We start from the raw sequence: 144,179 nt of genomic DNA, 5'->3' as shown, positions 1-144,179 counted from the left end.
TTCCTCATTTTTCTAAACCAGAGAGAAAAACATTAGGTTACAACTTTTATCATATCATTTCATTTGAAAAATTACCTTGTTATAATTTTCTCCCAACTGTCCTCATCCAGCTGACCCCCTCACCCCAGTTTTAGCTGCAAGGTGACATATGAAATAGGTGATATGCTGCTTATATATTTACTTGAAAAAGTGAGCATAAATCAACTTATGCAAGAATGATTCCTTAAATCAAATTTCCAGACTCAGGAACCTCTGGTTTAATTTGCAGAGGTAGCCTCAGATTAATTTTCCTCAGAGATACATTCTGTTGCTTTCCAAGTTGAAAAATGTATTCTAGATGACTAATGTTTCAGTGCTATTTTTCCCTAAGCAACATAAAATGGACTTTACATTAGAAGGAGACTGATTTACTGACACAGCTGTCTCTCAGTGGGGGGTATTGCCAAGTGCCTCCATATGTGCTGTATTTAAGATGCTGCTTCTAGGAGGCTTTTTATCAAAACAATGTGTAAAGCAGTGACACTCCTGGGGGGAGTTACTGGATAAAGAGAGAAACCATGAAGAGATGCCCAAGGCTGGCCTGGGCTCCTATTAGAACATCTATGAATTCTTCAGCTAAAAACTTTATCCTGGATAGGTGATCATATAGTCTGTGGTGAGTATGAGGCTGAAATTTAACAATGGAGAGGAGAAAGACTCAACTTAGATACTTCTATTACACACTGGACATTTATTCAGTGGACACAGAAAGGAGAAATTGTCAGGCCCTGTGTTCCTGGATTCCATAGGGGATAGGCAAAGGGTAAAAGAATAGAAATGGGTTGGTTCTATTTCTTCATATAAATGTGTCTATCTCTATTAAATATCTATCATCTATCATCATCACCATCTATTTATTTATCTCTAAAAGAGAGTGTATATGGATAAGATTTATTTATTACAGAAAGGTCTTTGGAGAATACACACTCAGAAAAATATTTCTCCGCTCAGTGCTTGCACTTCTGAAATATATAACTGTGCGGTTAGCTAGATAATGATTTTATTGCTTGAAGTATAGCCAAACTCATTTCAGCTCTCCTGCTAAAAATATTTTTGGAAGAAAAAAATTAAAATTCAATTGTGTTCAACGTCCAAATTGTTCTCCTGTTTTTATTATGTTCTTGCAGAAGACCCTTGCTATGTCCTCTAACTTTACACCCTTATGTGAGCCTGATGAAAGCTAAGAGGAAACACAAAATTAGCCCTGTCCACTGTGAACGCTGCAGCCATCGGCTGTGGCTAGGGCTTAAATGAAATGATGCAGTAAGACCTTCTAGAATCGCATATGCCATCTCTTCACATGGGTAGCTCCTTGAAAGTGCCCACACAGTTAACACGATGTTTTGGAAGAGTCATGAGAATCATGTCTTCCTATTCGGTTCCATAAATCACAGGAAGAATGGAGCCCACCGACTACAAATATTGGCTGTATTTAATGCGTTATATTAAATGGCATCTTTTCCTTAATACCACATCATAGATGCCTCATGTAAAGCACCTTTCCTCTTGACCTTCTGAAGGTGATATATTAAAACCTATTTTCTGGCTTATTAACTAAAATGCACATATTTTGTATCAAAGGCTCCTTTAAGCCTCTCACAACACGTAGGAAAGAAAATTAAATCGAACTCTTCAGTTGTTGTTGGGCTGTACAGTCTGATCAGGGGGTCTCAGTGAAATCTGCACCAGCACCAAAAAGTGACAAACAAAACGAGCTACTGTAAAATTATAATAAAGATAAACTGATTAGCAATGCCTTGGCGTTCCATGTTGGGGAATCCAGGTGGCCTTGGCTTTCTTCTCCTTGGGGTGATGTTACTGGAGCTGCTGCTCATTAAATTTGCTCTACATGCATTGGTTAGAAAATTAAATAATAAGTTCCCTTAACTCTAGCACATAAACATGTCATGGCAAAACTACTGTGGTTAGAAAACAAATTAATTTGGGTTTAATAAGTAAACTTTCTTTGTTAGCATGTTTTATTAAGAAAAAACCACCGAAGTGATAAAGTAGTAAAATACAAGTGTAAAAAAAATACACAGAATGTCAAAAGATCTAAGTTAATCTGTGAGTGTACACTTGATTTAGAAAGAAGCCAATTCCCAGAAAATTAAGATTTATTGCTTACAACCCAGGAATACAGAATAAAATCTGTATTTTTAAGTACACAGCAGTGTCTAAGCTAAAACAGCTAAAATTCTGGGGTGGTATGTGTGTGTGTGTGAATGTATGATTACTAGAGTAAAATTTTTCCCAGAGCAATATTGGTTTACAAAATGTTTTCAGTTAAAGTAAATGGTCAGGCAGTTTCTAAACGGTTGCTTTTTGCAGTGAGTTCTACTGTGGGGTTGTCACTCTTGAGAGTTTACTTCTAAAAAGGAGTCCTTTAGAAGCATTTAACAATCTGTCTACTATAGTTGACAATTAACAATTCACATGAAAACTGGACTGTACTATAGTTAATATTAAGTGCAATTCCCTTAATTCTTACCAGATAGTGTCTATATAAATATTTAACAACCAATTCTTGGGGTTGAGGGTTGGAATGCTGCCCTGATTTGTAGTATTTACTTACGTTCTGGGTGTGCATATACTCACCAGGCCGATTTCAAGTTACCGAGCTGACATCACAGATCGTGGAGTTGGGGAGAGATGTACAGTAGCCACTATTATATAGTTTTTCTATCACATGGGTACAAAAAGAACTAAAGATACTCAAGAGCATAAAGTAGAGGAAAAATGCAATAAAATAATTAGAAAGTGTTGATTTTTAAATGTTTATGCCTTTTATATAATATAATATTGTAGAATTATTATGTAATTTTTAATAATGTCTATCTTTAACAACCAGCTTGAACAATTCCTGAAAATTTAACATGTGATTCTTGGGAACTAGTACGAATTAGCTTCAGCATATCATGTTAAGACTTTCAAAACTCTGTAATATTTTTTCTGAGGAAAAAAAAAAGATTTCATTTTTAAAGGGTGAAAATTTAAAGGGCCTTCGGTTAGCATGGATCAAGCCAGGGGAGTGGGCTCGTTTGTTTGGCGGTGATTTTGACTTCAGGGCCTCCACACCAGGATTAAGTGCTGCTGGGCTTGACCATAAAGAAGGGAGGAGCTCAGGTTGCCCAGGTTGGGACCCAGCGGGGAGCTGGGTGCAGCCACTCACAGCTTCCCTGCTCCCCTTCCCGTGCCAGAGAGAGGCACCAGCTTCTTCCTCCCCAACTTTAATCCTTTAGATTAAAAAGTATTTTCTAGCTCATATATATCATTTTATATTAACCTTTTTTTGGGTATTCATTCATCTAGTTGATGTTAATCCCCTACCTGAAAAGTCACTGAATATAACAGAACATTAAGTAATTGCTAATATCTTTGTGAAATGATTTGGGAAGCCACAGGAAGAAATGAATTGATCGGGAGGTGGAAAAGAGGAGGGAATAGAATATCGCTGACGAAAGGAGGCAAAACCAGTGAAACTTAAATGTGGCCAGTGATTTTTGGAGCCAGTATAGGCAAACTTGTTTTAATATGTAATAGAATAAGAACATTTTGAGTGACATAGAATAAAATAAGAGTCCTTTAAAATGTGTGTTACATAAATAATCAGGGTGGAAGGGGTTGGCATAAAATGGTTTACTTCCTCTATCCTGGGGAATAAGTTATTTTTTCAAAAGACCCTATCATGCATTATTTCTTAATTGTTTCATGATTTTTTATTTCATTAGTTAACTTGAGTGCAGAATTTAAATCCAGGGGATACAAATTATGCATTTTAATTTAAAACATTTGAGTACTCAGTTTGCTGTTCAAAAGAAACCAAATGGCCTGGGATTCAGACGTTTTAACAAGTTCCAAGTTTTCATACTATGAGCCATCTGCTTATGCAGCAGACAAATTGAAAACTCAGGAATATGTGTACACCAAATATTCGTAGAAATTAAATAGAATACATTCTTTAGGAAAAACTATTCATACTTCCAGATATGCTACAACACACAAATTACTACGTTTTGTTGTCAGTTTTTAAAAATTTTTTTATTGATTGATTTGAGAGAGAGAGGAAGGTTGGGAGAGAGAGAGGAACATCAATTTGTTGTTTCATTTATTTATGCATTCATTGGTTGATTCTTCTATGTGCCCTGACTGGGATTGAACTGACAACCTTGGTGTATTGGGACGGCCAGGGCCTTGTTGTCAGGTTTGTGTTGGTTAAGGGTAATCACATGCAACTTACTTTGTTTTAGATGTAACTACATATGTTGATGGCTTTGACTGATCTATTCAAAATACTTTCTATCCTTCTGTGTGTGGGAAGCCACTAGTTGCAAAGGGGTATTTACAGTTAAATAGAATTTTATTTATGAGCTCTCTCAGTCTTTCTTATCTTCTTGATTTAGATTTTTTTGCATGTGACAGGTTCAAAAGGTCAGTCTAGATAAGAATGTGAAAGTGATGATATTTATTTAAACCTCTTGCATCTGCAAAATCTGGCCAGAATCTTTTGAGAGCAGCTGGTACCTCCGGCTTTCTTTCATATTGTCAGTCTTAGGCAAATTGTCTACCTCATGGCATTGCATCACTTCTGCTCTGAGCCCTGGCAGCAAAGGAGACATGCAGATACTGAGGAAACATCACATTTGGAGAGAGGAAAGAAGAGCTGCATTTTTAGCATTGGCTTTATGTGACGTCAATGGGTGTACAGATATGAAGGGATGGCCCTTGCCATTTCAGAATTGAGCCATTGAATTATCATAACATTTCAGGGATATTATACCTTTAAGTTTTACATTTTAGTATTAATAACTTTAATCTTTTAGATTATAAAGTCTTTTCTAATTCATATACATCACTTTATATTAATCTAATTTTTTGGTATTCATTAATCTGCTTGATGTTAATACCCACCTCTGCACTGGCACTGAGTGAAGTATTGGAGATCCATTTATTCGAGTAAATTTTCATAAATAACTAATTCAAGGAGGTGCTCCTCCAAGACTCTTTTCTCTCTTCTTCCACTGAGTCAGTACCCTTTTAGTTTCTTTTCTTTCTTTTTTATTGGTGTAAATGAATCAAAATTATATCTATTTTTAAAATTTTATCACTTTATTTTTCAACTACAGTTGACATACATTATTATATTAGTTTCGAGTGTATACCCAGTGATTAGATACTACATAACTTACTAAGTGATCATCCTGATAAATTTCATACCCATCTGACACCATACATAATTATTAGAAATATTATTAACTATATTCCCTCTGCTGTACTTTACACCCTCATGACTATTCTATAACAACCAATTTGTACTTTTTAATCCCTTCACCTTTTTCACCAACCTCCCAACCCCCCTCCCATCTGGCAACCGTCAAAAATGTTCTCTGCATCTATGAGTCTGTTTCTGTTCTGCTTGTCTGTTTATTTTGCTTTTTAGATTCCATTGTTGATGGATATGTATTTATTGCCATTTTATCATTCATATTTTTATCTCTTTTCTTCTTCTTCTTCTTAAAGAACATTAACATTTCATATTATACTGCTTTGGTGGTGATGAACTCCTTCAGCTTTTCCTTGTCTGGGGCATCAGTACCCTTTTCTATGCCCCCAGGGCACCTGATTCATTATTTAACCAATATTTCTTGAACATTTTGTTAGTCAGGTATTGCTACAAATGAACAATCACTATTACAAACTCTCAGGGACATAAACCAATAAGCATTTGTTTCTTATTCACTCATCTCGCTGTTAGATGAGTGTTGGCTGATCAAGGTTGGCTTTGCTGAGCTTGGTTCTCAGCTGTGAAATGGGCCCAGGCCTGCTTCATTTGTTTTTTATCTTCCTTAGACCATTGGGTACCCAAGGATCTTCTCATGGTACAGGCAGATGCACAAGAGGGTAAGTGGAAACGTCACAGCCCACACGCCGACACATTTTATTAGCCAAACAAGTCGCATGGCCACGTTCACTATCAATGGTAAGGGGATAAAATACTCCTGCCTTCGAATCTGGCTGGGGAGGGAAGGGAAAAATATCTGCTGAACAGTCATCGACTCTATCACAAAAGCCTACTATGTGCCAACCATTTGTAAACTGCTAAAGAGGCAATGCCTTCTAGAAATCCAGAGTCTGTCTTTATCCCCCACCCACAGGCAAGTGCAACGTGATCAGTTAAAGGCAATGAAGGGAGGGGTTAAGAATTTGGGCTCTGGAATCAGGCAATCTGTGAATTCTGGGCTTTCCACTTTATGAAATCTATGATCTTGGACAAGATTTTTTTCAATCTCCTCTGAGTCTCAATTTCCACATTAATAAATTGAAAGTGGCAATAAGGTGCCCAGCTCAGAGTTTTTTGTGTGGGGATTAAATAGATAGTACATGTAAAGTTTTAAATTAGAGTCTGACCCAAAATGAATGCTCAGTAAATGGACACCATCATCATTACCAGACATCAGAAATGGCCAAGAAGAACGGCCTCACTTAGGAGGGACTAGACTAGGGAGTAAACTAAAGGAGGCTCTATTATCGTGTCTGTCTGGTTGGGTTACGTGAGTTGGCTGGCCCTTCTCCTTTCTAGCTGAACTGTGCGCTCCTCCCTCCCAGCTGTCAGCACACGGCAGGCTTTCAGTGCGTGTTGACGGTAAACCGCTGCAGTCCAGCCCCTCCCCACTGTGCTCTCCACAGAGCTGCTGTGAGAACTAGTGGCAGTGAGGGATCTCTTCAGTTTTTTGTTTTTCAGTGTTGCTGTTGTTTTCATTTCCAGTCTGTTGCAGATCATTGTTTTTTCACTTTACTCTGTTCAATGAGACATATCCCCAGATCATATGCCTGAATGTCGCAGCCATGTCAAATTGCCATAAACATTTCTAAACGTCACTCATTATTTCCACACTTAGCTGCTTGTGAACTAGTAACAATCATCCTGTAGACCAGCACCAGTTCCCAGACCCCCACTTGGAACAGTGCTGCTGTACCTTTTATGAGTTTCCTCACTATATAGGCCCATGGAAAACCCTGGCCAAAAAAAAGTATGTAGATAAGCAGGTGTGCTTTTCTGAGAGCCAAAGGGCAAAACCATCGTTTTCCTTGTCAGCGGTTTTCTTTCAGATCATTTGTCCCTGCTTCTTCTCCACAGCCTGGTTTTCTTACAAAAATACAACAGAAGCTGCTACAAATGCAGGTATATGAGTCTAGTGTTGGGCCCACTCCAGTGAATTCTCCATTGTGCAGTTCAGGGTCCTCTGACAATGCTTCAGGCCCTGACACCTCTCAAGCAAGGGACCATCACCACCCGGAGAAGAGCTTGGCCTGTGCCAGAAGTGTGTGAGTACTTTCTCAGAGGCTCCCAGGACTGTCAATAAAATTCACTGAGAAGCCAGACAAGTGCTCCTGCCTGAGCATAAAGTATTTATAGGCTGTTTCACTGCTGTCTACTTCTGGATGCTCAAGTAGCTCACGCGTAACCTAAGTGGATCTGCCCAGCTGTGACTTTAGCATCAGCTCTTTCTAACTAACCTAGGCCTGGGGCGTGATCCAAGCCTCCCAGGCCTGGAGCCAGTGTCCAAGACTCTGCAGAGGGTTTCAAAAACCTCCAGCCTGCATCCCTTCCCTCTCTACCTCGCTTGCTGTCCAACACCATGGCCCTCACAGGCCTGACTCACCTGTACTGGAATGCTCTTATATGGGGGAAGGGTGGCACAGCAGCGTGGGCCCCCTGCAACCTCCAGGAGCTAGTGGGAAGGTGTGTAATTGGGTCATACCCCCTTCCCCTTGTCCCTACCTCTCTCCCTCCCCATCGGACTGTATGTGCCTCTATCCTCTAACCCCAGTCTCTCTGGACACCTGCGCTCTCCACCTGTTGCAGCAGGGTGCCCCTTGTTCCACCCAGATTTGCCATCTCTGCTCCCGTCCTGTACCTCTGTTTCTGGGGCCTCATCACTGTGGAAGATGGGGATGGTGAAGGTATTAGTGGGTAGGAGGAACGAGAACGGTCTGGAGTAGAACAAGGTGTGTTTCTGAAGGTGGTGACGACATCCAAGGGAGGGGTGACCAGCCTTGCCTGGTGCGTGAGAAGGCGTATTTCTTTTTCACCCTACAGTGCAGCCATGTGCCACACAATGTTTCTGTCAATGGTGGACCACGCATATGACAGTGGTCCCTTGAGGTTATAATGGAACTGAATTTCCTGTAAGAAATGGAAGGATATGTGCTTCCAGAGGGATTATTTTTTCCTCTGACGGGAGCAATATCTATGGGGTTTGGCAGTAGATTCCCTCTCACTCCCAGGACCTCAATTTTGAGCACACAGACTGCATCCCAATCAGCCAGCCACTGACCTGTTTCAGCATAGAGGAGCCTGTCCCCCCCCCGCCCCGCGCTACACATTCAGAGGGCGCTGCAGCCTCCCAGACCTCCTCAGAGCACATTGCAGTAAATTCTTTGTTAAGGACCTAAGATCCCATAAAAGGACACAGGTCCACAGGAGCTACCTTAACCAGTATTAAGTGTCAGGGCCATTTATTAGTAAAAAGCTTTCTGCAGTAGTGTTGACCCAGCCTGTTCCTGGACTTCGTAAAATCTTCAGGTTGTAATGATGTAAAGCATAGATAAGTTTTATTTCATCAGTTCAATATCAGAGAGAATCCTCTGTGCCAGTAGGGTCAATGGAACCCAAAACAAAATTCCAAAAGCAAAATATTCAGTCCTCAGCCATGCAGAGGAGTGAATCATACTCTCTCAAGGTTGCTGTGAGGACGGAGTGTGATGATGCCTGAAGAGCTCTTAGCTCAATGCCTGCACCTAACTAATAAGACACATGCACTAAAGACTGTTTCCTATCACTATGATTATTATTCTCACTTAGAGACAGGGTATATTCTGGTGATTGTTATTAATAAGGCATAACTCACCAACAATTAATATACTGTAGTATGGCCTACTATACAATGACACTAATATTTACAAATAGCATCACATAATATATTTTATTTCAATGTCGTGTATATTAAAATATCTTTTTGAAATAATTTTATATTGTAAAAAGAAAACTAAGATGGTTTTTGAACTCTGCTTTACTTCCAAAAATAAATGTTAAGGGTCAGAGCTTGAATTTAGGTTCAGATAATTTTTAAAGACTGATAAATATAAAAATTAAAAATAAATGACTTTCCCCTAATTGCTAGTCACTCTAATTAAGATTTTCCTGAAAGCAAACATCTAAAAATTGTTCCTTGTAGTCTCTTCCACAACAGGGACTGGGTGAGGCTGAGCAGAGTCACTAGGCTCTGTTTGGGTCGAGAGCAACACAAAGCGAGTCTTTATCGGTTTTGTACCAACAAAGCTCTTTCAGGCAATAAATCGGTGTGACAGTGAGAGGGACGACACAACACAACAATACTTTACCTGTCCCCAAGCTAATATGATGGGTATTTCTGAAATGTTTGGAGTTGTATGGCATTACTGTAAGGACATATGCTTTTTAATAAACTGGCTGGAACTCAAACATCTAAATGAGGCTTACCCTTCAGAGTATTTACTGTGGGAGATGAAATACACATTCTCACAGGGGTGTCATGTCCTAAAATATTCTGGAGCTGTTTTTGGAATGGTTCTCAAGATACATTTTGAAAAACTGCATAAGAATTATCCATGTATTATTTATAGTTATATCTTATTCTAAAATAAAAATAAAATTTGCTGACTCATATTATTCTCTTTGGTTGTTTCCCCAAATGGATTCGATTTCTTTCTTTCTTTTTTTTTAAAATGTATTTGTATCGATTTCAGAGAGAGGAAGGGAGAGGGAGCGAGAGAGATAGAAACATCAATGATGAGAGTCATTGACTGGCTGCCTCCTGCACGCCCCCTACTGGGGATCGAGCCCAGAACCCAGGCATGTGCCCTGACTGAGAATCGAACCTCAATCTCCTGGATCCTAGGTCGATGCTCAACCACTGAGCCACGCCTGGCCAGGCTGGATCCAATTTCTAAACATGAGCATGAGCCATCCAAAGTGAAAGGTATCCTACTTCAGGTCTGTGGTTCAAGCTCACACAGCAAGGAGGACAGTCCCTGTGCAGGGGCAAGGGCTACAGGAAGCCACTGAGCAGGAGAAATTTGATCCTTAGGTTAGAAAGAAGAGTCATGGTTGGTCATCCTCGGGGAAGAGAACCCAGTACACGAGATCATTGTATCTAACACAGTGAAACGCAAAAGCCTAGGAAATCTCTGAGCCAAGACTGTATGCAGGTCTGACTCCAAAACCAACTGCTATTCAGAACCCCACCTGAGCTTCCCAAAATTTTATGCTGAGGGCAGCTACCAAGGATCCTTGGGCTTGTCTCTAGCTGCAAAGAGCCTCATTTACCCCTGAGTGTCTTGCAGATATGATTTTTCACGGGGGCTTGGAAGATTTGGAAGCACCGCATTGTGCTATGCACCACTTCATTCAATTGCTCACTATTTTAATTGACTATTATGGTTATTATGAGGCAAGCATAGTGCTAGATCTTGAAGCTGCTGACTGTGTACAATGGAGGGATAGACAAGAATTAGCAACATCTTCGCCTGTGTGGATAGTGAGAATTATGGAGAAATGATAATTTTTTCTTTATATCTTATCAGTTTTTTCCAGTGTTTCTATAATTATTACGTATTGCTCGCATAATAAGAACAAACAAGTTTATGTTTTAAAGTGCCCATAACTTCAGAGGGAGTCCCTGACTTGGGTAGCTGAGGGGCCATTCTTACAGTGGTCCGCTGATTGTTCCTGCTGGTTCTTCTCTATGTGCTCTAACAAAGTCTTCCTTTCAACCAGTTTCCAAGGAGAACATGAGTTTGAGAAACTGGCTCAAGCCTTATGCGATTATCCAGTGTCTTTAAACTAATAGACTCGCAAAGACACCATGCATAGGGCATTCACCCGATTCTTTGCTGAAAGTGAGAGAGAACACAACCCACACTAATGTCAAGGGGGAGATGCCTTTTTTTCAGCTAACAGAACTGAAAGTCAGGTGGGCTGCAGGGCCACCCCTTTCCTCTCTGGTCTTAGGTAGGCCTCACTCTAGGTGGTGGCCACCAGAAGCTCCAGGATCACCCCCACTGGCTTGGTCTAGCAGAGCCTCTCTCCACTTCTAACGGAGAACCTCTACCTCTGATCGGGCCGTGTGCCCAGGAGATGGGACACTCTAGAACTGGCCCTGCATGGGTCGCAGGCAAACCCTCAGCTGACAGGGAGCTGGCTGGGATGAGGGGCAGTGGTGGGGGTGGGAGGGTAGCCTTGAGACCTTAAGGAAATTAGGAGTATTGTTTGGGGAGAGTGGGTACTGCTCAGACAGAATCAACAGTGTCCACAGCATGGTCTCTGAGGACTGGTGTATAGGGAACAGTCCTGGTGAGCATGTCTTTGCATTTGCCCCACGCTGCTGAGTGGTCTGTATTCCAGCCTTGTATATTATCGGCAGGAACATCCATTTCATCTACAAGGTCTCAGGGTAGAAATAAAGTCAGCATGCTTAAAATATTGGCTCTGATGTAGTAAAAAGCAGCAAACAAACCATGTGGCAGAGTTCTGTCCCCTCTATTCACACTTTCAAAGCCCTAAATTATAGAGCACAACTTTCCTAATAAAACTATAAATACACACTCATACACATGCTTGCACACACACATTGGTATAAAAGCATTCCCACAGAAAATCCTGTGGGTTCAACAGTTCCAAGTCGTCAGAAGTGTTCACTTTCCGTAGCATCTAGAACACCAGCTGATCCTGTCCCACGGTCTTGTGGCTCCTTTCTGGGCCAGCAGTGGGAGATGTACACGGGAATGATCTCAGACAAGCTCTGCAAAGGTGCTTGTTTTCACTGAGTTGCTGCTCTTGGTCTGTTTCCCAGCAAACTGCCTCTTTCTATTTCAAGTTCAGTGCCATAATACAATTCCGCACAACTGAGCCCAGAATTACTGTGAGTCAATAGAAACACCGTGTAGCCTAATTTCTAGCCCATGGAAAGTTGTAAGAAATAATGAGTTCTACAAAAAGCTTTATTTCAGTAAGTCAAGTTCACAACAGTATCCAGCACTTAGCAAAACTTCTCTCCCTCTCCTTACTGCCCCCCCCCCCCCCCAAGGTCACTAAAGTTCCGATAACTGTAAGAATGCACCACAATGGAAAACCTAGCCGCTTTAAATGATGTTTGACTGCAGGTGATCACAAGGAAAGGAAGAGCAATGCTAGATTCAGAGCATGGATTGTTGAGCTACATTTTAATTAACTGCACATGTCTACATGTCTCTACACTCCATTTGAACCTAAACGATTTTTAGAACTACAGTTAATTTTGTAGATAGACAAAACCCAGAAAGTCTTCCGCTGTGAATTGGAGTTAGAGTTAATGCCCTAACGCCCGGCAGCAGGCACACAAAGTGGGTTTTCCCAGATGAAGCCACAGTGGGAACCTCCAGATGGGTGCTTTTCCCATTGCCTTCTCAGCGGGAAAAGTTAATAGACTAATGTAAGGTTTAAAGAACAATATTAGCAACAATTTAAAAAATGGAAGACATGATACCTGGTCATACATGATTTATTGCCAAATGTTTTCTACAGTACTTAAGTGTCATAAACATATGCAAAGAGAGGTGTTTTAAGCTGGGAAGACTGGGTGTGGGGTCTGGGGTGTGGGTCTGTGGCAGGAATGCAAAGACCTGGAAAGGAGGTAGTTAATTTGGGTTCCAGAGATTTGAGCTGGACAGGGGTGAGGGGCTATCAGGGACAAGGAACTCCAGGTGGCTAGACGCTCAGGACTTGTGTGCTCCCCCCCCCCCCCCAGTAATCTTTTGAGTTGTTAAGTTTCAAAAAATCCAGGACATGCCAGCCTGCAGTGGTAATTCTTATTTAAATGATTGAAAGGAGTTTTCCTTGACTAATAATTTTCTAAAGTTCAGGCCCCCATTCTGGTGGCACACTGTCTGTTTTTTATGAAAGAATACAGCAAGGAGGTGGGGAGATATCAGACTCCACTGAGAATTATTATGCACACAAATTTAACCCCCACAAAAGGCCTTCTGTATACACATATTTAACTCAGAAAAGGACCACTCCAGTGCCCACTGTGTATGTGGACCTGCAAACAGTGTCTCCATTTTACCAAAGATGAAACCGAGGCTCAGCAAAAGAGCAAGTTGCTGGGGGACCATAGCAGGAAAACAGGAGCTGGGAGCTGCACCCTCAGATCCCCAAATGGGTTCCACCCTCTCTGCTGCCTTCTGGCAGGAGTGGGGAGACAGGAGGGGTCTGGCACTTTCCAGGAGCAAATAGGGGAGTGTCAGATGTTGCCACTGGCTGCGCTGCCAGAGTCTGGAGTTTCAAGTTCTCAGAGATGACTCAGCCTCTGTGGTTGGCTCTAGTCGAGGTTCCAGATATTTCTAGCTCTAGGAGACTCCACCCTGAAAGCTTTTGCTGGTCTTCATTGTTTCGTTGGTTTCTGTTGTCTGTTCTCCAAGTGGGGCTGGTGGCTAACACTTTCTCCAACTCACCACTGAAAAAAGAACTCTGAGCTCAAGTAGGGTGGCCAGCTCTTCATGTGTGTGTGTGTGTGTGTGTGTGTGTGAAAATGAGGTATATGTATGTATGTTATATATATGTATAGCATATATGTATACCTATGGTCATATATGTATGTGATATATGTGAATTTATAGGAAATGTATTATGTTATGTATGTATACATTGTATTGTATATATGGTACATGTATAAAGTAAATGTATGCTCACTATATAGATATGTATATATAATTATACACATGTAATTACTTTATTATAAAGATATGAAAATAGGTATTTATTTGAAATCTTTTATATTCTGTATTATTTACTTTTCTGTTACATAAGTACTAATAATTAAAATAAACTAGGACCAGCTAACAGTGGCAACTGTAATGGTATAGTACAGTAGCTAACAGTAGTAATTAGTAGTAGGACTAGGTAAACAAATATATGCAGGAAAACGTAATATTTCTTACACTGTTCCTTTCGTCATCGACACAGCAGTTCACTTTAGCTTGGATATTCCTCTTGGATAGTTGGATGTCCAAGGCTAGGTTAGGGGCACTGGGGACACAGCAGGTGATGAGTGTGGGCCACGAGGCGGCCTCCACTGCTGCCCACCGTCCCAACCCCTCAGCTTACTTCTGTGATCTTTAGAGAACTGAGTTCCCCCCAAAACGGTTCCTGACTCAAATATACTTAGGGAACAGTTTGTGCTAAAGCTGCCTCTCAGAGAATAAAAGGTTCAGACGAAGGCCAGGGAGCCAGCTTGTTTGTTTCACCTGGAGTTTCCCCAAGATGACAACTGATTTATAGAACTTCTTTTGTTCCTCTGGCACTTATTACTAAATAGCTATCAGGCCCTACCTGGTCCCCCTTTTCCTCTTCAGCCCTACTGGCCTCTGGCAGTTTATTTGATGTGTCTGTAGCTAATATCTGCAAGGATCCACCCTCACTCCCGTCTTTACTCAGATGCCACCCTGAATAAGCCCTCCTTCTATCACTCATCCCTGTTCTAGTCCAACATACTATACATATGTCATCTTGAGCTATTTCCTGTCTGTCTCGAGAGGAGACCAGAGCTCCTTGTGGGTGGGCATTCTGTCTGGAGATCTCACTGCTGCACCCCAGGCCTAGCGTAGTGCTCCGTACAGAGTGGTGACTCATGGAAGGGAAGGGAAATAGATGGGGAAGACTGTGTCCATGGGGAGTCCTGGGAAGGGATAGGCACAGCGGATGGGAAGCCTCCTACTCAGCCTTTCTGGCCTCTTCCCTCAGATTAGGACTCCTAGTGACCTTGGGTTCTTTCTGCCCCATATTCATTCAATAAACATTAAGCACCTACACCCAGTAACAACAGGCAGTTAACTGGGCAGTGGAGACAGATGCGCTAGCAGGAGAAAGAGTGCCTGTCTTCAGGAGGTTCCTTCAGGTGGGCACATGCAAAGGGAAGCAAGAGGAAAGTGGAAGAGCAGGACACCACAGATTAGCTGTAGCTTTGTCACTGGGCAAGATGTTTGCTCGCCACTTTTTACTTTCCCCCTATTCCTGAATGTGTGGGAAAGGCAACTTAGCCATGGGGGAAAGAGAGTTAGGGCCCTCCCAAAAATGCTAAAGAAGATGTTCTATGTTTCCTTTTCAGCTAGAAACCAGCCTGACTATCTGCTGGTCTGCACATATTTCAAATCCCCTGAACGGACCCCCCAAAATCACCAGGATCTTAATTTAAAAAATAACCATAGTGTAATTTGACCCTCAGCACATTTGCCTGGAATAAATTCTTTAAGAGACCCAACATGTGCATACATACAAACACATACTCATGTAGGTGCAGAAAGCACAGAAAACCGTTTCAACTGTGAGACTGGATTTACAAGGCATCAGGTGATGAATTAAATGCTGAAAACAAAACCTTGGGAACCCGAAGTGCGGTTCAGATCTCAATTCACAGATTCCTTAAACCAAAGAATTCTCAGCAGATGGAGGCAAATCTGTAAACTCAGAGCAAAGGGTCTTTAGGGGAGTGGGTTAGCTTTATGTCAGATGCTGAACACTGAGATGCTCTGAGAAATCTAAAACATGGACAAAACACATCCAACCTGTGTTCAGACCAAGTGGAGTCATTTCCTGCAGCCACCGACGTAGCCCCACGTCCCTCAACCATGTGCAGCTATCGGTTCATTGGGAAAAACCTTTCATGAAATACCCACGGGCCCTGGAGTTACTAATTAGATATTTTACCATTTTCCATAAAAAAACGCTCAGTAGCTCAAGCCCTTAAAGTGGTCCAGAGCTCAACAGAGGAAAGTGAAGTGACTGAACATTTGGAGCCCGCCTGCCAGAAGCTGAGCTTGCGATGCACAAAAATAACTCACCTGGCTGCTGTTCTCCGTCGTTATAAAAAAGGGGAAACCACCTGAAAAGATTAAGCACGCGTAGAAATCCTCGAAAGCTCCAAACTTATTTACAATCACGAAGGCAAAACATGCCAGCACAAGCATTCTGGGAGGCGGTGTAATGAGAGCCGCCCTCCCTGTCTCCTCCCAGTTGAACTTCCATATGTTATCAATTACGAGCCGCCGCAGTTTAATTCAGCTGAGGGAGCAATTGCATTCACGCGTGGCTTGCCTTTTCTTTTTCTTCCCTAGTTAGCAGAATTTTCAGAGAACAGGGTGGGGAAGCCGTGGTTGGGAGGTCAGTGTGCACACGTGGAAAGGCTAACATGGGGGGCGTTTCTGAACCAGGCCTCCCACAGCCAGCCAGGACGGTGCCCTGATGGTTAATATCAGTAGTGTAACCTTGAGTATGTAATTTCACATAAAGGGTTAACATTTGTATTTTGGTGAAGAAAAGAGGTGTGTTACTCCTTGACCTTTGGGACAAATAGGAGGGGGTCAAGATAAAAATCAAGCCTACAGTCTCGGATTGCCCCCTCCCCCCAATGCACACACACACACAGAGCTGAGCTTCTCACTGCTTTGGGCCACAGTACCTAGTGGACAGACGACTTCCCTCCTGCCCAAGGTACATGAGCAGGGAGTGAAAAATATTGCTTATAAAATCCCTTTACACGGTAAGGTCCATACCGTGGGCTCCCATTGCCTTAAACATGCTATCTCTTCATTTTCCGGGAAAGCGGCTCTTAGATGCCAACCCCAGCTCCCATTTGTGGAACAATGGAGTCACCGATGGGGACAGGAGAGGGACAGGGAGAAGCTGACGGGAGTTTCTGTTGTCATGAGGTGGGGTTAGATGAGCAGCTTGGTTTGGGTTCATCCATTCATTCCAAAGGTACACTTTATTCACCAGCCCTGTACCAGGCACTGGACTAGGTACAGGGGGTGAAAGAGTGCCCAAGATAGAATAACTTATTGAATAAGGGAACTTCAGGTTGTGGCAAGGGCCGGGAAGGAAATAAGCAGGGGACAGGTTAACACAAGGGATCTAGTTGACCGAGTGGCGGGAAGGGTCCTCTGAGGAATGGACAGCTGAAGTGAAATAAGAATCGAAGATGAGAAGTCAGCCCCCTGAAGGTGGGCTGCCAAGGGGGAACTGGCCTGCGAAGGAAAAGCAGCATGATCCTGGACCCTGGGAGGGGTGAGAAAGCGTGTATGTTCCACGGCACAGAGGCAGAGTGCAGAGAAAGGGGAGCCCAGGGGCCGGGGGCGTGGTGGGAGGAGACACGTCTATGGGCCGAGGTGCAACATTTTTTATTTTGCCATAACTGCAAATGGAAAACCACTGAAAGATTTTAAGCAGTGGAATGACACTAGGTATATCCGTTTTTCAAAGTTCACTTTTGGTTTCTTTAGGGGAATGAAGTGGGGGAGTGAGAGCATGGTGGGCAGTCGCTGAGAAGCTACAGGAGTGGTCCAGATGGAAGACCTGGGCGGTGGGGGCAGGCTGGGGCACCGGGGATGGGCAGACTGCCGTGTGCCTCCAAACGCCAGCCTGCTTATCACAACCGGCGAGCAGTCTTGAACGCGTTTTTCATTTTCACAAATAAAAACTCCGAAGGCTAGTGTTTGTAATTCTGATTCTAAAATGCACTAAAAAATATTTTCACATATCTGGCAACTGTAGTATTTCTCACCTGTTTTCCAGTTAGAAGCATTTAAAGTTATCTGTGAAAGTAGAGACTGGAATTTTAACAAATCTAAGAATCTTCTGGAGGGCATTTGTTACAAAGACAGACCCCCTGAGCCCACTCCCTAGATTCAGTCTCAGGCGGTCTGCAATGGAGCTCAGGAATTTGCTTTGTGTTGAGAACCTCAAGAAATTCTAATATAGCGTTTGCGGGGCACTCTTTGAGAAACTGTGTGAAAGCTGGCCGGTTTATCCTGCCTCCTGCCTCCTGCTGGACTAACGTGGTCCTCTTTTATGTGTCGGCATCTTCACCTGGAGAGATTGCTTTTCACTGGAGGCAGTAGTCAGGATGGCTTACGTGGTGCTGCAGTAAAAAGCAACTTCCAAGGTTTGGTTGGCTTATAAGGACAGGGTTCATGACCTGGGGTTTACCCATCCATTCCGGTTGCAGGTGGAGGGCTCTTTTCTACACTGACCTCGCTCAGTCAGGATCCTAATGATGGCTCCACCTTCTGGAACTCTGCACTGTCAGGGGAGGGGAATGGAGGATCTGGGCCTGGCTGCGTGCCTTCTCCCAGCTGGTCCAGGTGTCACTTCCGTTCATGGTTCATCATCCAGCCTAATGCTATGGGGTGTGAAAATACAATCCTCTTGTGAGTCAGGCAGGACAGGGAAACGGATGCTGGAACCAGCGGCAATGTCTGCCCCAGGGGACACAAGAGGCAGAGAAATCAGGCCCAGAAAAATGATTCCTAAGCTTTTGAGGAGCACTGGGCATCTCTGAACTGTGGAGGTATTAAACTCCTATGAAAATAGTGGCAATCACTTCCAAAAGCTTAATTAGAGAAATTCCTTAATTTTGTTAAGTATTTTATATCTGCTATGGTTAATTGAAAAATAATGTGTATTAACAGAAAATCTCCTAGTTGAAGTTTCTTTAAGTATCTGATCGTTTTCGAGACAAGGAACACTGTGTAGGAATAACAGAGCTTATGTTGATCAAGTTGCTCCCACTTCATGAGGTGGGGGGTTAGTGGCACACAGTTCCACAGTTCCCTGAGCAGGCACTCAGCAAGGGCCACGGAGCATCAGTCTTCCTCTGCTCCAGCTCCATCTGCAGTCAACCTGCACTACCGCCCTGGCTGATTCCTGCCATCTCATTCCCTGTGTCTGTTTCCGCCTCTGTAAAATTCGACGGAGGGGACAACTGATCACTAATGTCCCTCTCAGAAGTACCTAGAAGCTTCAGGCTTGACGTGATCAAATAGGATGAATAGTTTAGAGTCACTCACTGGATAGAAGAATCACAAACCAGTACACACACTAGTGTTTTAAGTTTCTGAGAAATGTTCTGCTCTACAACTTAATGCAGAGGAGCAAACATGGCACCCGCTGTACTAGGTGCTAAAGTTTCATGATGGAATGAGTCTGAAGGGGTGCTTTTTCCACTTATTGGATGTGAGGCTTTGAGAGGTTGCTTAATCCTAAGATCCCTTGTGGGCAAATGGATTCTAATTTACTTTTAATGTTCTTAATAGAATAACATGAGATAATGTGACAACTTAGCATCACATCTAAGTCACATTGCTCGTTGTTTCATGAATGTGAAATGATGAAATGCTCAGTGAGTGAAAGACAGTATCATTATTGTTCTCATAACTTTGTACATTGGTGTGTATGTGATCACATTCAATTCTGTCAACTTCTGACAACCTAAAAAAGTTTTTGGAGATCCCTTCTATTCAGAGAAGAATCCTTTTATAGATGTCATTTCTTCCCCCAACTAATAAGAATCTCTCAAGCAGCTGATGCATAAAACGTAATTCAGTGAACTGTTTGGGCCCCATCAGGCCTTACCTGCCATGATAATATGAACCCAGTGTTCTCTAAATTTTCATATCCTTACACCTCAAACTAATGCTCCAAAAACCGTTCTCAGGGCTGTCACAAAGCCCTGAGGCGAAGGGAACACACCAGGCAAATGGCTTTCCTCCCATTTTACAGATGAGAGAATGGAAGCAAACTCTTAGGCACATGGGTCTTGGTTATTGGAGGAAGGGATTCCAAAATGCTGCAGAGGCCCTTTTCTGCCTGGATTTCCCTTCTACTGCGTTTTTGCCAAAGCAAGGGGGCATGAGCTGAGCACATGAGAGAAACCCTCCATGAAGGTGACTTGTTCAGAGCTGAACATGCAGCCGCTGAGCCTGTGGGCCTCAGGGTACAGCTCTTGGATAGCCCTGCAGAAGCCCACAGAAATCTCAGTCATTGTACAGTTCGAGTGGGTGAGTCACGTTTGACACTTTCAACATGGTAGTGTCCTCCCTAAGAATCATTCAGTTCCTCTGGATCACCCTTAGCCTTTCTATTCCTTTCCCAGTGCACCTTCTGGTCTGAACATACCATGAAAATCCTCAAGGATGGGGAAATGGAGTGATGCTGATGCACCAAATTGTCAAAATGTGTTTCCTGATTATTGAATTGTGGTGGCATTTTTCTCTGGTGTTGGCCCTTCTAAAAGTCCTTGATCAAAATAAGCACGATGTGGTTTCAAAACATAGCACTTTCAGAACAAAAAGAATGCAATTCCAACAGCCTTGTCTCTCTGAACTCCATGGGCTATATGTTACTCCTAATAGAACAGCTGGCATTTTTTTTGAAATTTTATTGGTTACCATTTAGGTAAGAGTGAAACTGCTGACTTCTGACTGTTTGAGACCTTTTTACATACGCAGGCAGCAGATAAAAAGTATGAAGATGAAGATGAATTTAAGGGCACTTCTGTTTTTAAGTACAGCACTCTGTCTGCCTCTCCTTGTCATGAGCTGGGCTACACGAAGGCCGGAGCTGGAACCACAGACTTTAAGTGCCGTTCCATCACTTACTTTCTCTGGGATCTTAGTTAAGGGGCTTAATCTCCGTGGAATTGAGGTTCTTAACCTCTAAAATGGGACAATAACTATCACCTTGGGTTCATTATAACATTTAGAGTGTGCACAGGACTTAAATGTGATAGGTTAGAAAAAATTCACTCAACACCTAAGTATCAACTATATACTCTGGGTTGCCTGTTACGCACTGCCCAACTCTGGGGCCACAGGTCACATCATAATTACCTGATATTTGTAAATTTACTAGGACAGGTTTCCTTCCCCACCCCCCCACCCCCAGCAGAAAACAAAATGTTTTGAGGGAAGTATCCCATTTAAAAATTCTCACAAAGGCACCACTGAGGCTAGCTAGCGTAAAGGGAAAAGGCAACATAGAAACTCAAAATCATCTCACTGGTTGATAGTTCTGTTGAATCTTGAAAGAGCAAGAGACTGCAAGGCCAAAGAGAGAGCAGAAAGCATTTCTGTAGTGGTGATTTCAAAACATGTCTGCATATCCTTTGATATTCCTTCCCTTAAAAGATGAGGTCTAACTGTCCTCTCCATGAGCGTGGGCTGATTGAGTGACATGCGTCTACACGAACTGGATATGGTGTCTGGGTGTGCTTCAGAAAACTGGATCACAACAGGATTGTGACTTCCTCTTTGTTTCCTCCTGGGTCACTCTCTCTGGGGGAAGCCAGATGCCATGCTGTAAGGACTCTTGCCAAAACCAAGTGACCCGTCTTGGAATTAGATTCTCCAGCCCCAGCCAAGCCTTCAGATGACACAGCCTTGGCTGAAGTCTCGTCTGCAGCCTGAGACACCGTGAGCCAGAACCATACGGCTAAGCCACTCCAGGATTCCTGAACCACAGAAACTGCATAATAAATATTTATTGTTGTAAATTGTTGAATCTTGAGGAAATTTGTTACACAGCAATAAATCATTAATGCAGTGGTAAGGTGTTTCCAATGGAAACTTCCTTTGGTTAGAGGCTGGCGCCTAAGATGGGTGGCTGATGGGCACAAAGAAGATACGGTCTGAAAGGTAACTGCCTGGCATTCTTTGTTAAGAAGTTAGGATTTATACTATCAGCAGAATATTCAAGCTGGAGGATATTTTTACATAGAGGACGTTTTTACATAATCAGAGTTGATTTTGAGAACTTTGGCATGAAATGGGATGTGAAGAGACTGGCTGAGAGGAGGGAGAGTTCCAGTTAGGAAGTTCTAGAAACAATAACAGGTAAGAGAAGACAGGAGTTAGAACTAAGACAATGGCAGAGCAGGTGGATATGGGAGGTTTGTCTTAAAATTTGGTGTTTTTTCAGAAAGAAACAAGTTTCCAGGCCCATCTAATGCAATCATGCTTCACTTTGCATTGTGCAGTGGAAAAAAGTGTGAACTATGATAACCCTGTATTCATACCAACATCATCATCACACACACACGAGATACTTACTTCCACACACTAATAGAATGAGCATTTTGTTAAGAAAACTTTACCATTAGGGAGCGGCTCCCTCTTTGGATTTAGTATTAAGCATTTGAATTAGTTCTTTATAGAAACTCCAATTTCAAGAACAAAAAGAAAATGAGTGCCCACCTTCCATAAAGGGAACCAAAAATAAAGTTACAGAATATGAGACTGAATTATAGTGGAATGATTTATATAGCCCCGTTAGAATACAATTTAATGTGGTTTTGAAATGTTGGAAGATTCAATAGAATTTATGACTAAAACAGCATAGGCAGTGATATTAAATTAGCAAAGAGGTGCTCATCTCTCAAACAAACTAGTTTCTTTAGAAAAAGAACATCTATTTTGGTATTTCAATAGCCCCAGAAAAAGATGGATATATATATAAATGCTAAGCCTTGAATATTTTAAATGGCCACATTTCTATCCCAACGGTGAAGGAAGAAAAAGTGTGTGTGTGTATTTTCATCCCATTATCTTGAATGCATTGTATAATCACTACTTATAGCTGAATTTCAAAATATTTCCTTTGGGAAGGAGTTCTAGTTGGACTGGAAGTTAATCGGAGAACCAGAAAGAATTCAAAACCAGTAGGGAGAGTCAAGGAACCAAATTTGATTTTCAGAAGAAAAATGTTTATGAACAATAATAGCTAGGAATCACATCATTTCTGTTTCTGAAAATGACTTTTTAAATAATGTTTTTTTACATTTACATATTATATGGAATTTGGAAGAAAAGTTAATCTTCAAATAATTTGATTCAATAAATACTCATTAAACACTCAATGTCCTAATAGGAAATAAGACATTTCCACTAAGAGGAATATTTCTTTTAAGATTAATGTGAAAATCTAAGTTGCTTGAGGCAGAGACTGTGCTGTTGACCACAAGTCACATGTCTATTGTGAGGCCTAAAAAAGGGTCTCACTCAACAAATGACCTGTTGAAAGACGAATGAATGAGTGACAAATTTATGAACACATGTTGTGTTCAATGAAATTGGGCCTGTATAAAAATAAGAACAAGACTGTAAACTTCCAAGGTATGTCTCCACTGTAAGAAATCATACACGTTTACAACTGAAGAGTCTAGTGGAAGGTGTAAAAGATTCTGATGTTTAAGAAAAGATAAAAATAACTGAAGTGTGAACTAAGAACAAAAGAGGCGGCATATTTTAGGAACCTTGATGCAACTACTTTAGCAAAAGCACACTGCTATAGCTACAATTAAGAACACTGCTGTTCAAAAGAACTGTGATATGGATGGGGAAAATAACTTAATAAAACAATGTTTCTTTAAGACTAGCAAAAATCTGCGTCTGGCTCACATTTCAAAGTTAAACTTTCATGGAGAGAGCAAAGGAAAGTACAAAGAGAAACCACCACCATTAGTGCCTGCACCAGAGCTATTTATTAGCATAAGTTTTTCTTTTTTTTTCTTCAAGATTTCATAACAACTGAAGTATGTACAAAGTCTTACAGCATTTACACCATAAAAAGTTTCTTATTAGCTGATGAAGTCTAAGGTAGTGCCCCTGAACTTCAGAGCATAACCACAACAGCAATGAAGCAGACCACTGCACGTGTACCTCTCTGCTACCACACAGTTGTCAGCTGGTTGACAGCTAACTGGAAGACAGGTTATTGGGGGAAAAGGGAACAAGTTGATATGTAGCACTAGAGGCTGGGGGTGGCGGGTGGGGCTATATAGTGTTGTGTTTCTACAGTTTCCTAGAGCTGGAACAAAGGTCCACGGCATGAGGGAATAGCATACGCAAGACAACACAGTCACACTGTTCAGATATGGTCCAGCCACCAAAGGTGTTCACTGTTGAATAGGAGGCTCGATACTGATATGGCTGGTATTTCCGTTTGTGTTCATGTCTTCGGATAGCACAAACCTGCACAAGCCCCACCCCCCTCTCCCAAATAAAACAACAAAAAAGGAAGGGAAGGAGGGAGAGAATTCGTTATTGACCAAAGAAGCAACCCCCCCAAAATTTTAAGACATTCAGTAACAACTTTAGGGTGGCCATTCCTGTCGAAAGATTAATAGTAGACATTTCTGAATCAACCCAAATCAGAAGAATATTAACAAAACCCCAGACATTCAACCTCCCAGATATAATCGCCTTCACTGTATCTGATTGTCTTTTCTTGGGGTCAGTATTACACACAGCCACCAGCATTTATTTACATACTGAGTAGGACACAGGACATAGCATCGTTACCCCAACCATTACTGTAGCAAGTGGCAGGAGAATTGCAACATGTTAAGTGATTTAACATGGGCCTCACCACTTTCCTCAGAAAATCCAGCCTGGTTCTACCTTAGGGCAGTTACTCTGTTTGGTAGCAGATGCCATTTATTTCCCCCTTGTTTTGGTGTCACACGTAGGCAAATTGGCTTTTATTTCAAAAAGATTCTACTCTCAACTTAAAAGCCAGTTGATAAAACTTTTAATTAAGATACAATAGCGCGGGATATAAAACACAAGAAACCACATAAATATTGAAGAAGTCGTATACCGTTTCCGTGTAAACAGTTTTGCTTGAGATCAAAGCCCTAATCCGATTCTGGCCTGAAACCTTTGGCAGATGACGTGTGTTCAGCCAGGCTCTGCAGCGATGGTTGACGCGGACGCCAGGTCCGCCCCCATGTTGACAGGCATGCAACTTGAAAACATTGCACAACAAGCAACACAAAGAGAGTGGAGAAGCTCACAACACTTCAAGGAGACCTCACAACCTTCACAACTGCGGATGCACAGACGAGACCCACCCCTCCCTCCTCTGCACGCGCCTTCTCTTACACGTGGGAGACCTTCTGTGACTCTCTAGCTTGCTTGATGCTATACAACCACTTGATGATCCTAGCGTTTCTCTCGATCGCAGAAATGCCGTAGGGCACCCGGTCATTGGCACTGTCATCGTTTCTAAGGTCACTGTTACTGTCCTGAGACTGTTCACAGTCTGAGCTGATCATGCTTGCACTGCGGAAGTTGAGGGAGATGATGTCAGAGTTAGCCCTTGCAAAGTTTTCCATCCCAAGGTTTTCCAGCTCTTCGGGGTCCAGTCCGCAGTAGTTGAAGAACCTCTCCACGTCTGCGTCCACTCGGAAATATCTGTCACTCAGGTCGGACTTGGACCGCTGGAGGGAGGGTCTTCGGCTCACCCCGCAAGCTGGCTCCACGGGGTCGGCCTCGGGGGACTTCATGGTGGCGATGGCCGCGACCTTGGGCTTGGGGGGCAGGGGGGGCGCGGAGCTGCTGCAGGGGATGGCCTTCAAGGGCTTCACGCTGGTCACCTTGCGGATGTCCGAGGAGCTGTGGGACACGTGCAGGAAGGACTCGGCCGTCTGCTCCAGCAGCCTCCTGCCCACGTGGGAGCCGCTGTCCTGCGGGCTGCCTCGGCCCTGCGTGGGGTAGACCTTCAGGGACTCGGCGAAGGAGTGCCGGTGCAGCTCGGCGGCGTCGGGCCGGTGCGGCGGCCAGTTTCGGGAGCTGTGCTTGTGGCCCGAGCCCGAGCTGGAGCCTTCGGAGCTGTTGATGATGTTCTTGAGGATCTCGAGCTTCAGGGTCTCCCGGTGCACGCCGCCCTCGGCCTTGGCGTTGGGCCCGAACACCTTGAGCGTGGGGCTGCCCAGCGCGCGCTTGGCCCCCGGGCACACCGGGGGCTTGGCCAGCACGGCCGGCTTCACGGGCTCCTGCTTGGCGTTGATGACCTCCTGGCTCTTCACGTACTTGGCCTTGTCGGCTTCCAGCCTCTCCACCGCGCTGAGTCTCTTGGGGTTGGGCTCGGCCTGCCTGCGAAAGTAGTCGGGCCCCTTGTTGAGGATGCGCAGGGGCACGGCCGAGGTGAAGGTGCCCGCGGGGCTGACCGGCTTCACCATGCTACCTGTCTGTAGGGTCTCCGTGGGCATGGCGGGTGGTCTCTCCCCGGCGGCCGTGTTGGATTCTCTTCTGGGCGCCTCCGGATGCGCTGAACAGACACATGTACACGAAGCGCAAAGGGCAGCAGACGGACCCTGGAACCTGAGTGTCAGCGGCGGCGGCGGCGGCGGCAGGAACAGCAGCAGCGCCTCATCTCACAGCCCACTAACCGCCCCTGGCTTCCGCTCACTTTCCCCCTGCCAGGCACCCCGGTGCCCAAAGGCCACAAGCCCCAAGTTCCTTTGATCCGCGCCGCCGCCTCCTTTCTTCTGCGCGAGGAGGTGGGAGTCTCCCCCAGGTCTTTGTGTTCAACTGCAGGCAGAGCTGAAACACAGAACAACCAACCGCGGGTTAGGATGGGCGAGTGACATCACGGCTGTAGCAACCGAGAAACCGCGGCGCCCCCGCCCCCGCCCCCGCCGCCGTCCCGGGCGATCCCGGGCGATCCCCGGCGATCCCGGTTCAGCGAGCTCACGGCGGGCCCCGGGCGGGCAGCGAGCCGGCGGCCCGCGCGCAGGCGGAGGCCGGCGTCGGGGGAAGGGGCTGTCGGTTCCCACGCGTGAACTCTCCCGGCTGCCTCCCGATTGGTGGGAACCGCCTCCGATCAAAACCCCGGTTGGCACTGCTTATGCCCACACCCAGGAAATGCTGGACGCGTGTGGAAACGCGGGTTCAGCAAAGCCCGGCTCCCACTTCATCACGCGCCGCCCGGCTCCTAAGACTCTGTCCGGCTCGGGCTCCAGCACCGGGGACCTGTGCGTCTCTTTCCCCGGGAAGCACAACTTCTGACTTCTTACTGCCCATCTCTCAATTAACACTTGAAACAAGCACCTTTTAACTCTTCGAAAACTAAAACGATGGTTAGCGAAGGAGAAAACGTTTTTAGGAATCAACATTTCTGTTATCTTATTTTTGCCATTCAATAGATTTGAAAACACTTTCTCCTGGAAACCAAGAATGCTTATGAAGTTCATTCCATTTCAAGCTTATTTTTTAAAATAAAAAACAACAACTAGAAATACTTCTAGATAAACTATAGAAGCAGACAATTGGATTTTAAATGCTCCATCATTTTTCACACTCAACGAGCAGAAATCAAGTTTCTCTGTGACATGTATTCCCCACTGCCCTAGAAAACTAAGAACAAAATTTTAAGATGTCAACCATACCTAAAATGTTACTGTGTAGAGAGTTTGTATAATAATTAAGCATTCCTAGAACTAATTTATGCTTTTCTGAACTCGATGACCCCACTCCCAACCAACCAATGTATAGCTAGAGAGATTTTTTTCTACTTTGGAAACAATATAATGTAGCATTTACCTCTGCAGCGCTGGGAACAACTCTCTTTGCCTGTTATTGCTGGCAGAGAATGCTTATGAATGCATCAGCATTTGAAAGTAACTCATTAAAGACCTTTTTAGCATCTTTGGTTATAATGAGGACTATTAGCATCTGCTTCTCATGGTAAGAAAATGAATAATTAATAATTCGGGGGGGGGGCGGACGATATTTCTCCTTACCATCTTTTGAAACTCTTAATCTCTAAATACACCCATTGTCATGTTTCGTTAGAGACAATTTTTGTAATCCACAAAAGGATTTGTTCTAGTAAAAATATTTTCCTGTGCAAGATCTGAGAAGCCCCAAGGCAATTCCTACATAATGATTTCCTTTAATTGTGTGGTTCTATTATAATACTTCAATTTAGCTTAAAAAAACACCTCCTCTTATGAAGATTAAGTGAAATTGTTTCTTTGAACATATTTTGAGTGAAATGCCAGAAGAGAAGTGATGATCACTCCGCAGGGCCTCTGGGTCTGCCGGTCCACCACCCTGGGCCCACCTCACTGGGAAGATGAACTGGGGCCCCTCCACTAAGAGGCTCACAGCCTGGGCTCCAAGACAAACCCTTTGGATCACACCCAGGGCGCTTGAGACAAGGTTGCCCCCAGGACAGGCCACGTGTGACATCTTCACCGATTACCTCTGCAGCTTCCAAAATTCATCCAGGGAGGGGACAGCGCCAGAAGGTTTGGGGGGCAGAGTGACAGGCTTGTCATCTGTACCCACTAGCTTTCTGCCTAAGGACTCAGTAAACCTCCAGCAAGCAGGACGATGGCCCAGTAGACAAACAGGAGACAGAGGTTAGGCTTCTTCTTCTGGGGCCTTGTCTCCTCACCTGTGAATGAATGAGGTGCTTGGACGAGATTCCCATCCCTTCTCTATTTAAAATCATGTGGTTCTGAGGGGCTAACAACGAGTGAGTTATTTCCAATTTTGAAATGGCACCTGGAACTATTGGCCTGTGACTGAATTTTGCTATGGTTCCTGAATTTGCAGTTCTTAGGAAAATGTTCTCTGATGAGCTATAATTAACATATAACCACCACTGGCATTAAAGCTCAGAATGGCCTGTCTTCTAATTCCATCTTATTAGGACCAGATGCCCCAAATGACCACTGCTACTGACCTGACTTGCCACCTGGACCAGGCTTTGGAACACTAAATAAAAATCATTGCTGTCAACTCACAAGACTGAGAAATACCTATTTTCTAGAAAACGTTCTTCAGGAAGCTCATTGTCTTCCTTTCACAGTTTCTTTCTTCACGGCAAAGAAGGCATGCATGAAATGGGTAAACAGAGGCAGACACTCTCCAGATGGCTCGTCCAGGCACTCCAACCACCCAACCTCACAAAGCAGTCACAAGACATAAAGCCAGTGTGAAAGAATTCTTTCTCTCTCCCTCCCCCTCTTTCTACTGTCATTCAAAATTTCCCTAATAATTTCAACACACTGATGATGTTTAGAAATAACCATGGTCAGAGTTTAAAAGTTTTCGTTTGAATTCTTTGAGGAGGGAAAAAAAAGCATCTTATTGGAAGAACCCAAAGCCAGTATAATAAAGCACAATCTAAGTTTTCTACCTGTTTTAGTCAACAAACTAAAGCTACTTCAAAAATATGGCAGGTGGCTTCGGCTGCTCCTTCTCTTAATACTCACAGAATCCTTAACTTCTGTTCTTGTACTTTTTGATGTTTAAACAGTGTTGGCTGGAACAGAGCTGTATAGTTCCCAGAGTTTTTTTTCCTTTTTAAGAAATTTATTGGGGGTGACACTGGTTAACAAAATTATACAGGTTTCTGATGCACAATTCTACAACATATCATCTGTACACTGTATTGTGTTCCCCACCCCAAGTCGAATCATTTCCTAATATGTATCACAAATAGTTAACAATATTGTGGTTATCACAAAAAATCATATTTAGAAGCAGAATGTGCTAATAAATAATGCTTAGTCCTGTGGGTTAAAGGCAGCAATGTCATTCCATTTGGAAGACATCAACTTGTCCATTTTAATTAAGAAGCCATGTTTTTCAACATTTTCCCTTTCCTTCCCTTCCCAATGCACAGTCACTTTTATAGACTCCTTTTATATTGTGGAAATAACTTGTAAAGAATTACAAAGTAAAGTTGAACACAGACTAAGAAATCAGAGAACCAATCATCTAGAAGCATTAAGTCAAAACCACCACCCTTTCAAAGACCTGAACTTTCTCAATTACTGAATGATGTGCCTCCTTTTTTATCACCAGATGAAACCCCTCATCCATCTATAATACTGAAGCTGAATCTTCTCTTTTCAGCCATCACTCCAAGCTGTAAATAAAATCATCTTTTTTCCAACAACACTATCACTTTGTATATTCATGGAAACCATGGGCTTTTCCTAATAACATTTAAACAATGATTCCAGTATCCAAGGCGTTATTTTTGCTTATACTTTCCTTTGGCTGGAGTAGGTCTTCAAATGGCATTTAATAAAAAATCAATAAATAAACCCTTGCCCTAGGTTACCATTCCTTTGCCTTAATTTTCCACACGTTGGGTAAACCATTTACCTCTTTTGAGCAACCTCTTTAAACCTTGTTTCTTGTGCCACATAGACTCTACTGGACTAGAGAGCAGGAAACAAATGTTGGAATGAGTGTAGAGGTGCCAGAGAGGCCAACCCTTACCTTCCAGTGACTTTATGGGTACCGATGAAGGCATAACGTCTACCCCAGAGGCTCTCATAAGTGTGCGAGGCACACTGGTGGGGCTGCACCACATTCTGCCAATTGAGGGTGTACCAGCAATATCCTGCAGGGGGCACTGTGACCTGAACAAGTCTGGAGGGAAGAGTCGGGGTGGGCAATTTCATACCCAAAGAGTTTTGGCTGACATGAGGTGGACCAAGAAAGACAGCAATGGGAATGGGGGGAAACTTCACCTCAGTTGAGTAGGATCGGGCAGCCTCAAGCTCTTTGCTCAGAGCTGTGTGTAGGACAGTGGCCAAGTGTGCCTGCCCTCATCTCAAACAGGCTGATGCTGGACTCCGGGCCCTCTGAAAACTGAGGAACACGGAGATGGGCTTGTAGCTCAGGCCTGAGAGGTTCAATGGCAGAGTCTGTCCTGGATTCTCCAAACTCAGGATGCAGGCGAGGGGAAGCTGCGTTTCCATGTGCACGGGGTGAGGGTTTTCTAGGACTATGTGTGCACCTGGGGGAAGGTGGTCAGTGGTTACCTTAAAAGGAACTCTCCCCAAAGATTCTCGCCCTCCCCAAAGGAAGCCCACAGCCCTACCCTGAGGAAAAGGCTGTGAGCCACCCCCCTAGTGGTGGGATACGTGGCTGCCCCAAGGGAACCCCCAAATTCCCCAAAAGATAGAGCTGTCTGAAGAATGCCCCTGCTCAGGGGACACTAGATTACAGGAGCAGAAGTATGGAGAGGAACCTTGTGATCTGAGGACTTTCCCTTAACAAGCTGCCTGCCCTGCCCTGCACGCAGGGCCCCGAGAGGTTAGAAGTGATACCTAATGGTGAGCAGGAGAGGAGCTGGAGCAGGGAGAGAGGGAAAAACCTACCACCACGTTTATTCAATTCCCTGTCCCCTCCTCCAGAAGTTTGTTTTCAGGCCAACACAGACCTGAGCTGGGAGAGGGAGGAGCTCATCTAGACAGGAGAGGCCGGAGTTTTGATCAGGAGGTTGCACTGGGCTCTTGCATGCCTGCAACTGAGCTGAGGACTTTGAATAATTTAAGACTAGCCAGAGAGGTTATGGGTTCTGTCTGAGATTTCATCCCAGGGAAGAAACATTCAGTAGAGTGGATTCTTAGGGCATGGGAAAAAGAGTATGTATTCTCTTCCACTTTATCCGCTAATGAATCCAGGCCAAAAAATAAAAATAAACCTGTAGTATCCCCTTCAGGTTTTCTGTTTGTTTGCCTGTTGACGCAGCGCCCCTCCTCAGTTCAGAACGAGGCCCAAGCGTCCAATGGGGTTTTCTGTGCCCGGCCACTTACAGCTCTGAGACTCTGAGCAAGTGACTCAAGCTTGGTCTACCTCAGTTTCCTCATTTATGGGACATTGACAGTAGTAATTCCTACATTTTACGGGGCTTGTGTGAGATTTCTGTGAGGAAACACATGGAAAGCGCTCAGCGTGGGCCTCGGCCCCAAGTTAGCTCAGTAACTGGGAAGCTGTTATTAAATTTCGTCCCCGGTGTCCACAGCTTGGCACCGATCATCACCATCATTAGATTTCAAGCTTTATGGTAACTGAATGATCTTTTGTCCTAAAATGATTCCATTACACTCAAGTGATAGCGTGTGTGGCTACTTCTGTCAAAGTGGATTGACTGTGCAGTTTCTGTCTCAGAGGTCACTCGCATGACCCCATTTTTATTTGAGTTACAAAGAAAATATGTGGTTGCAAATTTCAAAGCTAACACTTATGTGAGTGCAATAGGCCAGAGTAAATAATAAAGCCATTATTGGAAATGAAATAAAGCCTAAAGTGCTCAGAGGAAAACAGCAGGTCAAATCTCAATCCACGATGGAGCCTTTAATGTCACTCTCTAACGTCACTTAGAAAACTCCGTTCACGTGCTTCTTTGTAAGGAAACCCATTATAAAAAAAGGTTATGGTTTCTCTTAACATGTCTTCCTCCTATTTAAGACAATTAAAATGAAGTAGAGAATCAGACAAAAAAAATCACACTCTGGTTCAACACATTCCCTTGGCAGAAGGTAAAGAAAGGATTGCTAGAAGAGGGCCACTGACTTGAATGAATGTGGGGGAGCCCTGCCTTTTACCTGAGATCACAAAAATAAATGTGGTGCATAGCCAGTGTCAAAGTTGGCCGGAAACTGAATGATTTGCTAGATGAAAATAACTACAAGTAATTAAAAAGCAGGGCCACTAGAATTCCTAATGAAAATCCAATAGGATTGCTTGTCTTATCCAAGCAAACATAAAGTGATCCCACTTTCAGCCACTTTTGTCTTCTCCTGGAGACAGCTTTATGTGGCTCAGGTTCCGCTGTGAGAATGTGCTAGGCCACGGCCAAACTCTAAATGACCGTGGGGTTCAAGAGGCCATTGTCCTTTTTAATAAACCAGTACACTCAAATCACAGGTTTTAGAAGACTCGCTGGTTATGTAAGTCTAAATGTAAGCTGGTTCCCCCAGTTAGGTGGACCTGGAGCACCTTCCCTGTGGCAGTAATAACATCTCAATGACCTCTAGAAGCAATTCACTGAGTTTATGGAGACCTGGTGCTGGGAGCTCACACTCACCAACCCATCCATCTTCACAATTACCATTTTAAGAGGTTGTCTGATCCACTTTGCATAAGTAAGAGGGTAAGTACTTGTGAGTGGCACCCAGACAGCCTTGCCCAGAACCCAGGGCTAGATCTGGGGACGCTGCATCCAGTTCTCCCACCAATACAGATTTTCAGCATCTGCACTTTGCATATTGCTTTCACCTTTAACTGTGTAAACTTATACTCTACAGCAACTGCATAGCACATACAATGAAAAAGACTAAATGGCAATAGAGATAGAACACTTAGTTCTGAAAATATTTGTAACTTCTAGTGGGCAGTCTCGGGACAAAGAATAAAATAAACTCTAAAACAAATATTAAAGTAAAATTGTGAAACACTTAAACTTGACAAGAAGAAAAGTAATGAGCATTTTTTAGAGAGTGAACCACGTTTGTTATGAACATATTAGGTAAAATGCTATATAAATTATTTACAAATTACCTGTTAAAATGACCAGTTCTTATTAAGCATATATGATGCCCCAGAACTGTACAAATGCATTATTTATAGATTTCTAAATTCAATCCTACCAGTATCTCGAAAGCAAGTGTTATTATCCAAATTTCACAGGTGAGGAAATTGATATCCAGAGACTCTAAGAAAGTTCTCTAAGATATTCAGCTACTGAGTGGCTATGGGCTCTACACCCTGGTCTGTATATGTACACCTTGACCCACCTCACCATGTCCCACTATTCCTTCAGGTCTTAAAAAGGTATGTATAATGTATTTTGAAGTGCTTTATATTTAAATATTATGGCTCAGGAAGCCACACTAATTATATTTTAGTTCCTAAAATCTACTATTTCGGCCATTCACTGATAAGTACCATCTTCTCCCAGAAGGGCAAGGAGGAAAAGAAATCATTTAACTTGTTGTTAAACCAAATAACCATGCTACTTGCTAACAGCTTAAATGCACAGGCATTCAAGGTAGGTGTTTACAAATTGGGTTCCATTAATTCAATTTTCTTTTTTGATACCACTGGCTGCAGATGTACCAAAGTTAGCTGAACTTTGATGAAAATAATGATTATTAAAAACAGCAAGAAGGCAACATAAGACTGTGGTTTCAATCTATCTTCCTACACAGGGCATTCAGAGAGCAGGAATCATGTGCATTTTATTGCTATTTCTACTAACGCCCCCAGCCATGCACATAGCAGACACTCACTAAAATGTGCACGGAACTAACTAGAATGCTAAGCACTCAGTAGAAGGTCTAGCTCATCATTTTACATTGTAAAGGCTCCATAAAGATGCCAAATAACAAGCTGGGAAAGTGAAACTTGGAAATACACTGTTTATGAGTTTGAAATAGCACTCCAGGTGCTGCCTGTTGATTGGAGAGCATGGTGCTCACAAATGCACAGAAACTGTTTATTCACAACTTAATGAACACATCAGCACTGAATTGTGCTCAGAACACATATATGGTGCAAAGAGAAATCAGTACATGGCAGAATTTTAAAGCAGAACCAGTAGGTTCACTTAAAAAAATAATAAATACTGTTGGTTTCATTTGCCAGGAACACCTGGAATTATTTTCCATCTCTTGAATAGCTCTTGGTACAGCAGTTGTTAGAACGATTAGTTCTTTGCCTCAAGTGTGCTCAGAAAAGACAAATAGTATTTTTTCATTTTTAAGGACTCAGACTGAATTGTGGGACAAATAATAATTTTCAAAATAAGACATGGAGTCGACAGACACCTCTGTCTGCAGCACATATTTTAATCTTTAGCACTTAACACATCTTACATGAATCATTTCCAAGCTTAGAATGGTACAGGTAAGGCTTCACCACAATTTGCACCTGTAATATTATTTTTGGGTCCAAGTGACAAGGAGCTAGGAATGACTAATAAGCTCACCCCACCTTGCCTGGGCCCATTGCAGCTCTGCCTGTGAGCTTGCTGAAACTTAAAGCAGCAGGCAGTGTGCTTTGCTGTGGCTGGTGGCAGACACAGAGTTAGGAGGGAGACGAGACACTGGTGATCAAGTGAGACACCTGGGGCTGCAGTCGCAGGTCCTCACCTGTCCTTCCTCACCTGTCACCTGGAGCCCTCCTCCTGGCTCCATTTGCTGATGCCTTCTTCCATATTCTTCTCCTGACCAGAGTATTCCCAGCTGGAGAAACTGTCCCCAAACACACTGGGAAGCCTGTTCTGGTTTCTCGTTTTATGTCCAGTCCCTCCTGTCCTTCCTCCCTGGCACTGCCCTCATGGCCTTTATCATCAGAGCGGTGGTGATGCCCTGCCCCCTCCTGGCTCTCTTCCGCCCCAGTCTGGCACCTGATGCGGGTGGACAGAAGAGTTCAGACTCTTGTAAGAACCCGTCTGACATGTGTCCAGTTCAGGATGTGTCTGTGCCTCAGTGTAAAAGCTAAAACTACCAAAAAGGCTTTGCTTGCTTCCCCACCCTCCTACTCTTGCTGCCCAAACAAAGGGAGCTCACCTAATAGGCTCTCTCAGGGTTATGACCGTTAAAAATCTACAGTAAAAAAAGTAATCTGATAAATACTTAAAGTAAAAACTGCAGACATTGCCAGATGGACAAAATAAGTCTTTCATTAGATCTGAAAACTCTGCCTTTGGTATCCGTCCTAGGACAATGCACTTTTCTACTCTGTTCCTTTAAGCTTTCACTGTAAGACACTATCTGCCTCTTCTTGACTCATTTTTAAGCTTCTCACTATTGTTTCCTAAAGAAAAGTGACTCATCCAAAGTGAAAAAAGGGAGTTAGCTTTTAGAAACAGTGTTTTTTTCTCAGTCTTTAGTGTTTCTTTTGATTGTTTAGCAAGCATCGACGTTTTCTATTATTTTTTTTAACATAAAAGAGAATAATGTTGTTTGTGCCAAAAGGTGGCTGTTGATATTTTGTACTTCATGATCTCTCAAAATTCCGGGCACAATCCTGAGCCTGAGAAAGACCGTCCTCTGCTAGGCCTCACATCAGATGGACGGACACCTTGTATCCACCAGCCTGGCCCCACAGGCATCATTTGTTTCCCTTAAGAGATGGGGGAACGAAGGCTCGAAAGGTTTCAGAGACTTTCCTGAAGCCAGTGAGTTGAAGGAGCCTGTTGGCAGCCTCAGGGGTCTGCATTCTAAACCTGCGCCCTTGAACTGCTCGCAGCAGTCACGGAGACATCTGTGGCCGGGAAGGGGGCGGTTGGACATGAGCCAGGAAGGAAGGGAGGAAGGAACACGAGCTCCTGCCCTCCTCACCACCCCTAGCCCATCCGATGCCAGGCCCCAGGCTGCTCTCACAACAGAACCTCCTTCCTGCTAAGAGGGCAAAATCTGGGCAGCCGCAGTTGGGAGAAACTGTAGTTCACATCACTTGCTGTGCCACAGGATGAAACAGTGAGGGGGAGTGAGAGGCAGGAAGACGTTCTGAAAACTCTGTGAGAAGAGGGCATTCATAAAACATCAAATAACAGGCCCCATAAATGCAATTTGTGTCAGCGACAATAAAAGCTCTTTGTTTGGTAAGATTCTCTAAGGGGCTATCACAATTTGACTACACCCTCCTTAGTAAAAAATAATTATTCTAATGTCTTCCTAAGGAAATGAGAATACAGAAAAATAACAATCTAGTCATCATCCGATCATATAAAAATCAGACACTGTTTTGGAGAAGCCGGAGCCCACCTCTGGGCTTGCCTACAGAAGGGCATGAATATCCTTCAGACCACGGAGACCCACTGAATGAGACAAAGACAACTTCCTATAATCCCCGAGCTCAAGGGAACGTTCCCCTCTGGGGACACGCTTAACATGTTTATACAGACATAGGACCTAGATGCAGGAAGCACCAGTAGTATTTCCTGAGCATCTACTATGCACCAGGCAGTGACCAAAATGAACAATATGTGGAGCTCACATATATGGCAATAAACAAGATAAATAAATAAAATATCTAGTATGATGAGGACAGATCCCAAAAAGAAAAGGAGAGCAAGGATTCAGAATGGTGGAAATTATTGTTGACTTCAAAAAGAAGAGTTTTGGTAAAGTGACTGGTGAGGTTCAGGGCAGAATAAGAAACTGGAGACTGCTTATTTCAGGAGTTTTAAGATGCAGTGATAGCTGGAGGGGTGAGCAGCAGCAGGAGAGAGCTTTTTCTTACTAGACAGAAGAAATCACAATATATTTGTATGCTTTTGAGAACAGTACAGCAGAAAGAGAAAAATGCACATGATGCAGAAAAGACTTGACACGAACGTGCTGACAAGGGGAATAAAAACGAGAACCAAAAGCTTTAACACGGGTGGTAAACGATGGCTTAAGGGTGTCAGAGGTTGGGTGAGACTCTTCTTAACTGTCTTGTGACACCACAGGAGACCTTTTTAAATGCTACCAGCTCTACTGGCATGGCAAGGGAGAGCGCTGCCGAGGGTCAAGGCAGTCCCTGTACGGAGCCCTTGGAGCCTGCGGGTGGGCGGGGGGCTGAGCGCATCAGGCCGATGCGGATGCTAAAAGAGGTAAAGAAAATCACTGGTGTTGCCCTGCAGTGTGGCTCAGTTGGCTGGGCATCAGCCCATGCACCAAAAGATTCCAGTTTGGTTCCTGGTCAGGGTACATGCCCAGGCTGGGGGCTTCGTGCCTGGTTGGGGGGCTAGCGTGGCTGCAGCCTGCAGGCTGTGGGGTCAGGCAGTCCCATTCCCCACCCTGGCTTATTCCACCCTTTACCGCAGGACCTTGAGCCTCTCTAACCTTCAGGTTCCTTACCTGTGCCGTGGGGATGACACTGGGACCTATCTTAGCACAGGAGATAATACATGTTAGCCCCTGTTCCTTTCCATAAGCTACAGAAAGTGCTACTGCAGACTGATTTAAGGAAGAATTTTTGAACAATTAAAAGTGTCCCTAACTGGACTTAACTTCTTTGTAAAGAGCAAGCTTTTTCTCTCAGGAAGGGTTTGTATAGACACAGGCTTACCAATCTGTCCTAGAACTTTGAGAGGGGATTCTTATAATGGGTGGGAGGGTGTGGCAGATGTCCACTTCCTTTCCAAAAAGTTCTGTGTATCTCTGAAACGTTCCTCACTGCCCAGCTTACTGTTACTCTGTTCAAAGCAAGAAGTGAGGAACCTGAGGGCAGAGAAGATATGAAGACAGAACGTGACGACAAAGAAAAGTTGAAGATAAATTGTAATAAGTTATTACGCACTGAAAGCATAATTGAAGAGGATATTTTAAGAAAGGGGCAAGAATGTTTTTGATAAACGGATTAAGTCTCCCAAGAAACAGCCCGTAGAGAGGAAGGTCTGAGCGAAGTGGGCTAGAGGAACGTGAAAGAGAAAGAAAGAGGGAGCGGGACATCTCGTCAGTCATGACCACACCACGGTCACCTAGCTGTACCCAAGCAGGCTGCCCGCCTTCCTCTCCACACTGTTCCAGCAGCCCCAGATCTGTGCCACGGTTGATCTCTTACATTCTTTTTGCCCTGAAAGTCATGTGCTTCTTTACACAGCATGTTTCTATGTGTAGAATGTGTAGAGTCCTTCAAGCAACACACAGAGTCTTAAACTGCCCAGGTCGGTCTTAAGGCTGACTCAGGAGATCACCACGCAGAAGCCATTCATTGGGTTAAGGGATGACCTATGGGGCAACCAAGGGTGGTTGATCCTGGAGGCCAGAGGCAGCTGGATGGTTAATACAGTAAGTGTGTTAAGAGAAGTGTTGTATCTGCATTCAATATGTCAGCTTATTTTTGAGATCATGTCATCCCAAATTCTTCAGGAAACATTTGGCCAACAACTGCAGTGCAGTAACAGTTATTAACCTGCAGTCAGGACGTCGTATGCTCGCAACAGGAGGCCACTGGCTCCAAACTGACAGATGTTGCCAGAAGCCACTTTGGATGCAATGCCTGCATCTCCAAATGAATGTTTTGATTCATGTAATTTCCTCCTCCATTAGCTTAGAGAAACTCTAACTCTTCTTCTGTGACATTCTTTTTTCTTTATTGATTTCTAGAGGGAGGGGATTGGATTTTTCTCTTTTGTTTAATAGCTTTAAAGATAGACGGAGGCTTTTAAACCTTCATCTGTTTTACTTACTAAGGCACCCCAGGATCACTCAGGGAGGTTAGAGCGTTCCTGTGTTTACAAGGATAGCTAGAAAAACATTTCTATAAATGAAGCCAATCTATATATGAAGACTAAATTACTCCTTTTATCAAGCTACAATTGACCATTAAAATGAAATTTATCTTAAGGAGACACTGGAAAAAATAAACTATATTTAAAAAGCTATTGTCCTCTCTGAAAATATTTCAGTAATCCATTGCTAGCCTTTGGACAAAGAACTACTCAATACTCAACTTCTCATTTTTCAACGCCAGCTTTTTCAAACACTATGATAAACACTCTAAAGTGACCTACTTCTCCTGACACCTAAGAAAATTGATGTGTCATTCCAAACCCATTTCTCCCACTTGCAGAGCATGAGAGAATACTTCTAGAGTCATCCTTCTCTGACAGATGGGAAAGGTTCTTTTAAATGAAAATTCAAAAAAAAAAATTCCGAAAAGTACCTATCAAATGTTCCCTTACAGCTGGACAATGTAATAGCGTGACTGGGTTTGGCTCTCTTGCAGGAACTGGAATGTTCTGGTAGACTGAGAATATTCAAATCAGAGCCTTGTAGGGAACTAGGTAGTGAAGTGATGTAAAAGGATTAGTGGTTTTCAAAAAGCAGGGTTATCTGAGAGAGCATGTGGTGTGAGTCCCCCCTGAAACCAATGAAGATAAGACTTCTAGAGGGGCGGGGACACTGAATGCATGCAGGGCAGACTGGATTCAAGTTGGTCTATGTTTGTACCCTGCTTCCTTATTTTCTAGCTCTGTAATGCTGGGCAGGTAAACTCCCTAATGTGCTTCCATTTTCCCATCTGTTAAATGGGAATAAAAATAGTACTTTCCTCACAGGATGGTGTGAAGCTTCCATGTCACAAGATGGAAGGCACTGAGCATGGGGCCAGGCATTCAGAAGGCAGCACTAAATTTTTACAGTAAAAGTGTTATTTCTTTCTTTATATTAAAAAATATATATATCTTTATTGATTTCAGGGAGAGGAAAGAAGAGGGGGAGAGAGAGATAGAAACATCAATGATGAGAGAGTCACTGATCGCGCCCACAACCTGGGCATGTGCACTGACCAGGAATTGAACCCCGATCGCCTGGATCCTAGGTCGATGCTCAACCGCTGAGCCACGCCTGGCCGGGCAAAAGTGTTATTTCTAACCAAAAGTACCAAAAGTACTTGGTATTGTTGGAAAATCATTTCCCTGGTCAATTCATCATTTTCAAAGCACATGGAAATTCTAGATGTTCTTGTGGAAAAAAGATCCATCAAAAAAGAACTGTATCTACAAAAAAATCTGTCTGGGGTTTTGAGAGGCATTGCATTAGACCTGTGTAGCAATCTGGGGATAGCTGACATCTTTGCTAGGTTGAGTTTTCCAGAGTATTAACCTGGTACGTCTCTCCATTTAATTTAAAGTCTGATTTTTTTCACCAGAGTTTTATAGTTTTCAGCATACAAGTCTTATGTATTTTGTTAGATTTACCCTTAGTCATTTCATTTTTTGAGCCATTGTAAATAGTATTATATTTATAATTTTGGTTTCCATGTGCTCATTGCCAGTACATAGGAATACAATTGACTTTTGTATGTTGATCTTGTATCTTATGACCTTGTTAATTCACTTTTTTAGTTCTAGAGTTGTGTCTTTTTTGTCTTGTAGATCCCTTGATATTTTCCAATTAGACAATCATGTCAGACAAGATAGACAACAAAGAAGAAGTAGTGAGCAAAGTGGATGAAATGAAAACAGGCAAGAGAGGAAGGAAGAGTAACTACCAAGCAAATCCTCCCATTAGTTATATGCAAACACAAGATTACCTTTAAAATTTATAAGGAAGGGCAAAGGAACTATAATAGCTAAAACAATTTTGAAAAAGAAGAATAAAGTGTGAGGAATCATTCTGCTCAATTTCAAGACTTATTAGACAGCTATAATAATCCAGACTGTGTGGTATTGTGGAGGGACAGACGTACACATCAATGGAACAGAACAGAGAACCCAAATATAGACGCGCACAAGTACAGTTAATTTGTTTTGACAAAGGTGCAAAAGCAATTCAATGAAGGAAGAATAGTTTTTTCAACAAACAGTGCTGGAGCAATTGGAAATCGATAAAAATGCAAAACTCATACCTTACAAAGGACTCAAAGCAGATGGATGAGCAGTGACTAACCTAATGGGGCACCCAGTGGGAGTTATATTCTAGGAGTCTGCTGGAAGATCCCAGTGAACGGTGAGTAGATTTTCCTGGCACCCTCAGCTGAAAGACGCAGGACCCAGGATCTGGACAGACCCAGAGCGGGGTTAGAAACCAAGCTGAAAATATATAGCCTGTGAAACTCAAAAGCACTGGCAGGCCCAAGACCCCCACCCTGACACCCCACCTCTGCCAGCATGCACAGGACTCCTGGGTGGGCAGGCATGGCTGCAAGCAGGGCTGAGTTAAAATGAAGGTGCCAGGCTCTGGCCAGGTAGCTCAGTTGGTTAGAGCATTGCCAGATATGCCAAGGTTGCAGGTTCGATCTCTAGTCAGAGCACATACAAGAAGCAACCAATGAATGCATCAATAAGTGGAATAAAATTCATGTTTCTCCCTCTCTCTCTCTATCTCTCTCTCATCAATAAGTAAACACTGAAACAAAAAATGAAGGTGCCAAGCAGTGAGGTCTCCCGCTCCTTCCTCTGCAGAGCTCTCACTACCTCAGTAGCAGGAGATAGGGCACTTTCCAGAAGGAATTTTTTTTCCTTCTGAAGAAACTGATCAGCTCTGCGTAGGTGTGGGGTGGAGGAAGGGGGAGAGAAATGGGGAAGGAGAAGGAGCCCTAGTGAAGTTTAGGGGTTCTAGTTTGGAGAAAGCTGGCTCAGCATATGATTGCACAGAGTGCATGCTCCTCAGCAACTCCCACCTTCACTCACGGAGACCCTCATCTGATTCTCAGGAACTCTCTCAAGTGTTGACAGGTGGCCATGCCTCCAACAGGAAAGCCAGAGACCCAGATAATCTAGCAGAGAAAAAGGAGCCTGGAGGGAATGAAATATGCAAAGGACATTTGAAGAGAACTTCAAAAGGCCCAGGAAATCACCTAAAGAAATAAGTGAAGCTATTGCAGCCCTAAAATAAAACCCAAAGGCTCTTTTTTAAAAGGCAGTATAAGCATTGGAAATTAAATGTTTAATTGAAATAAAGATTCCACTGAAGGATTTGAAGGAAAAATCAAGGAAATTGCCTAGAAAGTAGAGCAAAACCCAAAAGTTAGAAAAATAGGAAAGAAAAGATGATAAATATGACAGGATCCACCCAGAAGGTTCAATATTCAAGTAATAAAAATCCGAGGCAAAGGGAACAGAGACTATGAAGGAGGGGTTCCTAAAGAGTTAGTCAGGTGGAACCAGAAACAGCAGTCCAAAGAATAAAGAAGCACATAGAAAAAATCCACACTAAGTCATGTCCCTGTTAAATTTCAGAAAATCACGGTAAGGACAGGATCCTTAAAAGCTTCAAGAGGAAAATAGCACACAGACAGAAACCAGGATGTCACTGTACCTCCTAAAAGCAGCACTAGATTCCAAAAAAACTAATGGTGCAATGTCCTCAAAACTGAGGGAAAATCGCTTTTTAACCTCTAGTTTTATGCCCAGGCCATCCTTCAAGCACAAGGATGAAATAAAGAACCCTTTCAAACATGCGGGAATTTAAAAATAGGCTTCCCAGGCACTTAGGAGGCTTACAGAGGATGTGTTTCAGAAGGCAGAAGAATAAACCTAGAAAGAAAAGACACAGGAATCCAAGGAAGGAGGTCTCCCCAACCCCACCCCCAGCCAAGGTGCAGTCCAGGATGGTTCCAGTATTCTGGTGACCAGAAGTCCCAGCCCAGCAGCTGCCGAGCAACTGCCCAGAAGTGACCCTGGGGATAAAGAACTCCAAGAAGCAGGCACATACGAGTATTTGTGACATTTGGGGGGGGGGGGGGGATTGACTCTGGGTATATCAGAAAATAAAGCCAAGGGCCAAAAGAGGCCTTCAATATCCCCTCTATGATCATGAGACCATTTTCTAAAAGAAAGGAGCTGTCCTTGTAGTATGCAGAATGTGAAGATATATTACATTGTTCATAATAAAATCAACTTAAAAATAAATTAATTATAAAGATTCTAAACCTCATATAATTTTTGCTGTCTGGCATATCCCCTGGGCAATTCAAGGGGGAAAATACAAAATGAGTTTAACACATCACTATATCACATCTGCATATAGGACAAATAAAACGTTTTAATTCAACAATGTTACATATAGAGCATTCTCAGATGGTTGTTTGGAAGCTGGGCACCTCATGTTGACTAAAATTCAAATAACCTTTCCTTAGTCTGATGAACTCTACCAGACTCTCAGGCCCACATCAGAATAAACGAAAGGCTTTATTACACTGTCATGCCAGCGAGACCATTTAAGCTGCCTCCGCCGTGTGTGCATATGAACAACAGAGACCGACGACTCTCTGGCTTACCTCGTTTGGCCTCTGCTCAGATGTCACTTCCTCAGACCAGCAGCCACGTAGCCTCTGGACTCCCAACTGCCCCATCCTATTACAATGCTTATTTTTTCTGCATAAATTTGCCATTAACTGAAACCCTATGCATTCATTATCTGCCTCCTGCACCAGAACGTAAGCTCCATGAAGACATCACGGTGCCTGATATTCACCCCTGTATCTCCAGGGAGCACTGTTAATGTTCAAACGATTGAACGAACAACGGGTAAGTAGGAGGAAGAGATATGTGTCTGCTATGTCTCCGAAGCAGTGTCCATTGAGCATCCCCTACACTTCTCACGCAGGGCTCCCCACATCACGAACCCTCAAACTCCACCTCATGGGGCTGTTGTCTGGATGGGCAAGGCATGGGTCTGCTGAACAGCTGCATCAGCTGACTTTGACTCTAGCCACCCCTCCGGGGTTTTAAATAACTATCACCTCTGCTTAGAGCCCAGTTCCATCCATTCTTGTTTGCTTGCCTTGGGTATGTCATGGATCCCAGAGGCATGGACTTACTACCTTGCCAGATTCTTTAAAACTCAGCTCTTGGGAAGCTAAGCCAAAACCTCACCAGTGTGGGCTAGTATCCCCTCCCTTTCAGTTCTCCAGCACTCACCCTTATCTACAGTAAAGGGGCGGTCACTTCTGGGATGGGATCCAGCGGTACGTAAGTGCATATTCTGACACAACGGTAAATTAGAGGGAGAGATGTTCACCTGCTCAAATGCCACCGTCGTCTTGAGGTGACCTGTCTGAATCAATCTTTTGGTAGGTAACGGGTATCGGTGCGGTTATTCTTATTCCTACATTCCCCACCATTCCTCACTTTAAACCATTTACAGGATAATTCAGACAAGAAAGCTAGATCAGAAAGATCAAAAGGTAGGCAACCAAAGGTACAAACTTCCAGTTATAGAATAAATAAGTCATGAAGGTGTAATGTGCAGCATGTGGACCATAGGTAATGCTGTCTTACATATTGTATTACATATTTAAAAGTTGCTAAGAGAGTAGATCTTAAAAGCTTTCATCACAAGAAAAAAAATTTTTTAAACTATGTGTGATGATGTTACCTAGACTTATAGTGGTGATAGTTTTGCAATATATGCAAATATCAAATCATTATGTTGTACACCTGAAACTAACATAATGTTATATGTTAATTGTAACTCAATAAAAAGGGAAACATCCAGAAAAGGTGACCCATAAAAAAGATTTCCTAAAGCAATCTCAGTAAGAAAGCAGCATATTATGCACAGGGTATCTTAAATAATGGTAAGATATTTATGTGCAAATGCAGGTTGGTTATCTTCTTTCACATGCTCAGGCCACATGCCTTTCCTTAGCTCTCATTCTATTAGAAACCACATGCCCTTGTGGAAGGTGTCCTTGGAGTCACTGAGTCAGGGACACAAGTCTGGGAGGTAGGATGTTTTGTCCAATTGTTCAGTGACAGTACAAATGTTGACTGAAAGTATGAACTTGGAAGAAAGTATGAACTTGGCTTAACCTTGGGCTCCATCATTTACTGGCTGCATGTCCCAAAGCAGGTTATTTACCCACAGCTGAGCCTCGGCTTTCATGACAGTAGAAGGGTGCCTACCCTCCCTTACCAGAGGGCTGCGGATTTAAAACGAGACAGCATGTGCAAAGCACTTAGCATCATGCCAGCCACAGGGAGCACCAAAGGGCTGCACAATCACAGCCATCGCTTACTCTCCTTTGGTACAGGTCAGCCTGAGAAGCAGTGCGGTCCTGAACACTGTCTGCGCACAGGCCAGTGTGCGTGTGGGGACTACAGTAAGAAGACTGCAAGGACCCATGAAAAAAAGTAAGGGATATATCTCAACCAACTTCTCAAAACCTTGCAATGAGAAACAAGTTATTTGGAGTGTTAGATCTTCTATCACAACGAGAAATTTCTATACCCCTATTTTCCCCAAACTCGAAGAGAAAACAAATTAAGAGAAGGGAGAGCGTGCACACTAACTTTCTTCAGTGACGCTGCCTGAGTTTTGCTCACTTCATCCTGGGTTGCAGAGTGGCCTTCCTGAGATACGAGGTGCGTGGATGGGCACAGTATCAGACTGTGTTTGTTTTTTGGCTACTAAAAAAACACCATGATCCCACTTGTTCAGATAAATCATGAATAATATTAATTCTGAATGCTCAAAGTAATATGTAAGAATAATGTCCATAGGCAATGTTAAAATGAGAATCTGAAAATGAGACTGGAAGGCTAGAGGCACAAAGACGGTTGAGAGGTTTTACAATTCATCATTGTTCCTGTTGTTCGTTTTCAGGGCAGCAAAGGGAGACACTTTTCCCCAGGCTGCACCAAACCAACGTCTCAAGTTATATCCATAAAAATGGGGTACTTTTCAACCCACACTTTTAATGTTCACAAAGGAACTTTTGGAGTTTTTAACCTGTAAGTGGCCTCGAAATTGTCCACAGCTGGAGCTCCTGCAGAGCCGGCTGTTTCACAGTTGACAGTATGCGTGTGTTGAATAAAAACATACTCCTAGTGCAGCCTCTCCAGAAACATCTCAGTTCCTTGTACCACGGCTGTGCCACCCCAATGCCCCCTTCACGAGGAGCCTCTGCTTAGAAGTAGCGACCTGTGATAAAGCTTCTCACCCAAGCCAGCCACTTGGCTAAACTTTCCCCACCAATCTGCTGAGACAGCGCCCTGACGTGACATTTGGTTCCCCCACACCTTGCACCAAAAGACTCAGTTTCAGGATGGGAAGAGTTTAAAATATGAAAGCCCTGGACTGTGTGGCTAGTTTCCCTTCTTAAAGTCAGTAGGTCTCCAGAGATTTTTGGCCCTTGAGACTCAACCGATGCTTCTTGCCGGTATCTACCTGCACTGCCTCAATTAGAGGGACAAGCATTTCCAGGACTGAAGGCTCTCACTCATCAAATGTGTGGAAAATGATGTCACAGGACAGGTCGGTGGAGAGAGAAGAAAAGAGAAAAATAACACTGAGTAATGGAAATGGCATTATTATCAATAAACAGGTCAATGATAACCAGGATAAACATCTTGAAAACTTAATGACATTTGTACATATTAGATATATCTTTTTCATATCTAAGAATCTCACTCTAGAATCCTGATACAGTACTTACATTTTGGAGGCCAAGATATCTTGCAGTATTACATAATTGTTTATAAAAGGAGATATTCTGATTTAAATTTAAAAAATGTTGTCCTTTAATCTCTTTTTGTTTTCTAACAAAACGGGGAACCTACATCTCTATTAAGCTTAATGAAGATTAAACAAGGAAACTGCAAAAATGCCTTGAGTTATAAAGACAAACTATGCTTATTAATATACATATTCGTTAGGTGCATACTACATCATAATGATTATAGCAAGAACTCCTGGGCGGTGCTTACTATGTGACAGATCTGTGCTAAGGTGCTTTACAAATATTGACACATTTACTGCTACAATAACTCTATTAAGTAGGGATTATTCCTCTCCCACATTTTCAAGTGAAGAAACTAAGGCCCTGAGATGTTAAGACATTCAATAATTTGCCACAAAAATGAAAATGCTGGCTCTACCTGAGCTAGAAAGAGGTGGAGCTAGAATTTGAACGAGGCAATGTGGCTCCATGCTAGACACCTCTCCTGATCACTACTTGGCCAATGAAGAGACCGAGCTGATGAGAGGTGAAGGGCGCCCCCAACAGGCCACCCCGGCTTTGGCATGGTCTGTGGCTCTGCTCAGACATCAGTACTGAGGCCTTTGCGCTTTCCCCTTTCTTAGCTTTCTCTGGCTCTTTTCCTGAGTGTTGGTTCATGGATCTTTGAACTGGGGAGTAAACTTGAACAAACTACTCTTTGTTCCTGTATCTGTGTCCAGCTGCCACCGAGAAAGCATCACACAGAATCATGTCAAGTCTTCTCAGGGAGTTCAGCGTGCCTTCTGCTTTATTAGGCTCGGAGAAACCACTTCACTTAGATGCCCTAATTGGTTTACCTACTATTGATTTTTCTTTTTCCTGCTTAAAGGATCCTGGACAGAACTGCATAAAAATGCGATACAATAAACCTGTCACAAAACAGGCTCCTTGCTCTAAGCCATCCCATGGGGTCTTGACACATGTACTTTCCGGCCTTCTCACTGCTTTTCGTTAGGTCTTGAGGGAGCTGCTTGGCTCAGAGTCCTGGAGGCAGCCCTCCAATGCTGTGTGCTTCTCATTAAGGAGAAGCTCAAAATGGTTTTGGGTTAACCGTTCCTGATGCTCTAAGATCTGTCATGTCCTCCCATTTCCAGAATCCAGAATTACAAGCTTGAAATGGAATAAATTCTGGACAAGTGTCACAAGTAAGATAACTTACTTACTTGTCTTTTCCTAAGAAGCTAAATGTTCATTCATTCATATTCTTTGGTTACTATCATGACATACCCGAATGTCAGTGTCTGGTAGGAAGAGAACCCCTAAACCTTGAAAACAGGCTACTTTACTCCACTCAGGGTTTACAGAACTATTAAAGTGTTAAGGAACATATCTGGTCTGGATTTTAGGGTTGACATACTTGTATATTCAACAGACATGTGAGCTCCTCCTACATTCAGGACTGCTCTGTCAAGCAGAAGGGACCTCACTGGAAAGGGACCATCTGAGCAAGGTTTTGAAAGAGGTTAGGGAGTGATCACAAAGATGTTAAACAAAGACAAATGCAGAGGGCTGGAGGAGTTTGGACCTCGATTACAGTAGTGGGGTGGTGAGAACTGGGCATTTTCGGGACGCATGCTAACAGTGGAGCCAGCAAGATTAACATGTATTTATTTATTTACATGTCTGTCTTCCATACTAGTATTAAATTCCACTGGAGCAACCTTGGTCTGCTTTGTTCTCTGCATCTCCAGAACCTAGAGCAGTACCTGGCACGTACGAGTGTACAAATATCTGTCCAATAAGTAAATGGACCCACCCAAGTTTAAAGCGCTAGCAAGTGGCCGAGCTAGGATTCCAGTCCAGGCCTTTCTCACTTCCAAATCCCAGTTCATAATCACAGCAGTTCTGCTTCTGTTAACATTACTGTTTATCAAGAGTAAAAGTTTTCTCCCTCCATCCTAAGTTTTACTCAGTGTAATGTATTTCTCAACATCTGAATAAGGCACCTGCATCATTATCGATCTGCAAACAGCACTGACATTGGGAAGTTAAGGGTCAGAGACGGGGGAAACTCCCAAGGAGCTCCTATACACAAAACCTGAGTCCTGCTCAGCTCTGGTTTGAGTCTACGTGTGCATAGAATTTATTGTCTAGTGAAGGTACCATATTAATAGCATCCTATAGTTACGAAATGTGCCTGCAGGGGGAATTCCTTCTTGTAGTTCTAAAAAACAAATAGAAAATGAGTCAGAAAAGGAGTCTTTAAAAAAAAAACCTGGATGGGGGTTAGGCACAAGTAGGTGTACAATGGAACACTCTGGAAAACAGTGTTATTCAAGATGAGTCACAGACTCTGAGGAAGGTGGATTTTCCCAGAATTTACAGTGATCCAACTACTAATTAGAACAACAAACATTCCAACAGAGAGGAACAGGTAACCCCAGAGCACCGGGCTCTTCCAGAGATCTGGTGCCCATTAAGACCGGCTCTCATGATGCCTTTAATCAGAAGACCGCACAGCATGAAGTCTGGAGAGGAACCTGCTAGGTTTAGATATTGCCTCCACCTGGCCAGCTAAATGTCCTTCAGCAAGGTACTTATATTCTCTGTGTCTCAATCTCCTCACCTGTAACAAGAGATAATCTTTATCCCTCTCCTAGGATTATTAAGTCACGACGAAGTAAATTAACATGTGCCAAACATTTAGAACAGTGCCTCTCTAATATGGATAGTTAAGCCTTACTGAACACTGGTTACTTCACCCAGTGCTTGGGTCTCTCATCGCAGTGCCAGCAAATGCCCCTAACGTCTCCCAACTCGTCCAGGTAACTGAGAAGGGAAATCTTCTGGTGTCTGAGTCCAGAAGGAAAAGCCTTGCATCCTTCCTATGCCTGGTGTTGGAGACAGAGATGAATGTGGAGTCTATATCAAGAACGTAAAGTCACCAAGGCCAGCATGAGGCTGGCTGTGATGACAGACACCATAAGATGAACACACTTGGAGAGAATGCCGATACCTCTTTTTGAGTGTTACACACTCAAGGAAAGTTCTGAGAATTCATGGAAATGTGTATTCTTGTATCAGATCTCGAATAAATAACTATTTAATATAAATCCATGTGACTCTTGGCAAACTGCAAATGTGGCTCCTAGGAGTAATTCTCTCAGATTAACAATACCTTATCATGGAAAGGGGGACAAGTCATGGACAGGCTCTATCAGGACTTCTGATTCGTTCTGTCTCCTATCACAGCAATAATCTGAGAGTAGTGTCTCCCTGTACAAATATTAGCCTTGAGTTGTGAGTATTTCCCTTCTTAAGGGATAGGGCATGTTCATTAAAAACCCAGAGGGCAGACTAGAGCAAATTTATTAAGTCTGCAGATGACATTAATAGCAGGGCAGGATGTGAGTTACTTTAAAACCCAAAATACCAAAATAAAGGGACAAGAGGCTGTGAGGGAGCATGAGCCTTTTAAAAAATGATAGAGAAGTCACTTACACTCTCCTCTGACATTTATGTGCTTTCTTTGCTAAGTTGTAGCCAAGGCATGAACCAAAGCAGTTTGCAGATATGGATACCAATGAAGTGCCGTGAAGATCCATGCCCAGAGGTCCTTCATTATTAATGAATCTCTCCCAGTCAGAGATTTGTTTCCTTCTTTTGCAGGAAACTTTAAGAGATCCCTTAGAACCCTAAACCCAGATGATGTTTCCTACAGGTATGTTCCTGGGAACACACTGCTAGAAACTGCTCCCAGGTTTAATGGGAATCAGCACTCATCTGGAAAGAGGTGGGATCAGGCCAGGGCTGTAACAACAAGGTAGGGCCACACACCCACTCGGGAGCCCTGGGACCTGGCCCAGTGGGCTCTCAGCACCACCTTGGCTATGTGACATTTAGCTATGGGATGAGTGGGGGTCATTACTAATGCCACAAGCAAATGCTCAAGGTGCAGATTTGGATACTCAGACTTTGGAAGTCTAGCTTTAGACAAGGTGATATTCATGATTTTTCAAGCAAAAATAAGTTCAAATTTCCTTGTAAAAGTTACTAAGTAAGCTTGGCTGGTGTGGCTCAGTGGTTCCAGGAGATTGCAGCTCAATTCCTGGTCAGGGCACATGCCCAGGTTTTGGGATTGATTCTTAGCAGGGGGCGTGCAGGAGGCAGCTGATCGATGACTCTCTCTCATCATTGATGTTTCTATCTCTCTCCCTCTCCCTTCCTCTTTCTGAAATCAATAAAAATATATTAAAAAAATTACTAAGTCAGCTATCCATGTGAGGACACTAATCTTAAGCTATAATAGCATTATAATTTTAAATTGGCCTCAAACAACCCAAAATAAACTTATACTGTTTCACCAGGGGCTTTTGGCTTCGAGTGTAACTAATCTGAACTACGAATATCCATGGGCGAATTTGTTTCACTCATCTCAGTTAAATAAGACAAAGAAAGTGCCAACCACAATGCCAGGCACAAACTTGACATTCACTGTGAGAATATGGCATTAATCCCTCAATTACTTCCTATTTCAGGCAATAAAGGGCTTGTGCATACTTGGGGGGACACGGGAAATGAAAGCTTATGTCTTTCACTCACTCACCAAGTTTGTTCAAAGATCCAAACAGTTTGCTTAAAGAAGTGTTGTGATGGAATCTTTTTAAAAGCAGTCTGCATGCTCGCATGCCTTTTATTGATAATTCGTGGCTCTTTCATTGCTACAGTACACATAAACACTGCCTATAGATGTTTACTTTCTTAGATTTCTGGTGTTCCACATGGGACCAGGTTGTTAGTTATTAATTGTCCTGTCGCTATTCTTGTGTCCAAATGTCTCCCAATCCCTTCATATTCTTGCTTCTAACCTACTGAGTCCAAAAACCAGATAATAAAATTTTCAAAATGCACATTAGATATAAGCCAAAAGGCAGTTTAGGAGTAAAGAGCATTATTTTTATGTCCTTATATTGAGATAGCCATTTTCTAAGCACTGAATTATTTTTTTAAAATTACAGGTAGATGAGGGTTGGGCCGGGTACAAAATGAACATGTGTATTTAGAATGTTGCTTTATGTTTGCAAAAAGAGATGAAGAATTGTAAATAAATACAAAACATAAAATTATTTTTAGAAAGATTAACTCACATTATTCAAACATCCAATATTTTTCCTAACACAAAATTTATGAATTGCTATTATCAAGTAATAATGTCCAATCAAATCAAATCAGTTTTATTGAATTAGAAATAATGCTCTCTTCAGAAAAGTGAAGTTCCAAAATGACACTTAGAAGATTTTATATTTGGCCTATTATAATTTGGACTCTATTTTCTATAAGCATCTTTTATAGCAATTTAAAGACTAGCCTTTTACATGAGGAACACTCACCACCAGTGCATCCCTTCTATGTCACTCCTTAAAGTGTTTTGCACAGTTTTATAGCATTGTTCCAGCAACACATTCAAGTACCTAGTATATAATTGACTTTCTGTGGAAATTGTCTTAAAAATGGAAAAAGAACTGCGTCTGTTTTAATCTCATTTTCTACCCCATTTGTCTGCATTTGAAAGAAAAAAGGAAGTGTAATACTTGGCCAATAACACAATCCAAGTCAACATTTGAAGTCATTTTTTCCAGAACAAAAATAATCCTTGGTCAGAGGCTCTGGTTTATGGTAAAGAAGGATATGATACATAAAATAATGCTACCAGGTAAAATATATTTAAAATACTGTTCCATTTACATAAAACTGAATTAAATTTTCATTATACATAAATCAGTGTAACATTTCCAGCTATATTCACCTTCTGAGCCATTTTGGGTCATTCATTCTCCAAAGAAATTTAAATTTTAATCATCATAACCACTGCCTTTCCTTTTTCTCCTCTGCAAATTAAAATGCAGAATGGCATAAATTTCATAAATAAATAAACACGGATTTCTTTTTCTTTTTTCTAATCATAGCATTTAGTAGCACATTCTGGTTTGGGGCATATTAGACTTGTAAGTACATTTCCCCCTGCAAACAAATGAGTATGATAATATAATCATTTGCCTCAAAGAATTTCTTGGATAAATAATTCTGAACAGTGCAAATGTAAAAAAGTGAGTATTAAGCAGCTAGCAGGTTTAATTCTTGCTCACCCCAAATTACAGATTCCTTCTTTTGGATGGAAGCTTCAGACCTTAGTGGCCCTATCTCAATTTCTCAGGGAATTCTGTGCCCCAAGCTATGTAGTAGATAGTAATGGAAGAATCATCAGAGTAAACACAAGAGGCATGATGTTCCCAATGTTCGATCTGGCCGTGACTCTTGCTACAGCCTTGAGTTAGTAAATTAAGTAAATTACAACAGACTGTTTTCGCCAGGCCTGCCCCACACCCATAATAAACTAGTTGCATGGAAGGGAAGATTAATGACTCGAGGGTGGCGGGGTGTTATTTAGTCTAAGGGCCAACAAGCACTGCAGGCTGGGATGCCACTGGCTCAAGCGGCCTGACAATCCCCCGACCTTCTGCTTCTCTGATGTCAGTGGGAATGCCTGCTGGCCCTTCTGGATCTCCATCGGTGTCCTGGGCATCTTGCCACTGTCCAGGATTGTTGACCCCGTTCCCTTGTGTGTCCTTCGACTGTGGCATTGGAGCACACGGCTGGGGAGGAGCACAAGCCACCTGGACAGCAACAAGCTCTCCTCCCCAAACTGCCCATATACCGACTGGCCAGTAACCAAAAGAGATGCCTACACAGGATCAGTGCTGTGGAAAATTAAATCATCATTTTTCAAAGCCCTTAATAGAAACAGCTACTGTGCCTTTCTTTGAGACCAATAAGTAAATTAAGCCCCGGAGTCTTTAAGAATTCTATTTACAGAGACTCTCACCGTAGCCAAATTTGTAGAGCCAAAAAATATGTTAATTTTGTAAAATTGGATTTTAGTCTTTTACTCCGTAGGTACTTGGGAATTGATTCAAACTTCCATTCAATCCCTCATCTGGGTCTCTGATAACTGTTTTTTATGGGAACAAGGGCTGGGGGCCAAGCTCGGGACTGGATGTTCAGGACGGAGGGAGACGTGATAACCAGATAAGAGAGAAGACTGTACAGTCTTGGGGGGGTGAAAGTGAAGCAGGCAGACAGTAACCATGCAACGCACGGTGTGTTTCCACCCAACTTCCTCTTGTACGGTGACACTCAGGGCAAGGTAGCTGCTTCCTCACCTCCTGGCGTCTGTAACGGGGTTGAATAGGGTCGTTGGGTGAACTGAGATCATGTGTGTCAAGCGCCTTGGCACATTATAGGCACCCAAAAAACAGGGGGTATCATGGTGGTTAAGAGTCAATTACTCCTGGGACTCGGGTGAACTCTTAATGAAGTTTCCGGAGAGGGTGAGAAAGAATGTGTCAGCGTTTTAACTGCGGCACACAGTGACCACGTGGAGAAGGGCAGGCACTACCAGCAGGAGGGCCGTCTGAGCTGTCACCACCCACCAAAAGCCAAGCCAGAAAGGGTGGGAGGAGGGGCAGGAGTGGGAGCTGGGGGAGGAGAGTGAGGAGGGGCAGGAGTGGGAGCTGGGGGAGGAGGGAGAGGAGGGAGAGGAGGGGGAGGAGGGGCAGGAGTGGGAGCTGGGGGAGGAGGGAGAGGAGGGGCAGGAGTGGGAGCTGGGGGAGGAGAGTGAGGAGGGGCAGGAGTGGGAGTTGAGGAAGGAGGGGCAGGAGGGGCAGGAGCAGGAGCTCCAGGAACCATCAGGGGCTTCAGGCTGCAGTTGGGTGCCCGGGCTGCTGGGCTGGGTGTCCCTGAGCAGGAGACTACACTGGCCAGGAGGCCAACGAGGAACAGCAGCAAATTCCAAGTCACCCATTTTGCTGATTGTGCCAGAAAGCCTCACATGGGATTCAAGCCAAAGGAGAGGCTTCATATATTTTTCAGACCAAGTCTGAAGTTGAGGCCTGTCGGGAAGTGACACTCGGGCTGCCTCTGTGTCCTACATGATTCTGAAGGTCTTTCTAGAGCATGTGCTGGTTCAGGTTCTATAGTCCCCGTATTTTTACCCTCGAAATTGCCCTTGTTTTGGTTGTTGTTTAAAAAACAATAATAACAAGAATCTGAGAATTGGCGAGGGATCTTCAAGCCCCATTTCTGACCCCTTTCTTTACTGTCACTGGCATCTTCTTGCTCCTCATGGGACTCTTCACCTCTGGTTCAGGCAAAAATGTTTTGGAATCAAAAAGTTTATTTTTTATAAAGCTGATGAGTATGATGAAATAAATCACATGAAAAACTACATGCAAATTCATGTATATAAAGAGGGCAGATCCTGAAAAGAACAAAACCAACTGGATTCCTTGCTACATGACTGCTAAGGAGGTTATTTTAGTAAAAAGTTGGAAAAGGCAGGGAGGAAAGCCAATCTTTCCTGTCTCAGAGTTCCTCTGAGGGAGCTATGTTTAAACCAGCTCCATTCCCTGAACATGATTAAACCAATCTTTGAAAGCACAATCATTCCCCACACAAGGCTTTTCATTACTCTATGTGACCAAGCACGCTGTCAGTGTGGGGCCCGGCAGGGAACAGCAGGACCATGTGGGCATGCTGGTGGCGCTGGTGGCCCTGGGGACATTCTCCACAACTGTAATCAGGCTCCTTTCTCTGACACAGGCTATAGCAAAGGATCTGATGCATTAAAAATAACCCAGAGGCTCTTATTATTCATTATACTAACATCTTTCAAAACCAACCAATTTGGTTGGTTTCAAATTACAGGTATTTATTATAAGGTTGAATGATACAAGACAGTTTTAATTATTTCAGATGTTTTAAAATCAAAACATTCTGCATGCATACTACAAAATACACAATGAAACCCACAGCTTGTTGACTTAAACTAGCAAACAAGACTACATGCTCACCCCCCGGGAGACTGCGGATATGAATGCTAAAGCTCCAATCGCCACAGAACTGCCACTAAAACGTGCCATGTCTAATGCAGTGATTTGGCTATTTGCCTATGCAGTGTACCAGCAGGGACGGCCTTCTTCTACAGTGAAAAGAAAATGCTTATACTGCAAAAATATTTCACAAAAAGCACCAGAAAAATATGAGTCTTTAAATATTTAATGTCGGGACTTTTTGAAAAGTAAAAGTAAATATTAGAAAGTCAAAGAAGTTTTATAATCAGTAAAACATCTGTTACTATATAAATTGCCTTTAAAAGGATAAGAAAGTGCTTGAAAATAGAATATTAAAGGGGACGTATGAACTAATTTTTCAGTAATACAAAGTCCAAATGGCAAGAATTTAACTAGTTTTCACTATAGATGGTAAGGACTTTGCTTGTCAAGGTTATGACTATAAAAAGAACCATATAAACCGAACCCATGCCATGTACTCAATAATCAATGGCAAGAATTATGAAGGTTCTGTAACCTTTAAAAAAACGTGTGTTAAAACTCCCTATTGTCGGTTATAAATGTATAGGGAAATGAACACTACAACCTAAAACACTGTAATTGACAACATAAACACATTGAGAATTTATCTCTTTGTAGAAAGTTATCAGGAACAGGGTGAACGATCGATGCTTGCCTTCCCTGTCTCATCCCATATCACACACAAATGAGGCAAGCACTTTCCTATGCCTTGGCGAATTGTCACAATCCTCTCTGGATCAGCTTCCACCTTTCATATTATTATTATTTCATTTTATTATTATTATTTTACTTAGCTTCCACTATTTAATCCTTTATGCTTTCAGTGTCATGAACACATCTGAGAATTTCTTTCCTGTGGAGTTTTTGATGGTATTACTTCCTCTGGGACAACTTTATTCTTTTTGTCGCAACCACTTTCCTCGTTTATGTTCCCTTCACTCAGCTCCTGTCTGCATACTAGAGTCTCTGCAATGAGGGCAGGGCCAACACGCCCACAGTGAACCATGTCTTCTATCTGCCTTTGATTAGAATTTCACTTCCTGCATCACCACTTTCATTGCTCTAGTGCCCTTCCATCTCGGTTGGCCAACTCCCTTGTGAAGTGTCCATTTTTATAAAATGCCTCAAGTTTATCACCTTGAAACAAGGAAGCAACATGACTACATGCCTTCCCATGGGTAGGTGAACTGAATAAGAGATGTGCAGTGACCCATCACTGACAGACTTAGAATGAAATGACGTGATTGGTCCTTGATCATGACAAGCACCCACTATTTACGTGGTGATCTGTGGACTAAAGAGCTAGGGACAAAGTCTGTACTTTATGCAATTACAGTGAATATACTATGGGAACTGAAATTTAAACTGTGGCATTGGACAACTGGTTTTATTTAGCTAAAAACATGTAATCAAAAGTCATGCAGACTGGAACCATGTAAAAGCAAAGAGAAATAACTGGGCAGAGTTCAAATCTACTAGAAGCTTTTGTTCTAACTCTGTGGCCTGCAACAGAGTATTTCATAGTTTTTTATGTTTTGCCAACAACCAGATTCCCAAGCTTTACCCAAACATTCAGAATTGAAAAAGACGTCTGACTACAGGAAAAATGAAACCTTCTGAGAAAGAACTCAAACATCCTTTTTAATGCAATAAAAACTGGACCATCAAAACAACAACAAAATAACACTATATACTGACTGCTTTATATCCATCTTCTCAGTTAATGCACTCAAACCCCAAGGAAATGGTGGCTTCGAAGTTAACTAGCTCGCCAGAGTCACTGCACTAATAGGTGGTAGAGCTATTTTGATTGGTTGTACTAGCACATAAAAACACAATTTCAAATATTTAAAGAACAATGAAAAATGTAATAAAGTATGAATTTTTGAAAATACATAACTATAATATAAAAATTAGAAATATTAAACCCAGGTGTATCCAGCCCCAGAACTTATCCCCCAACAAGGAGCCCAAAGCAATTTTAAGAAAATGGCAAAAATCTTTGAAAGTATCCCTACCCCCTGCAAAAGGCAATGCCGTCCAGAGCACCTGGTTCTACTGCTGGTTACAGCTCTCGTCTGCACACTTGATAGTTACCCACCCGACGGCCCTCTCATCTCCCAGGAAAGGCAAGGAAAGACATCTTTCTCTGTAAAGACTGCTGGTATAGAAATCCAAGGCCTAATGTGATATCATGTGGCTGATGCAAGTTACTCAATTAAAACTCAACCTGAATTCCCAGGAGAAGATAGACTGTGGTTTTCTCCATTAATAAAGTGTTTTTCTTTCTCTTAAGAAATCACTGAGCCCTGTCATTTGAGAAGCTTTTGTAATATTATTTCATACAATGTAATTTTATTTTGATTGGTTGTACTTGCACATAAAAACACAATTTCATATATTTAAAGAACAATGAAAAAAGTAATAAAGTATGATGAATTTTTGAAAATACATAACTATAATATAAAAATAAGGAATACTAATATAAAAACTGTGAGGAGTAATTATTTTAAAATCATATAAATATTGTCTTACAACACAGAAGGCTGCAAGCAAGTTATTGCAGTTAAATTTTTAACATTTACCGTCAATTTTATATGTTATAAAAAAGTTCACAATCATTCTTTAATCTAGTCTCATTCTACCCCCTAGAATTCCCCCTCTGGGTGCAAAGAAAATGGTCCTTATGTAAAAAGATATATTTACATTTCATTTTTATCTGCAGTTTCAGTAGATTGTTTTCCACTTTGTCCAGGACCCAGCCCAACCTCAGGTATCTGTCATCTTTTGCATTAGACTTCCTAAAAATCCACTGCACACACCTCACACTGTGAAGGCTACGCTGCAATTCTTGGAGACAGAATGGGTGGAACTATACTGTCCTTTTCGGACCATGAGGTTCCATATTATACTTCAAGAAACAGCTGACCTAACCAATGTGTTTCTTAAGTTGAAAGGTAAACCTTGACACTTAAAGTCTTAGGAAAAATCAAAGCATGAAGTATAAGGATGCAGAGAAGCAAAGGTTAAGGAGCTGGCCGTAGAGTCAAGACATCTCTGTCTTAGTCTTTCATTCATTCATTTTGCAAATGCATACTGAGTGGGTGGTGTAATAAGCACAGCACCAAGTGCTGAGAAGTGAGGCAAAGAGTGACACGGTTCCAGCTTCTAACACACTGTGCTCCAGCTGAGCAGACAACCAGCCAATTATATGGGAGTGTGATATACAGTCTGTTAGAATTATGATCAGAGCACTAAGACAACTTCAAGGAAGGCACTAAATGAACAGTGTGGGGCTGTGGGAGGCAGGAAAAGAGGAGTTTTCCAGGAGTGCTGATGCTAGAAATGGGTTTCTAAGGAAGAGAAGTTCACTGGAATCCTTGTTCCCAATCACATGGGCTCTGTGGAGTGCCAGGTGAGAAAACAGGATGTTCTGGAAAAATAAAACTACTGTGACTCATTTTTGTATCTTTATATTGCCTGGAAGGGGTCAAAGTAGTGAAAACGATGGGATAATGGGGCATTGCACCCATGCGATTTATAATCAAGGTTGACTGATGTCTGGGAAGGGACGTGGGTATTTGCTTATAGAAATACATGTCATACTCTCTATATTGCAATAATTGAATCAACTGTATAAACTTCCCTCCATACTCCTCTTACAGAGTTTCACAATTTTGAGGACTGAAATTTGCCTTAAATGAAATAAGAAATTTTTAAAATTCAGGTTAAAGATCCTTAGATACTGAATCATCCCCCTTTTTTGTGCGATTTAGATTTGCTTAATTCAACAGGCCTTTTTATAATAGGTATTTCATTATGTAATATTGCACAGGTAAAGATTATTAACTGACATTTCCAAAGCACAGGTCTGATCATGTTACTCTCATCTTGAACCTGTATAAAGGTTTTGAGGTTTCTAGTCCGATCAATGTCCACCTTGGTTTATGGCACGGCTAATACCTGAGAAGTGAAGGAGTGATATGTGCTAGAAGGTGGTGGACTTGTGTGAAGGGAGGTACAGATGTGCAAGTTTCTCTGGGAAGGAGGGAGAGGTAGGAACTCAGGGAAGTAGAGATGGGAACATATATGGAGAACAGACAAAAGCAGAGAATGCACTGGGAATACCAATGTGGGGACATGGGATGGTACCAGGAAGGGGACCTAATGGTAGGGCAGAGGAGAAAGCTTAAACAACCCCAGCTCAGTTGCTACAAGTGAGATATACTGTTATGACCTTGGTGGAAATCAACCTGTTTGTGCAACGTATTTAATTAGCTTTATACTAATACCCAAATAAATTCCTTTCCATAATTAAAAATCATGTACCCTGATTTAAAGTAGTTTGCTATGTTTAAAAAATATTCTTAATCAGTTAATTTAGATATAATCTGAAGCTAAAGTAAGACATAATATGTAATTTTACTGAAGATAAAATAAATAATATAAACAATGAAACCTCTAGCATTAAAGTCAAATTACATAACAAAAAAATAGTACACTGTAAACAGTAATTTCCCTTTTTTTTTTTTTTTTTGCTCTAAAGTATAAGTAAATTGATTTGTGGGAATATCCATTTGTTGCATTGTGTCATCTTTTCTAAGTTCTGCTCATCAGAGCTCCTCTTTCTGTAACTGAGGCAGGGCAACTCACTCTGAATTCCACTGAAGCTGTGGCAAAGTTGTTTGCAATCTGGGTCTCTTAACATCCTCACTCTGCTCTAATGTAAACACATTCTTGAGAAGGGCTGGTAAATTAGCATTGTTCAATGAAAGGAAAAGATGTGATGGTCTAGAAAATAACTGAAAGCAATATTAATACCGAAGATCTCCTTTCCTTTCAAGTTTTAGATGTAGGGCTTGAACATCATTAAATAGAGTAAATACAATTTGCTGAATGCTCCAGCTCCAGCTTATTGCTTTAGTATTTCCCCTTGGGAATACTATAAATGCAGCATGGGCCCTGGGACTCCAACTAACACAGTTACTACTGCCTCATGGCTGGTGGGCACAGACCTGTGGCTTTGAGGAAATGGCTACGAAGAGGTACAAACAATGGTGAACTGCTAGATGCCATTTGCCATTTAGAACCTTGCTGTATTAATGGTTGGTAACTTAAGTCCACTATAATTAAATTACAATGCAGCAAACCCTAAAGACTCCATAAAAAAACTATTAGAACTAATGAATATATTCAGTAAAGTTGCAGGATACAAAATCAATATAGAGAAATTTGATGAATTTCTATATACCAATAACAAGCAATCAGCAGAAGAAATTAGGAAAACAATTCCATTTACAATTGCATCAAAAAGCATAAAATACCTGGGAGTAAACTTAACCAAAGATGTGAACAACATGTACTCTGAAAGCTATAAGACAGTCAAGAAACTGAAGAGGAAACAAGTAAGTGAAAGGACATACCATGCTCATGGACTGAAACAATTTATATTTTTGAAATGTCCTTAGTACTTAAAGCAATATGCAGATTCAATACAATCCCTATTAAAATATTAATGGCATTTTTCTCAGAACTAGAACAATTAATCCTAAAATTTACATGGAATCACAAAAGGCCCAGCAGAGCCAAAGAAACCTTGAGAAAAACAAAGTGGAAGGCATCATGTTCCCAGAGTTCAAACTATACTAGAAAGCTTCAATAATCAAAACAGTATGGTACTGGCATAAAAACAGGTATGTAGATCAAGGGAATAGAATAGAGAGCCCAGAAAGAGATCTTCCATTATATGCTCAATTGATCTACAACAAAAGAGGTAAGGATACACAATGGGGTAAGGACAGTCTCTTCAATAAGTATTGTTGGGAAAATTGGACAGATACATGTAAAAAAAATGAAAGAGGACCACTCTCTTATATCAATAAAAATAATAAACTAAAAATGGATTAAAATATACATGTAAGGCCTGAAACCATACATTTTCTAGAAGAAAAACTTAGGCAGCAAACTCTGTGACATCAGTCTTAGCAATATCTTTTTGGATATGTCTACGTGGGCAAGGGCAACAAAAGCAAAAATAAATAAATGTGGCTATATCAAACTAGTTTTTGCACAGTGAAGGAAACCGTCAACAAAAAGAAAAAACAACCCACTGAATGGGACAAGGTATTCGTAAATGATACATCCAGTAAGCAGTTAATATCCAAAATATATAAGGAACTCATATAGCTTAACACCAAAAACAAGCAAACAATACAATTAAAAAATGGGCAGAGGACCTGCATAGATATTTCTCCAAAGAGGACATACAGATGGCCAACAGACATACACAAAGATGCCCACCATCACTAATCACCAGGGAAATGCAAATCAAAACCACAAGATATCACCTCATACCTTTCAAAATGTCAATCTTCAAAAAAAAAAAAAAAAAAATCAACAAATTAAAAGTGTTAATAAAGAGAAAAGGGAAGCCTCAAACAATGTTGGTGGGATTGTAAGTTGGTGCAGTCACTATAGAAAATAGTAGGGAGATTCCTCAAAAAATTAAAAGTAGAGCTGCCATACAACCGAATAATACCACTTCTGGGTATTTATCTGAAGAAAACAAAAACACTAATTTGAAAAGATATGTATACCCCTATGTTCTTTGCAGCATAATTTACAAGAACCAAGATATGGAAGCAACCTAGGTATCCATGGGTAGACGAATGGGTAAGGAAGACATGGTATATACATACACTGGGATATTACAATAAAAAAGAATAAAATCTTGTCATTTGTGACAACATGTCTAGACCTACAGGACATTATGGTAAGTGAAATAACCCAGAAAAAGACAAATACCATATGATTTCACATATATGTGGAATCTAAAAAGCAAAACAGATGAACAAACAAAAAACAGGAACAGACCCATAGATACAGACAGCCAAGCTGATGGTTGGCACAAGGGGGGTGGGTGGAGGAAAGGGTGAAAAGGAAAACATTTACAATGTACTAGAGCATCGAGAAATTAATTTTTGAAAAGTGGAAAATGTTCGATTTTGGCTAAGTCAGTTTATCTAGATTGGAAATCAATACAGCTCTAATGAATAATATACTATGGTTTATTTTGACTAAAAACACTCATTACAGTCATGCCTACTTTTGAATTAAAATAAAATTATCATTTCATGAAAAGGTTAAAAAGATGTTTAGAGATTTCACTGCTTTCTGGGAATAACAAATGTTGGCACAAGTTTAGACACAATTAATTTATTCTTTAAATAAGGTTAAGCTAGTATGATTAGGAATAAATGGATACTCCACTTGTACATGAACAATCAGAGTGGGGTGGGTCTGGCCAAGGCATAAACTCCAAGACTTCACTTATTAAATACTTCCACAGCAATTATGCTTGATATGTACTGTGATCCAAACCCAAGATCTACTTGTAAAATAACTGAATCAATTTAGGATATAAATCAAGTTTTTCTGTAATGATACGTTATGGGTTGAATTAGATATCTCTAAAATGCCTACGTGAATGTTCGAATCTCCAGTACTTCAGAACGTGGCCTTATATGGAAATAGGGTTGTTGCACATTTAATTGGTTTAGTTAAATTGAGGTCATACTGGAGTAGGGCAGATCCTGCTCCAATATGACTGGTGTCTTTATGAAAAGGGAAAATTTGGACACCCACACAAAGAGAAAACTATGTGAAGAAGGCAGAAATTTGGGGTGATGCTTCTACAAGCCAAGGAATGCCGAAGATTGGCAGCCAACACCAGGAGCTAGGGAAAGGCCTGGAAGAAGGAATGAACCATGGACACCCTGATCTAGACTGCTGGCCTCCAGAACTGAGAGGCAATACATTTCTGTTCTTTAAGTCACTCAATTTGTGGTGCTTTGTTCGGGCAGCCCTGGGAAACCAATACACTATGTGAAATGTATTCAATTAAGATCAGAACCAAAATACAACTACCTGCATGTCGCTCTCTTTGAAGGAACCCACCCACCTTTGGAACTTACCTTATGCAAATAACTACAAGTACCCAAAATTGAATCAATGACTGACCTTTCAAAGTCTAGGAGGAAGCACCAAATTAAATTTAAGAAGTGGCATTTCAGTATTTGTAGTTTGTGAATGTGTATGTGCTGGGTCTGACACAGAACCAGGAGAACAGTTTATAACCCCTGATCTTCAAATATTTTCCTAGAATCTAAGTTACTATAGAAAAGAAAGGGACAAGGGACAGGGATTGGGGCAGGGAGAAGTTTAGCCGGACGATATTGATAGAGCACTCGGAGAAGCAGAAAGTGTGGACAGATTCACACAATGTGACTAGCACACTAGAACAGGGTCATATTTTTGAATGCTTATCGACTGGGTAGTAGGAAAAAAGAATGAAGAGATTCACAGAAATCAATGAAAAAACTTGAAATGAAAACAAAGCACATAATCCTGGCCTGGGTGGCTCAATGGTTAGAGCGTCAGCCCACGCACCAAAGGGTCTCAGATTCGGTTCCAGGTCAAGGGACAGTACCTGGGTTGCCGTTTTGATCCCTGGACCAGGTTGGGGCACCTGTGTGGGAGGCAACCAATCAATGTGTCTCTCTCAGATCAATGTTTCTCGATGTTTCTCTCTCTCTCTCCCCCCTTCCTCCATCCCTTCCACTCTTTCTCAAAAAAAAAAAAAAAATCAATGGGCAAAATATCATTGGGTGAAGATTAACAAAAACAAAACAAAACAAAACAAACAAACAAAAAAGCACATAAAACTCACTGCCTTTGTTAGGTCTGCCTACCTGACAGAAAAGAACGGTTCCTTGCCAGAGTTTCAAAAACATTTAAATATTGAAAAATAGTTAAGTTTAATTTTTTAAACTTATTAGGCACTCATTTTAAGAACTACATTTAAATATTTCAATAGATCACAATTCCTATATAACCTCGACGACTTCCGTATACCCCTGCAGATGTTATTCCCAGTTTTAAACTAAGAAATTTGCAGGAATAGAGACTCTGCAGATGAAATCTACTGCTAAGTGAGAAAAGTGAAGTTATTTATTCTGTGCAGGGACAGCAGGCTCGGTAGGTACAGCATGTCTCCATAAGGAAGCTGAGATTTAAAGACAAAAGCAGTAGGTAAACAGCAAAATGTGCTTATAGAAAATTAAATTCTCCCAGATAAGCCTAATGCCACACCCCCAACTACCATATGGAGAAAGAAGGCCCAGTTAGTGTCAAGAGAAGGTTAGGGGTCTTAGCAGTGGATACTCTGCTTATAGGAAGTATCATTATTAATAATATCAAATGTGATGCTTTTCTGATGAGAAGAGTCTATTTGCAATTTAAATGGATGCTTTTCTTTCAATAATTTTTAACTCTTCAAAAGCCAGACATTAATCTTAGATTTATTTTTTTTAATACTAGCATAGAGTTAATGTTCCTGAAACTAGCCCGAGGGATTAGAAACTAGTGAGTGCGTTTCCATGGTAACAGACTGCTTTGCCATGAAGAGATCATTTCATACATTTCCTATAACCAGAGACCGCACGACGCAGAAGAAAGATCTGCATTTTGGGTTTTTAGGGTCACCATCAATTATGATTTTTGGTAGGATTTTTATTTTTATGAGAATGCATATGGCATTAATGAATGGAAGTTACCTAAGCTTAAATTTTTAAAAAAATGTTATTGAACTTATTGGGGTGACACTGGTTAATAAAATTATATAGGTTTCAGTTGTACAGTTCTGTAATACATCATTTGTGTATTGTGTGTTCACCACCCCAAATCAAGTCTCCTTCCGGCACCATTTGTCCCTCTTTTACTCTCTTCTACCTCCTCCACCCTCCTCTCCCTCTGGTAATCACCACACAGTCATCTGTGTATGAGTTTTCACCTTTTTCACCCAACCCCCTTAAATTTTTTCTCTTCACTTTAGTCTGTCAACAACCATCAGGCATGTGCTGTGATGGACACGTGGTAGTGAATTAAAGCTTTCACTTTAATTCATGCTGAGAGTTACAGCACACCAGATTATAAAATCGCTGGATCCTGAGAGAGGAGGGGCTGAGCCAAAAAGCTGGACATCTGCAACACCCTTCAAGTCCATGAAATTCAACACGTGGCTGTTGTCCAGCAGGGGCTTCATGAACACCAGCTGGACAACTGAGTGGTGATAAATGACCAAGTGACCATGAGAAGGACGAAGCAGAAAGTGTGGACTACAGCGGCTCGCACCCCAACTAGAAACAAGTACAGTAGATGCCCCAAACCTGAAGCTGAGAGGCTGCAAATCCCTGAATTAGGGCGCCTTTGTTGGAACTGTGTTTTTTTAAAGAAAATGTTTTCATTCTGCTTTGCCTCAAATATAATTCTGGCTGAGAGATGAGCATGTGCACTTTTTGGAGTGGCATTTACTTCTGGCCCCCTACAGAGCTGAGTGATCAACAAAAGGGCACGATTGATCAGGAGGGCCCTTCGAGCAGGAGGGCGAAGGCCCAGCCACACCTGCAGTGCACGGCACCCTCAGGCAGCGAGCAGCCCCACAGGGCCAGGACTCGGGGGCTTCAGTTTTTTCATCTGTACCAAGGGCAGGCAGTGAGAATTTTTAAGTGAGAAAAGCCAGGTAAATGCTTAAAATGGGGGAAGCATTCAATGAATGTCAGCTGCTATAATTATTCCTGTTAATATTATTAGTATTGTTAATATTAAAAATTAGGCAGTGTCCTCTGCTAGGCCATGTTAGGTAAAACGCAAGTCAATCTTTATAAAAGGTGGGACAAAACTCTGAGATTCGGAAGGAACTCTCTGAAGGGTGTACGGGTACTTTAGCTTGATTTTGAATAAAACTAGTGAATTGGAGATCTGCTACTGAATTTTGCTCATGTAGGACACATGTGGGGAAGAGGGCACAAAACATACTTCAGATGTATAATGAATAAAAGTTTCTAAAACATGCCATTAATGGAAAAGATAGATTTTTAAAGTAAAAATTGGTTTCAGTGGTATTTTACTTCTATGAAGTGTTTTCTTCTAAAAGATGATCTCCTGACCTAAAAATAAACAGGGGTTGTGTGAACTTTTACAGTGAATAACTAAATTAACTTAGAAGTAAAACTTATCAATGCCTCCATATTACATCTGTCCCCCAAATTCTCTGTATCATATCATTACAGTGTTAGGATGTTTACGCTTTTTCTCCAAGTGAATTTCTTTTCAAATTGTCTTAATTATTTTGGTTGTAATACATTTATCACACCAAGTAGAATAACCTCAAAGTAAAATCATAGGTGTCAATCAGAAAAAGTGACCAGGGAAAGACATGTACTTTGGGTAGTAGAAGGTAATGGCTTTAAGCTCAGATTCTCTGTGTGTGTGTAAAGCAAGAAGCAAACAAACAAAAGACACCAACAAGTAAATTAAACCACAAAACTAAATTACTGTGAATCTAAAGGCACCATGTTTTAAGCACTACAACGGAGGAAAGCAACAGTCATCACAATACATCACCAATGCTCTCTAATTTTCTCAGAACTGTAGAAATTATAGCTTAGCCACCGGTGACCTTCAAGTGATGAAATACTTTATGACCCTTATACACTAAAGGTCACCGATTGACACAAATAATGCACAAAGGCAGAATCTGAAGGGCAGTGTTAAAACCCCATAGTTGATATGAAATAAAACCACTCATCTGCGAAGGTTTTGATTTTAGCTTCTCCCTGCCCTTTGTTGGACGATTTGATTGTGATTCTAAACATTAAAGCTTCCCTGCAGAGTTTTCACCGCTACTAAAGGAATATTCATGGCACGGGCTCTGATCCTGTCAAAGGCAGTTTTTATGTACATGAGAATATAAAACTGTTTTAACAAGGAAAAATGTTGCAGATTTACAAGAGAAGAAATTTATAAGGCAGCAAGTTGATGTGCATGGGCTTCACCTTGTGAGACCTCTGAGCAAAAAGTTAGTATAAAAAGCAGAAACATCTGTCCTTGGTGGTTTTTTCGACAAATAAGCACTTCCCCTTGGAACGTGGTCATAACTCCCACACACCCTCTTTCTCTTCCTCTAGGGATGGGCTGTACCAAGGACGAGGGCATGACTTGGCCTCGGTGTTCAGTGTTCTTGGAATTTCCACACAGATTCTAGTGCACACATTCAAGTGAGAATCATAGACCTTTCTGAAGTTTGGGAAATGAGGGTGGAGGTGGAAGAGGGCCTAGAGGGGATAAATGGTGACAGAAAAAAGAAAAAAAATTAGATTAAAAAAATAAAGTTTGGGAAATGAGAGAAATAATGTTTGGTTTATTAAAATGAGTGTTCATGTTCATAGCATCCTATAAACAGAAGCATGTATGATCCCTCTACTCAAATCTCTTCCAAGAATAAAGGTAGCACGGGCACTGTATTATGGAAAGAAATATTTCATTGAATTCAGAGTTTATGAAAGATGGGACATTCTGTCAGAAATGTCATTTTTTTGCAGGAGTTCTGAACTAGTTACATGACTTGAAAATGTTATTTGGGTCCTGATGAAACTGGGAATTCAAGTCACTAAAATAATGACATCTACGGAGTGATCAGAGAAGTCGGGAAATTCATTGTTTTATACAGACTCACTGAATATATGTATGCACAAAATAAAATGAAATTTAATGGAAAAACTAAAAGTTGTGATTACATATCTTTTAAAATTGTGAAATTATTTATAATCCCAGCATACCATAATAGGTGTAAAATAAGCACATTTTTGATATTCTGTACATTGATGAAAATAAATGCCATAATAAAATGTGCTTTTTCATTTAATTTCATTTTTGCCAACATTTACTGGGCCCCTACTATGATCCCAGTGCTGTTCTAACCACGAGGTATTTAAAAATCTGTGCTCTGTTATAGAGGAAATCAGACTAGAGAGGAAGAGATACTATCTGAATTGAAAGAGTCTGTTTCAGTGCAGAGATGATGGGAAATAAGGGACTGTGAAACCACTACTGAGGGGCATGTGGGGTTAAGTCACCGAGCACAAAGTAGTTATATGAAGCCATCCTGGAAAAAATGATGCCTGGGCAGACTCCAGAAGCTGAGTGTCAGGCACAGGAACAGTATAAGCCCGAGCCCAATGGCACAGAGGGCCTGGTATTCAGAGACTGTGGGTCCTTCCACCATCCTAGAGGGAAACTCTGTGAGGGAGGAAGATAGAACAGGAGAGGTAGATAGACTGTCATGGGGAATCTTTTACCCAAGGGAAGGGGCCTGAACTTGACCTCATAAATGATGGGAGCCACTAAATGGTGGTGAACAGGGGGTAACCTGATGCTTTCCAATGCTGAGGGGCAAGGAGAGCAGCCAAACCCCAGAGAAGGTAAGGCTAGGGTTTTAACTAGGTATTTGGCATACTGAGCTAGGTAACAAGGACTTTTACTTCTGGGCAAGTCTCTTGGCCTTACCCAACAAGTATATTTCTGGAAAGCTGAAAATTAATTTTGTAACCCAAGTCATATTCTCCCATTGACAACGTACTCGTGTTTCTATTAATTTCATTGACTTTTTAAAAATTGGCACTGGCCCCTAAAGGCTAGAGCTTAGAATAGAATAAGAACCTTGACGTTCAGTAGTCTTCTAAGTATTTTTAGCTTCAGAAGCTTTCCCGAAGCGAAGTTTGTGGAATTATCAGTACGTAACACAGACAGATGCAAAGTGGTTTTGGCTGGAGCAGAGCCTCACATCTCGATGCTCTGTCTGTGAGCCTTGAAACCCCTACCTAGTACTCCAGGGAACAGGGTCTGAAAACCACTGATGAAGTTCAAGTTCATGCCTTCACTTTCTTGGACCTCCTCACATTTTTTCCACTTCCAACTCTAGAACAAGTAGTTGTCACTCTTCTCAGAATGATTTTTCAAACACAAAGTTTTTAACCCCTTCCCAGGAATGACTGAGAATGTGTTTCAGGGGCAGGAAATGTTTCTTATCCTCACTGAACCCCAGGTGAAGGAGGCACCAAGTCTGTATTTGTTATGAAAATGACGAGTGGATGAAGTCCGAGGACAGGAATCTGGGAGAATGTGAACAGCAGACGGTCGCACTCGCTCCTTACTCAGCATCAGCTCTCACGTGTGGTCTACTGGGGCGCCTCCCCCAAACTGAGGCATTATGGCAATTACTGAACTTGGGCCAATCACAACTAATGGAGTTTGTGGATGGTGAACGTATGAATTTCTAGGGAACACAGTTTGAGCTTAAAAAACAGAATTGTATCTGAGCAGAATTTTGTACACAAAGCCTTATTTTAAAAGCAGTTGAGAAGTCTGGAGCCTTCTGACAAAGCTAATGATGCCTTGGTTACTCCCTACTTTGATTAGTTTAAAGTTTAGGCTCAAGTTCTTCTTTTTTTTTTTTTTAATATCTTTATTGATTTCAGAGAGAGGAAAGGAAGGGGAAAGAGAGATAGAAACATCAGTGATGAGAGAGTCATTGATCGGATGCCTAGCCCTCAACCAGGGCATGTGCTCTGACCGGGAATTGAACCCCGATCTCCTGGATCCTAGGTCAATGCTCAACTGCTGAGCCATGCCTGGCCGGGCTAGGCTCAAGTTCTTACACCATAACATTCAACTTGACTCAGTTTCCCGTTTTTCTTTCTTCCTTTGTGTCTGACTTGGTTTTCTCCTTCCTTTCTCCACCAGTAGACTGTCTGTCTCTTCTGGTGAGATAATCCCACTGGCCGTTAGCCCCCATGTTGCCGTGTTTGTATCTGCTCCCAGAGCTTTTCAAAAGGCAGAGGAGAAACCTACGGGGTCTCCTTTGTATGCACAATGACCTCAGTCCCACTAAAGTCCACAAACAGTTGTTAATCCTTATAGTTAGCCAGAGCCGTGCTGGACTCTAAAATTACAGAGTTAAAACATAAGTAATTCCTGAAATTGCTTATAATCTACTAGAAAGAGGCAGAAGCAACTTACTGCAACACAAATCAGGTGATAAGTGCCCTTTATGCCCTCGGGGACTGGAAAAAGACCATGACTGTGACCTCACAGCCATAGGACCATGAGCTCACAGAACATAAACTCTGAATAAATGGAGATTTAGGATAAGAAGCACCTTCACACAGGACAGGGAATCTGAACTGGGCCTCACACACGAGTGGGAGCTTGATCGAGTTGCTACTCCGCTTCTTGCTGTCAGTGGGTCTGTTTTTCCTTCCGAAGGAGATACCTTTATTCTCTTGATTGTATTTTCTATATGTTAACTTGGATGTCACTCTGTTACAGACGTTCCCATTCCGGTTGGTGAGTAAAACTTCTTTTCATAAAGGGCTGCACAGCATCAGTAAATAACTTCACTGGTCTTCAGGAAGTCAGGCAGCCCACAGAACTGTGCTAACGGTGCCAAACGATCTGAACCTCCCCTCGGGTTTCAGCGGCCCGTGTCTGCACAGTGCGCGGTGAAGGCGCGGGTGGCCTGGTCCACTCCTGTTCATTCATCCCCTCGAACAACTGCGCCCATGTATCCTTGGAATTACAGGAAAAGTCTGAAATGAATTGCTCATATAATTTGAGAATCATATAAATGTTTAAGGGAAAGAATAATTTCAAGACTAAGTACAAATGTATATGGTATATACTGAATTGTGACTAAATTTGTTGCATGCATTTTTTGAATAGATGAATAGTAAAACTTTCTGGATTTTGTTCAAAAGTTTATTTTTTAAAGGGAAAAGTAACTTTTGAAAAGGTCTCAAAGGAGGTCCTGGACTTTAGGAACAAGGAATTGATAAGGATTTCTGGACAAGAAACAGCACAAAAGCTCTGATGAGTCAGGTGTGTAAAATACGTAAGAAGAGTAATGGATATTGACTTTGGATAAGTATGGAGAGACCAGTTAAGAGGTAGTTTGTTTTTTTAAGTTGTTTTTAATTCTCACTGGAGAATGTGTTTATTGATTATTTTACAGACAGAAGAAGTGGGGGGGGGGGAGAGAGAGAGAGAAACATCAATGTGAGAGGAACATCGATCGGTTGCCTCCCCTACATTCCTGAACAGGGACTGAACCCTCAACTCAGGTATGTGCCCTGATGGGGAATCGAACCCACAACCTTTTGGTGCAGGGATAACACTCCAACCAAATGAGCCACCCGGCCAGGGAGAGAGGTGGTTTTAACTGCCAGTCTCTGGAATTTAAATTTGACTGATAGGCAACTAGAAGAAAACAGGATTTTGGAGCAGAGAACACGATGAAAATAGCGTTTGTAAAAGAATGTTTTGCTTACTAATCTGACCAGTCTGAGAGCAGAGACTACAGGCAGGCTGACTAGCATAAGGCTAAGTCATTAGTGGTTGATGAAGAGACGGCAATAGCAATGCATGATGCATGAGGAAAGTCAGCAGGGCTTGATGCCTGAATGGGCATGTGTGGTAAAGCACCAGGAGTTACTCACTGGGCTTCCTTCCAGAGGAAGGGCCTTCCCATGGACTGCCGTGGTGAAAACTGTCTCTCTCTGACCAAGGATAATGTTGAGCAGCTCTTTTTTAAATGCATCCTATTGAGAATTAGATCCATGAGACTCAAGTAAAAGCAACACATAAAACAAGGATAGACCCAGAAAGACATGTGAAACTATGAGAGGAGGTATGTCCAAACACTACCCAAAGACACCTTTCATCCTAGGTGTCTAGCCTGTTTGGGTAGCTATAACAAAATACCAAAAACCACAGACTGGGCAGCTTATAAACATAAATATTTGTTTCTCACAGTTCTGGAGGCTGGAAGTCCAAGATCAAGGTGCCAGCATGGCTATGTTCTGGCGGTAGCCCTCTTCTGGGTTGTTGACTTCTCTCTGTGTTCTCATATGGCAGAAAGGGCTACAGAGTCTCTTTTATAAAGGCACTAATCCCATTTATTTATGAGGGGCTCACCTTCAGGACCTAATCACCTCCCAAAGTTCCCATCTCCTAATGACATCTCTTTGAGCATCAGGATTTCAACATATGACTTTGTAGGGGACACAAATGTTCAGACCACAGCACTATAGAAGAGTGCTATCATCACATAGGCTATTAGAGAGGCTGGTGTGGAGAGGAGAGGATACTCCAATGTTCACTAATCACACGGTCCTGATAAACTTCACATCTCTCTGAACTTCTTTGAGTAGTCTGAACACGTGAATACTTTCTCAATCCACACCCAACAATAACAGCAGACGCTTAACAGGCTGGAGAGTAAAATGTGGAAGCCTTAACAGTCTGGCTTTACTCCTGGAACAGCTGCAATCACTCTGTATCTCTAGTGGGTGTGCTCTTACTGTCTCTGTCTCTCATTGCTGGGCTTTTTGCTCTCTTCCCTTTTTTAAATAATTGAAGACTTTCCGTGGTTTATAGGAAGTCAATCTAATATTCCACCAGATATCCATGTTTTCTTGTCCTTGTCCCATTCTACCTTCCCCACTGTCCAGTTTCCCCAACCAACATTTCCATTCCATTTGTGACCCATCATCACACAGAAGTAAACTGGTGTGAAAGGTCTGGTAAGGATTTGATAGAAGAACTTGGGTAAACTTGAGTTTTATACCCAGCAGATGTGTTATCATTGGCTCCCTTTTCATATGAGGTTTAACTCTCATTCTTGCATCATCTACACAATCTTCCTTGTCTGCTGGGCAAGTGAAGACTGCCAATGAGGCACGTGGCGCCTCCAGCACAGTTCTCTTGGAGCAAGCTTTCCCCAGATGACGGGCTTAATGTTTCTGCTGATCTTTGTAGGAAAGCAATGACGACACTGATAATGAATGAATTTATATTGTAATAGCATTAATAATTTTTTTCAAACTACACACACACAGTAACTTGTAGAATTTGACTTTCACTTGATTAAAAAATTTAGCATTTTAAACATGCCAAATAACTTAATTGGTAATTTAACAATTTAAATTGTAATCAATAGTGGCCCTTGAACTGCCTAATAAATATGTTAAATCTTCAAAAACAGAATTATACTTTCTGTGTGAGTATAAGAGTATTTTATTTTAGAGAGGGGAGTAGCCCTGTATCTATCCGTCCAGAAGCCTATTCGATTTTTGTGCGAATTTAGTTGCAGAATAAAGCAACTAAAATCCCAGCAACTTTTTCCAGAGAAAGTCCCCTCCTCTTGCTGTTTTTAAAAAAGCAGCAAGCAAGGTCAAGAGTGTGGCTCTGTTCAACTGCATGGATGGGTCTCGTTACTGTGGCCGGCTCTCCCTGGCTCCCGAGAACACCTTGCTCAAGGTCAGCTGAGACGGCTTTGGAGGAGCCACACCTGACCGTACTGGTGGAACCTGAGCTCTGAGTCATTCCCTTGGCAAAGAGCTCATCTAGGAAAAGGCAAAAGTCAGGGACACGCTGGCGTGAAAGACAGATGAGTCATGGACAAGGGACAAGTCACTCTCGACAGCGGACCAACTTTAGGAAACACTGAAATGGAAAAAAACGATGTTTGGGGAAACTAGCACTTATTTTTGGCCAGGATCATTTAACACACACACACACAAAATCTGCAAAGGTTTGTTTTTGCTCCTAGCAATTTCTCAAGTACTGACCACTCACACTATAAAAGAACAAAAATCTGTCCCAAAGAAGTTGTGAAAAAAGAAACTTTCCAAGAGAAACTACCAATTACTTAAGTTTGATTAAGATAAGAAGAAATTAAAAACAAAGGGAACACTGTAACCTATTTCCTGAAATTGCAATCATATGAACGATGCATCGAAATTGTTGTCTGTATATCCCTTTAAAGATGACTTACATATACATTACACAGGTGGTTTTATATTATATGTTAAAAAACTCAAAACTTTGACCAAAAGAATACTACAAGGTCATTTTATACCTTCATTTTCTTTTTCAGTTTCCTTAAACATGGCACCATTTTAAAGAGGACCCACCTTGTCCTCCAAGAACAAATCTTAAGTGCATATATTGAGGAGCAGTGAAAAACTTTAATGACAATATGATACATATGTCTTCATGAGGCTACTCATCTATAATATAAGAGCTCAGAAAAGAACCAAGTTTTAATGAACTTTAAATACAAAAACATTTGGAAAATAAGGAAAAATAATCTGTTCACAAAACCCTTTAAAGCACTAAGTTTCCATCTTATTTACGGGAACACTGATACAAAAACAACTTCAAGTAACTTGCACACAATGATCTATTTGAGAATTAGATTTATGAGCCAGGATTTAGCGTCTATAGCCCAGGCGACATTGTGTTAATGAATCACAAATCACATGGTTAAATACTTTCTAATCTTCCTGAAGCAGGACCTGGCTAAATAATGATATTGACAAATCTCATGATGGATATGCTTGCTAAGGTAACTAACTGTCTTCTCCAGAAAGTTCCACTAGGAGGGAGATAGGAAGGGCCTCCACTTCTCGAATGTCCCTACTGTACCAGGCACTTCCCAGAGCTACATCGTGTAACCTTCCCCAAATCCCTACTAGCTTGCTGTTATTCTTACCTGGCACATGGGAAACTGAGGCTTAGAGAAGTCCATTAGCAGTGGTGAGGTTACAGCCATGTCTACTCAACTCCACCCCCCAGTCCTTTCCTGGCCACTAGGGCTGCAAATTCACCTGCTGTCAGGAGCCAGCTCGGTGAGCATTAGTATCACCTGGCTGTGGATAAGAGAAGGGGTGCTGAGAATCATGAGCGGGACCAACAGGTCTGTTTGCTGGGGACTTTTTGTGTTTTTAGCACTTGAAAGTCCCATGTCCCAAAAAAGCCCTCACTCGTGGGCTCCTAGAATGATGCAGAGTGGAGAATACAGCCCTGTCAGAGGCAATCCCCGTTAAATCCACCTGTGCTCAGGTGCAATTCTACTGCCTGGGCTCTAAAGGCCTGGGGGTAGGAAGTACTGAGCTCTTTCCAGCCAAAAGGAGTCCAAGGCTCTCATATCAGAACTTCTTATTCTGGGATAAGAGAAGAAGATAAGGTAATATGGTGAGAAGAGTGATGGGTTTCAGGGTATATCACTGAGAGGTCTTGTTCGCTTCTCTTTGTCTATTTCCAGAGATTGTAGAATTCCACTTGGCACAGGCTGATTCTTACCTGTCAGCCTAAGATAGATTCTGAGGGTTCTGGAGAGCCTCACATCTACCTAACAATGTCGTGCACAGTGCCATAATAGCGAACTATAAAATGCAAAGCACACTATATAAGCAATAGTACATTACATATGGGGGCTGGAGAGGAGACTCCCGGAAGGCTGTCAATCAAATCAGAGCACGTGGTCACTGGGGAATGTGGCACCCAGGTTAAGACTTTGTGTTCTCAGGAGGGCTGCTCTTTGTCACTCTTCAAGTCATTGCAGACATGAGTTAGCTACAGAGCTGTCTCTCAATTTTCTAAACATCCCCAGTCTCCTCATTTGGTGACTTTGAGCTCTCAGGCCCTCTGTAAAGAGGAGGAACATTGGTACCTTGAAGTTCATCCACTCCCTCAGCTCCTGCAAGGGTCTGGTCAGAGGACACTTCTAGGCTCTCCATCAGCTTTGGAGACCAGGAAGAAAGCCTGGGAAAGGCGTGGACATGCACAGTACCCAGCAGTGTCTTCCATGGTGCACACATACCTCCGGCACCTGCCCCACTCTCAGTGTGTCCCTCGGCTGGCACATAGGTTCCACCCTCTCCACATGGCCTCCTTTGGACATCTCCCTCCCAAAACTCCCAGGGCACTTGCTGCTGGCCCCACACCACTTGGCATGTCAGAAAACACTATCTCATTCCCCAGCCACAGACAGTGTACTTCTCAGTGGAGTGTAAAGATATCTGTTTTTTATATTGTCTTCAAATCCATTCACTGCCACATACCTGATTATTGGTAAATATAACCTAGCTTTAAAAAACCTTAACTATTAGCAGACATGCAGAAGGCATTGTGGAAACCCTTGGGAGAGCAAATCATCGTTACTACTATTTGGTGCTGGCAGGGACCTCAATAGAGGGGACTCTTTTTTTTTTTTTTTTTTTTCCTGCCAGACAGCAAACTATCTGAAACCTCACCTCTTTGTCTTACTGTAATAATGACACAGGTTTTCAGAGAATCAATACTCTCTGCTGGGAATGGATCAAAGCAAAGCAATATACTCACTGGAAAGGAATGAGTACTTTATGGCTGGTAGGCAGAAGTCACAGGGAGGCCTTCCTTTCTTAAAGTGCTCTCTGCAGCAGGAAGTGCCTAAAATTAGAGAAAGAAAAGACTGCCACTGCTGTTTTATTTGACAAAAATAGGCTATTAAATATATATAGCAACAGAAAACGATAATACTTTTAAAAGTTGGTCAGTAAGTTTTAAAAAACAAATAAACATGAAGGTAACCCAAAATGTGTTAGTCTTTATCAACTTGATTTAGAAGACAAGTATTTTGCTCACTTCAACTGAATTTTTTTTAAATCTTCACCTGAAGGTGTGTTTTTCATTGATTCTAGAGAGAGAGAAGGGGAGAGAGTGAGGGAGAGAGAGAGAGAAACATCAATGTGAGAGAGAAACATCAATCCGTTGCCTCACGCATGTGGCCTGACCAGGGATGGGAGCCATAACCTAGGTATGTGCCAGGGCTGGGAATCGAACCGTGTACCCTTTGGTGCACAGGACGATGCTCTAACCACTAAGAACACCGGCCAGGGCTCAACTGTATTTTTTAAGGAGACATTTAACCATAGACAGCAATTATATGAAAAGGAGAATATAAACGTCCAGTTGTGAGAAGTCACATAATTAAAGGTTGCCAGGACGTCATCTCATTTCTGGAACTGAGTCTGACCCCACGGAGGTATGATAGAGTGTTAAGAGTGTCAAAGGGCCTCAGAGCCCATCTGGTACACAATCCCTATTTCAGACCAGGAACCAGAGGCCCACTTGGGAACCCAGATCTGTTCTATGCTCTTGGGATTAAGACCAAAATCTCTGACCTCTGAGAGGTCCAGAAAGAGGAGACTAAATACAATAGATACTATATTTCAGAATGTCCCACTGGGGTGGCAGGTGGAGACATCTAAGCAAAATCTGAAGGCAGTGAGGACGTGAGCCATGGGCCTATTGAGGGAAGCAATTTCCAGGTAGAGGGGGGCAGCCAGGGCCCACGGGAGGGGGAGGGAAGTGGCAGCTACGTCTGTGGTAATGGATGAACCAATCGATGGAAATCAGGTAACAGGGAAGCTGATGAAGACAGAACCTTGGGGAATATCTACTTAAAAGGTGGGTGGAAAAGGAGACTGGGAAGGAGCAGCCAGAGACAGGGGGAACAGAGAAGGGAGGCCATCAGGGTTGGAGAGCTGCCAGTTTTGACAATCAGCTCTGAGGTGAACACTTCCCACTCAGAGAGTAAGGGCTGGGGAAGGATGGCTTGTGGAAAAGGAAGTGTGGAAGCCTGACCAGGGCAAAACATTCTAGAATTAGGAGGCATCCCTGACCCCACGTCCTGCAGCATCGGAAATGCAGTATCTGTTTTCATGTAAACACTTAACTGGTAAATATGTGACCCTGATAGTGGGCTTGCCCTCCAAATTTGGAAATATTTAAAATATGTCTAAATTCAATTAAATGTAGAAGAAAAGCAAAAGGCCTTAATCATAGTAAGATTAAATGCAAGTGTTATAACCGAAGCCCACATTTTACAAGCTTGTCTTTAATAAGCACATACAAAACAAATGATTTTAATAAATAAAAGAGTCAGTTAAATAAATAAAAGAGTCAACAGGCATCCAACAGCAAATGATAATTCCCAGCAATGCCAACAGTGCCAAAAGTAATCACTAAGTTACTTGAGGACAACAGTGATGAAAGTTTTCTAATTTCTTCAAGATGCATTTTGAAAGTTCTACATGCATTTAAAATTTTTTTCAAATTCCAGGTGATGTAAATCTATTAAAATAAATAAAAATACTTCCATGCAACAATCTAAAAAGAGATAGTAGAAGTAAGGAAAAAAATGATAGTTTATACCGTTGACCACTGATCATGGTTTCGAATTGTGCAGGTCCACTTATACTTGGATTTTTTTCAATAAAATACCTGTACTGTTTTCTATCCTTAGTTGGGAGTCTGTAGATGCAAAGGACTCACTGTATGCATTGATCTAGGCCATTTTATATCAGGGACTTGAGCATCCCTGGATATTGGTATCTGCGGGGGAGTCATGGAGCCATGACTGGGGGATACTGAGAGTAGTTAAGTTATGGGGGAGTCAAAAATTACATGTGGATTTTGGACTGTGTGGGGTTCAGCGCTCCTAACCCCCACATTGTTCAAGGGTAAATTTATTACATTGAATACAGATCACAAATAAGATGACACGTGAAACTGAAACATAAAATATGAACAGATCTGTGGCCCATACCAACTCCCACTTAACATTAACAGTGGTGGGAGTGGTTCAGGATGGGTGGGAAACAGTTCATTCTGGATCAAGGACTACTATCTTTCTTCTCCTGAAGCCTTCGTGCTTCCCTCACCTTTCTAGAGAACTGGTCACCCTGCTTGGACTCACCAAGCTAAGTTCTGCTCCTTACACTCCTTGTTGTTATTATTTTTTGCTGCCTCCCCTAAGTAGGCTGCTTCTTGCAGAGTGGGTTGGGTCTTCCATCTTTCTCTCCCTAGGGGTTAGCACAGAACCTAGCACATGGCAGGTGCCCTAATTATTGAATAAAATAATGAAAGAAAGAAAAATACACTTAGATGATAGGCCTGATGTCTCTTCAAGTATTTTTTGAATCCAGGAAACTTTAGGAGGGTCAATGCTAAAATATTTATTGATTGCTAATGACAGATCTCCCTCAGTTCTTCTCATGTCACAGATGCCCCAGGGACCAGCCACACAGCCACCTATACTCTTACATCCAATAGCAGGTATTGCCCATTGCGCCTTCCTTTTTACAATTATTTCAGGCCTTGCTCAGCCCAGCTGCTTTGTGGCACATCATATTCTACAGGAAGTGACTTTTTGTTTTTAAAATGATGACCATTTTTCCTGCTAAATCATAAACGCCTAGGAGAAAAAGTTCAAAAATATCATGTACAACAGAGACTGTTGCAATTTAAAAATATTATGTTTTGCACTCTAGGTCATGCTAATAGACCTATTTGATGGGTCAGAAATGTCATTTTCTCATCATGAAAGAGCTATGAGATTACAAGGAGGGGAGAGAACAAAATTTTAAAATGCCCAAGAAATTTATTTTTACTTTCTTATCCCAGAAATATATAAAAAGATTCTTTTTAATGTAGTTAAATAAAGGTAAGATGTGACTCAGCTGAAGTTAAAAGTGCAGATTTTTGCTACTTTGTAAAAATATAAATAACATTTTATTCAGTGCTACTGGAAAAATGCCCCTTTAGTATATGGTGGAAGGTCCTTTAGGCTATCACAGTGCATTACACAATGTACATCTACCATTTATGTTACATTCTGAAGTTCCTTCCAGACACCAAGAGTCTTTTAAGACCCAACCCTTGAGAGTCAACAACACTTAGAACACTCCCCACAGCTTCCAGTGGCACTCAGCTTAACGGTGCTATGCTCACAAAAGGTGGTTTGCAATGTTTACCTTGGACAATAATTTATTTTTAAAGATTTTTTAAAAATTTATTTTTAGAGAGAGAGAAAGATCGATGTGAAAGCGAAACATTGATCAGCTGCCTCCTGCACACCCCTTACTGGGGGTCGAGCCCACAACCCAGGCCTGTGCCCTGACCTGGAATAGAGCCAACCACCTTTCTGTGCACAGGAGGACACCCAGCCAAGTGAGCCACACCGGCCAGGGTGACAATAACTTATTTTTAAGGCAGCCTACTTCTTAGAAATTCTTGAAGACCAAGGTAATTTAGGAAGTATTTCAGGAGATGAAGAGGGGGAGACAATTATGGAATGGCATCAATTTTTTCTTCCCCAAACGAGTGTCCAAGCCTAACTGTGGCTTCAGAGAAAGGTTATCTTCCTGTCCACAGCAAGAAGCACAGAGTGAGGGAGTGAACCCGGAGAGCGGGGTCTGGACAGGTAAAGAAGAGCAACATCACTGTAGTCAAAACTGTGCTTTCCACCACTGCTCTGCGACCTTCTGAAATCAGAACGAGGTGGGGTTTGTTACGAAGAGTCCAAAGAAGAAGTAGGTGCTCAGTAGAGCGCCCCTTCTCATGTTCACTTCAGCACACATGGTGTCTCAAAACTGAACACTGCAGATTGCTTGAAGTCACAGAGATCCTGTATCACAATGCATGACTACCAAACTTTCTTATTATAGATGATACTGTATTACAGTAAATGGCAAACTTTCATAATATTCCTTATTTTTTCCTTAAAACTGATTTTGAGTGAAATATTACATTGGATGATTTATTACCCTTCAGGAGGGAATAAGGAGGGAGCTTGGGAGGGGCAGTGAAGCAGAGTTAGTGATCTGAAGTTTTCCTCTACCAAAGACTATACCGACCCCCTGTAACCAACCAGTACACAGCTCTAAGTCAAAGCAGTTATTTTAACAAAGTACTTAAATGGCAACGTTTGGCTTTTCAGGAGCAGGGAAATAATTCCTGGCGGCTTTCAGGTATCAGCAGGGCTCTCCACTGATACCAGACGCATGGTGGCAGCCAGCCAGCCGTGTGACTGGTGACTCAATACACAAGTTTCTGTGGTCTCCACAATCTGATACGGTAAGAACATCAATTTTTAAGTTTGAGGACTAAATGGTAGCAGGGGGATCTTCTGAAAGAATGAAACTCCATGGAGAAGGCACACGGAGAAGCAAAATCATTGCACTTGTTTGGGTTTCTTTAAGCTCAGCCTTGGCCATTTAAATATTTTCCTTCAGAATGTACCATCTTTATTACAGAATTTTAAGATTACTTATTGTTTGATTTGGAAAATAATCCAGACAGCCATGAACAGAAATTTTAAAATGTTGTCAAACATTAGTCCAAGTGGCAAGAACCCCACCTTCCTGTGATTAATCTCAACTCCAAAAGCAACATCCCCGTTAAACAAAGCCCGGAGTCAAAAATTATCTCTTAGGCACAGCTGCATACACACCTAAACATATTTTTGGCAGAACGGAACATGCTATCATTCTCTATGTTAAATAGGCTTAAAGAAAACTACAAAAGGTGAAACAAAGAAAACCATCCAAAATGAAGGCTGCACTCATCTTTGAAGAAACAATAGCACATTACTTCCCCCAGGACCCTGCACTGACACCAGGAGAATTGCTGCCCTGTCCTAATTAAAGTGTGTTTCCCTGAACTCTGCTAGATTGCTATTATTCAGGAGAGCCTGGACTCAATGCATACAAAGTCAACCGGATACTGAAACGCACCTCCTAAGACACCTAAAACCGATGCAACACAGGGCTCTCCAAAACAGAAGAGAACCAATAAGAATCACTCCCCAGCACATGCACTCTTGAATCCAGGTAAAAACAATAATCTTTTATGAACGGAGTAGCTGTTTACCAGCCAAGCCTTCTCCGGAGGGGGGGCATCTTTTGGTACGGGATGCCGGACTATGCATGCTATTAACAAAAAAGCACGATCCGATTAAACAGATGACATGAACTCGCTTCATCGCATGCATGGCTGTGCTTTTCCTGCGAGATAAAGGCTCAGAGTAATTACCATGAACTGAAACTTCCTCCCTGATCTCCTTGGCAGCTGGCAGTGGGTGACTGCCGATGCTCTACAACAAAGAAGAACGCCTTCTCCTCCGTGCCTCCTCCTTCCTTTAACCTCCCCAGCTAGGCACCTCCACGGCGGCCAGAGCGCAGCGGAGTGTCTCTGTTTCCATGTCCCCACCGCATAAAGAGTGCGGGGCAAACCTATCCAAGTGGCGAGCAGCGAGCTCGCAGCCAATGAGGGCGGCGCAGGCGGAATCCAGCACATGCTCGCTGAGGCGCAGGCTGTCACCAGCCCTTAGCAGGCTGCTAATCTAATTATAGCCGGTCTGCCAGCACACAGCTATTGGAGCAAAGCACACGAGCAAAGGACATTTTAATAAATTAAACCCCGTGGACAAAAGCGTCTTGATTTCTTATCATTTTGAGGCTTAATGTGTCATCTTAGAAACTGTAAGTGATTTTTAAAGTGCATTCTTGTTTTGCAAGAATCCAGAGAAACAAAGAGTGGTTAAGCCTAACGGAGAGTCCTGCTGGCTGACTTACACTACAGATTCCAGCGCTGAGGAATAAATGATAAAATCAATACGACAATATTAGGGCTAGTGCTATAAAATCTGAGTCTTATTTTATTTGTCCTGATGTGCAATCTGCCACTTAGTTGTCCTAAAGTGCTAATTAGTCTCCAATATACTTTGAAATACCATGCAAATTTCCATGCACAGTGGAAAAGTGCTAACCAAGGTGTCAAAAATCCTAATCTTGACGACAGTGATGAATAATAATTCAGATGAATATAAAAGATGGAAAGGGATATCAGATATCAGTGTAAAAGCAAAAATTAAAGAAATCTGTCTGCTCTTGAATCCAGGTAAAATTATTATGGAGTTAAAATTACTGTGGAGTTTTTGTATGATGTTCAATAAAGTATTAAATAATTTGCCTAGATTAAGCCTAAAATGATGACCAGCTATCAAATAGGATACCTTGTTTTGAATCTGTTCTGAGACTAAAGTTGAGTAAAACTCATACTAAGAAAAAAATTGGAAATCCAATTTGCAAAGTAAATTCTGTTGACTTCTATGATTTATGATAATCAAACCAAACTTGATGATATAGTTTAATAATATATTGGACCAAAATAGAATTTTTCCTGGTCATATTGAGAAGCTTACAAGACTGCATTGTGTACATGAAAATTTATCTCTTAAGGAAATGATCTGTGTACTTCTTGCTCGTATGCCCCTAGACCTCCTTGAGTTTTCATAAGCCTTTAACTTTTATACTCTAAATACCATCATCTATTTTCAATAATAAAAAAGTTTGCCCATTGTGCAGTTTAATGGTAAAATTAGTTCTAGAAGCTAAATCCTATGAGTGGCAGTTTGACACACAGGCGAAAAGCATACATTCTAATAGCTACACTACCTGGGTTTAAATTCTGGGTCAGCGGCTTCCTACCAGTGTGACCTGGGACAAGTGACTGGATTTCTCTGTGTCTCAGAGGCAGCAATGGGAGACATCTTGCAGGACTGACAATGAGCTATAGGCACTTAGGACAGGGCCTGGCACAGACTGAGTTCTAAAGTAAGCTATTATTAATAGCAGCAATCTTTTCACCACACCATATTGTCTACCTTCTTTTCCAGTAACACACTACTCAAAAAAGAAGTGTCTAAGCACTTCTCTGTTGTACAGTTTTGTCAGAAACACCATTTAGAAGTAATTGATAGTGACAAGCTGGTGGCAGACTTGATTAATCATACAGAGCTGTTATAAGTATTCACTGCGGTAACAAAAATTACTTCCCCAACTTCTTTTTGGTTATATCATAGTCACTAACTTCACTTAATTCTATATGAACCAATCTTAAACGGGATTTTCAGGAAATTAAAGGCTTATAATTATGTTTCACCAATGACTTGCAATACAGATTAAATGATGTTATACATTTGAAAAGTTTTCTATGGAATATAAGTTGAGTTAAGTTTATAATGAGGCGTTTGGTTAAATTTAAAATACTCCCTTTCTTCTAACTATGTTCTACGAATTTAACAGTCCTGGGGTGATATTAATCAAATCTATTAATATGTTAAATTTATTTTCAGGCCCTGGACGGGTGGCTCAGTCGGGTGGAGCAGCATCCTGTCACCAAAAGGTTGCAGGTTCGATTGGCAGTCAGGGCACAGGCCTAGGCTGAGGGCTCCATCCCCAGTAGGTGGGCATACCCCAGACAGCTGACTGATGTTTCTCTCTCACATCGATGTTTCTCTCTCTCTCTTTCTCCCCCCCTTCCCGCTTCCTTCCACTTGCTCTAAAAAATCAATAAAAATATGTTCTTGGGTGAGGGTTAAAAACATTTTTTAAAATTTATTTTCCATAATTCCCAGAAATTGGTGTGCTCTACCAGTCAAGCTCCAATCCAGTGATACTATGCAAACGTCTCATTTTTGTAGTCTTATTTTGCTTTGATTTTTACTTGAAAACCTTTACAAAACGCTATCATCCTCAACAACAGTTATGATCTACTCTAAGAAACCAAATATTCCCCGGGATTAATTAGTAGCCATGGAAAAGGAATACGGACTCAGAGGCATTTTTCATTCTTCAACCTTTGTATACCATAGACTGTTAGCGAAATAAACCAGGGAAAGGAACGGTATGGCTCATAAACTTCAAGGGAAAGAAAGCAAAGAAACTCATGGTCCATTAGTTCAAGAGTGAAAAATTGTGTACAAATGTAGACACGAACACAAACTTGCAAAACCAGATGGAGACACGCCTGCTAAAGGAAAAAACGCTGTGTGTGCTACCTCGACTTCGTCCAGGTGAACTATCAAAGCACAATCACCATTATCAGGAGCTAAAACTCCAAGAGGAATTGGCTTCTGTGATTTGGCCTAAGGCACAGCTCCCTGGAGGCTGCCAGGATACAGACTAGTAACACTTCCAGGCATTTATTTAGGAAACAGCCAACAGCTCTGCCTTCCTCTTCATTTAACAGACTGCAAGCTCAAAAATAAGGGCACTTTTAAAAAGCTGTTTGCTTAATTTGTCTCATGCCTGTTCTGTATAAGACATTAAGCAGACGCGCGTTCTAAGAAACGGAGGCCACTGCCCTTTCTTAAGTCTTATCTTTCCACACACTTAGAACCAATATTTGTCTGGAACTGAGTAACAGTTAATTGGTAATCTTTTATATTCTAACCTCTGCAATAGCACTGTTGTCTCGGAACTTCAATCAACTCTTCCTGAAGAAGCATTCATTTACTCAATTGTTTTAGACACCTACTATGTGCCAGGACTGTGCTGGATGCTGGGAATACAGAATGCAGTGGTCTGATTCCCAAGGGAGCGTCCAATCTAATTAGGGAGATAAACATTAAGTGACTCATTAACTGAGTGGGTATGGTGGGGAGACTGCTGGGAAGTGCCGGCTGCTGTGAAAACATGTAAGTGGGCGTGGAGAGCCTGGAGAGTTGGGTCTGAGGCTGAAGGAGGCTTCTGGCTGGAGTGTGGGTGAAAGCCAAGGGTGCTGCGAAGGTCCTGGAGAGCCCAGGACCAGGGGACACAGGATGGAGTGTGGACAGCTACAAACAGCTCTCACGAGAGGAGGAAAGGGGTAGGTCAAAGCCCTGTGGAAATCTGATTGCTGATTCATTCCTCCCAGTTCTTTCTAGTGACAGGTTCCCATTACGTTCCAAGTCAAAACCCTCGATTACCCTTCATTGCACAAAGAATAAAAACCTGTATATTTTACATTTGGGGCACTGGGCAAGTAGAAACAGGCAGTCACCACAGATCTAACCTTGGAGGATGAAGAGAGGAAAGCCTGTATATTGAGAACTTCCATACAGAACTGTTACAGCTTTCTCCCCTTGGGAAAGAAAACGGGCTCACGCACTAAAAATAAATCATGGCTCCCCCATAACTTCAGGCTGGTCAGGATGCTCTGACCAGAAGTGTCTCAGTTTCAGGTGTTTGGGAAGCTCCATCTTGCTGGAAGGGACCCAGGGCAGTGGTTTCTGCTCTGAGGAACAGCGACCTGGGTGTGGGGAGGCCCGATCACAACCTGGGCCACCAAGAATGACATTTCTCCCATTTTCTGGGGTTCCCCCAAAGCACTTCTACACCCCAGCTCTGCCAAGAGAGGGAGAAGGTGCCAGCAGTCCTGGATGGTCCCCGTAAAGAGTGGTGGGCCAGTGAGTGATGGAATAGACAGTTTGTAGCATTTCCACTGTGGTGTTTCTGGCCACCAACACAAACTCACCGCATGTGGAAATGGGCAGACATGCTAACTAGTGGCTCCCTAGGCCCACATGAGGGGCTCTAGCACCGCCCCCCCACCCCCCAAGAAAAGGAATGGATGCCCAGGCTATCGAAGTCTCTCTGGTTACCAGGAGTAGGACAACTGCTGGGCAAGCGTATCGGTAATTGGTGCCCCTTCTTTCTCTGCTCAGAACACCCACCCATTGGCTTTTTTTTATATGTATAAAGAATGTGGCATATGGGGTGCTCAATGCAATTGTAACGTGGATGGTCTGGGCAAAGCTGAATCAGGCTGCTGGAAATTACTCCAGCTGCTCCAACAGCTATGCGCAGCTCTCGGCTCCCTCTTTTCAGATTCTCAGCATCCTGCCCTGTTTACCACAAAGTGACCCCCCTGCCTGAACGGGGCCTCAGAGGATCCTTTGTATGTCAGTGCGGGACACATTGTGGAGTTAGCTCTGAGGCCTCCTGGGAAGCCTCCCGCTGAGAAAGATGATTATGTTTGGACAAGTGTCTTACCAGGCTACGTAAACAGCCCGTGTGAGTTCTCTCTGTGGGGCGCGGCTTATAATCCAGTTGGGCACCTTGTAGTGTCTCCTCAAAGCCTTGCCTACGCCATCACCTTTTTCCCCTTCTAGTGATTCACAGTTTACAGCACTGGTGAAGAGAGACGGAAGGCTAGGCAACAAGACACCAAGGAGTGCTGAATTTGAGGGGAGGCCAGCTTGGGAGGCCCTTGGTCATGGAGGCTTGCTTCGAATGGCTAGCTGCTGCTACCAAATTAAGAACAGAAGTCCTGGCCACCTTGGCTATCTGACCGCCTCCCACACTGCATCCATCCGCAAGCCCCCACCTTCCTTTCATTCACATTCATACAGATCTCCAAGTCAAACGTGGGTTCGTTTGTGAGCTGATGAGGTAGGACGCACATGGACATTTCATACAGGTGTAAGTACCTGTGGGTATTAGAACACGCGTGTCCAAATGGCAGGTGGACAGCAGAGTGTCCTGCACGAATGGGCATTCTGGCAATTAAAAATTAATGTTGCTACCCTGGCTGGTGTGGCTCAGTTGGTTGGAGCACCATCCCATAGACCGGAAGGTCACAGTACTCTCTGTACTATGGAAAGGACCCAGGATTGGACCCTCTCTCTACTGACCATAAATTACAATAAATGGATTAATGCCTTACATTTCAGCTTTGTCTCCCAAAGTGGAACGCCTACAAATTTCAGTTAAATAACGTTTCCTAGAATTTTAATAGTTCTGTATAGCATCAACACCAGTTCTTGAGTGCACCTCTATACCACTGTCCAAGATCAAGGCATATAATCTCCCATGAGTAACACAGGCTGCTATTTTAAGCAAAAACTTCACGGAAGAACTGCAAGTATGCATGGCATGAATGTTCATCATTGTGTTTTAACGTTACAAACTTTGAAAGATTAGACTTTTATCTAAGCAAATATGTAACTACAAGAACATGATTTGTTATGAAATTCATCTTGTGCCTTTCTGACCCTCTTAAAGTCAGCAGAGGTGGAGGGATAGCTGTCTTGAAAATAGGTCATATCAAAACTTCCAAGGTTATATCCTGAATGATACTTCTTGGGAGAAATTTTCTTGCTAGAACAATATACTTCTCATCTTCTACAGAATTATATCTTATCCTGATGTAGCTACTTTCCAGCTGGTAACTTTGGGTACATTACTTAACTTCTCTTTGCTTGAATTCTCTCATCTGTAACATGAGGATGAAGAAATGAGTTACTCTACAAAGAAAGCATTTAGGGAGTGCCCAACATTTTGCAGACTATTATCTAAGTTCTTCCTGCTTGGCTGATGACAAAATTAAAACATCCAGGCCAAATGATATTAATGTTATTAGAAAAGCTGTCCCCTTCTCTGACCTTTTCCTGACCCAGAAAAAGAAATATATAGTATAAACACAGAACCATCACGCCTGAGCACAACCCAGATGGAGCGTGTTATACTGTTAAGAGTTTGTTAATAACATCTAGAAATTCTGGAACTTAAATATGTACAACTTTTTCCTGGGGCAATTTGGAAAAAGTTCTTGAAAATTTTACAAATTTTACCCCTGGCCATTCACTTTGGGAAAACATCCTAAGGAAATAGTTGGAATCATGTACAAATATTAATTAGGAAAAATAGGGGAAATGTGCAAAAAGTATAGAAAAGAGGTATTTATTACAACATACTTTCTAGAACAAATACAGAAACTGAAAATTTTTTTCAACAATAGACAACTAATTGCATAAGTGATGCTGTATAAATAAAAATTAATGGAATGTTATACAGTTCTTCAAAAGTGATATATATTATGAAAGAAAATTTATTAAATGGAAATATAGCCGAGTATTAAGTGAAAGTCATAAATCAATGTATATTATGATTCCATTTTCATTAAAATGATCTCTCTGTGTATATATACATACATCTCTGTGTATACACATAGAGAAAATATCTAGGGGCAATGCCACACTGTGATTAATTCTTGTCTCTGCATAGTTGACTTGACTGAATTGTTTAATTTTTCTACTGTGCTATTACTAATGTTGAACATAAATTGTTTATTAAAACTTTATTTTTTCCCACCCATGGAAAAATCTATGGGTGGTAAGTTTTTAACGAGTAGCCCTTCTAAAGTCTCAGGCTCGAAGATTCTGGCTGCCTCACCTGCCCTGGTCATTGGATCTGTCCTACAGCCAGTCTACGCGGTGCAGCTTAGCTGTTAACCAGCTAGTAAGTGGCACCATCAGCAAATACGATTTTGATGTGCTAATCGTTCCCAGCCATAAATCAAACCACTACGGTGGGAACCAAAAGTTCAGCCTGGATTATCAGCCAATTTGCTGATTATTATTAAACATTAGGGCGAGCCTCTGTTGGCACAGATGCAAGTCTTCACTGCTAAGTACGGCTTAGATACTCCTTCCCATAGTTATTTGGGTAATTTTCTCCTTTTATCTAAAGGCATTCTTGTACACTTGGAAGATATGGCCAGGTCCAAATATCTGGAAAGAAGCCAGTAAGTTTAAGTGATGGAGAAAATGGAAAATAATTTCTTTGGATATGAAGTTAGAAACATTAGCATGATTCAAAATTGACTGGAACCTTGGCAAGTTTCTGAAGCTCTATGGATTGTTACTAATATAGTGGGAATTGAGTTTAAAATAGAAATCACCTTTCGGCGTGTCTGCCTCTATGAACTCTATTTTTACTTTCACAGTTTAAAAAACCTTGTGAACCACACAGCTCCTTATCATTAATAAATAATGGTTTGATGATGGTTTTGCCAGGAAGATACTTCCATTTATATGTGTACATTTTAAAGGTAATTTTATTATATATCTAGGACCAATTTTTAAGTTCCACAATAGAAATTAATATGCAAATGAGAGTTGTTTAACAGAAATTTGCCTTGAAGCAAATTGAGCTGTATTCCAATTCTGCAGCTGAGTGTGTGAGTACCTATAAAGCCAAGGTTTTCCCCCCTACTGAAAATAATCACATACACCCCAAAGTTTCTGTTTTGAATGTTGTTTTTTATAAATGGTGACCAGTGTTCTGTACCTAGATTCCCTGTTTCTATTTTCTCCTGTTTCTATTTTCATGTGTATGTAGACATCCTTTCCCATGTTTTCTTTTTTCATGTTTTCTTTTAGAGCAAAGAAGTATTTTTTCATTATGTAATCCCATTAAAGGCAGTGACAACAACGATGGGACTTTTTTTGGTTTAACAAGTGTTCTCCTCCAGGAAACATTTACCACTCAGTGACTTTAACAGGAAAAATATTGTGTCCTTCGAGAATGAGGAAGAAGCTATTGGAAGAGAAAGAATCTTTTGTAAATCTGAGCATCTGAATAGTTTCTAAATAAAGAAGCAAATCTGTGTCACTTATTTAAGGTAGTTTCTCAGCTTAACAATTTATGCTTTATGGACACAACAAAGGAAAAAGTTTTCCTCCAAACGTGACTGGGCCAGTGTGTAAATCTGGTGCTATTTGAAAGTCATTTTTGCAGACATGGGTCCTCTCTATGTAGGGCACCTTCTCTAAGCGGTATCCGAGTATTGGGGTACCATGGGAAAGATAAGATTCATCACGTATTACTTTTATCGTGTGTGTTACTCACAAGCGATCTGAAGGACATTAATTCACCTTATGGAAACTTTCTTGGGTTTCTCTTTAACTTTATTTTCAAAGTCAGACTACAAGCTAATTTAAATTTCAAGTATTCAATTACATTCCTCTTGAATGACTGCTCATATCTTTGCCAAGTCAATGCTCCCATTCAGGGAGCAGCTATTTTAATTCCCCTGCAGGCAGGTGCTCTAACGGAGAGGAAAGCTGCAGTTCCTCGTACGCGGACTAGCGCGTGATGAACGCTTTTGATCTCAAAGTCTGCGTCAAGCCTACACAAGCGGTTTGCGTGCGAAATTATATAGGAGGCTTTTTAATACTGCAGAAATGCTCTCTAATGGGAACAAATGCCACAGCGTACCTAGCAGGTGAGTGGCAAAGCGTGGCAGGAGTCCAGAGGGCATCAAGAGAAACGGCCCACCTGATTTCTTGATGGCATTTGTGCATTTTATAGATGAAAGATTTTACAGTTTAATTGTCTTCCCACCAAGGGTAAACACAACTTTCACATTTGTTTTTGTTCTTGTTTAAGAGCAAAAACAATCTGAATGTGGGATATGAGTCAGTTCAAGGCTTTAACTACATGGTGCCTGGTGTTCCCTTATCCTGAGGGAGGGGTGGGCTGGTGGAGGAGGGGGTGGGTCTTAGCTAATTTTATTTTGTCTACAATGGGCACAGCTCATTCACACAAACGAGTGGACCCTGGCTTCTCTGGGCAAAGTGGGAAAATCTTACAGGCCTTGCTCTCCATTGGTAGCTTTGAATGATTAAGTTGATGAGAATTAGTCCTCTAACTCCCTGAGATGCTCCAGGTGAGAGAGCCAGAGCCCTGCACAGAAGGGCACCGGGCTCCTGCCTCAAACCTTAGCCGGGGACAGGCCAAGAGAGGAAGAACAGAAAAAGAAAAATTTTTTTGATTTGCAATTACTACTTTTCTAAAAATGCCCTTATTTCCAGCAGTGGAACAGATTTTTTTCTATGTCTTTTTTTTTTTTTTTTTAAATATATCTTCATTGATTTTAGAGAGAAGAAGGGAGAGAGAGAGATAGAAACATCCATGATGAGAGAGTCATTGATTGGCTGCCTCCTGCACATCCCCCGACTGGGGATGGAGCCCACAACCCGGGCATGTGCCCTCACCGGGAAACGAACCCCGATCGCCTGGATCCTAGGTTGATGCTCAATCGCTGAGCAACCCCTGGCCAGGCTCTATGTCTTTTTTTTTCTTTCTACAAAATAATTTAATTTCTGTCCTCTCAAAATATGCTGTGTACTATGCACTGTTTGGGAGAATGTATTTGGGGGGGGGAGGGGGGAGGCAGACCAAAAACTCCACTGGCAACCAAGAAAAAGCAATATTAAAGCATTGTTATTTTAAACACTGGTTGGTCTCAGTTGTGTGAAATTAACTGGAATTTCAGTTAACTTATCCTGTTGGATATACTTTTTGTTTTGAGCTGCTCTATAGTTTGTGCTCACTGATTCCTTCATGCAAATTTCAGCATTTTTCTTGGACCGAAACTGCAGTGAAATGAAATGGATTACATAAAAAATTTTTAAATCTGAACAAACTGAAGTCATCCAACTGCAAAACACATTCTACTTGCGAAATTCCATGTCAAGGAGATGTATTAGTGATGTTTCACATTTTGTGGAAATTCAAACTGGGAGGACCTAGATGGTGGTTCATCTGTGCTCCCAGCGGGAAGAAAGTGTCCTTCACCCAGACAAGAATGGGAGGCTCTTTCATAAGGACAATGAAATCCCAATACAGTGGTGTGAATAAGTATAAACAGATCAATGAAGCAGAAGAGAGGGTCCAGAAACACATCCACAAATGTACAACTAATTTTTGACAAAGGAACTCAGACAATTCAATGGAGAATGAAAAGTACTTACAACAAGTAATGATGGACAACTGGATATCCCCTTGAAAAAACAGTAAACCCTGACCACTGCTTCACATCAGAAATATCAACCTGAGTCAGGTCTTAGACCTAAACGTTAAAAACTTAAACTACAAAGCTTCTACAAAAACACAGAGGAGAATATTTTTGCAATCTTGTAGCAGGTAAAAATTTCCTAGAATCAGAAAAAAGACTAAATGTAAAAAGAAAAAAAATGGCAGATTGTTCTCTAAAAATATTTAAAACTTCTGCTCAGCAAACGACAGTTAAGAAAAGGAAAAGGCAAAACACTAATGAAAGAAACTATATCCAATGCATACATGGAAAGAGGGTTTTTAGCCAGAAAAAAATAAAGAACTACAAGTCGATATCAAAAAGATAATTGTAAAAAATGGCAGAAACTTGGACACTTCACAAAAGAAGCCATACAGAAGACCTATAAAAACATGAGGGAAATACTAATTAAATTAGTATTGAGGGAAATACTAATTAAAACCACAATAAGACACTAGTTCATAGCCACTGGAATCACTAAAAATGAAAAGACAATACCAAGTGTTGGCAAGGCTGTGGAACAACTGGAATCTTCATACACCACTAATGGGAAAGTATGAAGACAATTGAATATTTACCTATGATCCAGCAATTCCACCCAAGATAAAGGAAAACATATATCCCCCAAAAGACTTGTTCAACAATGTTTGTAGCAACTTTATTCCAACTGCCCACCTGGAAACAATCCACACATCCATTAACAGAAGAACAGATAAACAAATTGAGGTATATGCACACACGGGATACTATGCAGCAATAGGAAGGAGCTACTGAGACTAAGGATGAATCTCCAGGGCATGATACTGAATGAAAGGAACCAGCACAAAGGGTATTGGCTACAGTAGAGTCCATTGAGGTAAAGTTAAAAGCAGACAAAACTACTTTATGGTGATAAAAATCAGAACAATGATTTCTCCTGGGGGGGGGGGGGAGCAACTAGAAGGTGGCAAAAGAGAATCTGCTGGAGTAGTGGAAATGTTTTATATCTTTATTAGGGTGGTTACGTTAAGTGTATATATTTGGCAGAACTTCTCAAAGTGTAAGCTTAAGATCTGCAACTTTTACTTAAAAACACACCCATATTACATTAAAAACAACAACAGTATTATAAATATAGTCTTACTACAAAGTTTTAAAATGACTTTATTAATTTGATATCTTACTAAATTATTTTTATTTTAAATTCTTCTGAACCTTTTGAGCTCTTATATGTAATGTGCTATGTACATATAAGAAAAAATGACTCAATTCTACATGAATTCACAATAATTATAGTTTACTTATTTGAAAATTTGACTGTGCCTTTATATTCATACTACTTTATCAGGAACTGAGAATATTTTTCCTACTTGTAAACCCCTAGTAAGCTTATTTTAAAGTTGCCCAGCCGGGCGTGGCTCAGTGGTTGAGCATTGACCTAGGATCCAGGCGATCAGGGTTCGATTCCCGGTCAGGGCACATGCCCAGGTTTCGGGCTGCAGCTGATCAATGACTCTCTCATCATTGATGTCTATCTCTCTCTCTCCCTCTCCTTCCCTCTCTCTGAAATCAATAAAAATATATTAAAAATAAATAAATAAAATAAATGAAGTTAACCACTGGTAACACTCATTTAAAGGGCCTTTTCTCCAGTTACTTTTGCCTCTTCAGCTTTTACCTAACCAATTTTTCTTTTCTTTGTCTCATGCTTATAATAAAGCAGTTTTCTGGAAGAAATTAATACATATTTTATATAAATATACTATACAAAAATACCACATGATCTCACTTATATGTAGAATCTAAAGAACAAAATAAATGAACAAACAAAACAGAAACAGACTCACAGATACAGACAACAAAGGGATGGTTGCCAGAGGCAAGGAGGCTTGGGGGCTGTGAGAAAAGGTGAAGGGATTAAGAAACACAAATTGGTAGTTACAAAATAGTCACGGGGCTGTAAAGTACACCACAGGGAATATAATGAATAATATTGTAATAACTGTGTATAGTGCCAGGTGGGTATTAGGCTTACTGGGGGATCACTTCATAAATTATATAAATGTCTAACCACTATGCTGTACACCTGAAACTAATATAAAATAATATTGCAAGTCAATTGTAATTGAAGAAAAAAATTTCAAAAAAAATTAAAAACCCAGACGCACAGGATAAAATACCTGTCCCCACGGGGAAAACTGTCCCCATTGATAGCACTATGACAACTCCAAGCCATACAGTCTAAGCATGAGGTCAGTCTTCCACTCGGGCATGGCCCAGAACAGCTAACCTTTACTGAGTATCTTCCACGTGCCTGGTCCCGCACCCAAACACATTCATTTAATTCTCGCAGGACTCCAAGAAGCAGACACTACCATCACCACGTTACAGCAGAGACGGAATGACAGGGCATAACCTTCTCGAGGCACCGCCAGTGAGTGGCGGAATCAGGAATCGGGGGCACACCTGCAGTCAACCCCAACACATGCCTCTGGGCCATGAAGCCGCACTGTTGTTTCTAAGCCCCGGAGCCTTCCTGGGACATTTAAAGGGTGACTGGGGGGGGTGGGGGGCTGAGAGGGTCAGAAATGGGAAACCCTCCATTTAAAACAGTCTGTTTTGGAGAATTTGGATCCTCAAGCTTGAGTCACAGCAGTAGAAAAAATAAGAATAATGAAACGGGCAGAGCCCTTAGCTTTATTGCTTAGGAAAATAAGCTACAGTCTAATTTCCCAATCCACAGTAAGTACAGAGGAGCAGACTTGCTGAAACTGTGTGTTTAGCTGTCTAAGTGTGTGTGTGTCTCCCACTCCTCTCAGGTACTTTACACTGAAGCCCAGCATTTCCTCAGCCGTGCAGCATCTTGTGCTCTGGGAGCCCTCACCTGGCTGCCCAGGGCTGTGGATGTGTGAGCTGCCCACTGGTCTCACCAAGGAGACAAGCAACCGACCCACAGCAGGGGCCAGCAGGGGAGCAGAGCCCTCCAGGCAGCCCAGACCAGCCGAGCTGTTTTCATGGCAATGAACTCGGTCCTCAGGGCATGTGGCTATAAATCAAGCAGTAATTAGATCTTGCATCATTTGACACAACCCCTCTGCTGCCCTAATTTACCAGCTCTGGACAGGAAAGAAAGAGAGCCCACTCCCACTTGAAAGCCTAGGCTTCCTCACCTTGAGCCCTGTGTTCTGCCTCAGCCCCCAAAGCACAAGACAGCCAAGGAGAGAAAGTTCTCTCAGGGTCCGGGTGGCATGACCATAGCCTGCAATTGCCCTAGGAATGGGGATGGAGAGAGTGCTGGGACAGAGGGGATTCATCCTTGTCACACTGGGGCACACGTACAAGGAAAAGCCTATGAAAAATGAAAAAGCAGTTTAAATAAGGTATGTATCAGTACAGAAATTTAATTAACCTACCAGAAAAGCATAAAAATCATCACAGACACATGCACACACAGGAATCTATGCAAACTAAGCTCTCATCTGATGTGAGTAAAAGCAAACTCAGCCTTCACTTTAGGCCATAAGCATATCATCTTGGGGGATTTATAAGGGAGACCTCAGGAGACATTCGAATTATGCCTTCAGGAAGATTTCAGTTTTAAATGTTATCAAGCCCTATGGTTTACATAGAAATGTCAGTGTTCTCTTTTAGAGTGACTTGGTGCTTTTTATTTTACATTTCCACACATAATGCTTCTTATATTAAATAGATTTTGATAACCGGTAGAAATTGAAATGGTACTAAAACTCTAACCAACATTTAAATTTTATTAAAATAACCACTAGCTATTCTCTTAATGGATGTGTCCTGACAACTTTAAAAAGCTAGAGATACGAATTATTCCAAAAATTACTTTCTGACTGAAAACTTTCAGTTTTAAAAAAGTTCTGTATTTTAGACCAGAGGTTGGCAAATTTTTTTGTAAAAGGTCACAGCGAATATTTTAAGTTTTGCAGGTCAAAGAGTCCCAACTGTGCCACTGCAGCATGAAACCAGCCTATCAATAAACACATAAACAGATAAGCATGACTGTGTTCCAATAAAACTTTATTTACAAAACCTGACAGTGGGCTGGATTTGGCCCATGGTTTGCCAACTTCTGACATAGACTAGACTAAAACAGTGTAGAATCTGGTCTTTAATATATATTGGAAACTGATACTTCCGAGCAAAAAAAAAAAACAAAAACCCCCAGACAAACCTAAAAAAGCAACCCCTTATGTGCAATTGAATAATGTTAGATGTGGCAAATGTTTCTTGAGTTTCTTGAAGTTGCTAATTTTTATCATGAAACAAGATCTGAAGGTGTTAATCCTTTCCTGCACACGGCACATTCACAGGTGTTAATGCTGATCACAGCCAGGAACAGAGCATGTCCTATGTGTGACTCCAGATGGCTAAAGAGAGTGTTCTACTTACAAGGGAAGGCTTCATTTGACCAGGACTGGATCTCAACAGGGCCAAAGCACCTCAAAAAAGAAAAAAGTCACGTCTATCACTTAAGAGCACAATTGCTTCACTCAACTTCAAAAGGGCACTGAAAATGCCACGCTCTGAAAAACACACAAGGCACCGAGGGAGCAGAGAAAAGCCCGATGTCTCCTTCTCAAATGACACAAAAGAATTTGTGTCCACAAGTTTAAGGAACATGAATTAAAGTGTAATCTTTAGATCAGGATTGGTAACTATTTAAATGCCAAAAAGAAATATAATCCCAAATGAAAAGGAAAAAAACAAGACAAAAAAGGTGCTGTAGTGGGTGAGAGAAGAATGAAGGTATTCAAATGAAGCCGCTAAGCCAAGGTCCTCAGCAGAGCGCTGGCCCTGGGTCCGAGCAGATGCGCACGGCAGGCAGGGTGCATAGTTACGCTGGACTTCTGAAGTCAGGGTGCATACAGAAAAATGCTGTTGCTCTCTGACCCTGCTGCTCACTGGCCCAGGTGACAAGCCAGCACAGCTGCCATGGGCTGGCACCTTCATCACAGACAGCAAACCACTCAAAACCCAAACTCCCACAGGTTGCCACTCAAGACCTTTCTGGAATGAGAGAGGCTGTAAATAACTGTCTCAGTTCCCAAATGTGCTAATGACTCCCGCCCACCTTCTCTCCTGCCCTCCAGACTTGCATGTCATCAGCAGCTCGAACTTATGGGTCCAAAACTGAGCTGCTGAATCCCGTCCCAAACTTGTCCCCACCACACTCTTCTCTGCCAGTTAATGGTAGCGTCTTCCTTCCTGGTGCTTTGGCCAGAAACCCTGGAGTCATTCTGCATGTTTCTCTTTCTGTCACACCATACATCCTAGTTGTCACTGAATCCTATACACTCAACTTTCAAAATATTTCCAGACCTGACCATTCCTCACCACCTGCACAGCTGGACCCTGGCCCAAGCCGCTATCACCTGTGCTCTGAATTACAGTGCCTGTCTCACTGCTATCGTCCCGCCTTAGCTCAGCAGCCACAGAGACCCTTTGAGAACGATGGTCAGACCATGTCACTCAGTCCAAAACCCTCTAATGACTTCCCATTCCTTTAAGGCCAAAGCCAAAACCCAAGTAACAGCCCAGTGGCCCTTCCCACGCTGTTTCCAAGCAAACTCTCTGACCTCACTTCCAAGGGCATGACCTGCCCCTCCCCTGCACTGCCAGGTCCCCTTTGCCTCAGGGGCCGCTCCCTTCACCTAGGGCCTTTTCCCACAGAAATCTGCCGGTTCACATTCTCCTCTGTGGCCTTAACTCAAATATCCCCTTCTAGTAACACCTTCCTGGCCCCTCATTTGCATCAGTTTTCTATTGCTGTGCAACAAATTGCCACAAACTCTGCAGCTTAAAGTCACACCCATTTACTATCTCACAGCTCCCATCAAGCACCAGGCTTGGCTTAACTGGGTCCTGGCTCAAGGTCTCTCAAGGCTGCAATCAAGGTATTCTCTGGGCAGCCTTCCTTTAGGAAGCTCCAGCTCTCCTATGAGTTCCCATGGTTGCTGGCAGAATTCAGTCCCTTGAGGCTCAAGGGCTGAGGTCCCAGTTTTCCTGCTGGCTGCGAGTGGGGCCACTGTCATCTCCTAGAGGCAGCTGGCAGTCCTGCTGTGGCCCTCTCACAGCTCACTTCTTCAAGGCCAGCAGGAGGACCTACTGAGATGGAGTCTCATGTAAGGTGACCTAATAATCACAGCGGTGAAACCATCACCGGCACATACTCTGAGAGTCCCCCCACCCAGTACAGGGACATCTGAGAACTCCGCCTGCCACGGCTCTCAATGCTACCACACCACTCCCGACACACATACATCTACGCCCATCCCTGCTTTTCTTTCCTCCACAGTACTTTTTATCACTTGAAATAGTAAATATTTGTACCTTCCGTGTTACTGCTTCATCGCACTAAAATATAAGCCTCGCCAGAGCAGAATTTTTCTGTTCTGTTTCCTGCTCTCTAGACGGCTTGCAGAAAAGCTGGCACAGAACAGTTACTGATGAACAGTTATTGGATGAATAAAGGATTTACTATGTAGGTTTCCTTCAAACACGTGAGCCTCTCAACATCGCCAATCCCAGTGCTACATACAGATTTCCATGACCTCTTTCTCCTGTCCCTGCATTGCATCAGAACTGTTTAGTCACAAAAGATGAAGCTAAGTGTTCTCCTTCCCATGGTAACAAAGCTACATAGTTTTAGTTTATTTATAGTTTTATCAGCCGACTGTGGGCTGAGAACTCCACATGGAGTATTTGTAACACCAGCATTTTATACTCACGTGAAAACAGATATGGTCACTGTCTGCTTCCCAGGCTCATAGATGACTTCTAGGTTTGTTTGTTTTTTTTTAATCTTAAAAATTCTTCAAACAGTGAAGGAAATAGGAAATAAGTCACACTCCCTATAAATACTGACTCCAAGGCAATGACAAATATGTGACTGAGTCGGCGATTTAAGCAGAGAGAGAAGTATGGTGTCCGGAAGCAATGAGCATCCTATCACTAAAATAATAAATGTTACAGATCCATTATTCACCTCACTTAAAGTAATACTGCTTTTTTTTTTGCAAGAAGTAGGGAAACAGCAAGGCCAAATGCTATAAATGTGAAGTACAACTAACTCCATGTAAAATACACATTGGGTATCCATTTTACCCCATGTGCCTCTGGTTAGTAACATTTTTTTAGGCGATAAAAGAATGCACAGTACATGCACCTCAAATAGTATTCATCAACCCAACTGCAAATGCCAGTTCTATAAACAAAGTGACGATTTGCCTGGCAAGCAACCTAAAACCACTCTTACGTGGTCTCCACGAACAGTAACCGAATGCTACTCAGGTGATCACAGGTCACAAAAGGCAGCCTGCTTTTCTCTTTCATCTAGTTTAAGCTTCCCCTCTTTTATTTATTTGGCTAGCACCCTCCCTATTACTATAATTCAAGGAACACAATCAACTTCTAAATCTCCCCTGCCACTGATAAATGAGCATTCGCTTCTGAATTCCTGGCTGGTTTTTACTTCTGGCTGCCCCTCTAACCATATATACAGTTTCCAGGTTAACCTGCCAAAAACAGTGATTCTGGCAAATCACTCCTCCGGTCATGAGCTCAGGGCGGCTCCCTATGGCCTAGTTTGTCAAGTTCACAGCTCTCCCTATGGCCTTGCCAGTCAAATTCGTAACCTGGATTAAGCCCTTAACATGGGTCAGTCTGGTGTCTATGTTAATTACAGGACTGCGCACTCGGTCCTCATCTGGCCAGGCCCCAGGGTGACTGGCTGAAAGAATACAGATCAATGAATAAAACCACAAACACCAAACCCTAAGCCCTACTGACTGTAAAAACATCTCTATATGAAGAACAGACTACTTCTCTTTCCCTCAGAAATACAGTACAGTTAAGAAAGAAGAAAGTCCTTAAAACATGGTCTTTGGCTTCTCAAAGTGAAAGTACTATAAGTATGGAGGTGATGTGGCATTTCCCGAGCACCTTAACTGAGCTTTCTGTGGAAGCAGAATCCTAGCAAGGCCCGCAGGAATTCCCAACCCCCTGGTGTGCACACCCTGCCCAATCCCAGGGCAGTAGATATAATGGACTTTAGTCCTATGATTAAGTATGTTATATGGCACATCAATCTTAAAATAAGATTACCCTGATGGGCCTAGTCTATTCTCCTGAATCCCTTAAAAGCACAGAGTTGTCTCTGGCTTGGTCACAGAAGAGTAACCGAAGAGATGAGAAGTGAGGGAGATCTCATGAGGGAGCCTGCTCTGATATTGTGAGAAAGCCTGTGAGAAGGCACGTGAGAAGGCCCAGGGCAAGGGCTTCTAGAAACATCTAGAACCTGATGCCATCCCTTGGTCCATAGTCAAGGAATGGGGACCTTAGTCCTGCCAAAAACCTCAATGAGCATAGAAACAGATTTCCCCCAAAGTTCAACTGAGATATGCAGTCTGGCCAATACCTTGAATGTGAGACTCTGAGCCGAGAACCATGGCCAACTGTGACCTCTAGAACTGTGGGCTAAGAAATGGCTGTGGAATTTTGTGGAAATTAGTTATGCAGCAATAGAAAACTAATATGCTTTCATCTAAACCTACCTCAAACCATACACATAAAAATAATAACATTATCCCAACAGGACCTCACAGCATTATCAACTGTGCTCATGGGCATGAATGGGCAACCAACACGTGAAAAAGGGAGAAAAGCACAGGAGGCCTCCAAGGAAATCTCTATCTTCCCTACAAAGTCATGAAATCTGGGAACAAGCAGAACATAAAAATATTTAATGACAGGGACTATTCTAAGGATCATCATCTATAAGCAATATTTATCAGAAATGTTAAAAATACAAAGTAGCCCTTCCATGATATTTTACTAATGTTAACATCAATAACAGCAATATCAATATCACAATTTATTTAGGTTTCTATGACATGTATTAGGAAAAGTATTCATCTTTTATTCCTCAAAATAGTAATTGATTATCTACTTCATACAGTATCTTTAGTATGTGCGTGTTGAGTAATCCCAGGGAATATTAAGAAAAACATGCTATCCACATATTATTACAAGAAAAGTAAATATTAGAGGATGTTTGCCCACTGCTTTTCTTAAGAGCAGACATTAATTGCTAAAATACAAATATTCTGCATCTCACTTTGCTTTTAATTTAAATTTTTTAAAATCCTCACTCTTTGAGTGAGGATATTTTTTTCCACTGATTTTTCTCTTTTTTAAGAGAGAAGAGAGAGGGGAGAGAGAGAAGAGAAAGGAAAACATCCATGTGAGAGAGACATATCGATTGGTTGCTTCCCACACGGGCTCCGACCAGGAGCAGGGATCCGACCTGCTACCCAGGTACACGCCCTTGACTGTGACCCTCTGGTGTGCAGGCCGACCTTCAAACCACTAAGCAACGCCAGCCAAGGCCTCATTTTGCTTTTATAAGCAATCCTGCGGTTATTTCAAATTATAAACATTTGTTTCATTTCTACTCCACAGTAGGCTCTCTGCTAGGCACTAAAAACAGAAACATAAATCAGTCCCTAATTTCCAGCCACCCACGGCCTATTGAGAAAAACAAGCCAATTAAGAATCGAAACTAGCAATTTCAATCATTAAAGTATTAGTGGTATGTGTATTGAATGAGGTGCAGTGTCGCATAGGAATTATATAATGTTTGGTGTGATGGTGGTGAGCGATCAATTAAGAAAGTGTTTATCTCCATCCATCCATCCATCCATCCATCCATCCATCCATCCGTCCGTCCGTCCGTCCGTCCATCCGTCCATCCATCCATCCAAGATTATATTATGTGTTAAACAGAAACATCTGACACAATTAAGGGAAGTTCTGACAATTACTGTGTCCCTAAGGACTGTGACCAACTACATTCTTTTATTAAAGAAAACTAGTTTTTCATGATATACTTCTATCCACAGTCTGTTTAAATATGAGAGGTGGTTGACAGTCTTAATCTGTCACAATTAAGTTTGAACATCTCTAATATAACAGTCTGAGTAAAACAAAATTTTGAGCATTGATGGAAAAGTAACACTGTGTTCACTAACTCCTAAAATTCCCCAAACAGAAAGTTATATTAAAACCAGACTGTCTCCCACAAACAGAATAGAATATATGAGAGTTTAGGACCTAAGTCAAACACTAAACCTTTTATTCCTGACCCAGCCATGTAAAATGACAATAACTGTATTCTTGTATTCTTGCGGAGACAGAGTAATTAAAATAAAAAATACTGAATGTTATAGGTTAAGTACACACAAACACAACAAGTATCTATCATACTAGTTGTGCTGGAAGGGAATGAAAATCTTAATGCCCATCACTCTACAATGGTTTTTCTTAAGTGAGAAAATTCCCCATGATAAAGCTTATTTGACATTTATTTTAAAAGAATAAACTGTGAGTCCTTACATGAGATGTTTAAAAATTCCACACCTAAAAGTTATTCCTAATAAAAATTTCCTAAACTCAGTTGTGAAATGTTTAACATTTGCTGTGTGCTAGACAAAGGGATGCAAAACATAGTGCTCGGTGCATAGTGAGTGCATTGACTGGATGCAGTGAAAGGGACAAGACCTGACCCAAGCCCTTAAATAGTTTACATATCAGTGGTAGAGATGTGGCTCATAAACACACACAAAATTAACAAGCCATAATATGAAACAATAACAAACACCACTGAGAACTTTACACTTGGAAATTATTAAGATGGTAAATTTTATATTATAGGATTTTTTTTTACCACCATTAAGAGTAAAACAATAAAAATAATCCTCGTTGATAATTTAAGACTAACTGTGAGACCTTAAAACAATACTGTATATTCAAGTTAGAACTTTGCCTTTAAAGGAGGCACAAGATGACTGACTGACTATGGTCCATTTTAAAGAGAAAGGAGGACAACCTACCTTCCTCACACTGCACAGAGAACAGGAGAGCTTCACAACATGCAAACCTGCACAGCGGCACCATTCTGCAAATGCATGAAGAATACAAGACAAGCAGGAGCTGAATACCGCCAGCAGGTGATGCCCGCTCATGTTTTGTCCCAAAAGGCAGGCACCCCACCTGGCAAAGGGGTCTCCCAGCTGCTGCTTGACATTGCACAGGGGACCCAGGAGAGCCAAGTGGAGCACTCGCTTTACTTAGTTAAGGGGCCTTTCAGTTCATAAATATCAGATTTTACTTCAACTCGATAACTAACGAGTAACCATTTATTCCCACATAAAACAGAAGTCCAATAGACTAGACAGCGTATTTGCTAGCACAGTCTACATGCTTGTTAGGAATCATCTCATTTAATTCTCACTAGAACCTCATGAAGTGGGTACCAGGAGAACATCAATATAAGAATAATAATAGAACGAGGCCAACATTACAGGTTTGTGGTGAGAATGAAGTGACAGAAACAAGCTATGCTCATTAGCACTTTGCCAGACACAGAGCACATGGTCAATAGGTGGCAGGTATTACCAATACCTGGCTAAGTGAAAAACAGGAAAGGGCAAATAAGAAAGAGCTAAAGAACAAAAATACTTAATGAGCGAATGCCCAGGACTTCAGGTGATTCTCCAAGGCTTTCCGAAGATGATTCCTTGGCAATGGAAGCTCAGTGGTACTCTAGGAGAAAGGCCAGGAGAGAGGCTCATTTAGCAGGAACATCAGGGGATCTGTTAGTGACACCATGAATTTGAGTTCGGAGTGGAGCAGCGGTTAAGTGGACCTAGCAAGTGGTATAAATGCTGAGATAATCAATGGTGACGCACAGCTGGCACCAGGTGTGAGGACCAGGTGCGAGGGTGAGGGTGAGGTTCCCGGGTGAGGGCTGACCAAATGGCTGGGCCTGAGCCCTGGTGGATGCCCAGACTTAGGCCACAGGAAGTGGATCACCAGGGAGGGCAGGAAAGGGGAGGTGACAGACTCTGACTTAGGACAACATAAAACAGAGCAGCAAGTCACAAGGTCCTGAGGTCAGGGAAAAAGGAATGAAAGTGTCCCTAATATATGAATTAAGATCCTAGAGAAAGTATAAAAAAGAGAGAGCCGAGGGAGGGCAGAGGGGATCGGGAGGGCAAGGATGACCACAGACAGGACAGCAGAACACACGGACGTGAGGTGGGGAAGCAAAGAAGGGAAAACTCCACTGTGGGGGCCAGAGTGTCAGGGCTCAGCAGGGTAAGGAGAACAGTGGTGAGATGGTCAATGTTAATATTCCTTTTAAAAGAACAAATATTCAGCAGCACCAAAACGTCTCCCACCAAACATTCAATGCTTCTACTTTTACCCTCCAAATATGAAAAGGTAATTTTCCTGAAAAGAACTTGCAGGTGCTTCTGAAAGGGACCAAGGCAGAGAAAAACCACTGCAAAATACTGTTTGCTAAGCACTTCACTGCTGACTGTAGTAATGAACTATGTTTAAGCACTCTGGAGTTTCAGGCCGGGTTTAAGGATTATTAACCAAGTATTTAAAATCAACACTGAATTTCAACGGTGCATATATACCCCAGAGAATGCAAATCCATTAAGCTTATGCTAATAACTATGCTGGAGAAGTTGAGAGTTAAAAGAAAGAAGCTAAAGTTTACATTAAGTCCTATTTTCACATTAAATTCCCCCCCCAAATTCTTAAATTGGTCACCAAGTGTAATAACCTCCTACACAAAGAAACTATTTTTAAATACTCTAAAATCTCAATAATCATTATACACATTAAATAGCCCCTCAAGTTTTACAAGAGAGCAGTCATTTATCAAAACAAGTATAAACTGTACAAAGGCAGAATTCCTCTATTACTGTTTGATAGGGAATTACCTCTTCAAACACTAAGTATCATTGCTTGATTAATATCAGTTGAAAAAGAAGAAAGAGAAGGGAAAAGAGGCCAATGATTAATTATAATCTCATGAGGCCGACTGCTGTGCTCGGTGTCTAGAACCACAGCCCAGGCTGAGTGGCCTCTGGGGACGACACCAGGGAGCAGGGAGGAAGAAGCAGAAATGGCAGCTTCCAGGGACACCCCAGATATAGCTTCAGTTTATGAACAACATACTCCTCGTCCTGAAACCTCACTACAGGCATCTGACCCAAACAGCCGTGATGCCAGAGCTCAGCTACTAATATGTCTTCCCTACAGGTAGGCTGGGACTCTTGGACTAAGGCATAAGAATTATTCACCATTCACAATCCTGCAGAATGCTCATGTCACTGCTTCTGAAAAACCTAGAATATCACATTCTCCTTGTATAGGAGAATGTTTTCATAAGAAAGAAATCTACTGAGTTTCTATTTTCCACCTAATTAGGTTCACTCCTGAGATACCATTTCAGTGTGGTTTGGAAATGCTCCCTACCATCACTGATGTTTTCTCTTCATAACCCTTCCATACAACTTTCTTCTGCTTTGCAAGTGTGTTAACATTAGGGTTGTCAACAACATTAGCATTAGCTCTAGAAATCTTTCTCTCTACACACACACACACACACACACACACACACACACACACATCCATCATACATATAACCCCGTGTATTTTAAAGCAAACTCTTCCCAACATTTGTAAAACCACAAAGCATTGCATATTCAATTGAACCATGATCAATACATTAAACCAGGAGACCCCACCCCCAACCATCATTTGGCAGAATGGCACAGTCCAGAGCAGGAGTGGGGAACGCCTAGCCCATGGGACTTATACGGCCCTCGAAACCACTTGGTCTGGCCCTACCAAGGCAACTGCAGGCGGGACTCTAAATTCAATAAATCTAGGAGTTTTTTTCATAGCTAATTTTTAAGTTGATAATTTTGTACGGCTCGAGAATGATGTTATAACTATCCAAATGGCCCTTGGCAGAAAAAAGGTTCCCTACACCTGGTCTAGAGTGAGACTGCAGACGTAGTATTTCAAACTGCACAACTAATGGATGCCTGACTTGGCATCAATCACTCTTCTTACCAAAGTGAATGTAGGCAGCCGATACAAGCTGAAGGTTAAGAAATGTTGTGAACACACATCTGTGTGTTCATCCATGGTAAGACATGGACTTGGATTTCCTTCTCCAAAAATCTTATCTAAGGGGATTCTCAAAGATGAACCAGCAAAAAAGAAATTATATATGCATACGTTGTACAAAGACATTCTGGTTATCTCAGATTTGTTAATGGGTGACTATGTGTTTAATGAGGATTCTTGGTATACATAGTATACATGAACACCATACATGGAATTACAAGGCTTCGGTTTATATCTAACAGTTAATGCCTGGGCCTCCTATAACCTCAATGTGCCTCAGTCTCTTCATCTATGAAGTGGGCACTCTTTAGAATTGCCATAAAATGTACAAATAATTTCTGAGAATCTAGAAGGCCTAGAACACTGAATTATTAAGGTTTTATTTGAAAGTCTATAGTTGTATATTAATATATAGTAAGGATTAGTTCTGACAATTAATTACAGAAAATATGAAAATTCAATTATAACTAACCCGAAAATGCTAACTTGGTCACCACACTCAATGAATATTGCATTTTATTTTTCTTATGTTAATAAAGTGCTCTTCGCTGAAAGAAGGAAAAATTCACTTTAAAGGAATGTAATCTTACTTTCTTTTTTTTCATAAGATGAAAATACTCTTTGGTTTATGCCCCATTCTGCAATGGTTTGCACAGGTGGCCACTGAAGTTTACTCACTAGATAAAACTAGAATGGCTGTGATCACCTAATGGACATGGCCATCAGATGGAAGGAACTCAGGCTGAGTGGCACAGTAGAAAATGGGCCCAATGTATTAAAAGGTGCCACATAAAGTAAAGCTGTTCATGGAGACATGCAAGACCTATGCCTCCTGAGTACAGAGTGTGCACAGTCAGATCAGTAAACAGTCGAGGCCCTGGGGCTAGAGCAGTCGACAGACCAAACTTCTTGCCCTCATGGAGCCCAGTGCATAGCCCTACTCTTCAACCTTCTAATTAAAGAGCAACCCAGCAGCAAAGGAGAGTGTGATTGTGTGTCAGGGACAGGAAACGCCACAGTGCAGGGCCATTACTGCTGCCCCAAGCAGTTAAGAGAATGCAACACTAGCGAGCTCTGAGCCGCACAACGTGGGGACCCAGGCCTCCACCTCCTCCTGTCATAAACGTGGCAATAGCCATCCCAATGGCACAGACCTACATCCCACTGCCTTACCATCAGATTGCAATTAGTTTCACTTCACTAATTTTTAAAATAAGTTTTTAACAGACTATTAAGCTTCACTTCTAATAATTAAAGTTGCTTAAAAAGAGCTTTTTATTTTAGCCAATGAACTCATTATTTCTTAAAACTAAGTATAAATGTTACATAACCAATTTAATACTGAACATGTTTAATTGATAAAACAGTTTGAGGGTTTTGTTCTAATTCATCCACACAGTGTTTTGTCCTTGCCTCACAAGAACTTCCAAGCGCTGATTTTAACTACAACTAGTATTTAACTAAAGAGTATCCAAGAATCCCTAAAATCTGATGGATGAGTGAGTTTTGTTGGCTTGAAGCTAAGTGGCAGCTGAAATATTTAAAACTGTCTTTTATTTTATTGGGTGATGTCCATAATTTGCAATACTGCTAACCTGATTATTTTGTAAGTGTAATATCCACAGTCTGGCCAACTAATGTCCATGAAAATTGGGTATTGCTACAGGTACTTATTTTGATTTCTCTGTTACAACCCTAATAGCTTCTTTATGCAGATGGTGTCTGCTACTTTCAAATGAACATTTTTAGCACGTGAAGTTGTTGAAAGGTCACTCTGATACGCTAAGGTGAACTTACAAAGAAAGCATGAACTATTATTATCATAGGTACAATATATGAATTTTCTATACATTCATGAAAGTTTTCTACATAAGGCTGTCCATCAGCTTATGAAGGGCCAGGCACACAACTGTCCAGGCTGCATACTACATAATCTTGGCGGTGTCATCATCATGACTGTGGTCTACGTGAGTGGTGTACGGTGCCTCTGAGCATTCAGATGTGTGGGAAGGAGCCCAGGCATTACAGAAAGTAAAGCCCAAATAACACAGACAAGGTGTTTCAGGCAGGCCACCTAGAACATGCTAGTACCAGAGAAACAGCAGTCATATTCACTGGTTCAAAGAGCTTCCATAAAAAGATCAATGTATATTCACACAACCAAACCAAACACAAAGGAATCAGGGAACACGATAAACATTTTTCGAAGTGGCAGTACAGCACAGCAGTTAAGAGAATGGCATTCTACAGTCGGTCTCATGGGGTTCATATCCTATCCACTACTTATGAGTGTGACCCTGGACAAGCTATTTCACTTCTCTATGCCTCAGTTTCTTCATCTATAAACTGGAGGTACCAGCAGAGCCTAACCCAGAACTGTTATGAGGATGACATGAGGTAACATAGTTAGAAAGGTGCCTGCAATAGTGAACACCATGGAAACGTTCAGATTTGGGATTTGAATTTTGGGTAAGAAGATCAAAGCAGAAACAGATTAAGTAACTTCTCATGGGTTTTAGAATTAGTCAGTGATTCATTTCAGAATGAAAAGGAAAGTCCTTGACTTATAAGGAAGTTTTCATTAGGCCATATTGCTTTACACTGCAACTTTCTGACAAAGGTAAAGCCCATGACTTGCAGTAACACCCCTGAAAAGCAAACTCCCTGGCATGTGAGTGCTTTGACTACTGACACAGGTTGTCCCTAACGGGCCACTTGGGTTGATGTACGTGGCATTCTGAATCCATGGGCTCCCAGCCAGTGCCTGGGCTGACATTTACTAGCGGCCTCTCCTTGTGGGAGAGGGACACACCACGTGGACAAACAGCTCTAGTTGACATAATCGGCCGTCAGTAAGACTTCAAATTCTAAGAGGGAATCAATGTCAAAAAGCTCATGGGTTCTGCCCTGGTGAGGTGTCTACTGCTTTTCTTCATGTTCTTTAAATATTAGCCAAGCCCTGGTGTATTACACTTGCACCTTAGAAAAATCACCTCATTCATTTCAGTGCAAACAGTGTGGGCTCCAGGTGCCTGAGGGAGAAATAGTTATGATGAAGACGAACATGTCATGCAAAGTCTCCAGGGCTGAAAGGAACAAGGCCTATTTCCACAATGTGAAGTGGGACAGCCTGAAGTCAGAAAAAGTCCGGGCGTGTTAACCAGCGGATCCTTTCTATCTGTTTCAATTCTTAAACAAGGACCCGGGAGGGGGGAGACTGGATAACCGGTTTTGAGAAAGATTACAGCTTTTAGATATTGGAAAACAAAACACACACAGGAAACAAGTCCTTCACTCACACCTTTGTCTTGTGTATGAGAAAAGTACAGCCCTGCCTCAGCAAACCCTGGCACACAGGGCACACGCTTCATCCAGCTGAACCAAAACAGTCCAGAAGCCCTTACAGGCTCTCCAGGGGCTGTGTTAGCACTGCCTATCTAGCTCCGCTGCCTCAAGAAATGAGATGGGGAGATCGTATGGGGCAAAATTAAAATTTGTATTGAAAAAAGTCCAGGTAAACTAGAAATCTGAATAAACTAGGAATATACTGTGCGAAACAATCTGTGTAAAAAGCAGCCAGAAACCAAATGGGTCACACAATGTCATCTCTTAATAACATGAACATTTCACCCACAATCCTCAGTACTGTGGAATTTAGCCAGGAAATCAGGGAAAAGCACCCAAACCTTGTTCCTCAACAGCTGAATGAAAACGTGTATGTTCTATTTTTAAATAAATTAACATCTGTGGTTTTAAAATGTCTTCATCATAAATGCAATTAGTGTAATATCCTGGATCAACTACAGAATATGGTATCTAAAAAGAAGGAACAACATTATTTTCGACCCAATATTACTCGTTCTAAGTTACTGCTTGATTATACTAGTCAAACCAAAAATTGTTTGGCTTATGGAAGGAGAAAAATCAGAATCTATTTCTCTTCATGGTAAACAAGAGGAAACTAAAGTTTGGAGAGTTTATGCAGCTTATCTGAGGCCAAACCCTACTTGGAACTGAAGCCAGACCCCTGCTTATTTCATACAAAAAAGACCTGGGTACTAGGAAACAGGTTCAATTCCTGGTGCTGCTTCCTGACTTAAAGCCGATTTTCACTCCAGGATTACCAAGTCCTACAGCTGAAACTGAGAGTGGTGATATACGCACTCCTCAGGGGAAGTCCTCACTTGCCAGATGGTTCACGCCAGCAAGTGCTGTTGACGCAAAGTTCTTCCTCTGCCAGTCACTACAGCACAAAATCTCTATGCTACATGTTGGTGACAGTTGGTGACCACTCTGGTGAGTGAATTTCACCATCCACGGTCATGCACTCACTTTCCCTACCTGGCAACAGGACTTCCCAGCTTAAGATACACCTGCTGTGATTCCCTCTGGTTGTGTCTTCCCATAAATAGGCAAAAATATAGACTAATTACACATAAAAATGAAAGAACATCTGCTAATGTGTTGGCTGAAATATCACAACCAATTACGTGATGGGGACCACCAAAACTACATAATCATACTATACATGAAAGTACAGAATCATGATAGGATGTTTTAAGTTTCATTTCTAACACCCTGCTTAAAAAACACACACATACGTCCTTGTCACTAAAATTTTTTTCACCAATGACTATCATATGCCAACAACGTTGCTGAAATGATAGTAGAGAAAGAAAAAATATAAGTGAAAATTTTAAGGCTCATTAAAACTGAGTAAAGCCCTAGCCGGGCGGCTCAGTAGTTGGAGTGTCATTCCATGCACCAAAAGGTTGTGCGTTTGACCCCTAGTTGGGGCTTGTACAGGAGGCAATTGATAAATCTCTCTCTCTCCCCCCTTCTTCTCTCTCTCAAATCAATAAACATCTTCAGGTGAGTATAAACAAAATAAAACAAACAAAAAAACTGAGTATAAAAAAATGTGGTCCTGCTCCAGGAAAAGACCATGCAGGAGTTGGAAGGTCTCTGCGTATGCAAACATCAGTTTCTCTTTGTGAGCATTATTTCAGATGTGGTAAAATGAAACGCTTAGAGAAAAGCAAACTGCTTTTGCTTTCCTTTGTTCTGTTCAATAAATAAATTGCTTTGCTTTGTTCAAGAAAAAATGTCACTGAATGCAGCAGAATTAGCTTTTTGGAGAGAATAATTTATGCCCTAATCTAAAGGTAAATGTTTTGCAGGGAAAAAAGTAAGGGGATCACCCAAAGAGAGCTGAGGCAGGTTCAGTGAGTCCAAGAAGAGGTGACCTTCAGACAAGAAGGCTGACTTCTCTCTTGGTGACTCAATCCACGATTAGAGGGCAGAGCAGGAATTCAGCTCTGAAATTCCTACTGCATGTGTCCCACTGTCCTACCTTTTGTTTGGGTTCCTAACACAGCCTTTTACAGCAATGACTTATTAAATTACTCTGACCATGTAAATTCAATGTGATCCCATGTTGAGACTCTACGTGATGGTTAGAAGATTGAAAGGAAACAAAAAGAAAATGGAGCTGTTGACAATGGCCTTCTTGCTCACTGGAACGTTGCCTCCCCCTCTGTCAACCAGCGAAGGACACATTACATTCACTCTGAGGGAAATGAGTTCACTCTTCCAGTCAAATGAAGGCTGATCTAAACTCTCTGCATTTTTAACATGACTCACACAGGAGGCTCTCGCAGGGAGCCGGTCCCCCCACATTCTCAGAGTGAGGATGACACAGGGCTGCTTGTCTCCTGTCCCCAAGCAGGCCAGTGGGGCGGGGTCCTGGGATTGCCAGTGGAGCCAGGTTAACTATAACTTAATCCCAGGCACCACAGGCGACAGGCCAGAATTACCTCAGAAGGACATGGGGGAAATGCCGTTTCATAAACTCAGACTGTGTTTCTCCAGGGCAGGAGTCTGGTCTTTTCAGAAGGTGCTGAGAATGCCCCGGGCCCATGTCAAGTCAACTATTAAATGAGCAAATGCAAACACGTGGCCACATAGGAAACTCCTGAATGCCAACTCGGCTCCTACATGTCTCAGGTGAAGCAAATCTGTCCCTTACTGGGGTGGATGTTGAAGGCTGATCACTTTTAATGTAATTTAATGTACTAGCTACTTTCCATGAACATTTTAATTACACAAAGAATGCCTATATTAAGAATAGCAATAGAAAAATATATCTTTGCTGCATTCTTATAAATATATTAAATGAAGACAACTGTAAAATGGTCTCAATTTTCTCCTCTGTGAAATCAAGGAGTTAAAGTTAAGTCTGCTACATCTCTATCTTAGACACCCCATGTTTCATACACAAAATATGCCACAGTTCTGAGCAGAGACAAGTCACCAATAATGCTCCCGGGGTTGCGGAAGAGTTGGGGCAGCTTTGCCACCTGATCCAGAGTGACTAACACCTGAGATTTAAAATTTAAGTGAAAAGAGGCTACAAGTACATGTATGTGCCATTAGCAACCATTCAGAGAGACAAAGATGACAGACACGCTTTTCAACAGGTACAATTACCCTCCTTTTGAAGATTAAGAAACAAAAATTGAGAGAGTTACTAGGTCAGGACAATCTAGAATTCATTGGGTCCCATTCACCCTGCATTTCAAATCCAGACAGTCCCTGCTTGTGTCACATTGGGTGATGCCTATCTGCTCAGGTGACAGAGATCAAAGGCAGAGAACAGCCTCTGAGATGAAATGCGAACTGCAGCGGGTGGAGAGAGAAGCAAAACCAAGATGACGAGGCTTGGCTGCCTGAGCAACAGTGAGAAAGAGAGAAAAGGAACGTCCGTTTTCCAATTCAAATGAACTTAGGAAACAAGTCAGAAAACAAAGCCAAGAAACACAGTCACTGAAAAAAGATGCCACTAAAAAATTTTAAAAATTATAAATAATACCCCTTGCTAAAACACAAAATCATATTCACGACTGAAGTGTGTGACTTAAACTGTAAACATTTTAGGTCAGTAAAATAAACAAATTCCCTTTTAGAGAAGCCAAATACACACTTGTGTACCAAAAAAACCTGAAATAGGGCTAATTTTTTTTTAAAGAATCATATGTAACAATTAGAACAGGCTTTATAGAAGGTTAATCAGAGCCTAGGAATATAGACTAAGTTGGAAAAAATTTTTAATATACTTGTACCTTAATGTCATCAATACATGAAGATCTACTGATAACTTAATGGACTCAAAAAGCTCCAAAAAACCAAAATATACCATAAGATGTCTTTCTCCTTCAACACTAAAAGGTAAAAATAAGTAAATAAATAAAAGTATAACTGGACATCAATTGGGAAATTCAGTCTAGAAAAATCTAAGTTTACATGACATAAATTTTAAAAAGCAGGCATTCATGACTTGGAGAAGAGAAATTCAAATACTTAGGCTTTGAAGGGTTTGAAGAACTGTGTATTATTATATACTCCTGCTTAAATGGTTTGCTCTTTGATGGTACTCAGGTCAGATCAACACCAAAAGCAAGTAAGGAGGCAAACTCAATGGGAGTTTAAATCAAAGGTCACTTCTGGGTGGGTAAGAGGGGAAAGCAGGAGGGGATGGGACCACTAATTTATCCCATTCATATCAGCATCTAAACTGGCCTTCAGAAACTTTTACTTGGCACTTCTACCAATCTTGAGAAGTAGCTGTACTCTTCTTACTTGTTTAATCTCAAGACAAACCATATGTATTTAACCTATTGCAACCACGTAACAAAGTCAAATTTTTAAAGTTATGCAAATTTCAAAAAAAAAAATCAATTAAAAGAGGCTAATGTCTACCGTTGAGAGGAACACTAAGCACGTTGCGGAGTCGTGCTAGATTTCTACCATGACGGATGAGCATTGGAAGATAGAAGAAAACAGCCTGAGCTTGGGTATTTCCTGTGAAACACAACCATTAATACTGTTCTCTGCCAGAACACAGGGATGTTAATAGAGGCAGAATGTTTTCCCCAAAAATTAGCTGAGAAACAATGCAGCAAAGGGCATTCACAAAACCATCTAAGTGGTGGATTTAAGTCAGTATCAGAGATGTGCCACCACGAATGCCAATAGAAAGGCTGGTGGCTCCCTCCTCCGGGTGTGTAATGCATGGGGAGGGGTCTACCAGGACACAAGTCACAACAGCAGAAAGGGCGGGGATAGTGCATTACTGCTCAATGCTGGTTACTGCTCTTAGTTTGAATTCTAATCAGGACCTTTAAAGAAGTGGTCCAGGCCACTGCACAGGAGCGCTGTGAGAGGGGGAAAGACAAGGCCTTGCTCAAGGTCCACCTCAAAAGGAGGCAGGAGATGGCAGGGAGGAGGGAAGGTAGACAGGGAAGGAGGCAAGAAGAGACACTCCAGGCCGTCAGCATCCTAAACTGAGAGTAGAACAAGAACTGCATTCAGATACACACAAAATATCACCCCCGCTCGAATGTCTTTATTTATAGTTTAAACTGTGCTGCAGTAATACTAAAGGCAAATTTGAAAAGTCATCATAGCCTCAGCATTCTAACAAAGGCGTGCTCAGTGCTCTGATTCCCCTGCTGTGTTTTCAGCCTAGTCCCCACCTCCACGAGCGTTCCCAATGCCAGGCGCGGGTGCAGAGATGACAGGACGGGGCTCTTCTGCCAGAGGGGCTCAAAAGCATTCACTTTCCAAGGTGACTCACAGTCACGTCAACTATATACTCCTTTAAAAAATATTTTTAAGCCAAGTAATGTCATTTGTTTCAAGTATACAAAAAAACAAATGTGTAAAACAAATGAAGATAAATTCTCTAAAGCACCAAAAATTCAAACATGCTTTTGGTTCAAAGTACAGAGAGAAAGACATCAACGTTTTCGTTTAAGCCTCATTTAATTTAGATATAGTAGAATCAGGCGTTATTAAATTTCAGTTTTATAGTTTTGGAACAACCATATAGCATGGGTGATGTTTCTCTTTCACATCAATGTTTCTCTCTCTCTGTCTCTCTCTCTCTCTCCCTTCCTCTCTCTCTAAAAATCAATAAAAACATATCCTCCAGTGAGAATTAAAAACAAAACAAAAAAGAAACTGATTTTCACTGAATAATAAAGACAGTACATTTCCTCATATACCTGGGAAAAGATGTGTTCAAATCCTCTTTGTAACATAGCTGCTCCAGCAAACTCTAAATTGATTCTAGGAAAAAACCCCAAAAAATCAAGTATAGGATAGGCTGTGTTTGTGCCTTTCATGGAAAACAAACCAAAGAAGCCATTAGCCTGAGATCCCCTCACGGCTTCACACCATGCCCAACACAATATCCCCAACACAACTTGCTCACACAATCCTGCAGGAAATAATCTAGCCTTCTCACAAAAAACTGCAAACTGGGAGGCACACAGATATCTTCTATTTCAGAAACCCTGTTCATGCTTGCGAGGGAGTAAAATATTACCAAGCAGCATTTATCTTGTCCTCTGAACACAGTTCCAGTTCTGACACGTGCTCACAAACACACACTTCTTTCTCCTGGACCGAAGGCTGACCTTGGGAGGCAATGCTGCCCCACATGTTGAGTATACAGTATTTCGTTTTTAGGAAAGAAACAACATGGACTGGGCACATGCTCAGACCCAGAAATAACATGACTCCATTTACAAAGGGGGAAAGAAAGAGGCTTTCTGGAGAAAGTCATGACCCTAGGCCCCTCTGACACCTAAATGTTCTTTCATTTTCATATGTATTGGGAGATACTTGAATGAATCATGAAAATGATTGTTATCTGTGCATCTGACCACTCAAATGAAAATACCGTGGTGGAAAACTCAGCCGTCTTCACCACTGTCATCTGCTTTTGGCCTGTGCCTTCAGTCCAATATCTACATCCTTGTATACATGAGTGGGGGCTCACAGACAGGGAGCGGAAATGCTCTGACTATAATAAATACATTTTTATCGACATTTACTCTACTTTGCATGGTTACAGAAGTAATCAATAGTAAAATATTTTAAGGAGGCACTTGGGACGTCAACAGATGATGCCTAAGGACACTTCATTAAGGTTGATGCCAGCTTCCCAACCATCCTCTCCTTTCTGGAGCGATGTGTAATGAACGACTTGCCAGAAGTTTATTAGTAACTTGTAAATCTTGGCCTAGATTTTGTTTAGCTCCAAATAAATAATAAATAAAAGGAAGCCTGAAATGTCTATTTAAATAACAACCAAGACTGATACTTCAGCCTTCTCACATTTAAAACATTCAAAACAAGCTAGTTTCCCCCGTTCCATTACCTAGCAACGTTCAACAACAACTAAAAGTAACATGAGTACTGGATTAAAACAGAAATACAAACTCCAAGTTTATGGCTCTTTTTGATTGCTTCCTACCTATATTTTAAGGTTTTATTTTATTTGTCTGCTGAAATGTATGGGATTCCAGGAATTCAAAAGAATAAAGTCGTATACATTTAATAGAACATTAGAGGAACTTTAACCAAAAATATCTTTGGGTCCAATTTAAATTGATTGTGGCCCATAATAAAAAAAGTAAAAATGTTTTATATTTTACTACTGTGCAACAAGTATTGTTTGTTTTGTCCTAAAATTGTATCAAAAGTTCTTTTTCATATTTATCATTATTTTTGCCTTTTCCTTCTCACATTTTTGAAGAGAGAAAATAACAGCTGAACTCCTACTCTAATGATTCAGAGATGGAAGAGTCACACAATTATGACTGGAGTGGGGAAAAATGCCACATATGAAGAACTGCAGGACTGGATTTATCTTCAAAGGTGCCATGTGACACCAAAACCATCCTAATAAAAATAACTCACAGCACCTATTCTCGAATCTAAGGTATTGTATGGTCACCTGCTTCTATCGACTCATTTCACAGCTGAGGAAATAAAAGCCCAGAGTGGTTCAGGGACCTCTCCTAAGTCACACAGCACAACTGGTCCTAGATCTCAAGATTTCCTAGGTGCCAATCCAGCAAACCCACAACTAGTAAAAAAAAAAAAAAAAATGTTACACCCAAGATAGAAGTTTCTGAGAAGCGTTATAATGGAAAAATCTATAAACTGCTCACTATCAGGTCAGTGTTACAGAATTCTTTTAAGAACAAATGCACTTGGTTCCAAATAATATTTAAAAAAAAAAAAAAAGTGTTGCACATCTCAAGTGTTCATTTTTAACACTCTTAAAAATCGTACTTTGTCACACAGTTTGATATACAAATAGATGTTTTTAAACCTAGCATGTTATTAACTGGTCATGATCCAATTACTAATATTGTCAATTTCTAGGTTTTAATATTTGTGAGTCAGTAGCTGGGCATATCTCATTTAGAAAAGATTAAAAAAATTACAAAGCAAGCAGAGTTTGTAGTGCTTCCCAGACTAAATTCCAGCAGCAGCTGGGAGGGACGGTAATTTAGCAGCAGGAACACATAAATAAGAGTGATTCTGATATATTCTGCGGGACTAATATGCTACCCTGGGAAGAAAGACTAGAGAGAGGAACCTCTTTCACTAAAAATGTTCAAACCTATATAACACCAGAGAGTTCCTAAATCCAAAATATATTAAGAGATATTTTCTTTTTGGTCAGCATGCTCTTCCAGTCACTGTACTTCTTTGTTCAGAAGAAACTGTTGCAGAAAACATGTATTTTGTAGTTTCTCAAATTCTTATGTGCAAAATGCCTTAATAACCTACATTATGAAAAATACTTCTTTCAAGAAAAAACTCAGGAACCAGGAACTCACTATAACCTCAGGCAGAAAGCATTTATCTTATCTGGAGGCTAATCTTTAAATTATTTCCCCCCAATTTTTCATTGTGATAAAATACACATAAAATTTACCATCTTAACTGTTTTGAAGTGTACACTTCACTGGTGTTAAATACATTCATAATGCTGTGATCGCCACCATCCATCCCCATAACTCTTATCTTGTAGAACTGAAACTCTGTACCCAGTAACACCAACTCCTCCTTCCCCCCAACCCCTCCCAACCACCACTACTGTCTCTATGAATTTGACTACTCTACATATTTCATGTAAGTTGAATAATACAGTATATGTTTTTTTGTAATTGGCTTATTTTATTTAGCATAATGTCCTCAAGGTTTATCCATGTTGCAGCATGTGTCAGAAATTCTCTCCTTTTTCCAGGCTGACTGATGCTATATTGTATGTATATACCACATTTCACTCATTCATTCATCTGTTGATGGCCCTTTGAGTTGCTTTCGAGTTTTAGTTGTTGTGAACAATCCTGCTGTGAACATGGGTGTACCAGTATTTCTTCAAGACCCTGCTTTCAAGTCTTTTAGGTATGTACCCAGAGGTGGAGTCTCTGGGTCGTATGATAATTGTTTTTATAAATTATCATTTTTAAATGCCTACTAAATCAGTCACTATGTTACTTGAAAAGTAAAAATTTAAATTGTACTATAGTAATTTAAATAACCTTAGAATATCATGCCAAGAAATTACATCAACAAAATTCCTTTTTCAACTATGATTATAAACTGGCAACTTTCCTTCCTTCCAGGCATCTCCAAATACCAAATAAGAGAGAGTGTTAAGGAGGCTCAAGTCTCTTTTATTTTTTGACTTAAAAATTAGCCTCCATGATACATTCAGTGTTGGACTACGGGACTCTTAGTATCAGTCAAGCTGTTTGAAAATACACACTCCTTATGTTCATCAAGCACACGGGACATAGCTTTCCAACACTGTGTCTTGGGTCTTCATGAGATGAATCTGTTTAGCATCGCTGAGGGCTGGGGCTGTCCTGGCTAGGTGACAAGGATAATTGGAGTCCCCCCCCTTCAAGTGCTTTCCAGAGCAGGTGGCAATGATTTCAGGTCAAAGAATCTCTACTTTTCATCTTTCTCTTTAAAAGGCTATTCGTTTCTTTAATAAGCAAGTGTAGAACAATGCCAACATCAACACTGGTATTTCCTGTCTTACAAAAACTAAGCATAATGTTAATAAAATGCAATACAATCTATTGGGCACTTTTTTAAACAGTTAAACACGGGCTTTATGAAACACATCATATTATTGCATTTTTCATTGTGCTAAATACATATAACGTAAAATTTACCATTTTAGCCATTTTTAAGTGTACAGCTCAGTGGCATTAAGTACTTTCACACTGTTGGCCAACCATCACCACCAGCCACATCCAGAACCCTTTCACGTTGCAAAACTGAAACTCTGGACCCATTAAACATGAACTCCCCAAACCCTTCTCCCCTCAACCCCTAACAACCACCATTCTACTTTCTGTCTCCATGAATTTAAGTACATCATTTAAATGGAATTATATAGTATCTGTGCTAATGTGCCCCCTCACTTCACTCAGCATAATGCCCTCAGGGCTCGTCCATGCTGTACCATGTGTCCACTGGGCTCTTACTTCTCACATCACAGGAAAGCCTAAGCCATCAGAATGAAACGTAGAGCCAGAGGGCGTCTCCCCAGTGAGGCCCTGCTGCATAGACGGATAAATGTAAATCCCTGTGCTATGAAAGCAGGATCCAGAAGGACCAGCATCAGCAGCACCACACAGTGCTGCTCTGGGCTCCTTTCTGCTGGAGCAAGCCCGAAACCTTCAATGCTGGACCCCAGCAAGTGAGCAAGTGGAATCTGTGAGCCAAGCCACCTGGCACATCTGTAAGATAACACAGGGTAAGGTTTCACTGAGAACTGAACCTTTCATATTTAACGTCTGCTATACTCTATCTTGAGGGCTTCGGGGAAATTAACATCAATATAAATGACTGGCCAGGAATGATTTACACTGAGTGAACATCAAATTAATGGCTCTATTACATTTAAGACAATTTTGCTATCTTAATGGTGATACTAACTTGCATGATTAAAAAAACAACTTACTCCATAAACTATAACATTTATTATATAATCTTTCAGAGCAACTTTTGGCTGTTTGGCTGTTTAATGTAAGCCTTACTTCCCCAACTAAATTATGTTTCCCAAACACAGTCTTTGAATTCTTTTATGTTCATCTCAAATTGATGTCCACGAAAAAAGTAGGTATTGGATAAAATACAGCTAGTTGATCTAACACATAAAAAATAAATTGATTAATCTTCAAAAAATCGGTTAAACAAGGTAGTATTTATAGCTTAGCGGTTATAGGCGTATGTTTTATAGTCCAATATGTAATCTCAAATTTGAGTCTCAGTTCTACTCAGGGTTGTTCTGTAATAAATGACAATATATTTAACACCATTGGCTCAGAACTGAAACACAGTAAATAATCAATTAAATTTCAGCCATTAGTAGTAATTTTATTGCTAAGGACTGAATGTTTGTGTTCCCATCAAATTAATATATGGAAATCTTGAACCCCTATGTGATGGTGTTAGAAGTTGTTGATTATGTGGGGTTGGGTAGCAAGCCAGTCTGGGACATTATTAAAGATCATCCTTCAGGAAGCTTCCCTGACCAAGAATTTGACCTATAACCAAAATAGTTCAAAGAGCACCAGGAAAGGGCCCAGGTGGGATAAACTGAGCTCTTCCCACCCATGGACAGCCAGCATTAACTCACCTGCCACCTCGCTGCGCTGAGCCACCTCAAATGCAGCTCCCCCAGGCCCCATCCAGCCTCCAGGTGACTGACGCCCCAGCAACACCATGACTGTGGCCTCCTGAGATACCCAGAGGACCCACAGAAATGTGAAGATGGGACATCTTTATCATTTTGAGTCACTAAGTTTTGGGGTCATTTGTTATGCAACGAGAGATAATATAGATTTTACTTCAGTTCCCATCTTTCTTTTTGCCCAGTATAATCATTTATCTAAAAGTAAATATTTCAATATTTCATAGATTAAAAAATAACCAAAGGGGCATAGAGAACACGTTTTAGTTCCCTCTGGCCACGCCATGGAGACATCAGATTGCTCCTATTTAAAAACTGTTTGAGCCCTGGCTGGGTGGGTCAGTTGGCTGGAGCATCGTTCCATACACCAAAAGGTCGCGGGTTCAATTTCTGGTCAGGGAACATACCTAGGCTGTGAGTTCAATCCCTGGTCAGGATGCATACAGGAGGCAACCAATTGCTGTTTCTCTCACATCACATCGATGTTTCTTCTCTCTCTCTTTTTCTCTCTTCCTCTCTCTCTCTAAAAGTCAATAAAAACATATTCTCGGGTAAGGATTTAAAAAACAACTGAGAAGATACTCTAGTTCCTATGCTGTGAGGTATTCAGATTAAATGGGTCAACTATATAATTAAACCATGAAAACAGAATGAATTAACTGATATAATAAGAAACAGTTCAGTATTCCATGAGTTAAATTTGTTTCCAAATAGGATTTATTTTAATTATAGAATACACATTTTACTAGGTTTCACTTTAAATCCTTGTAACTTTTTAAAAACATGTTTTAGTCCATTGAGGGCATTTTAAAAAATTAAATTTATTGGAGTAACACTGATTAATAACATTATATAAGTTCCAGACCGAAGACTGAATTTAGAAATTATCTTGGTGGTAGGTACACAGAGCAATATATAGATCTTGTAACACAGAAACGCACACCTGAAACCATTAAATGTAGTGATTATAAGGTATCTTTGTTAACATTAATACTTTGGGCCATGAAAATGTACATATTTCCTTCGATTTGAAGATTTTAAGGTTAGGGATAATACAGTGTTATTAATCTTTATTCTCAGCAACTAGCACAGTGCCTGGGCACATATGCACTCAATGAATGAGTTCAATGACTGCCTCCACACCATTCACAGAACAGGGCTGGTGTGGCACAACCTTCTTTTCGACCACTACAATTTTATCAAACTTGACCTTTTCACAATGACTTAGCTTACGTTCCTTTACGTCACTGACATGAAACAAGCTGTATGGGAGGTCGAGATCGTCCCCCAGCCTGTTCTTAATATAGCAATCCATACAAGATATTCTGAGAACTGAGTCCAACCAGTCAGAGACATAGCCACGCTATCCACCACAACTCTCTGTTCTCTAAATTGTCCGCAAGCTTATCAGAGGAGACGTTCCAAATGTACTACAGAAAGCCAAATATAAGTCTGTAGAATTGTTCTGATCTTCCAGCTTAGTAACTTTATAAAAAAAGAGGCTAGGCATAATTTGTTCTTAGTGCAACTATTCTTGCTTTTAGTTACTACTACTTCCTTTTCTACAAGTACACAACCATCTGCTCACTGCTATGCTTGAGTATGCTGCCAAGGAAGTGGAGTAACATCATGAATGGTAGAGTCTAGAACATCTTCCCATGGAAATACAATGCAAGTCAAAATGTGGAACATATGTTATTTTTAATTTTCTTGGAGCTGTATTGAAAATTAAAAAGAATTTGGTGAAATTAATTTTGATAAGATATATATTTAGCCCAAAAGATCCAACATGCAACATAAAAATAGCAATGAGTTGCTTTATATCCTTTTTTCCAAACTAAATTTTCAAAATCTGGTGCATATTTTACACTAACAGGACGTCTTGTTTCAGGTCAACTACATACCCTTTGCTCAGTAACCACGTGTGGCCAATGCAGCCATACTGGACAGCACAGGCCTAGGATCTCTTGATGATTTCTGAAAAATCAGGGCATTTATCTTGATTCTGGCACCTCTGGTCTTTGACAGTCTTTCAGGATATCATCATTCGTGGTACTTTGATCCCATCTGCTCAATCTCAAACTGCAAACTACTCTCAGAGCAGCAGAGTGGTTTCAGACTGACACAGATATTCATTAAGAAGTGGCTGGTTTAGATATGATTTACGCCCCTCTATCAAGGCTTAGAGAAATGATAAGGCAGAGATAGACTTTTAAGCCTTTGCATTCAAGTTACTTGAGCACCACAGAAGATATGATTATTTCTTCTGACCATAGAAGGTCAAGGAAAATAATTTGAGAAGAGACATGATGAAGCCTTTTAGGATAATCAAGATTGCATGAAACAGAGAAAAGCACTTTTAGCAGAGGAAAGAGCAGGTGCAAAGACAGGAAAGGGGCCTTAGGTGATGGAGGCCAAGTCAGGGAGGGCCTGGACCAGCATGGTAATAAGAATTTGTTCTGTACACGTGGCCAGGGCTTAGAGCAGCTCAGAGATGTGACAGACCGGTATCAGCTCATTCTGCAGGCAGCAGAGACAGGAAAGGGAAGAAGGTTGAGGCAGTGAGATCGGGCAGGAAGGAAAAGATGACAAAATCCTGAACTAAGGTGGAAGGTGCACCAGGCATGCAGAGCAGGGCCAGGAAGGAGAGAGATTTCAGGATTAGAAAGAGGGAGAAACCTAGGATGTGGGATATCAAAGGGAATTAGGACCCTAATTTCAGTATCATGGTGATAGTGAGCTGCTGAGCATCTGTTGGCAAGAGCGCTGGCTGACGAATATGGGCCCATCTTCCGCTGACAAGCAGGAGGCCTCTCCAGCTCAGAGGGAGCATTCCTGGTGTTAGCCTCAGCTCAGATGCAGGGGGAAGAATTCACCCCCTTTCAAATGCAAGCTTTTCATGATTCCTCTACTGTCTTTTCATTAGACCACAAGCATCAACTATTCTATTAAAAATTTATGAGCACATACTAACGTTTTCACTATGTTTTCTATTTTAAGTTTGAGGGATTTACTGGTTTTTTGGAAAAAGTTTCTTATAGTTTTGCTACTTTACATATTAAAATGCAAGAAAAAATACCTTCTGATATGATAATCCTTTTTATTACTTTTTGTTCAAAGGGGAGGCAGAGGGGCCAAAAAGTGTCCGTAAAAAAATGGCAAGGCCTTATTTTTACCCTGTAGTAAAAAGATGAATCTTTGCTCCATTGACCTGCATTCCCCCAAGTCAAGCAGACAAACATGTGATGCACATGACTCCATTCACAAGGCACTCTGACAATTTCAACAAAGGCACACTTCAGAGGATGGACAAGGTCAGAAGCACCACTGAGGACAGTAAGTTGGGGTTAGAACTAAAGAAGTGAAGTTTCTAACTAAGAGATGGATTAAGATAAAGAGGAAGCTCTATGGGAGGTGCCTTGTAGGTCTTAGAGCCCCAGAGTTTCAGCATGAGTGAAGCCTAGACTTCCACCGAATCAGGCAGCGGCATGGTCCCTGGCACACAGCTGGCACTAGAGTATTTATTGACTCGGAGATGGAAGTGTTGTTAGTGACCAGAAACATAATATCATTATTGCTAGTATTTTGATTGATTGAATGTACTAATGGAGGGAAAATCAGAGGTGTGAGTAATCTAAATGTTTTTCAAAAATGATATAGCACTCAATTCCTTCCTACATTCACTATGATGCACAATAAGTGAGACCTACCATCAAATCTAATGTTGAAATCAGAAAATGTATGTTTTTAAGATTCAAAACATTTCCTTGCCTGATTGAAATCTGAAGACCAAATATGAGTGAAAACGTAAATCAGACAGAAATTACATAAAGTAACTGTATCACTTCAAATCTGAAGGTAAGTTGTGTTAGAGAGACACCGTAAGTGGAGACTTAGCCCATTACAGTCATGGCCAAGAACACCATTTCCATATGCGCTATGCAAAGACCACAGAGTAGGGAGCAGGCAATAACAACACTGTTTTCCTTGCATAGGGAGAACTTCTGTGGAGGAACACTGACACTGTCACCATCCCTGATGAACACACTGTCTCACTAAAGAGACAGTCACTAAAGAGACAAGCACACATCATAAAATCCAGCAGTCTATTGACTCAACGAAGGGAGTGTTGTTCAGAAAGGTAAAGGTGTAATGCTGCTGACACTTCTGAGAAAACCTTCATGGAAGAGCAGGACTTAGACATAGGTACCTGGGCCCACTGTTCTAGGAGTCAGATCATTTAAACAGACTTGGAAAATAGTGCTTTTACAAAATGTTTTCAAAATAGCTTGCCTAATTCCTGAAAACACTTTGATTATATGACAAGTGTGTGGTGGTTAATTTTATGCATAAATTGGACTGGGCCACAGGGGTGCTCAGATATTTAGTTAAACATTATTCTAGGGTGTCTGTGAGGATGTTTCTGGATGAGATTAACATTTGAATCAGTAGATTGAGTTAAGCAGATTGCCCTTCTTAATGTGGGTGGGCCTCATCTAGTCAGTTGAGGGCCTACATACAGCAAAATGGTGGAAGGGAGAATTTGATCTTTGCATGACGGTTTTTCTCCTGCCCTCACACTGGGGGTTCTCCTGGTCCCCAGTTTGCAGATAACAGACTGTGGGACATCTCAGCCTCCATAACTGCATGAGCCAATTCCTTATAATAAATTTCTTTGAGATAGAGATACAGATAACGATGATAGAGAAAGAGATAGAGATAGAGAAATAGAGGAGAGGGAGAGAGAAAGAGAGAGAGGAAGGAAGGAGGAAGGAGGAGGGGAGTGAGAGAGAGATTAAGATTGAGATCCTATTGGTTCTGTTGCTCTGTATATGTGAATAATAACTACCATCTTGTAAAAAAAAAAAAAATCCAAATTAAAATGACATTATTTAAGTATTTCAGACATGAAATGTATAAAGACATTTGGTAATGTCTTGGATGTCGAATTAAAAGACTCGAGATGTGGTCTCTTTATCACTAACTCACAGTGCCTAAGCGCCTTTTGGGAAAGGTCCAAAGACCAGACAGAGCTTTTCAACAGCTGAATGGTTCCCTCTGAAACTACTCTGGAAGAGGCATGTGCAAATAGCAATGGGGAATTAACAACCGAAGCAATTTAGTCCTGTGCTAGTGAATTCTGAAAGGAAAAATACCTGTAGGAGAAATCAGATAAGCAAAGCAGGCCACAGGAGCTGGATCAGGCTGCACTGGGGTGAGGGCAGAGCGGCTTCGGACTGGGAAACACGGCCACTGTGAAGCTCATACTGAATACTGAGCCTTCTGACTCACACACACTCACACATGCACAAACACACTCACAAAAACTCACATACACACAAACACACACATACCACACACTTACACACTCATGCTCATATACACACTTATAGACACACACACAAATTCACCCCCCCACACGCACACTGAGACATACATGTGCACCCTACACTCACACATATTCACACACCTACACATTCACACACACACACAAAGTCACACACACTCACAAACTCACACTCACACACAAACTCACACACACACACACTAAATACATGCTATGTGTGGGACTCCTATCACTTCTAAGGAAAATTCACTTAAAACCAATTTCCAAACAACATAGGCAGACCACAAATCTCTGGTACTACCTAAAATACTATTTCAACTTCCCACAAAATATACATTTCTATGGCAGTAATACTCTTCCCCATGAGAACTATAAATATAAATTCATTAACAAGAATTAGAGAAAATACAATCTTCATTAAATTAAAAAACTAAGTTATTGGACAGCCAGTCTATCCCTTCAAAGATGGTGACCACTCTGGCCAAAACATTACCAAAAGGTTCACAGTCACATACCTGACCCTTGCTGCAGACTGGAACAAAGCCTACAGAGGCTATGAAGAGCACCTATGACTAATCCTATTTAAAACCAACCCAATGACTTCTCCTCTTCTCTCATGGTCACTGAACAAAACATTTATTGGGAAGAAAAACATCTTATTCTTAAAAATCACAACATTCCAGTGAATGATCACTTGAGACCAAGGAATGAACACAAGCCAGGGATAGATTAAAAGGGTTTTTAAAAGCCCCAATTCACAGTCAAATGTACAATGAGCCTCCCAGTTCACCTTGTTCGAACTATGTGGTCAACACACCCACCTGATGTGCTGTCAGGATTCACTGTATTTCCCAACACAGCTGAGTTCCCAGTTTCCAAGTGTCTCTTTCTGACCACGAGTGGAAATGGTGCCAGGGAAAGGAAGATGCCGAACAGGTTACACGTGCGTGTGAATAAGTACGTACACACTTATAATTGTGGAGTATCAGCACAAGGATGTGAAAATAAGTCTTCATGTTTTATTCACTAACCTTCACCCAAAAAGACTGAGTCCACAAGCAAGCAATGTGAAAGATTAAAAGCCCTGAGAAGAAACTATAAATATTCTTATTTCTAAAATGGGTGTGATTTCCTTTTGAAACATACAAATAGCATCAAACTCAATGCATTAACAAAAGCCATTAATGAGATGTGGTATTACAAATAACATAGTGAAACCTGGAACCAGACGAACAACCCTAAGTCCAGAGCAGGTCTATTAAACTACCAGCTACGGCCCCAATTTCAGTGCTGGCTTCTGTGGTGGCCAGAGCACTGTGACACGCATTGCTCACTTTTATGGGGAGTACGTTTCCCTACCATGTTTACCCTTGTGGCTTTTAGAGGAGTTACGTGCCTGTAAGCTGGCATCTCAGGCACTCGGTAGGCCTCAGGTGACATTCAGCTTGAAGACGAAGCAACTGAACCCTATAAAATGCCAGAGCAAATATAAGCATGTCCAACTACCCCAAGAAACCCATGTTTCCAAATATAAACTCTCTTCTGACCCCCACTCTCCCCACCAAAAACTGCTCAGAACCTGACCACCAGACCTCCACTATATATATATATCAATCACTGGAAAGCCATCCATCTCATTGCACAGAAAACAAAGTCGGGAGAAGATCCCTGCTTGCTTTTGCTGTGCCTTCAAGGTCCTCATAATCAGCAGGGTCACCCTCATACTCCATTTAGTAAATATATATTAAGCAGTGGGATGTGGCCTGACACTGTTCCAGGCACTGTGGATACAGCAGTTTACATCATAGAGTCCCTTTCAACTTGGAGAAATGTATTTCAAACATATAGGGAAATTACACAATTTCAGCTAGAAATGAGGGCTAGGAACAAAATAAAATAGGGTAATGGAAAAGGAGGTGGCTGGAGAAGGGGCTACATTAGCTTCAATGGTCAGGGTGCCTCTGAAAAAGCGACTCTTGCCCTGTGATCAGTAGGATGAGACTGTACAAGACAGATGGAGCAATGTAGAAAACCCACGAGATCAATTTTGCAAGCATCATCTTACTTACCCCTCAAAACAATCCTATAAAGTAGGTACTGTCGTCATCCCCATTTTACAGATCAGGAAACTGAGGTTCCCTAAGCCTCAGTAACTAAACTTTACAGAGAGTCAATTTTTGCACCCAGACAGACTCAACCAGAAAACTCTCCCATTCTCTCAGTAACCAACTTACCTATTTGCTGGCCTACAACTAAATGTTTGGCCTGAAATCCCCACGGCTGTGACCAAGCCCCCACTTGCTCTGGTGTAGCAGGGAAACAAAGCTTGTAATCCCAAGTGATCTGCCACCCATTCTGAATGTGCACACACTGTCTCTGACTTCCCTTGAACCTGACAAACCTGGGCTGTCCCAGTTTCCTTGCTCTCTGAGGCCAACAATCTGTAGTGCACCTGGAGGCAAATAATCTGTAAATGCTTTCTCTATATTTTTTTAAAGTATCAGAAAGGCTGCTAATATCAGATTAATTGGGAAGTAGGTGATTCCACTGCACATGACCCCTAGGTCCTTCCAAATACGGCAGTTCCCCCTTATCTGATGTTTCGTTCTCCTCAGTTTCAGTTACCTGCAGTCTGAAAATATTAAATGGAAAATTCCAGAAATAAACAATTCATAAGTGTTAAATTGCATGCCTCTCTGAATAACATGATGAAATCTCGAGCTGCCCCACTCCAACCTGCTCAGGATGTGAATCATCCCTTTGTGCAGCGTGTTCATGGTAAGAATGAATCTTCTACCTGTGAAATGATCTAATTTGTAAATTAAACTTTATCATAGGTATGTACACAAAAGAAAAAAGTTTATACAGGGTGCCGTACTATCCATAGTTTCAGGCATCCACTGAGGGTCTTGGAACGTGTCCCCTCAGATAAGAAGGGACAGCTGTAACAGGATTCGACTTGTATTGTTCAGATACAAATAGAAATGAAATACAAGTCAGTGAGCCCTCTCAGCTTGATCTCCAGAATATGCCATATTTCACTGAATCTAAGACACATCTATTTTTGTTTTAATACCTGAAATCAGGATCCACATCACAATGGATGGCGTGTCAGAGCTTAACTGGCATTATGTTTTCTGTCGATTCCAAGAAAGAAGATACCTACCAAGAAGGGCTTCTGTTGGCAAACTGGGCTCCAATTTAAAAACACAGCCTAGCCCTGGCCAGTTTGGCTCAGTGGCTAGAGCGTCAGCCTGCGAACTGAAGGGTCCCGGGTTCGATTCTGACCAAGGGCACATACCTTGGTTGTAGTCTTGATCCCTGGCCCTGGTCAGGTCAAGTGTGGGAGGCAACCAATCGATGTGTCTCTCTCACATCGATGTTTCTCTCCCTCTCTCTCCCTTCCACTCCCTCTGAAAAGCAATGGGAAAAATATCCTCACATGAGGATAAATAAATCATTTAAATAAATAAAAACAGAGCCTAGCAGCCATTTCTAAACAGGGGCTTCTCATGCAAGCCATGCTTTAGGGAGAAGCCTGCACCAAACTGCCTGCTTCCTGCACTGAATTGCCTGCAACCACCCCTCTACTGAGCTGCCTGCCTGCACTGTATTGCTGCTGGCTGAGGCAACCCTTACAGAGGGTTCTGGAGTCATATTTCAACCAACAGGACTGAGACCTTCACTGTCCATTCTGAGCTGTGCTGCTATATTATATATTCTCCAATAGCATCTTCATCAACCAATCAGAGATGCTCTATTCCAACCAATCAGAACAGTGCTTTTTGGACCAATCAAAATGTGAAGATTTGAAGTCTCTATTTGCATGAAGTTGAATGAACCAGGGATCAGAGACAGGGACTTCTCTCTATATAAGTGGCTGAGAGTGTGCACTTTTACTTTTCACCAAACACTTAAGTCTGCATTTCCCTAGCTGGAGCTGAAACACCAAAGCGGTCCCTCCAGAGCAGAGCAGAACAGAGCAGGCTGGACTGGAGTGCAGCCCAGCTGTCTAGCTGGAGAGGGGGCTCACCTGAGGGCCAACTCATCTGAGGGCCATCTCACAACTGTGCTATATCATAATTGAGCTGTAACACTATTGAGCTGTCTCACAGCCATGCTGTTCTGCAGCTGTGTTGTATCACAACTGAGCTATTTATACCAAATAAAGTTTCCTTCTTCAGTGCACCCAAAATTGCAGGTAATTGTCAGTGTTGAATTGGCACCAATGACCATCAGTTGACATTTCTTCCTTAGTGGTATATATAATAGTGATGCATCATAAGATCAATGCTGTGAGAGGTTAGGAGAAATTCAGAATCCTGCAAACACTGGATTCTCTCCATCCCCTCTGCCTTCCTTCCCTTCTAGCTCAACTGGCACTGGTCACCACAACAGCTTCCTACCAGCTCCCTCCTTCCACTCTTTCCCAATAATCCATTCTCTACAAGGTAGACATAGTGAGCTGCCAATTCTGAAAATTAGAGCCTAGCCCTCCTTATATCATACCCTCCAGCACCTCCCACTATATTTAAAATAAACAGAATCTGCCCTCCCTCCCATGGCCTACAAGACCCTGCTGACCTGGTTCCCCTGCTGCTGTCTCCTGCTCCTCATAAAGGAAGGTTCTACCTGCCTCTGGGTCTTCACACAAGCTGTCCTCTCTGCCCAAGAACTTCCAGTGGTTGACTTTTTTTTCCCTTAAGCCTCAGCTTAAACATTCTCCATAAGGCCTTCCGAGAGCACCCAGACCAGATCCAAATGTCACTCTCATTCTTTTTTTTTTTTTTTTTAAATTTCAGGGAGAGGAAAGGAAAGGGAGAGAGATAGAAACATCATTGATGAGAGAGTCATTGATCGGCTGCCTCATGCATGCCCCCTGCTAGGGATGGAGCCCACAACCCGGGCACGTGCCCTGACTGGGAATTGAACCATGATCTCCTGGTTCCACGCCTGCCAGGCTGCCACCCTCATTCTTGAGTGCACTTATGACTGCTTTAAATTAGCTTGTCATTTACTTATTTATTTTATTATCATCCTCCCCTTGCCCCGCCCCCTGCTACCATCACCATTCACTTTACATTGTGAATCCTCAATGAGGCAGGGGCCTTGTCTTTCTTGGTTGCTGCTTATCCTCACCTGGCTCATAATGAATCCTCTATAAATATGTTTAATGTAATAACCATAATAGAAGAAATTACTAAACAACACCCTTTCACATAACTTCTTTCTTTTTATTAAGTTCTAGTCAATGGGGCAAAAAAATTGTTGGCAAGAAGGATCATTCTGAAGCCTATCTGTGATTCCTCCTAAAAAAAGACAGAGATAACACAAACTTCTAATGGGGCTATCAGGAAAAAATGCTTTGCATTACAACATAACCACTCAAAAATTTCCCATATGCTTCTGAATTATATTTTTAAAAGCTCTATCTGGAACTGGAAAATTTCAAAATCCATTGATCTCACTGACATACAAAACACACCACAGAATTCTTATAATTCTTCTAGAACTGTCTGCCAAATGACATATTGCTTCCTTTTGCTTAAGATTCACTTTTGAACTTCTCTCTAAAGTGTTTACAGTTTTAAAATCCCAGCTTTAACACCGATTTAAAATTGCTGAATCATCCACATGTTCACTATTTTTATCACCAAACATACTGAAAAAAGAAAGTAATTGTCTTCATCTACTCAAGTTTCATAAAAACAAAACAAAACAAAAAAACCCCAGGCTCACGTCTTTGAATGCTGTGTTCTTATGTGATTCTCCTTATGAGACTCAAACTGCAAAATGTTAAAAATGTTAGAAAATCACATGCATTCCCTCGTCACAAGGGAAAAAATCTAAGGTGTCAAAATAAGAATATGCATGATTTAAGCTTATTAATTTTGTATCACAAAAAAATCATCCAGAAAAAAACCCAGGTTTAAAAACAGGATAAACATGTATTCCACAAGAGTGTTGAAACCTTACTGATATCTTAATTATCTTTGTTAATTGTTTGGATGATAACATCTAAGAATAATGAAAAACTAAATTTCTTAATACTACTCTCCAAAATCATCTATGCAAATTATCCCATAACTTCTCCTGTCAAAAAGTACGAATCAATGCTATCTTTAGCTTCTTTGACAAACATTTCGGGTATAAGCTGTGTTCTCTTTTGGACAATTCTTAAATTTTTTTTTTGGTATTTCTATAATGCTTTTAATACCCAAAAAAGGCCACCATTGAAAAAATAAATCAGGCTCCAGCTAAAGTGTAAAATTTTACAAAACAATAATAAATACAGAGAATGGGAATTTGAACCAATGTTTCATTAATCATCATAATCCCCTCTGATGTATTTAAGTGATCAAAATGAATAAACTTCTTTTAACCCAAGAGAAAGAAAGTCATGGAGGTACAGAAGAGGTAGGACTTTCGCTAGATCACCTGAGCAACAAGGCCAAAAACAGATCCAACATTACTTGTTCATAATCTAAGCCATTTGCATGGCCTTTCTATAGTTCAAAGAAGTTAAACCTGCCATCCGTCTCAACCCTCCTAAAATAAGCAATCTTTAACATAGTATTGTGAAATCTTAGATTTCTTCTGAAAACTAAAAGCAGCTCCATTTCTCCTGATTTGAATTCTTTAATGACCAAATGCTACCCAGGAATTTCAAAGCTTGTCATTGAGTTACGAAGAAATCTGTTGGTATCAAACCCAAAAAGAATGCAGTGAATGCTTCTTGAATGTGTAAACCATAGGTTATTCCTGGTGGCAGGGCAGAAAGATTCATGGGCTCCAGAAGAACATACACACCTGAGCTAAAATTATAAGCTTTGCTACTTATTAGCTGCATGACTCAGCCAAGTCACTTCACCTCACCTGCAGAAGGGAGATAACAACAACCATCCTGTGTCATGGAGTAAAGAGAATGCTGTCAACTGCCCAGGAGTAGGCCGGTCCCAGCACTGGCCCACAGAGATAACTGATTATAATCCCCAAAACGCATGTTCTGGGTGTATTCACGCCCTATGCTCAATGCTGTACTAAATAGAATGGATATACTTCTCTTAGATGAGTCAGCTTTGCAGAGGGTCAGTCTTCATCCTGAAAATCAACCCTCACTGCATCATACTGGCAGTCAGAAAAATTATAGAAATCAGAATAAATGAGGATTCACCCTAGAAAGTTATTTTCTTTAATTCAGTCATGATGCAAGTTGGTTTCTTATCATTTGTTTCTCCCTATTAGAAGTATTGGGGGGGGGAAATGTCCATGTTAGTTGGGGATCCTCTAGGCTGATAACAATTACTCTCACTCTATTGTGGGAAAATCAGAGTAAAGGTACAGTTGACTCAATAATATTTTTACCATGTTTGTATTAATACCTGGAATACTATGGTTTTCAGAGAGAAAAATCTGGCCAATAGTCTTAAAAAGTTGAAAACGCGGAGGAAAAAACTTTTAAAAAGTGTATTGCTAAAGACTGTTAGATGGTATCTGTGGGGTGAGAGTATACTTTGGGGAGAGGACAAGTGACTGGGGTTGCTAAATGAATCCCGCCAATTCCTCTTGAGCACAGGAGTGCCTCCTCTACCAGCGTTATCCACAGCACCATCTACTGCCACATGGTGCCTACAGCAGCTTTGTGTCTGCCAGGCCCCAAGAGTTAACACCATGCCTTTGCTTAGCTAATTACACTGTTTAGGGATAAAGAAGATGTCACTTCACAGTTAAGTGGGGTGGGTGAAAAAAATCTCAAAATGAAAGTACACTCCTCACAATCTTTTAAAATATCTAGGCAGCAAACATAATCTTTTCGTTACTGATTCATGACAAATAAGTAGTTTTAATTTTTCTTATCTTAGCTAGTTAGGCTATAAATATTGCTCTAAAGATTTTAAAGCACGAATAAGAATTACATGCCCTGGTTGATGTATATACGGTATACATATTTATCTTTTATTACCTTTTACCACAGTGGGAGTTACCTAACTGCTGTGCCAGCACAGTTCTTTCAACTTAGAACTGGAAGTGTTATTCTAAACCTAGAGAACAGGAGAGTTTGGGGGTGAGGTTAACAGTCCAGGTTTCTCCTAAAGTCTAGGCCTCTCCTTAGACCATTAGGCACTAAGGATAATTAGGTCTCCTTACACTGAAATGTACCTGGAGACTGGGTTCAGGGCTGTGTTCTGGCACTTACAGATATGCTACAGAAGATTTACTAAATCAGCTCTTGTCATGCATAAGAATACACAGAACAGCTTGTCTGTCACAAAAAAACAACAATCTAACCTCAGTTTCTGATCTAAAATTAAACCGCAGGCTTAAAATAGACCATCATTTAAAAGATCTAGGATTAAAAAAAAAACAACCCACACACAAAACATCCATTTTGCAAAAAAAAAACCACACACATGGATTGATCATAAAAATTTAAAAATTAAAAAAAACCAAACTAGCTGCCACTTACCTAGCACTGTGGTCCGGGCACTGCTCTAAGCCCTGTAGAGATGATCAGGTTGACAAAGCATTGCCATTTCAAATACTGACTTTACTGTTGTATGATCTATAGCAACACCATAGATTAAGTACCATAGGGCAATCAAGGAGACGTTTCCTATGGACCAAGACTTTTGGTGTACCATTAACTCACCCTCATATTAAAATAACCATGCTTAATAAATAGCTCATCTGAAGATGAGGGGTTATGGGGTCCCAAAATAAGTACAAGTTAATGAAGGTATTGTCCATGGAATGACTCTAAGTGCAAACTGGGGAAGGGGGGCGCGGGGAGTGCTAAGTATCTTCAATGCCAAGAAGAAAAAGGAAGAAAATGGAAGTCGCACTATTAATGTTGCAAAAATGCTCGTTCTACTACCATATTCTCCTCCTCAAAAAGAGTGGTTTGTAGAGCCAGCCGTGCAATATTGTCACAGATGTGTGCCAGATTTTGCACAGGGCATGGCTGGGAGGAAAACCTGAGAGTTTGCCTTATCTGAGGCAAGAAAGAAAGCCTGCTTATTTGGAGGGCTCCAAATCCGAAGAGCAACTTGAAAGGGTTAAAGAACCGAGCACCAGGTGTTTTCTTTCCACTTTCCAGAGTAATTTAAGCATACAGCAAAGTTCTCTCCGCCCCCCTCCCTCCCTGCCCACAGGCCCGCAGAGAGGGAGAACTGTCACTGCCACTCACACAGCGCAGCAACAATCCGAGGGCACCGGGCTGGCAGCAGGCAGCAGGGCTTCCCACAGCCTGCGCGCGCTTGGCTGCCAAGTTAGGAGCTCCGCTGGGTGATGGGGCACGCGCGAGCCAAGGAAAATTTAAATTCTCTTTCAAATCTCTATGCTTTCAAAGAAAGTAGAGACAACTGATACCAAGGACGGAGATGGTGGGGGTAACCAAAAAGTAACTTTCAGAGCCTCTGAATCTGCATTCTTGCAAGAACTCCCAGCCAGCAATTAGGAGACACTGACAACCCCAAAGTACTTAGCGCCCGAGATGAGGGACCTTCCCAGGAGACCTGGCCGAGCAGAGTCCCGATCCCTCGCCGACCCCACCTCCTGCAGCAACCCGCGCGCACATTGCGGAGCCCCCGCCCCTGCCCCGCCAGCCCGCCCCCGCCCCGCGGCGCGGCCAGCTTCCCCCGCCGGTTCCCAGGGCCCTCGCCCGCCTCCGCCCCGCGAGCCCGGGGCGCGCAGCGAGCGCGCAGGGGGCGCAGCGACAGCAGCGGCGCGGCGCCTGCAGCCTCGCGGCCCTGAGAGCCGGCCGGGGTCGGTCGGGGCCAGCGCAGCCGGAGGCCGGGCCGGACCGAGACCCAGGCTGGGCGGATCGGCGGCAGGGGCGGCCCCGGCCACTCTCCGGCCGCTTGCGGCTTGGCATTGTCTGCAGTCGGGGCGCGGCGCGGCCCCCGCTCAGCCTTACCTCGGCCGCGCTCCCTGGTCCCGGGCGGCGCAGCCCGAGCCGGGCGCCAGGTTCCCAGGCACGGCGGGGAGGGAGAGTCGGCGCCCGCGAGGGACGGGACCCGGCCGCCGGCGCCTCCGGAGGGTCGAGCGTGGGCCGCAGGGGCCGCCAAGTCCTCGCCGCCGCCTCCGCGGGGACACCCGCAGAGATGGGCCCGGCTGGCGAGCGGGCCCGGGACTCGCGGCCGCGGAGGGCCCGGGCTAGCGGCGGCCGCGCGGCTCCGGTCCGCGCCGAGGGGCAGGACTCGTCAGGCTTCGCCCGAGAGCCAGGGAGGGAACTTAAGCGAGTTGCTGCGGCCCAGAGCGCGTGTCCCCGCGCAGAGTGCACGCCCCGGAGCGCCCCGCCCCGCCTTCATCCCGCCCCCACCCCTTGCCCCGCCCCCTCCTTCGCATCCCCACTTCTAGCCCTGCCTCCTCCCCATTTCCATCCCCCTCCCCTCACTCCCACCCCCAAGTCCCTCCCTTCCACTCCAGACCCCTCCCCGGAATCCCACCCTGCCCCAGTTCCAAAGCCCTCCAGCCCCCCCAGCCCCACTCCCACCCTGCGAAGACTCCCCTGGGTTTCAGCTGCCGGGAAGCCCAGGTCAGACCAAGCAGCGCTGCGACCTAGAGCACGTTTCGTGACTGTGATAACCTCACCAGGTAGTCAAGCCATCCGGATGATCTTTGGTGCCTGACAACGTTTTCTGCTGACTAACTTTCATATACTTAAATTGGCCATCTTAGTATTTGTAAATTTAATTTCTGAAGGCATTTTTTAAGACTTCAGTAAAGAATGTAGAAAAAAATCTCAAGCAGGATGGATGTACTGCCCCTAGAGTATGATGGGCCAGCTGATGTTTCAAAATTAAGTAAACGTTTTGGAGTGCATCATTCATCTCAGAATGTACGGTTTGGAAATGCTTTTTCTTTAGATGTGCTTATTTTAGGAAGACTAAAAACATTCTAGTATAGTTTTTGCTATTGGAAATCCATATTATCAAAATGACTGAATGAGAGGAACTCACAACATAATTACTTCTTTATATTTAGCGAAGGTTTCTTTTATACCTTTAGTACGTTTGAAATACAATTGCATTCATTCCATTTTCTCAGAAAGTTCATCTATATTCAAATTGTGTGACCGTTGTTTCATTCTAGTTGAGAAATTATCAAAGAAATAAAGTTATACTTCCATAATAAATTTTTGGCTATCTACAAGATAACCATTTTAAGAAAGTGATGTGATACTGGGTTTTAAACTGAACTTTCCTCTGTCATACTAATGCATTCCATGTGATCACAGATTATGTTGTGGTCTTCATTAACCCCAAAAGTCCTGTAACAGTAGAATGAAGTTATTTTATCACTCTCATAGCTTCTTACTCCCATAGCAACTTCTCTTACTCCAAAGTAGGTTATTTTCCCCCCCAAAATTCTTTGCCCGAACCTCTTCCTTTTGGGAATTGCTCCCTCTTATTGGGTCTGACAGACCTCCCCACTGCAGGGGCATGTGACTCAGGCCTGCCAATTAGAGTGCATCTCATGTCCTGGGCGCAAAGGGAGTGAGGGGAGACATGATCTCAGCAGGGAAAATGTTCTTTTTCTGAACTGATATGGCAGCTTCTGAGACCACGCCGTGTAGGCCTGCAGCAGCTGGCTACTATTGCCTACTACCTAGCAGGTAGCCTACTAGACAAGAAAGGCAACTGAGCAATGGAGATAGAAAGAGCCCTGATGACATTAATTTGCCCCTCCAGACAGCCATCTCTGAAACCAGTCAAAACCCCTGGACTTCTGAGGAAATGCACCAATAAATTGTCTTTCTAGCTTATGCTATTTTGAGTTAGGTTTCTTTCCAGAATACTCACTTATAAAGCCAAAAAATGATTCCCATATGAGCCGTGCTCTGAAAATCAGAAATGACTTCTAGCTTCTTTATCATTTAAATTACTTCTTCATGATAAAGTCTGAGCCAAGGAGGTCACTTAGTAGGAAGCCCTGAGTTTTAATAGGATTAAGGCTCTAGTTTAAGGTATTACTATTGCTCAGTGTAGAGTTAACATTTTCACATTGCCTTTGCCAAAACCCAAATTAATAAAAGATGTGGTTAAAGAACCAGAGAACAATAAAACATCTAAACCAAAACATCCCAGTAATTTTATCTTATCAATTACTCTAATCAAGCATGCCTTCACAATCCCCAATATTTGCTGATGTAGGACATTTCCCCTTCTCTGGATTAAAGATTGTAACGGCCTGCTATAGATGTTCAGGAATTGTTGGAATTGGTTGGTTATGCTAGACTTTTATTTGTTGAGTATTGTTCAGAAGTAGGCCATTGGCCTATGCTTGGAATTCTTTTGTTTCACAGAGATTTTTGTCTCTAAAGATATGTAACAATATTTGACTAGTTCCCTAACAAGCATTCATGCACTACTCAGTATGTTGCTTAACCATGCTCACAGGTCACTGTGAACTGTGGGAGTGTTGGTGTCACGGGAATGGGCCTGACAGATGGACATGAAGGCATTGCTCTGAGCCTTGGATTGCAGGCGTGGTTTCTTAGTGGAAAGTAGGATACCAGTTCAGAGTTTTCACTAGTCTTACTTCAGATGGGTATGTACCTAGTTGTGTTAACAACTAATGAAATTTCTTGTATAAAAAAGCCCATGAGCTCTGGCTGGCTGGCTCGGTTGGAGTGTCATCCTGAACACCAAAAGGTTGCCGGTTTGATTCCTGGTCAGGGCACATGCCTAAGTTTCATGTTTGATCCCCAGTAGCAGCCTGTACAGGAAGCAAGTGATCAATGTTTCTCTCTTCCTCCCTTCCTCTCTCTGAAAATTGGTAGAAACATGTCCTCAGGTGAGGATTTAAAAAAAAAAAAAGTCCATGAGCTGAATAATAATATAAACAAATTTGAGCCTCACAAAGAACAGTATAAGGAGGTGAACCATCTCCAGAAACATGACAGGGTAGCTTAGGAGGACAAATAAAGAAAAATTAGTTCTGTAATCTAAGCCCGGCTCTGAGTGACACTTGTTCCAGTGACTGGCTATGATTCCCCAAGGAAAACATTAGTCACATATCCAGAGTTCCCCAACATCCATGTGCTGGACCCATGTGATGGCTGTGCCACTTCCCTACCCAAGAGTGGTACAGCAGTCTCTTGGTTGACCTGGGCTCAGACAATCCCACCTGTCTGGAACTCATCCTGGAAACATGGAATTCGCCAGTGGTTTTCAAGCCCTGAAATGGAATTGCCTGGAGTGCTTCTACTGCCAGGTCTCCAGGGTGAGGGAAAGAAGATAGACTTGTATTTTTAAAAGTTCCACCCAGATATTGTGATGACCAGCCAGGGTTAAGGTAAATAAGGTCTGTGCTCTAAATTCCACAGAAAAAGGCTTGAGAAACCCTCCGATCAGACTCCATTGGCTTAGAATTGTCTGTGAAATTAAAATTAGTGATTGAATCAGTTCGATGCGTCATTTCTCTGAACAGCCTTCTCTTCTTCCAAGGTTACAGAAAAAGCTTTGAGGAATGCTCCTTAGGAGCAGGGAGGCGGATTTGCCAGAAACAATTACACTGAGAAAGGACAGCTCACAGCAAGGCTGAGATAAGAGAATCACTAACTAGAAAAACATTTTAAGTTACTACGGGAAGCCACCCAGAGGCTACTCCATCAGAGGCTACAGCCCCGAGGGTTATCTCTTATTGTATATTTCATAGTTTATTACATATTCATGGTGATGATCATAGGAATGAAGACAATTGAATTATGTTCATGAATACTGAGCTACATCATTTAATATTAAGTAATAACTATCATTTATTGGTCTGTGTTAGGCAATTTACATGCCTAATTCTTAGTCATCACAATGACCCTAAACATAAATATTATGACCTCCATTTTATGAACAAGGAGCTCAGGCCCAAGGAAGGTGAGCGACAACCTAAGGTCATAGACTTAGTAATTAGAGGATTAAAGGCTGATCCATGTGACTCCAAAGCCTATATATCTTTTATTCTAAAAAAACTTGCCTATGAGTTACATGAATCATCTATCCAATAAGATAGTCCCTAGCCACATGTGGCTATTTATATTTAAGTAAATTAAAATTAAATTGGATGAAGACTTCAGCTTCTCATTCACAGTAGCCACTTTTCAAGTGCTCAGTAGTCACATGTGGCTAATCTCTGTTTGATGGCACAAATATAAAGTCACTTCCATCTCAGCAGAAAGTCCTGTTAGACGACATGCATGCCTCACATAGTTGTCTGTATCACCAAGTAAGGCAGTGTTCTCTGTGACTGAATTTTTGAAGTAAATTACTTTAACTCCTTTATGTTAATTGTTTTGATGTAATTCTTTCTAAAACATGTAATACATTTATGTATCTGTGTCTCAGTTTGAGCGGTGATAATAAAAATACCATAGACTGGGTGGCTTACAAACAACAGATATTTGTTGGCTGGGAAGTCCAAGATCACGGTGCCAGTCAGATTCCATGTCTGGTGAGAGCCTGCTTCTTGGTTGATCATAGATGGCCATCTTCACGTTCACGTGGCAGAATGGGGAAGGAAGCAGGGAGCTCTGTGAGAGTCTCTTTTATGAGGGCACTAATCCCCTTCCTGAGGGCTCCACCCTGATCACCTAATCACCTCCAGAGTCCTCACTACTAATAACATCACTTGCGGGTAGGATTTCAATGTATGAGCTTTCAATGTATGACAAACATTTAGTCCGTTGCAGCCTGCCTTAATCAGCATAGTTCACTGAGCGAAGTGCCTCTTTACGGCACGCAGGGCAAGGTGCCCACCTCAGTGGACCCAGATAGCAGGCTTTGGGGCCTATGCTTCTCTCTCCTCCTCTGGCCTCTCTGTTCTTTGCCTTCACTTTCTCTTTCTCTCAGACTGTCTGCTTGCTATTGGCCATATTACAGTGCTCACTGAAATTCTGCCCTCAGCCTGCTTCTATTTCTGCCCATGTACTGTGCCTGTGAGTTTTTTCTAATTCCATGTCTTCAACTGCCACAGATTTGCGAGGGACTCCAGAATTTTGATCTCCAACTCCCACCTCATTTTCTGATCTCAGAGAAGTTTCTTTTTTCTAGCCCTTAACTAGACTAGTGCTATTCAAAGGGCAGTCTGTGGACCCACAGTGGTCTGTGAATTGTTTGTTACTGCTCTAGGGCAAGATGAATCTAGAACAGGGAAACCTGTGTTTAAAATCTTTTATAGCAATTTGACATTGCTGGGAAAGTATGTTGTATTGTATAGAATGTATGTAATTAACAGACTGCAAGGGATTGGAAGTTAAAAACAACAACAAAATTTCTGTACTTGATTCTACTTGGCTGTCTCCCAGGCCCCTAATTCTCATTACCACCACCTGTCGGTAACTGACGGTATTGTTATCCCCCCTCACACATCAGTCAGGATCCAGGCAGGAAACAGGGAACGCGACAAGAATGCAGGGAACTATGCACAAAAATGCTAGAAAAGCTGAACAGACAAACAAGGGAAGGTGAGTCAACCCAGACTTGAGCAGGAGCAGGAAACTCTACCGTAGAGAGCACAGATAAAGGATCTGGAAGCAGTGAGGGAAACCGATTTATTACAAGGAATAGCAAGGACTGCTCCCCAGGAGCTGAGACCATGGAGGGCACACAGGTGCTGCCTGTTTAATTGAACTAGACGGAACTGAATTATTTCCTATTCTGTTAGTCACACTGAACCCCATGAAAAATCTCCCGAGCAACTCTGGATTACCAAATATCACATAGAACAAGTTACTTATGCAGAGCAGGGATGAAACTGCTCAGGTCCTTGCCAGCTGTAAAACTGATCTGTGCTTCAGAACTAAGATGCTGTGTCTCCTTTTATAAAATAAACACAGGAACCCTTATTTTTATTTGGCTCAGAACTTTCAGTTACATCCAGATTTTCAACTATTTAGAAAGGATTTAGTTGTCAGAATTTGCTTGTATCGTGTGTAGAATATTAGGTTAATATATAGGCCTTCTGAATTTTCATAGACAGTGAAATAATGTACGAAATATGTTAAACTATTTATGACAAGGTAAACTTAAGCTACTTACTTAAGAGAAATATAACCCATCTATTTTGTGCAGAGCTCACTAATTCTCATTTTTCCTGGCATCAAAAATCAGAGGCGGCGTGAATAACTGAATAGCTGAAATCTCTGATTTCATTCAAACCTCTTCCTAATCAAATATTAAACCAGATCATTAGTAGCCAGAAAAATGAACTAATTTGAACTTTTGTTCTCCTTTTACCACGACATAGTAGAGATGCTAATGAGCAAAATAGATAAAGCAGGAGAGAACAAAGAGGAAAGGACAAATAAGGGACATTAGGTCTCCGAGCCACAGATGGTCCTGATACATAATAACCATTTTCCTCTATTTAAAGCACATTTAAAGTAGGTACACGAATTTCTGAGCCTTAGGGTTCAAGGTGGGGTTTTTTTTCCTGAACTCTTTTGCAAGTGTAGATTATAGTTTCTAAATGTTTGGTAAAGATATATTCAGAATTGCCCGTACACATCCTATTTTTTCAGTCACAGTATTAATCTAATGGATGAGCAATGGTTACTTTTTAACATTTGTAGAAATCACCTGCAGTTTATTGGAAATTTTAACAAAATGTCAGTGCTTTTGGTATAGATGTCAGTTTTAGCTCCTTCACCCACTCACTCCTCCCTCCCTCATTCTGTCACCAAATCTCTCATTTTCAGTGTTTTCGCTCATGCATCTAGTCACTCACATCTTACCTACACTTAGTACAATAGCTTTCCCGGTTCACTGTGTGATCACACAGCCAGTCAGATGTATTCTTTATTACCTTTCCTATGATTATGCTTCCATTTCCAAAATTGGTTAAAAAAAATCAACCTTTTGAGCAGTTGTTTAATGATTTTCACGAGTTTTATTTACTCCCAAATTACACACAGCCCGAATCTTCTAACGGTTAGTTTGACCACCAACAGCCCAGACTTTGAAGTAGATATCAGTTGAGAACATCAGCATTTACAAATTCCCAGCCAGTTTGTCATAGAAGACAGATGAGCTAGAGAAGCTGAGGGAGGGAGGTTAGGGAAAGACTGAAGGGGATGGGGCAGAGAGTGTCTCTACTTCCCAGCTCACCATTCCTACCCAACCCAAAAGGCTTCATTCAAACTTTGCTGAGAATATACAGGAAAACTGCATCTCAACATGCTGAAACCTTTCGGGGGAAAAATTCAGCATATGTTGCCATTTGGGTATTTCTGATGGAACAGAAGTGTGGATGCACACACAATCAGCATGGGCTACAGAATGTCAGTGTGTAATTACGCCGTTTTTGCAAATGCACCTCCTCCTCTGACAGCCTCTGCTTCCTGATTGTCAGTTGACAGTTTTATGCAAAGTAGTAAGTAGAAAATTTAAATACCAGCCCAATTTTCTCATAATCATAAAGCATAATAATCTCGTGTGAATTTTAGATTGGCTGGGCTCCCAAACACTTAGCAAACATCCTAATTATGCTGTTCTTAGAAGGCCCTTCTATGTTACATTGGATTAGATCACATATTTCTCAGAACGCAAGCCTCACTGTACACTAATAAATTGTCCCGCTCAATTAACGGTATTTGGGTGGCTCCTCATTATCGCCCCTGGACGGTAACCTATATGAGAACAAGGGACGTAGCTAAGCCCTTTTGAAATTTCCCACACTACTTAGCAAAATCAGAGCAGCTGACAAAATTTCATCGAGTGAGTACTCACTGAGCTAAATACAAGCTCTGCTAGTGGCATAATGATGATGTCACTTTATATTCATTGACCTCGCACCCTAGGAACTGGTATAATGATGTCTCCACACTGCAGCAGTTCCTGGGTGACCCAGTCCTGAGTGCCAGGAAGTGCTGTCACCCCAGAGAAGCCCCCAGTCTGAGCACAGCTACCGACAGCCACCAGCTCACCTCTCCCAACTGGAAACACACAGCAGAGCGCAGGAGGGAATGAGAATG

At 41.8% G+C, this 144,179-nt stretch overlaps 1 protein-coding gene across 5 annotated transcripts; it reads right to left on the bottom strand.

The window, feature by feature from the left end:
* Positions 1-23,401: 23,401 nt before the first annotated feature.
* On the bottom strand, positions 23,402-136,506 carry FAM110B (family with sequence similarity 110 member B). 5 transcript variants are annotated; one of them, XM_081117030.1, is made up of 4 exons: positions 136,128-136,469; positions 96,687-96,736; positions 76,383-76,469; positions 23,402-26,274 (listed from the first exon to the last, which is right to left on the bottom strand). In XM_081117030.1, exon 4 carries the CDS (start codon positions 25,938-25,940, stop codon positions 24,828-24,830), a length of 1,113 nt encoding a protein of 370 aa, XP_080973156.1. In that variant the 5' UTR covers positions 25,941-26,274; positions 76,383-76,469; positions 96,687-96,736; positions 136,128-136,469; the 3' UTR covers positions 23,402-24,827. The 5 variants fall into 5 exon arrangements, with proteins under 5 accessions (XP_080973156.1, XP_080973154.1, XP_080973157.1 ...); XM_081117028.1 differs by lacking the exon at positions 96,687-96,736 and having other exon boundaries at positions 136,128-136,506; XM_081117031.1 differs by lacking the exons at positions 76,383-76,469; positions 96,687-96,736 and adding an exon at positions 40,834-40,984.
* Positions 136,507-144,179: the final 7,673 nt, after the last annotated feature.

Source organism: Miniopterus schreibersii (genome assembly GCF_964146895.1).
Source record: "Miniopterus schreibersii genome assembly, chromosome: 17".
In the NCBI taxonomy this organism is placed as follows: domain Eukaryota; kingdom Metazoa; phylum Chordata; class Mammalia; order Chiroptera; family Miniopteridae; genus Miniopterus; species Miniopterus schreibersii.
The sequence above is the reverse complement of the archived record's forward strand: the minus strand, read 5'-3'. Positions and strand labels throughout refer to the sequence as shown.

What these genes read in the sequence shown, in the direction of transcription:
- FAM110B (XM_081117028.1), bottom strand. Translation starts at nt 25,940, where the DNA reads ATGCCCACGGAGACCCTACAGACAGGTAGCATGGTGAAGCCGGTCAGC.